This window comes from Hemiscyllium ocellatum, chromosome 16, assembly GCF_020745735.1.
Source record: "Hemiscyllium ocellatum isolate sHemOce1 chromosome 16, sHemOce1.pat.X.cur, whole genome shotgun sequence".
NCBI lineage: Eukaryota > Metazoa > Chordata > Chondrichthyes > Orectolobiformes > Hemiscylliidae > Hemiscyllium > Hemiscyllium ocellatum.
The window spans coordinates 69,943,162-70,087,340 of NC_083416.1; the positions used below are offsets into that span (position 1 = coordinate 69,943,162).

Sequence of the window (144,179 nt, forward strand, 5' to 3'; positions counted from 1 at the left end):
AAGACTGGGGGTACATTTTTAAGGTAAGAGGAGAGAGATTTTAACAAGACTTGAGGGGCAAATTCTTTACACAGTGGGTGGTTCACGCGTGGAATGAACTTCCTGAGGAAGTGGTGGATGTGGGTACAATTACAATGTTTAAAAGACATTTGAATAGATACAAGAATAAGAAAAGTTTGGAGGGATTTGGGCCAGAAGCAGACAGGTGGGACTGGTTTAGTTTGGGATTATGTTCGACATGTACTGGTTAAATCAAAGGGTCTGTTTCCATGCTATATGACTCTATGATTCTATAATGATTTAATATAAGGCAGAGATACATCCTTGATGTCTGTGAAAAAGGTTAGCAAGTGGCATAAGATCACCATCATTATTGAATGATGGAGCAGGCTTGAGAGACTCTCTATGTTTACTCACGCTTCTATTTCTTCTATCCTAACCAGTAGGCTGGAAAATAGTCCTTTAAATAAAGTCCTTTATTGAAAAGGGAGGGAAACAGAATGTATGGAACTACAGGCCAGTTCGTATTACATTTATCATAGGGAGATCTTGGAAGCTATTATTAAATATGTCATAGCAAGGCACATTGAAAAATTCAAGGTCATCAGACAGAGGCGACGGGTTTTTTGAAAGGGAAATTATGTTTAAACAATTTATTGCAGGAACTAACATATATTATGGATAAAAGTGATCAAGTAGACTTCGATTTCCAGAGGGCATTTGATAAAGTGCCACATCAAATATTATTTCAGAAAATTAAAACTCTTAATGTCGTGAGTAGCATCTTGACATTGATAGAAGACTGCTAAGTAACAAGAAGCAGACAGTATTCATAACTGGGTCATTTTGTGGTTAGCAAGATGTAATAAGTGGTATGCCACAGGGATCGGTGCTGGGGTTTCAACATTTTACATTTTATATGTTGGTGAAACAGTGTTACAATTAAAAGTAACAGGAACCTTGTTCTCAGATATTTGGTGAAAACAAACAATTTAAAAATAAATGTCCTGTTTTCAGACATTATTCCCCTTTCATTTAAAGATAGATTAGATTGGGTGAGGTAACCGATGATCCACTGCATTTCTCCTTGCTTTGCACGACTCTCTGATTGCACTGCTCAGTAAAATAAAGACAACATAGTCCTAGCGATCATAGGGCTGCTCTCTCATTAGACAGAGATGATTGATAGTGGTTGAACCAAAGAATCACACCTCTGATGATGGGGAAGGTTGAGAAGGTAACCTTCATGGTAACCTCAGTCAGTGTGGGAATTGAACCCACACTGTTCACATTATTCCACATCACAAATTAACCAATCCTATAACTGCACAGTCCCTTCACTACCATAATTCTACACATCAGAAACATTGAGTTCAATCATTTTGGGGTTTGTGCTCTCCCATATCCTTACTCCATTCTCCACAAACCAGGCCTTGTTATTACATTGTCTGCTATTACACACAATCCAACGTTAGCCATTAAGAGTCTCCATTAACAGCTATTCACCCCTCTAGCCAGATCATTTTCCACTTCTTTGTCTGTGAAACTGCTCTTCTCTCTCTTTGGGCTCTATCCCCACTTATTGTTTATTCTTTACCTTCTCCCCCTACCCTATCTGCTGCAAATAAACTGACATTTTCCTTGTCATCATTAGTTCTGAAGAAAGGTCATATGATGATAAGGTCATATTAGGCATGAACTTTCAAAAGCTGATTGGGGGCAGATGTTCACAGGTAAAGGGACAGCTGGAAAATGGGAAGCCTTCAGAAATGAGATAACGAGAGTCCAGAAAAAGTATATTCCTGTCAGGGTGAAAGGAAAGGCTGGTAGGTATAGGGAATGCTGGATGATTAAAGAAATTGAGGGTTTTGTTAAGAAGACGAAGGAAGCATATGTAAGGTATAGACAGGATAGATCGAGTGAATCCTTAGAAGAGTATAAAGAAAGTAGGAGTATACTTAAGAGGGAAATCAGGAGGGCAAAACGGGGACATGAGATAGCTTTGGCAAATAGAATTAAGGTGAATCCAAAGGGTTTTTACAAATAGGTTAAAGACAAAAGAGTAACTAGGGAGAGAATAGGGCCCCTCAAAGATCAGCAAGGCAGCCTTTGTGTGGAGCCGCAGAAAATGGAGGAAATACTAAATGAGTATTTTGCATCAGTATTGACTGAGGAAAGGATATGGAAGATATAGACTGTACGGAAATAGATGGTGACATCTTGCAAAATGTCCAGATTACAGAGGAGGAAGTGCTGGATGTCTTGAAATGGTTAAAAGTGGATAAATCCCCAGGACCTGATCAGGTGTACCCGAGAACTCTGTGGGAAGCTAGAGAAGTGATTGCTGGGCCTCTTGCTGAGATATTTGTATCATCAATAGTCACAGGTGAGGTGTCAGAAGACTGGAGTTTAGCAAACGTGGTGCCACTGTTTAAGAAGGGCGGTAAAGACAAGCCAAGGAACTGTAGACCGGTGAGCCTGACCTCGGTGGTGGGCAAGTTGTTGGAGGGAATCCTGAGGGACAGGATGTAAATGTATTTGGAAAGGCGAGGACTGATTCGGGATAGTCAACATGGCTTTCTGTGATTTGAATGTGAGCATAAGAGGTACAGTTAGTAAGTTTGCAGATGACACTAAAATTGGAGGTGGAGTGGACAGCGAAGAGGGTTACCTCAGATTACAATAGGATCTTGACAGATGGGCCAATGGGCTGAGAAGTGGCAGATGGAGTTTAATTTAGGTAAATGCGAGGTGCTGCATTTTGGGAAAGCAAATCTTAGCAGGACTTATCACTTAATGATAAGGTCCTAGGGAGTGTTGCTGAATAAAGAGACCTTGGAGTGCAGGCTCATGGCTCCTTGAAAGTGGAGTCGCAGGTAGATAGGATAGTGAAGGCAGCGTTTGATAGGTTTTCCTTTATTGATCAGAGTATTGAGTACAGGAGTTGGGAGGTCATGTTGTGGCTGTACAGGACATTGGTTAGGCCACTGTTGGAATATTGCATGTAATTCTGGTCTCCTTCCTATCGGAAAGATGTTGTGAAACTTGAAAGGATTCAGAAAAGATTTACAAGGATGTTGCTAGGGTTGGAGCAGTTGAGCTATAGGGAGAGGCTGAACAGGCTGGGACTGTTTTCTCTGGAGAGTCGGAGGCTGAAGGGTGACCTTATAGAAGTTTACAAAATTATGAGGGGCATGGATGGGGTAAATAGGCAACGTCTTTTCCCTGGGGTCAGGGAGTCCAGAACTAGAGGGCATAAGTTTAGGGTGAGAGGGGAAAGATATAAAAGAGACCTACAGGACAACTTTTTCACACGGAGGGTGGTACAGGTATGGAATGAGCTGCCAGAGGATGTGGTGGAGGCTGGTACAATTGCAACATTTAAGAAGCATTTGGATGGGTATGTGAATGGGAAGGATTTGGAGGGATATGGGCCGGGTGCTGGCAAGTGGGACTAGATTGGGTTGGGATATCTGGTCGGCATGGACGGGTTGGACCGAAGGGTCTGTTTCCATGCTGTACATCTCTTTGACTCTATCTGAAACATCAACTCTTGACTTTTCTCATCAGATGTGCCAGGTCTGCTGAGCTTTTCCAGCAATTTCTATTTTTGTCTCTGATTTACAGCATCCACAGTTCTTTTGGTTTTTATCAGAAAGGGAATGGTAGTTGTGCACGACCTGCCAACTAAACTGCATGCTATTTTATTAATTGCTAAGGGGCTGCATTTCCATTCGGCTTAAAGAGAACACTAGTGACAACATGCTTCTTCCCATTGCTCATTTCTCTCATGACTCTGCACACTGTTCATTCACAGAACCACAGAATCCCAACATTGTGGATGCAGGCCACTCAACCTACTGACCCTCCGAAGGCCATCTCACCCGAGACCCAACCACTTACCCTATTCCCATCAACCCGCATTTCCCACAGCTACTCCACGTTGTCTGCACCTCCCTGGACACAATGGACAATTTAACGTGGCCAATCCATCTAACCTGCACATCCTTTTCACGGCGGAGGAAACTGGAGCACCCAGAGGAAAACCACGGAAACTCCACGCAGACAGTTGCCCGAGGGTAGAATCGAACCCAGGTCCCTGGTGCGTGAGGCAGCACTGCTGACCATTGAGCCACTCTGCCACCCATTTTTGGGGATCCAGGGTTAACTTTTCCCCAGTTTTGTCCTCACCTGGTAACCACACTTTCCAGCAAGGAACACCTACCAACAGTCAGGACTTATCTCCCTGTTCATTGCTTGTAACATCATTTGTGGTAATATTGGAATGAATGTTGATACATCCATGTCAGCTGTTAAATTGGAGGTGGGTGGAAACTTATAGTTTTAACTGAGTCTCCGAGATTGCAGTAGAGTCCGTCACTTATGCAGCAGGATTCTTTCCCCGGCATTAGGTGGAAAATAATAACATGAGGCAAATTGTGTTCATGAAATCAAACCCAGTTACCTGCAGCAGTGTAGACACCAGATGTGAAGGATCGGGCAAATTATCCAATGTTTCCATTCTGGACAAGAAAAATGGTGTCACCCTCTGTACCCATCACATAAATGCTGATTAGCTACCAAACACTGGAGGACAGGCGTCTTCATATCGAATGCTATGAAATTTAAATGCACCATGTTTTATAGTTAGTAATCTTTTCTATAATCACTGAGAACTAATCAACACCAATAGATTTTAGCCTTGTTACACATTAACAGAATTATAAATACAGTTCTTTATAGGACACTTTCTGGGCAGCAGTGCATACTAAGTGTAGTTGAAGTCCTAACACTATGCACTGTTTAGTCTTCTATTTATTATATTTGGAGTAAAGTATATTTTCATTTTATTCTACCATAGAAAAAAATGGTTACTATAGTGCCGGTCATGTGATTTCACATAGTTGCAGCTCCTGTTTTGCTATCACCTTTATTACCCTTTCACCTACATCACATTGGTACCATACTCAGCCTGTCTGGCACAAAACCTTAATCCATTAAAATAAAGTCTTTAAATAAAATAAACTATGGATTGTATATTCTAAAGAGTAATAAATGTCCAACAGTGATTTCAAAGTAGTAATTCAGCCTTGTGGTCTCGATAATATTCATAAACTGTTCAAGTTCCGTTCCTGTGGTTTAGGATATGAATTACTACCTTATAACTGACGACCAGCAATTTATCATCCTATGTATAGTACACCTGCTTTATGTTTAAGCTTTAGAATCTCATTACAGTTCAGCTGAACATTGGAGTGTCAGGTAGTGCTGGCAATGAGGAACAGGGTTATCTCAGGATTAATTGACAGCTTCCTCAGTGGGCAAGGCCAACATTTCACAAAGGTGAACTAGACTGAACAGTTCCCAGGCTTTATTCTGGCTCACACTGAGTTACTTACCTCATCTTTAAGCTTGCATCTCTTTGATTTTCTCCTACACTGTGAAGCTCCCTACTAAACATCCCAACTGATGTACAGGTTAAAGAGCCATGATGAGTTATTCTGAAAATGGAGATGGACAAGCCCCTGCCAACACTTTGCTATTCAAAATAAAATATGCTATGCACATTACCTTCATCACCCCAACAAAATGAGAACCTGTCTTGTGGTTGATTATCTCCTATATATTTCTACGTAACGTAAAGACAACTTGTATTTACAGAACACTTAATGCAAGAAAATATTTTTTTCAAGGGGCAAAAACAAACTAAACTTGACACCAAGCCATCAAAAGAAATAATAATGCGAGTGATTAAAGTATTAGTTCAGTTGAGCCTTAAAGAAAAAGAGGATGCTGGAAAGACGGGATTGTTTATGAAGGGAGTTCGAGACCATTGGGCCTGTTCAAATTGTTCAGTGCTTTGCTTAAATGTGCTGACCTGCTAGGTTATGGCTGGTTATCCTAGAGTCATATAGACTTAATTGACATTAGCAATACGTTGTTCATTTCTGTTAAACATTCAGGGTGAGTAACATCTTAATTGAGATATTTACATTTGTCTTTACAAATGAACTCTCTTATTATGTCTAATGGATCTGCCACAGAATCATCTTCAAGAGATTTATTTGTTCTCCTTGGAGCAAAGTGAATTAAGCGATCACTTTATTCATGCTTTAAAATGCTGAATAATTTTGACTTGGTAAAGAAAGATATTCTGTTTCCAATAGTTAGTATGTCGGTAATCAGTTGTCACAATTTCAAGATTGGGCGAGGGTGAATACTGCAGATACTGGAGATTAGAGGCAAGATCAGAGTGGTGCTGGAAAAGCACAGCAGGTCAGGCAGCATCGGAGGAACAGGAAAATTGACGTTTCGGGCAAAAGCCCTTCATCAGGAATGAGGCTGGGAGCCTCAAAGGTGGAGAGATAAATGGGAGGTAAATGCATGTCCTGGGCCTCCTCCATCGCCACTTTCTTACCACCCGACGCCAGAAGGAAGAACGCCTCAACGTCCGCCTTCAGATCCTTCAACCCCATGGCATGAACGTGGACTTCACCAGTTTCCTCATTTCCCTTCCACTCACCTTACCTCAGTTCCAATCTTCCAGCTCAGCATGTCCTCATGACCTGTCCCATCTATCAATCTTCCTTCCCACTTATCCGCTCCACCCTCCTCTCTGACCTATCACCTTTACCCCCACCTCCATCCACCTATTGCACTCTCAGTTACCTTCCCCCCACCCCCACTCCCTCCAATTTATCTCTCCACCCCCGAGACTCCCGACCTCATTCCTGATTAAGGGCTTTTGCCCGAAACATTGATTTTCCTGCTCCTCGGATGCTGCCTGACCTGCTGTGCTTTTTCAGTGCCATTCTAATCTTGACGACAATTTCAAGATTGTCAGCAAGAGAGCTCGGAGTGAGGTGTACAGAAGTTTCTTAACTTAGAGAGTTGTTAGGATTTGGAAAGTGTTGATGGGGAGAGTGGTGAGGGCGGATTTCATATGAGGTTTCAAACCAGATGGATATATAGTTGAAAGTGATTGATTTGGAGGACTACGGAGATAGTGCTCAAGAATGGGCTGGATAAATCTTTCAGGAGCTGGCACAGATACAATGGACCAAATGGCCTCCTTCTGCACTGTTAAATTCTACGAAGCTACAAGTGATCTCATTTAAATATACAAAATTCTTGGAGGGCAGCTGCAAGAAGGATAATCCCATTGGCTATGAATTCTAGAGTTGGGGATACAGTCCCAGAATAAAGGACAAGTAAATTAGGAATGGGACTAGGGGGAATTTCTTTTAAATAAAAGCCAGAATCTTTGGAATTCTCTGTCCAGAGGCTGTGGAGTCTTGGTCATTGAGTATGTTCAAGACTGACATCAATAAATTTTGACATATTAAAAATATTATTAGATTAGATTTTTTTTATTAGATCCCTTACAGTGTGGAAACAGGCCCTTTGGCCCAACCAGTCCACACCAACCCTCCGAAGAGTAACCCACCCAGATCCATTTCCCTCTGACTAATGCACCTAGCACTACAGGCAATTTAGCATGACCAATTCACCTGACCTGCACATCTTTGGATTGCGGAAGGAAACCAGAGCAAACCCATGCAGGCATGAGGAGAACGTGTAAACTCCACACAGACAGTCGCCCGAGGCTGGAATCAAACCTGGGACCCTGGTGCTCTGAGGCAGCAGTGCTAACCACTGTGCCACCCTAAAGGATATTAAGTGTTGCAGAAATAGCACAGGAAAATGGTTTTTTTTATGTAGAAGATCGACCATTATCTCAGTGAAGGACTGTACGATCTATGCCTGCTCCTATTTCTTATGATCTTAACATGCAATTGATTACTTTTGGCAGAATTCTTACAGAGTAATAGATACAGGCAAATCCTTTTGGTAACCAACTTTAGCAAGATATTTAGACTAACTAAAGAGCCACATTCCATGATAAAACTGAAACAAAAACAGAAATGCCCTGATGTAACCTGCTGGGAAAATCTATTGTAAAAAACTGTAAAACATACACATAATTTCCTGGATAATGGGAAGTCTTCCTATTTATTGGCAGCTTCCGAATAGTCAAACTTATCTATGTTTAAAAATGGCACTTCCCCTGGGATTGGTAATCACTGACTGCTCCTCAGTTCCTTCAATTGTTTTGTCATTATTTTTATAGTTTCCTCACTAGCTTCACAGCCGCAGATGGATGTCTGAAGCTGCAAAGTACTTAAATCCAACAGTGTTGCTGGAGTAACCCATCAAGGATGGGATAGTGAGAAAGATCCCACATAGAACTCTCCACTTCAAGGTAATGTGAACCTATTCTGAAATGATTCCAGAGATCTCCAACACTCTTCTTGCAATAATTCGATAAAATTAAGATTTGAAGCAGGGAAAATTTAAAATTACAAGAAATGTTTTGACTATCATGGCACGTTACTATTCTAATATTGTCAGGTATAGTTCAGTTCAACATGATTTTTGTGAGATTCTCAGGTTTTTGAGAGAAACATTCAAGCTGCTGAAAAGAATTCCAGTGGCCACCAGTATTTACAATTATTTTTATTCATTCATGGGAAGTGGGTAATTCCAACATTTATCGCTCACCCTTAATTATCTTTGAGAAGACAGTGGTGAACTGCCTTCTGATTCTTATTATAACATCCAAGCAGTGAAAATCTCCACATTAATGCTTTCATTATAGATCACAAAGTCTTAATCTATGTAGGTTCATAATTTCAATTTGGCAACAATGTTGAAGGCATAGACCAAAAGTCAAATGTCTGTCAAAAGAAAACGAGAGTCAGAGGCCTTCCTAACCTAAATGTTTTCTCATGGAGATCCCATCACCATGTTACAGAACCAAGGAGAACCATAATCAAGTCACTGCATAAGCCTTTTGGGTAAGGAAATGCCAATAAGGTCTGACCCATTGGTCACCATGCACCAATTCTAACAGATGCCACACTGTGGGCAACCTATCACCACAGGCAAGGGGTTGGGGACTACTTGATCAAAGATGCCCACTGGGACCCATTTCTCTGTACTTGCTTCCAACCCTCTGCCCAAGTCCCCCAACCTGAGAAACCACATATCGCTGCCCTCAGTACCCTGATGCCAATTTCCTCAGTACTAGATCTCCAGCAATCATGAACTCTGGGGTGCTCTTTCACCAACAGCCATAGCCTCCTCTGTGGTGCCACTGAGCAACATAATGTCCCAGCTCCCATTCTCAAAGGTCTGAGTAATGAAGGCAAGTGTGCTAAATGCCTTTTTAACCACCCTGTCCAATGGTGACACAAATTCCAAGGAATTATGTACCTGAACCCTTAGGTCTCTCTACTCTACAACACTACTCAGGATCCTCCCATTAAGTGTGTTCTGGTCTCTAATTGGCCAGCAGCTTTTGGATCAGAGTGGTGCTGGAAAAGCACAACAGGTCAGGCAGCATCCTGCGAAATGCTCTATTGGCCTGCAGCTCTTTCTAAGTGAGACTCTGCCCCAGTGCTCTTGATTCCAGTGACTGGCTGCACCACTGAATGAATTAGTGAGTGGTTTTGGCTGGTGTTGTCACAACAACAGGACATAACTATGGATTACTTATGGACATGCTGAAGTTTCATTCATAACACATTTGTTTTTACAAAGAAGACATATAGCCCAAAGGTAGCATATTCAGTAATAGTCTGGCAAAACTTCATGTGAACCCATGGAATGGCACATCTGGAAAGAATAAGGGAAACTTCAAAGAGAGAGAGACATAAAGGAAGGGTTGATAAGGGGCTAACTACCCTTATGAGCAGAAAGTTAAGAATCACACGACACCAGGTTATAGTCCAACAGGTTTATTTGGAGGCATTAGCTTCCAAGATGCTGCTTCTTCATCAGGTGGTTCGAAAGCTAGTGCCTCCAAATAAACCTGTTGGACTATACCTTGGTGTTATGTGATTTTTTAACTTTGTTCACCCCAGACCAACACCGGCTCCTCCAAATCATATCAGCAGGTAGCCATCCATGTGGGTTATGTCCCCAGCAGCTGACATGTTTAAATTTTACCTTTGCAGGAATACACAAAAATAACCTTAAAAGCCAAAGATAACTCCTGGTCATTGCATGTTAGTGTCATGATGTGCTAATGCAGTCTCTTGTACTGTGAAGGTCACAGCTTGAAGAGAGCATTAGACACCATGCGCTGCAAGTAAAGAAAGAATCTTCCTCATGTTGAGTACTAGAAGTCAGACAAATCAGTGAAGTAACTGCTGTGCAGACAACAGGACAAAAGCAACTGCAGAGCCAAGAACCTTGAAATCAACTGTATCACTATCACCATCAGCATTACTGGTATTGTTAACTTAATGGCTACAACATTCCAGCGCCACATCACGGAACAAGATACTAATCTTTTTAGCTACTAGCTTTTTGCTCAACTCACATGTCTAATTTGTGTGTTGCATTTTATTTTTTTTTCATATTTGGTAACTAATATTTACTCTTCCTTTGTTTAAGAAAGCCCAGTTAATTTGTCTCATTTAAATTATTTGGATTAAGAAAAAGTATCCACAAAGGGAGGGATCCTGGTTAAATTAACCTTGTTTTGAATAATCAAGAGTGGGGTTGTATGAAGAAGGATAGTCAGCTCATCCCTCCTCATCTGAGATCACAACCATTGTGGGGTATCCCATCCTAAATTATAATGAACTGGGGATTCTCGCCCAGAGACCAGTCATAACAGAGTCAGTTTAAGCCTCTCGTCAGTCTTTAAGATGACAGTCAAGATCTCAGTGCCTTAAAAAGATTCTGCCCCTAGAGTGTGATGGATAGAGGTAATTGTGTTTTAAAGATTCACATACTAGGAGCTTGGATTTTCTAACTTCTGCATTGGCCAGCCTAAGATTTTCCATCATTAAAACAATAAAGGCAGAGAGCACAGAAAAAGATTACATTCTGGGCATAACTATTGGCAATCATTATGAAAGTTTATGAAACAGCTGCCGTATTTCTCTGTATTCGGCTGAACATCCAACTATAGTAAAAATGCTAAAATTGTTCATCTTTCATGGTGAATGGCTTCAGGCATTAATGCCAGGAAGAGTCTGAAAATTGATGCTTACTCATTTTAGCACAAAACAATGCATGAAACCATGGCAGAAACTTGACTGTTTATGTTATAAAAATAGGTAATAGATACTTGAAGAGATTTCAAAGCAGTACTCTAGTCTCAGAGTTAAGGTGATAGTTATAAACAGCTCAAAGTTTGCTCTCGTGAATTATGGTTAATCAGATTTCCTTAATTGAACTATTGCCGTTTAATCACTCCCAGTTGAATAATATTCTCTATTTCATGTAGACAGAAATGTTTTTCTATCTTTGTAAAACAAAGTGTGCTATTTCTCCGTAGAACGGTCTATTCCTGTCAGCCAACTTCATGAAATCTTGGTGTCATACTTCCTGTTACATTACGCAGACTCTTGTTACATTATGAAGACTTTGGCAGATAGTCTCTCTGCCCATCTCTCTCCTGAATAGGGTGAAATTTACAAAAGCAATACAAAGCAAAAGAGAGCAAATGGGTTTCACATTTAGCATCCTGTCTGAATTTGTTTTGCTTTGTCTTCAGAGTCCAATTTTACCTTCAATAGATTGTGTCTGGATTCTTCTCTCGGCATCTAATTGGTCCTTCAGGCTCTAATACATCTAGCAACCTGATTGGTTAAAGCTCATCTTTTGAACCAGACAGACTTTCAGCATTTTGAGGGATCAGTGACCATGAAAAGTTGAACAATGAAAAGAAAATCAAAAAGAAGTGAGACGGGGAGACATTTTATTTTGGTACTACAAATAAGGACAGGATTTACACACTTAATGGTAGGATCTTGGGTAGTGTTGTAGAATAAAGAGACCTAGGGGTTCAGGTCCATAATTCTTTGGAATTTGTGTCACCGTTGGACAGGCGGTTAAAAAGGCATTTAGCACACTTGCCTTCATGGCTCAGACCTTTGAGAATAGGAGCTAGGACATTATGTTGAGGTTGTACAGGACATTGGTGAGACCTCTTCTACAATACTGTGTGCAGTTCTAGTCACCCCTTTATAGCAAGGATATCATTAAGCTGGACCGGTTTCAGAAAAGACTTAACAGGATGTTGCTGGGAATGGAGAGCTTGCGATATAAAAATAAACCGGAAAGGTTGGAACATTTTTTTCACTGGAGCATAGGAAATTGAGGAGTGACCTTACTGAGGTTCATAATATCATGAGGGACATAGATAATGTGAATGTTAAGGGTCTTTTCCCTGGGTGTGGGAGATCAAAATGAGGGGGAATATTTTAAAGAGGACAGGATAAAGATTTAAAAAGGCACGAGGGGCAACATTTTTACACAGAGTGGTTCGTGTGTGGAATGAACTGCCAGAGGAAACTGTAGATGCAGTTACAGTTACAACGTTTAAAAGATAATTGGACAAGTTCATGAATAGAAATGTTTTGGAAGGATATGGGCCAAATGCAGGCTGATGGGAATAATTTAGTTTGGAAGCACAATGTTGGCATGGATCGGTCAGACTGAATGGTCTGTTTCCATTCTGTATAACTCTATGACTTTATTAATCAACAAGTTATTACAATTTGAAATAAAATGTCTGACATGCTAGTGAGAGTAAGTTCAACAGGTGCATTCAAAGAGGATTTGGGGACGTTTACATTGCCATGTGATTAATTATTTCAAAGAATTGTGCGTTGAAAGGTACATAACTTTGATATATCAATATCATTTTTAGAATTCGGATTTCAGAATAGAGACAGATTAGTGTTGGCTATTTTTATGAAGGGTTTTCTTTTAGTCTGCAATAAATGAGGCGATTTGTAAAACTTGTCAGGGTGATGGATCATAACCCCAAAGTATTAAGGACATTTTTTAAAGTTATGATCACAATTTATTTTATAAATAAATTTGCAAGACTAAAAATACTGCAGATGTGAATTATATTCTGGTAACATCTGGTAACGTCCTCTGTGGAACCCATTGAATGTCACACCCATAGTGGATCAGGAAAACTTCAAACTGAAAGGGAGAGACATAATATGAAGATGAAACAAAGGAGTCAAATAAAACCTGGTGTTATGTGATTTTTACTTTGTCCACTCCAGTCCAACACCGGCTCCTCCACATCATCACTCTGTGTACTAACAGCAAGCTAGCCAACAAGCCAGTCAAAAGGACACAGGACAACAGAAAGAATCTCACTCTGAGAGTTCCCAACCAATCACCATCAAAAGGAAACAGGACAAAACGACTTCAACTAACCTGAAAAGTCAAGAATCCTGAAATAGACTGGTTAACTATCAACGTTCTAGCATCTATTCTTCATGAACACTCCAGACTAATTCATTAACATTTTTCCTATTTTTGGGATCACTTCTTATTCCTAATCATGTGTATGTGTGCCACATTATTATTTCTTCTATGTTTAGTAACTAATAAACACACTCATACATTAAATCAATTATATTGACTTATATTGATTTCTTAAACATCAATTTATTCAGTCAGGGGAAAAAGATATCCACCAGGGAAAAGTCCTTTATAAATTAACCATGTTGTGACTAACCAAGGGGTGGGCAAATAAAGAAGGGGAGCTAGTTCATCCCCCTCACCTGGGGAGCTTAATGATTTGCAGTGCACCATCTCGAACTGTAATATGTTGAGGAATGTTGTCTGGAATCTAGTTATAGCACATTCCAGCTATTGCCCTAGCTGAAGTCAGTCCTCAATAACTTGGGGTAGTATTTAACTCATCAATATCCCAAGATTTCCTTCATTTTTTGTAACTACCCATTACTTCAAGGCCTCCTCAGTTTGAGAAATGACAAACTGCTTCACTTTGTTAAGAGAGTTTAAAATATCTTCTATAGTATGAATAGATTGTTGCAAACATGCTGATGGAATCTCATTGTTCTTCCACTGTGACTGAAATGGAGTCATTGCTGGGATATTCTATACATCCTGTATCAATTTGTACCCTGAATGTGTTTTACGCAAACTGGGATATTCTTACTTTATGCAGTTTATTCCTGTTTAAGAGGAAATTAACATAAATAACTCTGTGAGATGTGAACTTCCTTGGCAGCTATAAAAATACATACAGATGCAAGTTTCAATATGTGGCAGCTGCGAAACTCAAAAGGATGGTTTAAGTCAATAGCTTTGTCTCAGTGGTTCTTTCCCCTAAGTTGAAAGAATTGTCTCAGAATTACTTCCTATGCAATGAATCATCACCCTACATACTCTACATGGTTGAACTTCCTGCAAATAATTTTGGCTTAAAACCTCTGTGCAATGATTTACATCAATCAAAAATATTTTGTATTCTTCCAATATATTCCCTTTCTAATGCCAGCTGCCAAAGGCAATAACGTACTCCAAGGCGTGGTTCCTCAAGTGCTGCTAGATGTTGCTCAGATGGCAAAGTTTCTCATATTAGCAGTGACCAACCTCAAACGGTGGCTCAGTGGTTAGCACTGTTACCTCACAGCACCAGGGACCCAGGTTAAATCCCAACCAGTGACTGTCTGCATGGAGTTTGCACATTCTTCCCATGTCTGCATGGATTTCCTCCCACCGTCCAAAGATGTGCAGGTCAGCTGAATTGGCCAAGTTAAATTGCCCATCGTGTTAAGTGCATTAGTCAGGATGGGTGAGTTACTCTTTGGAGGGTTAGTGTGGACTTGTTGGGCCAAAGGGTCTGTTTCCACATTTAGGGAATTAAATGTAAAAATCATTTGGAACTTGAAGATGCCATGTTAGAACCCAATCTTATTCTGATTGTTCTCCATGCACATATAATTTCCACCAGGATGCAATAATTTAGTAATCAGAAGCACTGACAACTTTTTTTCTATCCTTAATGCATGGGCATTTCGATTAATTACAGTAGCTTCCCTTCCCACTAGCTTAGCACTTAAGCAAAGATTGATTCTGAAACACACTCAATTGGTGTCTGACTAAATTACATGTTGTTACAGTAATTTATTATTGTATATCATAAAATGGTATACATTTGTGAAAAACTATTTGTCTTTTGTAGCATTTAGACTAGTGAGAGAAGTTTCACTGAATTGCCACAAAGTGACCATAAATTGAAACATAACAGTAAGAAGTACTTTGCTGTCTTGTGCCATAACTTTGTCACTGTCCTTTTACATTGAGCAGACTTTTAAAAGGAATGCTGTTGGAGACACATGCGAACTGACAGGTTTGGGTACAATGGCTGGGTTTATGGTCACACCTTTTCCATCTCCCACTGAACCCTGTCTAATCCATTCAGGTAGAACTGGAAAACTTAATTGGAGATTCCATGGCATATTCCTCCATTAGCTCTGACATGAATTTGATAGTGGGATCAGAAACTGCTGGAGAACCCCTCTTCGCCATTCGCACTTACATTCCATGAATGAAGAATATTAAATTAACCCAATATTTATTTCAGGCAGTGGTCTGTTACACCAACATACATTGAGGATCAATATGGCAGACGTCAAGAAGATTAGGTGCAAAATCTCAGTCCAGAAATCAGTACAAATTGCTTGTATTTTACACCAAAAGATTACCACCTGTGACCTCAAAATAAACTTGGCAAGTTCACCATGTTAATCTGTTGGAAAAACCTAGTAAAATAAAACAGGATTTTTTGAAGTTACCCTTATTCAACTCTGAACCTTGATTTGAAAACAATACCGCACTTACTTACAATGATGAACATAACCATACTTCCACCGCCTCTAGCAAACTTCCCCATTTTAAACTGTTTTATATTTTGACATGTTATACTCAGGGCTAATGCATTGACTCTCCACAATTATATTGACAGAACTACTTATTTTAAGCACATTATATAACACTACTTATTTTAAGCTGGTTTACAATTGTAACTTTGCTTTTCGTTACAGGTGCTTAGTGAGCCAATTCAGTCATTAATCTCTTACTGCCGCACCCTATAAAAATAAACTTATTTTGACTACCCCCACCCTCATAAGCATTGATACAATTCTCGCAATAGTATTTCCAAAGCAAAATTATTCATTTTCTTTAATTTTATGAATAATACATAGACATGTGTTTTTGAGGAGCCATTGTAATGCAATGCAAAAGACATATTGTTCTGTTAGGATAGTCAACAGTTGAATCCACACTAGGGAATTTGGGGTTTATAGGTTTAGAATAGTTCAGCAAAGTTTCGGCATTTGGCTTTGTTCTGCAGACCAAGATCTACTGTTAACCTGTTGCCTTATATAAGCCTGAAGGAATCAACTAGGCAAAAGTGAGGACTGCAGATGCTGGAAACCAGAGTTTAGATCAGAGTGGTGTTGGAAAAGCACAGCAGGTCAGGCAGCATCTGAGGAGCAGGAAAATCGACGTTTCAGGCACGAGCCCTTCCTGTTGAAGGGTTTTTGCCCGAAACGTCGATTTCCCTGTTCCTCAGACACTGTCTGACCTGCTGTGCTTTTCCAGCACCACTCTGATCTAAGCCTGAAGGAAGCCAGTCAAGGATGTTTTCTCACAAAAATTTGGCCATCTATTAATATTTTGAGGAAGAGAGAAAGAGGTCCAAGTGTATTTGGTTATAGTTGGGACTTTGGGGCTTCCAGAAAACAGTTCTATAGTGCACGGTATCATAGAATCCCAGCAGCGCAGAAGCTGGCCATTTGCCATCAAGTCCATACTGACCCTCTGAAGAGCACCCTAACTAGGCCCATCTGTCTACCTTATCTGTGTAACCCTGCCTCTCCCATGGCTAATCCACCTAACTTGCACATTTTTGGACCTGGAGAAAACCCAGGCAGAAAAGGGAAGAATGTGCAACCCCACCCACCGCACCCCCCACCCCCACAGACAGTCACCCAAGGCTGGAAGCACATCCAGGTCTTGGCTCTGACAGGCAGCAGTGCCAACCATTGAGCTACCTTGTTGCCCCTTTTGTGTCTTGTCACACATTAGGTAATCTGACTGACATCACTTCAATAGGTATTTAACTCACATATTTGCTAACGGAATGATTGTATGTCATTGTGGAACAGAATGCAGCTTTCTGCGACCAGCAGTGAATAGATCCTACCATTAGTATGTAGGCTGGAAAAGGTAGGCGCAAGGCTGAGTTAGAAAAAATATAAATTATATCATGACCATTGCATCACTGTTGCTTTTCGGACTTCTGGTCCTCTTTCAGGAAATGGCAAAAAAAGCAATGCATTTATCTAGCACCTCTCACAACCACAGATTGTACCAAAGCACTAGTGAAGTCGTCATTGATGTTATGTCGGAAACTTGGAAACCCAATTACTACACAAAGTACAATGTGGTAGTGACATTTTTGTGATGCTGGTTGAGGGTTAAATATTGTCATGATAACGCTACTGCTCTTCTTTAATATAATGCCACGAGATCTTTTACATATGAAGAGCAGATAAATACCTTGCTTTAAAGTGTCATTTGAAAGACTATACCTCCAGTAGTACCACTTTGATGTTTATGTTCAAGTTCTGGAGAGGAACGGCACGGTGGCACAGTGGTTAGCACTGCTGCCTCACAGCGCCAGAGACCTGGGTTCAATTCCCGCCTCAGGTGACTGACTGTGTGGAGTTTGCACATTCTCCCCGTGTCTGCGTGGGTTTCCTCCGGGTGCTCCGGTTTCCTCCCACAGTCCAAAGATGTGCGGGTTAGGTGAATTGGTCATGCTAAATTGCCTGTAGTGTTAGGTAAGGGGTAAATGTAGAGGCATGGGTGGGTTGCGTTTCAGCGGGTCGGTGTGGACTTGTTGGGCCGAAGGGCCTGTTTCCACACTGTAAGTAATCTAATCTAATCTAATTTCAAAAAAACTCGAAATCTTGTTGCACAGGCCAGAGCGCCACCGAATGAACTGTGGTTGGCAACTGAAGCAATTACAGAATGCAATGATTTTAAATTAAATCTGAATCAGTATCATAGTCCTTTTTTTGACAAAATTATTGATATTTCCTATATATTGAGGTGTTTGTAGAAAATTGTACTGCACTTCAAAATGCAAATGTTATTGATTAGGTCAAAACAGTTTCATGACCATGAGACCTTTTAGATTTTTGTTGGTATCTCTCTAATCCACTGTTGAATATGCAAAATTGAAAGACAGGAAAAGGTCAGTTGATCCAACAGCTCTGCCCCTCATCTCCTGAATTGATCAATTCATGTTGGGGTTCTGCTTTACATGTGTCAGCCAAGTACATCATCCCATACAAGCCACAATTCTTCCATGGTGAACCTCAGGGGTAATTTGCTACAAATAATTTGCTTTTAAGGATATCCCTGCATGGTCTGATCATGTCCTTCCTAGATGTCAAGATGTAATGCACTTATTCTTAATGGGAGTCACTGAGCAAACATAAGACAGAAAAATTGTCTGCCACTTTTCAGCATTGGGAACAGTTGCAGCATCCCACTACCTCAACAAAGGGTACAGTAGCTTTGTAAGGTGACTGCATGAGTAATCCAGATATTTGACAAGTGACCTGGAGGCAAGAGTTTAAAATACCACTACAACACCTGAGGCATTTAAATTAATTTATAGGAAATAAATCTGGAATAAAAGGCAAGTATCACTAATATTGATCACAAATCTATCAAACGGTTGTAAAATCTGTGGTTCGTTAAATATCCTTTAGAGAAGGAGATTTGTGGTTCTTCCATTGCTTGGTCTTTATGTGTCTCCAGATCAGTGTGGTTGGTTCATAATTGCCCCTGAATAATCTAATCAGTTTAAGGATGGGCAATGAGTGTTGGCCATGCCCATATCTCACAAACGTTAGAGGGAAAATTCTATAAAGTAAAGGCCCATCTATACTCATCCAATACTTGAACCTGGTCAATTTCCCTTTCTTAGCCCAGGAGTGTAATAGGTTTCTGTTGTACCAAACATGCTGAGTTTAGCTAACTCAGGGGGCCAAGGATGATGCCTAAGGCCATTATTTCCCTTTCCTTGAAACATATTTATCTATGAATGCCACTGAAGAAAGCTTAGACTAATACAAGATCATTCTAATGTACAATGTGGAAGAACAACAACAAAAAAATTCTTGCAAGACCAAAGCATTTTTTTATCATCAATATATTTTTTTTCTGATTCATACATACATCACTTTTTTCCCCTTATTTTACACAATCAAGGAAATCTCACAGAAATTCTAAAATAAATACTATAAAATAGAACCTTCAAATAAATATTCTTACAAGAACCCTTTTCCAACAGAATCAGAAACAGAACTCTACACAGCTTTTCATGTTAACACAAAGGTGCCAAGTTAAACATGAACAGGAAATTGTAATGACTGGTATTGATAGCATGAATTTCAATGAAGTTCACAATTACTCAAGTTGTGTCTTAAAAAGAGTACCACACAAATGGAGATTTTGATAGGTGCCAACTTGGTTGGATTTTTCTGGAATTCAGCAGGGAGGTATAATAATTCTGACTCCTCCTTTCCCTTGTTCTCTCTCTTGCTTATGCAATTGGATCACTTTGGTGGCACAGTAAAAGCATCTTCACAAATTTTGATCATGATATTACAGAAAGGGATTAGCGCAATTTTTTACGACTTTCTTTACTATCTTGATAAGCTATATTTTTCCTACATTGATGTATGCTGCGGTATAGATCTATGCCCTCCAGCAGTATCTCTTCCAAGTAGAGATGTTTAGGTCAGGACAGAGGGTGGCATAGAATCTTTAATTAGGTGATTGATTAGCCTTCAATCAACATCAAACATAGGCACTTCCAGATTGTGTCCTGAGCCAACAGTTTGGAGTGTTGTTTTCACATCACCTTGTGAAGGGCTTCTACCTTTGTTCGTTAAACCCATGTTTCCATCAAATTATCACAACTGACAGTTAGGGAAACCTGCAGATATTGCTGTAGATAATAGGTCATACATGCTTTGCATATTAAGAATCTTGTGCATGCCTGCCACCCCTCTCATTTCTTTGTTGATAGAAAGGTCACGATAAAGCGACCTGAGTTCTGCCCTCATAGTTCAATGATGTTGTGGTGACACAAGCATATGGAAACACAGACTCCTAATTGGTTTTCAGGTCTGGTCAGTCAATTCCTTCCCTTGTCAGAGTTTGTGTGTGTGTGTGTGTGTGTGTGTGTGAGAGTGAGAGTGAGAGTGAGAGTGAGAGTGAGAGTGAGAGAGAGAGATCGCAGTATGTGAATCACTGGACCATGAAGACACCCGCTACACTACATGACTTTGAGCAGAACTTCTCAACCAATGACATGAATTTCAAGCAATGTCACCTGCCTTTAGACCTCCTGTATTTACAGCACATGGAACTTGCACAGGGTCCACAACTGCATGTTGCATTCAACAGAATGGAGCAATATGTTAATGGCTCTACTGGCCTTAAGTGTACACTTACAAACAGCAACACATATGAGGGAAGGGCAACCTCAAACTGAACTAAGCAGATAAAAAAATACAATTCAACACAAGTGCCTACATTCAGTTTCCATTTTACATTAAAAAGAAATCTAGAAATAATAACATTTTTTACTTATTTAGGGCCTCTGATGTAGTAAAATGGCTCAAAGCACTTTACAGGAGCTTTATCGAGCAAAACTTGATGCTGAACCATGTAAGAGGTAGGTTTTAAGGAGTGTCTTAAAGGAGTAAATGGAGGTGGAGAAGTTTATAAAGCAAACTTCCGAACTTAGGTGCTTGGCAGCTGAAGGCACAGACATCAATGATGGTGCAATTAAAGTAGAGATGTTCAAGAGGATGGAAATGGAACATAACTGAGGGTTGCATGACTAGAGGAGAATACAAAAGAAGATAGGAGCAAAGCAATGGAGAGATTTGATAACAAGAATGAGCATTTTAGAATTAAAACTTGCCGAAACTATGTTTCAGATGTCACTGGCAGGCACATGCACAATACAGCACCTCAACCTGGCTCAACTTGGGTTTGTGGTATCACTATACTTACATATTAGGGATGACTGGGGCAGAAGGAAGACATGTATGTGGAGGATAAGATAGGGGAAAAATTATCCTTCAGCCTCTCCCCAGCACCACCTCTTCATCAACAATGTGTGCCTCTCCCCCACACTCCCCCTGCCAGAACCACCCAAGCTATATTCCTTGTCAAAGAAAACATCGCACAATACACATTTACCCTTTGTGAATGGAATTACAACAGGCCGTTAGTTTTGGATAAATGAAATCAACAAAGAGGCAAAGCACTTTTCTGTGACTTGTCTACAGAAAATCTACTGAAACTGTCATTTCACATCATGCATTCAGACTGTCTGTTTTGTTCTGTCAACATTCAGGTTCAGCACTGAGATACTGCACTGTCTTTCTTTCCAGCATGTAGTAGAACTCAGGATTAACACTGCATCTATAAATTTCCTTGTTGAGTGAGAACAGCAGTAAGTGCACCCTCGTTGAAGATATTTTCATCCTCTCACTAATCACTATTCTGATTGGCTCTGAACATCCGGTTTCCATTAGTCATGCTGGACTGGCAACAGGAGTTCTACCCCCTGTGGGCAATCACATCACATCAGATATTGCAAATATTGGATTTGCTTCAGTTTCCAACAATATCAAAAAGAATTGGAAGAAGGATTGAGATGCTCACAAGTTAACCAACTTCATTAACATTTTAAGATGCATTCATAGAGATTCTCAATAAATAATCATCATAAAGCTATGATGTCAGAACTGTTAAAAATACATATTATAATTCTCCAAAAAAACACATCTGCATTTCAATCCTTGTACACTACATAATCAAAAGTTTCATGAACCTGTAGTACTCTCAGTTTCAAATCATTGCTCAGTTTCATCCCAATGACTGTGGTTTTCTAAGGAGAATAAATATTGCCATCGATTGGTCAAGAGTTTCTCTATGTGAAAATAATTATCGCCAAATAGTTGCTCTGATGCACTTTTACCATCCAGTAAATGTTAAAATTGCTGAAGGTTTAAAACTTTTTCAAAAAAATTCTCATTTCATAAATTAGTTAGTATTTTTATGTTTCATTCAAAAATACTCATTTTATTATTTTGGAACATAATGCTCTTGTGGATAATACACAAGAAGGTCAAGGATTGATGATATTTATATCAAGGCAGGCTAGGGAAGAAATATTTTATTTTCTTTGTTATAAATATTGCAATTAATACACTTCTAATTCTTACAACTCTTATTATCATATGCTTTCATCAGTCCTCTTGGTTTGTTTCTTATAAGATCTTACAGAGCTTGCCTCAGTTAATTGATGCAGATATTGCCGATTCTTACTCCCATCACAGCACTTCTTCAGAGCTGAATGGTTAGGCTACAGGACTCCACACGGCTTTGAACATACAAACTTAATTGCCTACACTCACATACTGTAGTTGTAAAGAATTTAATAATGCAAAGACAACATGAGCCTTTTCTCCCTCCTTTTATATATCTCTACATATAGAGCCATGGTAATAATTGTAAATTATCAATTTTATATCTAATAGAATTAGTTTCTTAAAATGCTGACCCAGTAATTATTTTTGTTGTAAATTTTAGTTGAAAAAGAGTCATTTTCATCTAATCATGCTCACTGATGAAATACAAAGTTCTCTCACTCCTCATAAAATAATCCCATTTACCACTGGTACTGTTGATGTGCTAAGAAACTCTTGTGATGCAGAGACCAAGAAACCAGGTTTAATCGGGACCGGGAAGGCAATGCAAAATTTTGTTGCAGACGCATAACATACACAGAAACAATCAACTGTAGAGCCTTTCTAGCATTCAGAAAATTACATTCTGTTGCATGAAATCAGACAGAGTTAACACATTTGATGCTTTAATTTGAAGGTTAAAGAATCTGTGGAGTAGAGTTTGGGCAACCTTTCCAAGAACATTGAAAATACTTCATTGTATTTTTTCAAGATTCTAATCTAAAGTGTCTAGTAAAATTATAATATGTCTTTGGCCCGTAGTACCAATGTCTGTCAAGTTATTACACTGAACTTTGCAGTGATTACGATGTGCTTTACTTTGAGTAACATGCCATTTCCTCACAGAGCTTTTCGGCACAGCATGGATCAAGACTTTAAATACCACCTTAAAAGCAAATTATGCCATTTAAGAAGTTTAAAGGAATAATCACTATTGATCATATTTCAAAAAAAAGTCTCAGTATAGGCAGTGACAGTAATGAAACTCTTTAGCCATAAAATATACCTCGTTAAATTCTGTGTGGCACTTCAAATAAAAGCCAAAACTGTGAAGCATGTTTGATTTCTGGCCTATTGCTAATTCTATCAGAATAATGGCAACCAATATGTACTACATGGTGGAATTTCGAGGTAATGACTTCGACTGCTTAGAATTAGGACTCCTACCTATCCCACTCTCCCAAGAAAATGAAACCCTTCGTTTTTTGGATAGAACATATTCCAAATGTTGACAACAAAGGCATAGATTTCTAAAGAGCTTTGCAAAACCCTCACATTTAACTGCTCCTTGAAAGTTTCTTTTAATTATATATTATGCCCATTTCAGAAAGACAGTAAGGTTTTGCCCACTCACTACTCTACAGACCATGTAATTCTTTTGAAAGCAGGAACTGGCAGCAAAGACTGAACTGGAAAAGTACAGATGTGATTTACTGTCCCATTAACCACATCACATTTCACCCCCACCCATCCCCACCTCACAGGCCCTCTCGCATCAGGAGGGCGGCTTCTCCCCACTGCAGACTGACACCTCTGGGACCTTGCAGTACACACTGTTGGAGTTCTTGCAGCGGCATCCTGGGCGGCTGAGAGTGTCGTAAAACTTTTGGGAGAGTTTGACGCACCCAGTGGCTGGCAGATAGCACAGCAAACAGGGCAGGAACACCGACATGGCCCCCATACAACACCAGCGGGCACCACAGTTAGAGTGAGAACAGGAGCAGGGATGGTCAGCACAGGATCTCTCATCATCGTCATTGGTGCAATGGTAGAAAATCCCTGTTACCAGACACATGCAGGTAGCATAGTTGACAACTTTCTGTGGGGAGCAGAGGCACCTCTGGCTGCAAACCCAACAGAAGGGCAGAGTCCTGGGGGACACGCACTGGTTACACCTGCACTTCCCGCAGCCCTCGCACAACACCATGTGCTTGGCGTTCTCCTGGCGGCGGGGCGTCTCCTTCAGGTCGACACTTTTGCTGCCGAGGGGTGACTTGGGCTGTGAGCGGACCGCCCTGGGGCAGCCCTGCTGCTCGGCCACGGGAGGCGGCGCCGCGTGGTCCAGGAGCCGCTGGTCCGAGGAGGTGCTGCTGCTGCTGCTGATGGAGCTGGGTCGCCCGGTCGCAGGTGCCCAGGGTGTGGCGGGGTGCTGACAGGCCGGCTCCCGGGGGCTGGGCGCTGTTGATTCTGGAGGCTGGCCCGGCCTGCTCTGGGGGCTGGGATTCCTGCAGGGCTGGCTGGCCACAGGGTTCTCCACGTAGTCGTTTTCCAGGCGGCTCGGCTTCATTTGGTCCATGGGGAAGATGGGCGTGTGCTGTAACCTCCCGCAAGGTAAGCGGCCATCCAGAAAGGGTTGGAACACAGAAGCGGGATTTCCTGCATTCCCGCCCAGAGAGACCCGGCGCTCCATTTAGACTCGGTCTTCTTTGATCGTTAATCAGATTTCCGGTGCCTGTCAACAACAAAAATCAAAACAGAAATCAGGTATTTAAAGAGAGAGAGAGAGAGAAAAGAGATGCTGTAATGTTGAGCCAAAACCTGGCCAAACATCACTCTCAAAGCAGTGCACCTGACCTGAGCAAGGAACTCAACTATAACCAGTGAAGCTTGGCCAGTTTTGAGGGGATCTAGAGAGGTCACAGACTCCTCACGGAGCTGAACTGTTCGTCTGATGGCTCGAAGATTTATTTACCAAATCTTCCCCAGTTCTCATCTATTTGTTGTCGAGGTCACATGTCCTTCAAAGGTGGGAACCTTAATAGTGTCAATCAGACTAAGCCACCAGTCCTGAACATTAATATGGATTTAGATACAACTCGCATTCTGTTTCATTATCGTTTAGTTTGTTGTGTTCCCTTATAGATCAGCGAAGTTATAACAACTAACCTCTCCAAAACAAAAACAGGCCTGAGAAAGGGAAAACTTTGGATAAAAGAACTAACTGCCCTTGAAAATTATTTATTGTTTTAAAGAAATAATCCTGTCCCAAAAGCTCAAATTTTCCGTTCGACTGTATTTCAATTATATCGATAGATTATCAAGAGAACGTTTCAGGCCAGAGATCAACCTTGGTAATTGTATTTTTTTTTGCCATCATTCTTATTCTTTGAATATTCTGCTGTTCGTTCACAATATAGGTGGTGACTATCAGGTCCAATTCATGAACCAGATTTGCTGCAGTAATCCAGGGAAGAGGGCAAGGCTGCTGTACAGAAAAGACGTACAATAATCTCCAGCAATGTTTGCATTACATACAGGCGTGTAAATACTTGCATAAAGCCAAACCGAGGATGCAGGCAGTTTAAAAGAAAATCGCGTCTAAGAGACAATCAAAACGCCCCAGTTGAAACACGGCTCTTGTGCAGCAGGAGATTAGATATATTCCCTTCTGAATTATTCAGACAATATTCTGATAATTTAAAAATCCTCTTTTCAGCATGACTAAGGTACAAAGGGCAGGTTTCTGTCCATTCTCTTGTCAGGAAAAAAAATACAACGGGTCATGTTCTAAACAGGACAATATTTTGATTTCTGAATAATACAATGAAACGAGCACACTGAGATCGAAGGATGAATCACTCACTATTATAATTCCAACCGTGAAGACGGCAGTCTGCATCGCAGGCGCAGTCAATAATGGAATTTCATTCATAAAATTGCCGTTTAATGAATGGATCCATTTGGCAGCTCTCCGGGAGGCCAGGATGTATTTTTCATCAATTTGAATAATCGATTCAAGTCATTGAAAGATACAATGAAGCATATTATCATAATAACCCTCATTTGTAATTGCGAGAGACGGGTTTACACAATAAATTCAGTCTCCGCTGTTTAAAGCATTAACTCGGAAATGATCTTTTAAACCCCGCAATCTTTTGATTCTCCGTTTTTCATTTATTTAATACAAACAAGATCGGTATTGAGACCTCCACAACATATTATCCCAATTAACAGCCCGAGTACGTGTCCTTTCACCCTGCTGTTGAAATGCTTAACATATAGTATTGAGGTTTAAAGAGAATCGGCGCTTTGCAAATTCATCAACGGTGGCTTTCAGCGAGCGAGAGCGCTTTGAAATCTGTTCAAATAAAAAACAATTCAGTGTACATTTAACGAATTATTTCTAAACGTAATAAATAATAATTCTAGTGCTATTCGTGCACGACTGAAGATGGATTCGCTGGTCTAATTTATAGGCAAAAAAAAAGAGGGTCGGGACTCAGGATTGGAAAATTTGATTAATAAAGGCTACATGTGTAGCGCTGATAAGTAAAATATACTTACTTTAAACGTCCCAAGACTGATAACTAGCTTCGCTTGCACCCAGGTACAACGGGGAATGCTCTGCTTTGTAAATGCAGCAAAGCTTGGCGTTGAGAGCGCACACAGGCGGATTCTGCGAATTTTGTGAATGAAAACGGCTGGCAGTGGATGGTAGGGCAGTATTTTCCTTAAATATTGTTGTAAATCAATACCGAATGTACAAACAATGCATAAATAAACTTAGTTACTCCCCAGACCACAGCAGTAACCACCAGGGGACATTGCAGATGCAGTCGTTGCTTTTGCAGGCTCACACTGGAGGTTGTGGATGAATCATTGATAAACTGCAGAGTCTCCAATTCAGTCCCGTCCATCAGCCCCGCTGCCAGTGAAATGCAGAAACTCATGAATGGGAAAGAGTCAACGCGCTGCGCATGCGACATCCCCGAGGTGCGCCATGGGAGTTGTAGTCTACCCACCCATTCAGCTAGCCGGCTGTTGTGTCACGGTGGACTACAACCCCCATCGGCCCGCGCTACACGCCTCCGCTTCCCACGGCTCCATTTGCATGCCAGTTTGCTATTGGGTACTGGTCGTCTGCCCGGCCGCCCATTGGCAAGTTGAAGAGGAAATGCCGCATCCGGTGACGGCTGATTGGGCGAGTGGCGGTGGGCTTGTAACTGGCGCGTCCTGATTGGTCCGAACGGCGTTCATTGAGAGATTCTCTCAGGAGGTTGTGAACTCGAGAATGGATAAGAGAAGCTGAGAGATGTGACTTACAGCGACATCCTGCCACAATTAAAGCACAACCTGAAGTGGAGGTTTCAGTAGGATTGCAATGAAGTTCACAGCACATTCATATTTTGTATTGCAGCATTCATTGCTGTAGTCTTTCTCTGTTCTTAAAGTAAAATAAAGAACTGCAAATTATGGAAATCTGAAAATAAGACAAATTACTGGAGCTTTGGCAAAGGATCAGTTAGACTCAAAACGTCAGCTCTTTTCTCTCCTTACAGATGCTGCTCAGATCCTGCTGAGATTTTCCAGCATTTTCTCTTTTGGTTTCAGATTCCAGCATCCGCAGTAATTTGCTTTTATACTGGAGAAACTCAGCAGGTCTGGCAGCATTTGTTGAGAGAAAACAGTTAACGTTAATATAAAATCGTTAATTCTGTCTCTCATTCCGCAATTGAAAGAAAACAGAGTTAACGTAAATGTAAAATCGTTGATTCTGTCTCTCACTCCACAGTTGCTGCCAGACCTGCTGAGTTTCTCCAATAATTTCTGTTTTTGTTTCTTATATACATCTTTCAAGAGGGAAAGGAATTTTGGGCAAGCATAAGTGCAAGAAATTCAACTTGACTGAATGTGAGGACGCCAGCAATCACCAATGACCAACAACAACTTGCAGTGACTTAAAACCTTTAATGAAATTAAATATCCTTCAGCACTTCACAGAAGCACTACAAAGCAACGTCAGACACCAGGCCATATAAAATAATATTAGGCGAGATGCTAAGTTTTAAGGAGAGTAGTAATGAGGATAGAGAGCTAATGGAAAATTATGGAGAGTTTTCTGAAGCCTGGAGCTTTCACATCTTAATGCATATCCAACAATGAAGGAGTGATTAAAATTTGAAAATCCAAACCAGGATGTGAGGATTTCTAGTGGAACTGTATAACCAGAGGAGATCACAATGGGAGGAGGCCATGGAAGAACTGGAAACCAAAGATAGAATTTCAAAACAAAGTCAATTGTTTGACAGAGAGCAAATAGAGATTACCAAGCGCAGGACACTTCAGTGAATGAGACAGTGACAATGGAGGTTTTGAGCAGCCTCAAATTTACAGAGGGTAGAACTCGGAAGGTCAGCAAGGAATATTCAAGTCTACGTGGAGTAAAGACATGCACATAGAATTCAGCAAGAGATGAACTGAGGCCAGGGCAGAGTGAGACAAAAGTGGAAATGATGGTGTGAATGCATGGAAGGAAGTTCATCTCTATGTCAAATATAACACCAAGATTGCAAACAGTCTGGTTCAGCCTCAAAGAGTTGCCAGGTAGAGACAGAGTGTCGGTGGCTAGGGAGCAGAGTTTGAGATGGGGACAAAGACAACATATTCTAGTTTCACAGTAATTAGTTAAAGGAAATTGCAGTTCATCTTGTACAAGCAGACTGGCAGCTAAAAGATTCCTAATCTAACTTTCTATATAGACCTATCAACCTCATCATTCAGTTGTGCTGTTTGTAATAAATAAAGGCCGGATCAGGAGTAATGCAAAACCAATACCATTAGACTTAATGTCTAATAATACAATAAATATGAAGCATTAAACAACCTACTTAATATGAGAATTATTGATAGGAACAAACAAAACTAATGCTCAACTATTAAAGAAAAAAAAGTTTTGCTAATCATCCCAGAAATTCAAACATATTGCCAAAATCATTTTGCAAAAGTTCTATGTAGGGCGCATAGATTTTTCTGAATGAAGGCATGAACTCTGGGGAATTTCCATTTTTTCACCTTGGCAAAATAATGTCACTATCAAGCTTCATCTATAATGTAACAATGCCAATCTCAAAAGACCAGCCTGCAATCATGCCAAGCAGTAAAGCCTGGAAGACTGAGGAAAAGACATGCAGACCACCTTCCACTCAGCTCCATTCCATAATTAATTCATTCTGGAAGAACACTTTCACTCTACATATCAACCAGAAAACAAAAACAGTGGAGGTATGCTTTACAAAGAATTATTAACAAAGCTGATCAACAATCAAAACATAAATGAATAATAATTAACACATTTCCAACTAGCAATTAAGTTTAACAGAACAAATTCTGAAATTGATTCAAATTTTCTTGTTTCACTCTCATCAATGAGCAACGGAGCTGTCATCATATTCTTTGATTCTATTTACTGCATTTTCCCATTCAAAGTTCAAGTTTGTCCATATTTCGGATAATCATTAAGCAGCCAGAAATCCCTCCAGTCCTCAAAATGCTCCTAACGTACAACGGAGAAGTGATCACATTTCCAACAGTAGCCATTCTTCTAACCTTTCAGTAAGTTTGCCTCTACTTCCCAACTTACGAACATATCTCTGGCTACTCTTCCCTATTTAGCTTAGTGAATGCCAGTCTCTGTAGGCCAGATCAGCTGTAACACAGTACAGAGATTTGATTACACAGAAATATGGCTCTCCAGTTCTATGAATAACTTGCATGAAAAGATCAAGTTCGCAGTTGCCCACCTTAAGAATGCCATCAGTACCTTGTGTGTTGGGTCATTTACACAGGCAAAGCATGTGTCAGCTATTAGCTGAATATTACAGTGAAAGCACTGATAGAATCTAGACAGAAGCGGACATTCTTATTACTCCAGCACTGTTTCGAATAGAATCCTAGTCCCAGAAGTGAAAGGGCTCCATTCTTATACAATACCATTAGTCACAATCTTTTCAATTATAGGTTTTGCAGGTGTTGAACTATCAATCAGTGGTTCCACTCAATCACTGATTCAAGCATAGTCACGGATTGTGACACCAGAACACAGACCAAGTACAATGTTAAAAACCATATTTTAACTTTGTACACCCCAGTCCAACACCGGCATCTCCAAATCACAAGTACAATGTGAGTGATAAGCATAGAATTCTACCAACAAATTTACTGAAGGGTAACACAGTGAGGGCACACTCCAACCGAGACAAGAACAATGGAGACTGGAAAGTGTGTTGCATGGTCAAAGCACAATTTAGGAAGTTCAAAGGACATCATAAATAGTAAGTAAGGTTTAATGAATCAATGAACCACAAGGTAAGTATAATTATGCTCAGAGATTTTGCACAGGATGACAGGGGGTCAAGAGCTGATAGAACTTTTCTGAGCCTATCTAAAGGAGAACAAACATACTGCATACACACACACTTAGATGTACTACTCTGCAATGAAAGCTAATAAGAAAAGTACTGGAGAGCTATAAGCTTTCATATTTTGACAGCTTTTTTGCAGTAACCTTGTATCCATTACAGTATATCTCATCTTGGCAATAAATGATCAACCAGTTTAACATGTATACATCATTAAAAATGCTCCAACGGTTGGTCAGTTAAGGTATTCAGGCACAGCTTGCTTTCTTTGTCATGTGTTTTCAGTTCCAGATTTTGTAGGTAACTTAAAGTACAAATTATGATTTATAGTTTACATTCCAAGCAATATCCAGTTTAAAAATACGCAGCATTGCACAAGTTTCAAAAGGCATTAAATTCTTCCTTAGGCACCTTGGAGGCTCACAGAATGAAACCATTAAAGTTCCAAAGTTTATCCTTCAGTATCCTCTCAAGTCCCTGAGGTAGTGTAAAATTCTTCTAAGATTTATGAGTTTTCCTACTATATCAGGTCCAAATAAAGGAGATTTAATAGTTGCTTATTAGCATCAATAAGCATATGAAAACAAAACATCCTTCACATGTGATTTGTTTTTAGTAGTAACATCACACAGTAAGAATGAGTACGAATCCATCCCTCCAGCAGGTACTATAAGTGACGCAGTTTATACTTACATGCCTCCTTTATCCACAGAAACTTTCCTCTATATAGATCAACTCAAGTGACAGATGCCTTTGGAAGTCTATGCTTCTGCCTCTCTACCAAGCAGCAGCTGGGATGCAGAATGAGGATGCAGGTGGGTGGGAACATGCAGATTGAGCTCACACAGCCCACCCACATCAAACAATGCTAGCCCCTTGCTATGCAGCAGGGGTGCTGTGCTGCTTGGCATCAACTGAACGCGTACTTTTAATTAAAAATATGTTTGAAGTAGCAGATTGTTCACTGTAGGACTGCAACATGAACATTTCTACCTCCAATGGTTGTGTTTCAGGAACATTTATCTTTTCTGATTTTGTTTAAACATATGCAATAGTTTCCTGTTAAGATTATTTTTGCCACTTCAGGTTCTAGCTAGCTCACAACCTGACCTACTTATTCAATATTTTGGTCTCATGAGACAAGTAAAAAAAATGCTACATATCATAATTCAACAAATTCAGTAATGATGCAGAAGGTATTATCATTGATCTATACTTAATTAATGAACACATTATATATGATAGTGGGGTTAGATGAAGATGAATATGAAATAGCAGAAGGAATCTAAGTACCTGCAGGGCCTAATGATCTGTTTTTGCACTTTAAATACTTGATAAAGTTAGAGTTGTTTATCTTAGTGCTGTGAAGCTAAAATGGAGATTTGACAGACGTGAATAAGCATTTTCATATTGTAAATATAAAGAAAATGTTTCCAGTGGTATTCAGACGACTAGCCATGATCACATGTTTAAGGTAATTGGTAAAAACATCAAAGGCACCAGGAAACCGCCTATCGTAAGATGATTTGCTGCAATCTGGAGTGCACCACCTGACAGACTGATGGAAGCAGATTCAAGAAAAACTTACAAATAGGTAAATACTTGAAGTGAAGAATTGTACAAAGCCCTTGGGAAACATCAGGAGAGTGAGATTAATTAGATCGCTCTCCAAAGGCAATACTACAGGCACAATGGGCCAAATGGCCAATTTCTGTGCTATAGCATTCTACACCAAGTGAATTTACGAGGTCCAAAATATAATTCATTTATTGTTTACCATCAAATAAGTTTCACTCTTTTAAAGGTACCAATTTAAGTTCGTACAATAGCAGTTCATTTTGCATTGAAAGCCCAATTTGAGTAGCGGTTCTATGCTCCATGCTTGAAACAAAACTTCCTATTTTGACTGCTCAGAGTAAATAAAAATCTGATAATGTTAATTTCAATCAGTGCCGTTTCAAGCAAGAGGAATCTATTACATGTTTCAATTCCACCTCAATGGGTTAAAGCCAAGTTACCAAAAAATACGTAACATTGAACAAGGTTCCAACAAATAAAATGAAAACAGATAAATTAAAAATAGTTCTGCACAGTCTATTGTTATGAAGGTGTCAGGGATTCTGTACCTTTAAGAGATTTGAAAGCTAACAAGGACATAGAGAGACACAGAGAGTCCAGAACAAGGTAACAATATCAGAACAGCCAGCACTGGCTGGGTTGTTATGAGACAAAAACCAATATAAAATTAAATTAAATTATGTCCCAAGATACCAAACACCAATCAAGTTTGAACTTGGTATTTTGTCAATAGTAAAACCAATGAAATGATCCAATGTTTTGGGGTATAAGACCAGAAAAAAAATTGAACAGTTGAGGGAGAACTGCCAAAAGACCAACAGATATAGGCTGCTGGTAAGAGACTAGACTGTCTAGAGAAGGAGTTTGCAGAGAAAAAAAAATCAACCTGGAGAGTAAATCTATAGAGGAAGATACAAAGAGAAGATTTGACAGCTGGCTGGTTTTGAAATTTAATTTTTTCTGTAAATCTTAATCAGGGGTTTTATCGGGCCAGTATTGTACAGGGGAAGGTAAAAGATAGGTTTAGATATATGAGTTATAAATAGTTGTTAGTTAAGATTCCAACAAATAACATGAAAACATATAACTTGCAAATAGTTCTGCACAGTCTATTAATATTGATTAATTCCACCAAATAAAAGGAACAGCAGAGCATTATACATTGAGGTGATGTGGCCACTAGAATACACTGATATATCCCCGAGTGATTTTCTTTTTTAGCTTGCCAAATAGTAATGACAATGCAAAAGAGAACAAGGAGGGCAACTTCCTGGTTATACTGAAATGCTGCAATAATCATAGCATGTAACATACTGCGTCACTTTTCCTCTAAATATAGACCAAGGTAATTGTATCCAAACAGAACTATTCCCATTTATTTAATTATATAAATCTACAAATACAGCATGTTATCATGCCTCTCAGAATTAATATTAAGTACTAATGCAGTCACAATATTGATTTGTTGTTGTTACCTACCAAATGTGGCAGTCATTTTATGTTGAACATGATTCAGCAACAGTAATAAAATAAATAACCAGTCAATCTGATTTTTGTTTGGTAACAATGGTTGAGAAAGGAATACTGGCAATGAGAAGTATTTATTTCCCTTCTTTGAATAATGCCATGGAATACTTAATGTCCATATGTTGCATCAGGCAGTCTAACATGTCATTCAAGGGTGACACCTCTGACAGTGCAGCACTTCCTCAGTATAGCATTGGAATTTCTAATCCAAATCGCAGAAGGTTGTTACTTCCAAGAATCCTGAAACAGTGGATAGGAAGATGTATAATTCACTCTGTGGCGATCCTTGGGGAGGATATTGTGGATTCTGGGTGCAGCCAAAACTAGGCTTGGTTGTGATGCCAGGAATTGTCAATGAACTCACAAACAGTATCCGGGTAGAAGAGATTTGAGTTTGCATTAATGTTTTACTCTTAGCAACTAAACTGATTAGCCATGAATAACCATTATTTGGGTGCAATGTTGAGTCTGCCTGTCACTTTTGGAATAACATCACAATAATCAGGCAATGCCTTCAGGCAGTAAAGGAAGGAAGGAAACTGGAAGAGAAAATTGGTGAGAAAAAAGTTGTTAACCTGTTAGCCAACTGCTGCAGTAAATGTTTTGTCTGTAAAGCACATTTGGGAAGCATTAGATTTTGCCTAGATGTCACAGTGACACTGCTATCTTTGAAGTTTAGGATCTATAATTGGGAAAACAGTAGAACAAACATCTTGAGTGTAGGAGTTATTTTTTGCTTGAGTTTTAACTTTGGGCAAATATAGACACATATGCCTATTTTCTTCAAATAGTGCAACTTTTTGCAATGTATATACATTAAAGTACACAAATAATGAGCTTATTTAATATAGTCCAAATATCACGTGTAGGAAATGAATAAATCAGGTGTTATGCAACAAAGATTCAAAGGAGTGAAATAAAGTTTCACCAAGATAATTCCTGGGATGGACTGATTGTCCAATGAGGAACTGCAAAATAGACGGCCTATATTCTCCGAAGAATGTTAGATGATCTCATTCAAACGTTTGGTTTCCTTGCAGAAATCAGCAGGGTACAATTAGCAGAAGCAATGTTCTCTGTCTGGACATTTGCATCAAGGTGCAGTGTCAGAATAAGCAGTATGGCATTTAGCACTAAGACAAGGAGGAATTTCTTCACTCAGGGGGTGGTGCATCTTTGGAATTCTTTGCCTCAGAGGCCTGTGGAGACTAAGTCTCAGAATATGTTCAAGACTGAGGTTGGTGGATTTCTACATATTGAAAACATCAAGGTTCAGGGGATATTGCAGGAAAATTGTGTTGAAGTAGAAAATCAGCCACTGAATGAAAAAACTGGTTTAAAGGGTTCAATGACCAGCTGGTGTTCCTTTTTTATGCTCTTCTGATAACTTCTACATCAGTGTCTATTAAAGAAGCCTTCAGTCTTCCCTCTTCACACCAACAGCAATTATGAGATTCATAAAGTACACAAGAAGACCACTCTGTTTTTTGTGTCTGCTCTTTGTGTTCATTGCAATCGTAACAAGGTTGATGAGTTAACAGCACAAATCATCATGAATGAATATGATTTGGTAGCTATTAAGGAGACACAGTTACAGAATTGTCATGACTGGGAGTTAATTATCCAGCGGTACCAGACTATTTGGAAGGACAAATAGCAATGAAAGGGAGGTGGTGTAGCTCTGATATTCAAGGTCAACATCAGGGCAGGGCTGAGAGATGATGTAGGTTCTATGGAGAATGAGGTTCAATTTCATTTGGGTGGAAACTAAAATTCTGAGAAGAAAAAGTCACTGATAGGCGTAGTCTATAGGCCACCAAATAATAACATCACATTGGGGCAGGCAATGAACAAAGAAATAACTAATGCCTGTAAAAATGGTATGGCTATTATCATGGGGAATTTTAATCTACATGTAGACACCAAAATTGGAGTTGGAGGTGTAGTGGACAGCGAAGAGGGTTCCCTCAGATTACAACAGGATTTTGACCAGATGGGCCAATGGGCTGAGAAGTGGCAGATGGGGTTTAATTTAGATAAATGTGAGGTGCTGCATTTTGGGAAAGCAAATCTTAAGAGGACTTATACACTTAATGGTTAAGGTCCTAGGAAGTGCTGCTGAACAAAGAGACATATAATATAAGCAGAGGGTTAGATAGGGTGGACAGGGAGAGCCCTTCTCCAAGAATGGTGGCGTCGAGCATGAGGGAGCATAGCTTTGATTTGAGGGGTGATAGACATAGGACAGATGTCAGAGGTAGTTTCTTTACTCAGAGAGTAGTAAGAGTATGGAATGCTTTGCCTGCAACGGTAGTAAATTCGCCAACTTTTAAGTACATTTAAGTCGTCATTGGACATGCATATGGACGTACATGGAATAGTGTAGGTTAGATAGGCTTCAGATTTGTATGACAAGTCGGCACAACATCGAGGGCCGAAGGGCCTGTACTGCGCTGTAATGTTCTATGTTCTAAAGATTGGTCGAACTAGCTTGGCCACGGTAGCCTTGAGGACGAATTCATTGAATGCATCCGCAATAGTTTTCTTGAATAGTATGTAATGGAACTGTTATGAAGTTGTGGATGTACTGTATCTTTAAGAGAGCTGAAATTTTTGACTAGCACAGAGTTCTGAACAAGGTAACAATGAAACATTTATTTGGTCAAACAACCAGCTAAGAAATGTGTTGCCTGGATACAAAAACAAATTCAAATTTGGCCAATCAGTTTAAATTATGCCTGAAGATAGCAATCTCCAACCAAGTTTGAATTTTGTTTAGACAATATTAAAACCAATGAAACAATCCGATGCTTTGGGGTATAAATATCAGACATTTTGAACAGTTACCCAGAGTAGCAAACAGCACCAACAAAAACAGAATATTAGAGACTCCCCGCAGAACTGCTCTCTTAAAGGTAGCTTTACCTATCAAAGACCTGTAAAGCAGAATCCCTAAGAAGAAGAAAAGACAGAGGAAAGTCTACAGAGGACACTCGGCAAAGCTGCCTGGTTTTCAAATGTGATTATATTTTTTGTAAATCATAATCAGGATTTTTATCGAACCAGTATTGTAGAGGGGGAGGTAAAAGATAGACTTAAGAGAAAGGAGTTGTAAATAGCTGTTAGTTAATTTTTCTCTGTTAGACTTTTAAAAAATAAACTTTTACTTTACATAGTGACTTTTGGGGTAGTTCTTTGCCTCTTGAATGTTAACAGATTACAGTATGGGGTGAATCTTTTCTGTATTGCTGGTTTAAATAACCAGAAAGGTTTACTCCATGTCATAACAGAACTGCTGAGGGAGCAAGCTATCCTAGATCTAGTCCTGTGTAATGAGACAGGAATAATTAATTACCTCATAATTTGGGATCCTCTTGGAAGAGGTGATCACAGTATGGTTGAATTTAGAATACAGCTGGAGAGTGTGGTTGAACAAGGGACGCTACAACAGAATGAGGGAGGACCTGGCTAGAGTAGGCTGGAAACAAAGATTTTATGGTCAGACGGTTGATGAGGAGTGGAGGACTTTCAAAGAAATTTTTCAAGGTGTTCAGCAAAAGTATATTCCAGTGAAAAGGAAGGACTACAAGAAGAGAGGTAATCTGCCATGGGCATCTAAGGAAATAAGGGAGGCTATCAAACTGAAAAAGAACACATATAGTAGTGGCCAAAAACAGCAGGAATCTAGAAGACTGGGATAACTTTAACGGTCAATGGGAAGCCACAAAAACAGTTATAAAGAAAAGTAAGATAGTTTATGAGAAAAAAACTAGCACAGAATATAAAGACAGATAGCAAAAGTTTCTATGAATATATAAAACGAGAAAAAGTGGCTAAAGTAAACATTGGTCCTTTAGGGGATGAGAAGCAGCATTCAGTTATGGGATATGATTAAATGACCAAGGCATTGAACAGGTACCTTGTACCAGTGTTCATAGTGGAGGACACTAATACCATGCCAGTGAGTGACGATGAGATGAAGGCAGTTCAGGACCTAGAAACAATCATTATTAAAGATGAGCTAGTGTTGGATAAGCTAATGGACCTAAGGATAGATAAGTCTCCTGGCTCTGATGGAATGCACTCCAGGCTACTAAAAGCGATGGCAGGAGAAATAGCTTTCGCACTGGCAGTAATTTTCCAAAACGTGCTGGACTCAGGGGCAGTCCCAGCAGATCAGAAAACAGCAAATGTGATGCTAGTGTTTAAAGATGTTGCTCGTGTTTGAGAATTTGAGCTATAGGAAGAGGTTGAATAGGCTGGGGCTGTTTGCCCTGGAGCGTCAGAGGCTGAGAGGTGACCTTATGGAAGTTTATAAAATCATTAGGGACATGGATAGGGTAGGGTAAATAGGGTAAATAAATGGGGTGGGGGAGTCCAGAACTAGAGGGCATAGATTACTTACAGTGTGGAAACAGGCCCTTCGGCCCAACAAGTCCACACCGACCCGCCAAAGCGCAACCCACCCATACCCCTACATATACCCCTTACCTAACACTACGGGCAATTTAGCATGGCCAATTCACCTGACCCGCACATCTTTGGATTGTGGGAGGAAACCGGAGCACCCGGAGGAAACCCACGCAGACACGGGGAGAACGTGCAAACTCCACACAGTCAGTCGCCTGAGGCAGGAATTGAACCCAGGTCCCTGGCGCTGTGAGGCAGCAGTGCTAACCACTGTGCCACCGTGCCGGTTTAGGGTGAGAGGGGAAAGATACAAAAGAGACCTTAGGGGCAACTTTTTACACAGAAGGTGGTGCGTGTGTGGAATGGGCAGCCAAAGGAAATGGTGGAGGCTGGTACAATTGCAACATTTAAGAGGCATTTGGATGGATATATGAATAGGAAGGGATTCAAGGGATATGGGCTGGGTGCTGACAGGTGGGACTAGATTGGGTTGAGCTATCTGGTCGGCATAGACAAGTTGGACCAAAGGGTCTGTTTCCATCTCTATGACTATGACATCTCTATGACTCTATGACTAAAAAGGGAGGTAGACAAAAGATGGGGAATTACAGTCCAGTTAACTTAACCTCTATAATGGGGGAAGATGTTTAAATGTATTATCAAGGAAGAAATAGCAGGGCATCTTGAAAGAGGTTGTCCCATTGGACAGACGCAGCATGTGTTCATGAAGGGCAGGTCATGCTTGACAGATCTTTTGGAATTCTGTAGACATTCTGAGCAAGGTGAACAACGGGGACCCAGTGGATAGATATGGTGTACCTAGATTTCCAAAGGCCTTCAACAAGGTTCTGTACATGAGGCTGCTGCATAAGATATGGATGCATAGTGTTAGCCGTAGAGTATTAGCATGTATTGAGGATTAGTTGACTAACAGGACAGCAAAGAGTGGGGATAAATGGGTGCTATTCTGGCTGGCAATCAATAACTAGTGGTGTGCCTCAAGGATTGGTGTTGGGACCGCAATTATTTATAACTTATATAGGTGATTTGGAGTTGGGAACCACATATACGTTGTCAAAGTTTGCAGACAACACTAAGATGAGTGGCACAGCAAAGTGCGCAGAGGACGGTGGAACTTTGCAGAGGAACATAAATGCATTGAGTGAGTGGTCAAAGGTCTGGCAGATGAAATACAATGATAATAAATGTGAAGGCATACATTTTGGTAGGTGTGACAGTAAAATAGGTTATTACTTGAATGGTAAAATGTTGCAGCATGCTGCAGTGCAGAGGGACCTGGGTGTCTTTGTGCATGAATCACAGAAGGTTGATCTGCAGGCACAACAAGGAATTGGGAAGGCAAACAGAATTTTGTCCTTCATTGCTAAAGGGGTTGAGTTTAAAAGCAGAAAGGTAATGTTGCAGCTGTACAAGGTACTGGTGAAGCCACACCTAGAGTACTGTATGCAGTTTTGGTCTCCTTATTTGAGAAAGGATGTACTGGCACTGGAGGGGGTGCACAGGAGGTTCACTAGGTTGATTCCAGAGTTAAGGGTGTTAAATTATGAGAGATTGAGTAAATTGGGATTATATTCATTGGAAATCAGAAGAATGAGGGGGGAATCTTATAGAAACATATAAAATTATGAAGGGGATTGATAAAATAGAAGTAGATAGGATGTTTCCACTGGTAGGTGAAGCTAGGGCAAGAGGGCATGGCCTCAAGACTCGAGGGTGCAGATTTAGGACTGAATTGAGAAGGAACTTCTTCACCTAAAGGGTTGTTAATCTATGGAATTCCTTGTCCAGGGAAGTAGTTTGAGCTACTTCAGTAAACACTTTTAAAGCTAAACTAGATTGTTTTGGAAAACAAAGGAATTAAGGGATACAGTGAGAGTGAGGATAAGTGCAGCTGAGTCCATGAAAAGATTAGCCATGATCTTGTTGAATGGCAGAGCAGGTTCGAAGGGCCAGACAGCCTATTCCTGCTCCTAGTTCTTATGTTCTTATCACAGAGCCTAACTAAATTAAATTAAAATGCTACTCTTTATTTTATATGTACCATATCTTAAGAAACAGACGAGTGGGTGCAGCAGGGGTTAACAAGCACAATTAACATTCAGACTGATGGATGGAGGTTCTGCTCTCTCTGCTGGCTGTGAGGATGTTAAATGTGATAAATTGAGCTCGTCTTGACTCAAGTACCAAGTAGACCAGAGCTGAAATGCAGAAGCGTCTGCATTGCAATACAAAAGATGTGGCAATCTCCAAGAAATTAGAAAGGGATGTTTTTCTGAGGCTGAGATTGAGAAGAAGGAGCACTTTTGGATAGAGATTTAATCAACATCTGTCAACACGATAACCTGAGTTGACAGTAATTGATGGTAACCTGGTGTGTTGAGAATGGAACAGTCTTCATTTTGCAGTAGCTATGAGAGCCAAAAAAATGACATTACAATAAAGTTTAAAGAAACCTTTCAGAACAACTCAAACTAACACTAGGTTGCATTAACCAGATATCAAGAAAGTTTCAAGTCAATTCTATATATCATAAATTAGACCTTGAAACTGATGAAACTGCTATGGAAATTATTAAAGACAAGTCAGTACAGATCTGACTCTGTTAACATCTTGCTAGAAATGAGAATAGAAATCTTACATCCATTTACTGCCAGATATATGAATTAATTCCACACCAACACCGCCTTCAAAATTAGGAACATAGCAAACTTGTGCAGTGAAAAAGGCAAAATAGAACTCCTGACCCACTCAAGAGTTCTCTGAAGTATTAAGTTGACTGCCTCAGCTTTGTCACTATAGGCAGATATAAGAGGCAAGTAGACCAGCTATACCTACATAACAACACGTCTTTATCACTACAACAGATTATCTGGTCATTTATCCTAATGCTACTTATGAGATCTTGTTCTGCACAAAACTGGCTGTTGTATTTTTCTACATAACAACAGTGACTGCACTTCAAATATACTTCAGTGGCTGTGAATGCATTGGGACATCCTAAGATTGTGAAAGGTACGGTATAAATGCAAGCCCTTTGCCTTCTCACTGTTTGAAATAGGGTCTGCCTTGACAGCAACTATACTGCACAATCACACAGCACAACACAATAAGTGAAGGAGCTCCATCTGAGAGTGGAAAGTGCAGTGAAAGTAAGGGAATTAACTAGAGAAAAGGCATCTTGAGAGTCGAAAACGAAATAACTATTATAACATTTAAAATCATATGTAGTGTCATTCAAAGGTTTTTACCAAGAATGATTGAAGCATGGTGTATAAACTTCTGGTGCAATATGCTGAGTTGCAGCTTGTCCCCAACTCAATGATTGTTTGATTCTATTGGAATGTTAGGACAGTAGAAAAGTAATCACTGTTTATGTCTTTAGTTTACAGCTTTAGCAAAATTGCTGGTAGCTGTACTCCCTCAGAATAAACAGATGACGTCAATAGTTGAAGCTTCTTGAGGATGTTTCTTCATTTTTATGAGACACTGTCAAATATACCTTCATCTTGTTCAAAATCTTTTAAAAAATGGAAAGAAAGGCCATGGAACAAAAAAAAATAACTAGTCTAAGAAGCTCAGAACTGCACCTGTCAGGTCTGAAGAATGGGCTGTCTTCAAATTGGTAAAATCTAATGCATACCAGAAATATTAAAGCACCATTAAATATTTCCACCTATTCTGAAACTCATCAGATGTGACTACTAGGGGGCTGAATTTACAATGAAATTTCATCAGAATCACTGCAAATAAGCCCAGAAACAGAAGTTCAGCCATTTGAGATTGCTCGACTATTCAATGACATCATGGCTAAATTCATAGTCATCAACTCGATTTTCTTGCCTTTTCCATAAAATTCTTGATTCCCTTACTGACTAAAAATCTATGTACCTCAGCTTTGAATATACTTAATGACTGGGCTTTACAGCCTTCTGTGGTAAAGAATTCCACAGATTCCTTAAGCTCTGAAAGAAGAAATTCCTCCTTCATCTCTGTATTATATGGGTTTGTTCTAAGATTATGTCCTCTGATCTTAGACTCTCCTACAAATGACTCCCAAATTCCTCTATGTTGTAGCTTTCTGCAGTTTTTCTCCATTTAAATGATATTCAGCTCCTCTATTCTTCTTGCTGAAGTACATTACCTCAGATTTTTCAACATTATAATACAACTGCTTAATTTTTGTCCACTTGCCTAACAAGTCTATATCCCTTTTGCAGACTTTGAGAGTCATTCTCACCATTTGCCTTCCTGCCTTTTTTTGTGTCATGTGCAAGTTTGGCTGTAATATTTTCACTTCTCTCATTCAAGTTATTAACAAATTTGTAAATAATTGTGACCCCAATACTGATCCCAATGACACTCTACTAGCTAGGCTGCCACCCTGAAAATGCTCCCTTATCCCACCTCTTTGTCTTTTATTAATTAGCCAACACCCTATCGATGCTCATCTACTACCTCCAACACCATAAGCTTTTCTCCTTTCAGTAACATAACGTGTGGTACATTATCAAATGCTTTCTTTAAATCTAAATATATTACATCCACTGGTTGACCTTTATCTATGCTGACAGTTATTGCCTTAAAGAATTCTACTAAATCTATGAAGCATGATTTCCCCCTAATGAAGCCATGTTGACTCTGCTTAATCATGTTAGGTATTTCTAAATGCGTTATTATTATAGTTTTATAATAGATTCTAATATTTTCCCAATGACAGATGTTAAGCTAACTGGCCTATTTATAAACTGACATGTTTTTGTCTCCTTCCCTTTGTAAATAAAGAGTTATGTTGGCAGTTTTCCAATGCTCTGGGACTTTTCCTAATCTAAGTTTACTGACAGTGAGTCCAATATCTCTGAAGCTACTTTTTTTTTACTATCCCAGGTTGCAACCCTAGGGGACTTATTAGTCTTTAGCCTCAAAAGTTTCCATAGCACTATTTTCTAATGATAGTTATTGTATTAATTTCCTCTCCTTTTGCCCCTTGATTAATTAGTGTTCTAGAATATTCTTCCAAAGGGAAGACTGAAACAAAGTATTTAGTCAACTCCTCTACAATTTCCGTTTCCCCATTGCTAGTTCCCTAGCCTAGTTCTCTGACCCAAATCTCTGAATTCAAGCCACCTAGCAGTAACAACATGAGAAAGGACCTTTTTTTCACAGGAGTGATTGGGGTCAAGAATGCATTGCCCAAGAAGGCAGATAAAATCAGGGTTTTCAAGTGAGAATTTGACAAGCTTAGAATCATAGAATCCCTACACTGTGAAAGAAGGCCATTCAGCCTGTTGAGTCCACACTGACCTTCCAAAGAGCATTCCACCCACCCTATCCCTGTATTCCCCATGGCTAATTCACCTAACCTGCATATCTTTGGATGGTGGGAGGAAACCAGAGCACCCACAGGAAACCTATCGCAGACATAAGGAGAATGTGCAAACTCCACACAGACAGTTGCCTGAAGATTCTAAGGAGAAAACAAAATACAGAACTGTGGGGAAAAGACAGGAGAATTAGATTAATTTAGTTGTATTTGCAGTGACGCAGCACTGACAAGATGGCCTGATTTCAATTTAGTTTTGAAAGAGGAGAGAATTCTAATCACAGGAAAAACCCCAAAGAGCTGTGGATGCTGGAACTCTGAAATAAAACCAGTCATTGGTGGAAAAACTCAGCAGGTGTGGTAGCATCTGTGGAGAGAAAGCAAAGTTAATGTTTTGGGTCCAATGACCTTTCTTCAGAATCCTAATCGCATCAGTTTTCACAGGGTCCTATGTCAATAGATGTGAGAGAGAGCCTAGCGAGTTTGTGTGTGTAAGTGTGTGTTCAATATTTATCATGGGCAGGCAGGAATCTGCTGTTAGGCCTCAGTCAGATCAGACTCAGTCATGATCTTTGAATGTAGAGGGTCTAAATAGCCTATTCCATACAGTTATATATAGAACTGTATCAAGCACAGTGCTGTTGGAAGGATTCTGCAGCTCACCAAAAAAAAAGGTTTTGGACCAATAAGGGAAAAGCTAGTAAAGTTGCGGGAACAAATCCAACAGATTTATATCATTATTTTTGTTTTTTTTACTTTAAAGCACTGGCGCCTGTTTATACACCAACTGAAGCATATACACTGCCACGTTACTCATACAGCCCTTGCAATAATGACTGCTTTAATTAAGGATTATAACAAAATACACAATCCAGAGATCATTAACGTACAAGTTGTGAAGTACGCATGACCTTCAGTGGTCGAGTTTTTATGAAAATGTGACTCCAACAACTGGCAGATTTTCCTCAGCACTGCCCCAGAAAAAAAAGTTTGCATTTATAAATATGTTACAGTAGCCTCTCCCGGTTTGTGGGGGGGGGGGGGGGGGGGGGGGAATCTGCTTGATGGGAAAACAGAAGCAGCATGGAATTGAAAATCCCCAAAACACGAGTGTTAAAATAAAATGGGAGGTTCTCATGTAATAAACGTTGGATTTGATTTATTGGGTCAATATAAACCGGCGGCCCTGATGATAAACAGCAGAATCTGGGAATGTAGCGACCGATCCACAAAGCGTCTGCAAAAATCCAGGAATCCCGTGTTTTTTTTTAAAGAAAGGGGAATGTGATTTAGAGCAACTATAAAGCAGCAATTCCAGCTATGTGTCAGCACACAGACACACACACACACCAGTCTCTTCCTGCAAATGGAAGGCACATAGTGGCCTCATATCTCAACTGTGTACAATACAGTAGTCGAGATCAGGGCATGGTGAGGGCGTGGATAAATGTGGAATCCTGTCAAGAGTCCTACATTCGTTTACTAAAGGCGTGAAATAATGAAGCACTCCATTTCTTCACAGTAGACAAAAATAATTAAAGCCCTTTTCTTCTTGTTGTTTGTGAACGCGAGGGGAAATATATTGGAACTTGACCCTTAATCTCTCCACACGTTAAAGAAGCGAGGGACAATAAACTTTGAAGGCTGTTGAACAATTGCAGTGGGTAAACATTGATTAACATATTCAGCTTGTAACGCTAAAAAAGAATGCGTAGGTCGAAAAGCCTTCGGACTCTGAAGGGGAAACGCCAAACGATTTTAGTTCGACGATGTAAATTAATAAAACGGTCGGCTTCATCTATTTAACCAAATCAGAATACAGACTGTGGCATCGGGGGCCAATATTTAGGTAGCAGTGCGGGAGAGTAAGGCTGAATGGATTGAATTTGTATGAACTGGGAGGGGGAAGCAGAATTCTTTCTTTAAGCAGGACTGGTGCAGACAGCGCGCCTGCCAGGCGCCCTGAGCCTCACAAAAGGACAGGATGTGTTCATTTGTAAGTAAACCACAGAACGGAAATTATTGTAATTTTCTCTAAAGTATCCTACTGTCTGCTCTCCTCCCCGCGCCCCCCCTCCCCTCCCCCTGCTGCAAAAAGGAAGGGAGAGAATGGATCCGTTTGAACGTGCAGCAAATGTTGTCCATGAGCCAAAGTCCAAAGTTTTAAAAATAGAAAAATAAAACTTTTTTTTAAAAATGCGAATTTAAGACAGTTTTTGAAAGGGAAACTATACACACTTTACCTAGTGAAAAGGCAACAAATCCGAACTTTATGTCAGACTGAATGCTGGAGAACCACTTTTTGTTTAACAGGGCTTGAGTTAAAGCAGTATTTGATCTGTTTTTTTTAAAAAAAACACTTTTTTCATCCCACTCCCTCAAGTTTAAGAAAGATAGGTGTCGATTCATTTTTTTTCAAAATAGCTTTGTTGCTCCAGATGGAAACAATAACATTATATTCCGTATCATCACAGTAAATAATCACAGTGAAATGAGTTTAATATGAAAACGGCTGAGAGTTTGATATGTTTGATGGGGACAGAAATTCATTCACAATATCGTGGGGGGTTTTGTGTTTCTGAGTCCAAGTTTGCGAAATGCCAAGAGGCAACAATGCTGGCGAGTTCACCAAGAAAAATTTGTTTTTCCAGTTAAATATGAATTAACCGGAGGTGGGAGGGAATTCCTACTTTTTGCGCGATTTAATTAAAAAGAAAACTGTATTCTGGGAATATTATAAGTGACATAATTTGAATCTCCGTGGTTGCACACAATACAGAGTTCAATACATGGTTAGATTTTAACAATAACATTCCACTCAGCGATATTATTTTGCAAGATTAGAATCCTCTCACTTAGAAAGTGACAGAGAGTATAGCCCACCGCCTCGTTGCAAAGGGCAGATCTGCTTTAAGAAGCTGATGTTTGGTTCCGAAGCCAAGCACTCACCGTGAACCAGGAGCTGGGAGGCTGTGAGTGGATGTTAGGAGTTTCTCTCTTGTTCTTTCGATTGGACTTTCCGAGCGTTTCCAACTGATAAGAGTCTCCATGTATCGCTCGTCGCTGTTATTGTTCGCGTGTTGTTGCTGCCAATCATCCCTTTGACAGGCCGGAAGGACCGGGGACTGTACAAACCAGAGGGTTGGTAGGAAAGGCTGCACATCGTTCGATAATAACAAATGGACCGTTTCTGTACTTAGCAACGATGCATTGTATCAGCTGCCGAATGGTTTGGATCCACTCGCCATGCATTTTGTTTTTTTTAGGGAAAAGCGTGTTGAGAGAGGGAAGCTGAAAGCGAGAGATTTGTGAGAGGGAAGACTGCAGCTAAAGTTTTCTTCGGGAAAAAAAAATCACTCATTTTCAAGTTTTATTCTGATAGAAAGTAGAGATTGATTCTCATCAGGAGATCCTGTACTGATCCCACGCCAGACCTGGTACGGATGAAAGAGAGGATTGGCTCCAGAGATGTAATATCTCCCATGTTTTTATGTTCCTGGTATGAAAGAAGTGCACACCAGTTTAGCGTTCTCAGTACTAGATTCATCTAGACCCCAAACGTTAGCTTGCTGTCTGTCCATGCATGCTGCCTCTGTGACCTTCAGCATTTGTCATTTTCAGTACAGATTCCAGCATCCGCAGTAATTTGCTCCTGTCTGTCTAAAAACTGCACCTTTCATGGATGTAAAACATCCCATAGCACTCTCCAGGAAAAAGCAAAAAAAAATCGAATAATAAAAAAGAGTTGCTGAACCTGGTCTGGCAGCATCTGTGAAGGGAGAAATTGTTAACATTTTGAGTCAGGTATGACTCTTCTTTGGAAGAGTGTTCTCATGCTGTCTGGGTCAACATTCATCCTTCTGCATAGTAAAGTAACCCAAGGTGATTCACAGGAGAATTGTAAACACACAGTGATACCAAGCCACAAGGAGCAAAGTTCCCTCAAAGCTGCACGGCCACATAGCCATTCGGAGTTTGGTGGGCAGCACGGTGGCACAGTGGTTAGCACTGCTGCCTCACAGCGCCAGAGACCCGGGTTCAATTCCCGCCTCAGGCGACTGACTGTGTGGAGTTTGCACGTTCTCCCCGTGTCTGCGTGGGTTTCCTCCGGGTGCTCCGGTTTCCTCCCACAGTCCAAAGATGTGCGGGTCAGGTGAATTGGCCATGCTAAATTGCGCATAGTGTTAGGTAAGGGGTATATGTAGGGGTATGGGTGGGTTGCGCTTCGGCGGGTCGGTGTGGACTTGTTGGGCCGAAGGGCCTGTTTCCACACTGTAGGGAATCTAATCTAATCTAGTTTCTGTGTACACTGCTGACAGTGCAGACCCATATATGTCTGGTTCTAGAGGTCCCTGCCATGTAGATTCATACAACATTGGAAAAATTAGAGGAAGCACAGGTGAGAAATTATCAGGTTAGATGACCTTTGCTCAAAGACGTGAGTTCCAAGGTGTGTCTTAAAAGAGGAAAGTAAGGTAGAGAGTGGGAGAAGTGTTCAGAGGACATTCCAGAGTTTTGAGCCTAAACAACCTATTGCCGTGCCACCAAAGATAGAACAGTTAAATGCATGAGTGCCAGAACTACAGGAAAGTATATGCATGTTCAGTGTTAGGATGGTGGAGCATTAGTGGGAGCTTGGTTTGGTGAGGAGAGGGGTGTAGCAAAGGGAGCCAATCAGATTGTCTCAACCTTAGTGACCAAGAAGTCCAGAGTTATCGTTGGAGGGGATACGAATTGGGGTTTAAGAAGATGTTGGTGATCTTTCCATTCCATGATTATCCAGTTGGACCATTTTCTCAGCACTTTGGCCTCAGTGGTTGGTAACCTCCGAAATTAGAGGTCTTCATATCAGCAGTTTGTTTGATGTACAATTGAACTAAATCTTGTCTATATCCTCAGGGCTCCATATACCCTTGCAAGGGTTATTCAGCAGCAACTCCTAAACCAGCAACTTTGAACACCTTGACAGGCAAGGCAGTTGACCACCTACATGTCATATATTGTCCCAACTTGAATAATCCATCATCGGGGTGGATCAGAATTTTGAAACAGTACTTTAGGGTTACCTTCACTGGGTGGATTGCAGCAGTTCAAGAAAAACACATACCTACTTCTGATGTCAGGCAAAACAGCAATACCACCACCCCCCCCCCCCCCCCCCCCCCCCCCCCCGCCACCTCCCCACCATGCTGATATGCCAAGAATGAATTTAAAAATCTTTTGTTATCTGTTAATTGGATTGAAGATCAACTCAGTAGTTGGTTCAGGCCAATTAAATGTATGAAAGCTGCTGTCATATCTCAGAACAGTTCATAGGAGCCATCTGCAATTGGAGTCTAATTCCAAGTGTGAGTGAGTAAGGATGGGATTCCAACACAAGTGATATCAAATTCGGCAAATAAATTACTCTGAAATATTGCAAGAAGGCCAGTGGAAAATAGCAGACTAGTACACAGTATTGCTTGATGTTCCTGTGAATTTGAAGACAGGATTCAGGTTTGTTTTCAAGGAAAACCAAATGCTAATTTAAAATAAAATTCACAAGTATGCTGCAGGTTGAGAGGTGTCTGTAAGGAGAACAAAAGATGGGAGATTCACAGCCCCCAACTCTGTATTTGCAGGCAAGGAGTGGGGTCACAGAAATTCAGATAGAGGGCCAGATAGCTGCCTTCCGCCCACTTACCTGTAATACAGTGGATGGGTTGGACATCAGCAGACCCACTCGTTTTTTCACTTGCTAAAGTCTTTAACTGGACAAATAATGAATAGTTAAGAACGTGTTCCCAACTTCATCACAAAAATGTGTGTCAGCTTTTTCATCAGCTTGAGCTAAAAGTCATGAAGGAGGTGCTGGATACTTTATTTTTGTGTGGTTTCCTGTGTCCACAATGGTACTGGAGACATTCCAAAATATCTTGAAAATAGGGCTGAGATAGCCAAAAATTGCTGTAGCTATAAATTGAGTAACTGTCTACAAAGAGAGAGAGAGAGAGAGACTCATGGAATGTCAAATCTATGGTTGCATAGGGAGGTTTAAACAACAACCTTTCTAAGTGGGGAATGAGGCAAGTCAAGACTGACTGGACTGTGATTTCTTGAGCCCACAAAGGTTAGCAAGGGGCTGATGACGCACTGCTCATTCATAGAATCCTGATGGTGCAGAAAGAGACCATTCTGCCCATTGGGTCTACAATGACCCTCCAAGGACCATCCCATCCAGATCCAGTCTCCCACCCTTTCCTCATAATGCTGCATTTACCATGGCTAATCCACTGAGCCTACACATCCCTGGACACCACAAGGCAATTTAGCATGGCAATCCACCGAAACTCTTTGGACCGTGGGAGGAAACTGGAGTACCTGGTGGAAACTACACAGACACGGGGAGAATATGCAAACTGCACACAGACAGTCACCAAAGGCAGGAATCAAATCCAGAACCCTGGTGCTATGAGGTAGCAATGTTATCCACTGTGCTGCCCCCTTTGGATTATGCCCCAAACTGCAGATACATTTTTGGGTTTTTTTCCCTTTGCAGAATGCACAAGGATAGGGGCCAATTTCAACTCTGTTGGAATGTGTTGGTGGAACCAAATGTTCTCACTTGTATCAATCTTGATCGAGCATTAACATGCTGTGCAGCTCAGCATTGAAAAAATAACCTTTAGTTTCTCCTGTGTTGCAGGTAAAGGAACTCTCTTTCATTCTGAGTCATAGTCATACAGCACTGAAACAGATCCTTCCATCCAACTCATCCCTGCCGACCAGATATCCTACACTGATCTAATCCCATTTGTCATCATTTGGCCCATATCCCTCTAAATCCTTACTATTCATGTACCCATCTAAACCTCTTTTAAATGTTGTAATTGTCCACTTCCACCACCTCCTCTGGCAGATTATTCCATACATGCACCACCCTCTATGTGAAAAAGTTGCCCTTTGGGTCCCTTTTACATTTTTCCCCTCTCACCCTCTAATTTTGGATTCCCCTAATCTGGGAAAAAAGACCTTGGGTATTCACCCTGTCCATTCTGCTCATGATTTTTCAGGTTACCTCTCAGCCTCCGAAGTTCCCAGGAAAAATGCTTCAGCCTATTCAGCCTCTTCCTATATCTCAAACCTCCAATACCAGCAACAATCTCGCAAATCTTTTCTGAACTCTTTCAAGTTTAACAACACCTTTCCTATAGCAGGGAGACCAGAACTGAATGCAGTACTGTATTCTAAAAGTGGCCTTAGCAATGTCTTGTAAGCCACAATATGATGTCTCAACTCCTATACTCGGTGCAATGTTAGAAGAGGCTGCAAAATGAAACAGAACAATAGAAGGACTCTGTCACCCTGAATGTTCAAAATCAATTATGGTCAAAAAATCAGAATCACAGAATCTCAACCAAATAGCAAAAACTATGGATCATGAAAACAACTGCTTAACTACCAACATCAATGCTACCAGAGGCCATTGGGCCTTCACTGGTTCTATTACTTAGTACCAATGTCTTGCCTTCAACCCACTTCCCTGTACATTACTTTTATCCAAATAATCATTCAATAAGCATCGTCTCTAAATTGCTCACAATCCTAACTTGGATATATAGTCATTCATTCTTCATTACTAGGCTAGAAAATTTGAATTCGCTACTTTACATCATAATGCCAACCATGTAACCAGTGTCAATTGTTAAAATAACCCATCTTTCACTACTGTTCAATGTGAAGGAAATCTGATGTCCATATCCCACCTGGCTTATACGTGACTCCAGACCTCTAGCGATGTTTTTGATTCTTAACTGGTCCCTAGGCAATTAGGGATGGGTAATAAATGCTAGTTTAGCTAGTGACATCCACATCTCATGAACAAATAAAATAAACCACTCTTAACAGCATCACAGTTGATATTCTTATGAGTGGGATAGAAGTAAATTATTCCCACTTATCCTTCTCAACCTGTACATCGTCTTTGATTTGGTTGACCACATCCTCTTCAAAAGCGTCTCTTCTGTCATCCAACTGATTTTATTCTTAACTGTCCAATTGTAGCTGGAGCATCATAGAGTCACAGAGATGTACAGAATGGAAACAGACCCTTTGTTCCAACTCATCCATGCTGACCAGTTATCCCAACCCAATCTAGTCCCACCTGCCAGCACCCAGCTCATATCCCTCCAAACCCTTCCTATTCATATACCCATCCAGATGCCTTTTAAATGTTGCAATTGCACGAGCCTCCACCACTTCCTCTGGCAGCCCATTCCACACATGCACCACCTTCTGCGTGAAAACATTGCCTCTTAGGTCTCTTTTATATCCTTCCCCTCTCATCCTAAACCTATGCCCTGTAATTCTGGACTCCTCCACCCCAGGGAAAAGACATTATCTATTTACCCTATCCATGCCTCTCATGATTTTATAAACCTCTATAAGGTTACCCCTCAGCCTCCAATGTTCCAGGGAAAACAGCCCTAGCTGATTCAACCTCTCCTGAGAGTTCAAATCCTGCAACCCTGGCAACATCCTTGTAAATCTTTTCTGAACCCTTTCAAGTTTCACAATATCCTTCTGGTAGAAAGACCAGAATTGCATGCAATATTCCAAAAGTGGCCTTACCAATGTCCTGTACAGCCTCAACATGACCTCCCAAAATCTGTACTCAATACTCTAACCAATAAAGGAAAGGACACCAAACGCCGCCTTCACGATCCTATCTACCTGCGACTCTACTTTCAAGGAGCTATGAACCTGCACTCCAAGGTCTCTTTGTTCAGTGACACTCTCTAAGACCCCATGCACAAAGCCATGCTGACTATCCATAATCAGTGCTTGCCTTTCCAAATACATGTACATCCTGCCCCTCAGGATTCCCTCCAACAACTTGCCCACCACCAATGTCAGGCTCACTGGTCTATAGTTCCCTGGCTTGTCCTTACCACCTTTCGTAAATAGATGCACCACATTAGCCAACCTCCAGTCTTCCGGCATCTCACCTGTTACTATTGATGAAACAAATATCTCAGCAAGAGGCCCTGCAATCACTTCCCTAGCTTCCAACACAGTTCAAGGGTACACCTGATCAGGTCCTGGGGATTTATCCATTTTTATGTGTTTCAAGGCATCCAGCACCTCCTCCTCTGTAATATGGACAATTTTCAAGATGTCACCATCTATTTCCCTTCATTCTCTGTCTTCCATGTCCTTCTCAGAGTAAATACTGATGCAAAATACTTGTTTAGTATCTCCCCCATCTCTAGCGGCTCCGCACAAAGGCCGCTTGCTGATCTTTGAGGGGCCTTATTTTCTCTCCCTATTTACCCTTTTGTCCTTAATATATTTGTAAAAATTCTTTGGATTCTCCTTAACTCTATTTGCCAAGCTATCTCATGTCCCCTTTCTGCCCTCCTGATTTCCCTCTTTAAGTATATTCCTACTGCCTTTATACTCTAAGGATTGATCTATCCTGTCTATCCCTGACATATGCTTCCTTCTTTTTCTGAACCAAACCCTCAATTTCTTTAGTCATCCAGCATTCTCTATACCTACCAGTCTTTCCTTTCACCCTAACAGGAATAAACTGTCACTGGACTTTCGTTATCTCATTTCTGAAGGCTTCTCATATTTCAGCCGCCCCTTTCCCTGTGAACATCTGCCCCCAACCAGCTTTTGAAACTGTCAAAATTGAGCTTTCTCCAATTTAGAACTTCAACTTTTAGATCTGGTCTATCTTTTTCTATCACTATTGTAAAACTAATAGAATTACGGTTGCTGGCCCCAAAGTGCTCTCCGACTGACACCTCAGTCACTTGCCCTGCCTTATTTCCCAAGAGTAGGTCAAGTTTTGCATATTGTCTAGTAGGTACATCCACATACTGAATCAGAAAATTTTCTTGTACATGCTCAACAAATTCCTCTCCATCTAAACCCTTAACACTGTTGCAATTCCAGTCTATGTTTGGAAAGTTAATATCCCCTACCATAATCATCCTATTATTCTTACAAATAACAGATCTCCTTACAAATGTGTTTGTCAATTTCCCTCTGACAGCTGCAATAATTTATTTTCCCACTCCCACATCGCTACCTCAGATCTCATCCAAGGATAAATTCCACTTTGGCCTCATCCTTTCCTATCTCTGCTATTCCCTCGAGGTCCAAGGTACATGAACACCTCTAATTCTGGTCAATTAAGCATCCCCATGGATGTGAGGACAAATCCTTTACACTTCAAGTGGTACTGACCTGAAATACAATGGCCAGCAGTATAGTGAAAGTGAAGGTGATGGGTGTTTTTGAAAGCAATTTGGATAGGCACTTAAGGGCAAGTTATCTTGCAGTGCTACAGGCATAGAGCAGGGGAAAGAAATGGATTAGATTGGTTGACAAAGAGCTATCATTGACTCAATGGGCTAAATGGTCTCCTGCATTGCAATGACTCTATTAAAGAAAAGATTTTGCATCTGCTCTGCTCACAGAAGGTTGGGATGATTGAGGGATGGAGAATGGTATCACAGAAGGAATGTTCCCTTCAAGACATTTTGATCAACTGGATCAATGGGCCGAGGAATGGCAGATGGAGTTTAATTTGGATGAATGTGAGGTATTGTACTTTAATAACACAAACAAATAATGGTATGGGTAAAAAGTGAGGTCTGCAGATGCTGGAGATCAGAGCTGAAAATGTGTTGCTGGTTAAAGCGCAGCAGGTCAGGCAGCATCCAAGGAACAGGAAATTCAACGTTTTGGGCAAAAGCCTATCATTGGATGAAGGGCTTTTGTCCGAAACGTCGAATTTCCTGTTCCTTAAATAATGGTATGGCCCTGGATAGTGCTGTAGAACAGACAGACCTTGGAATTCAGATGCATAATTTGTTGAAATTTGCGTCACAGTGTGGTTAAAAAAGTGTTTAGCACACTTACCTTCATTACTCAGATCTTTAAGCATTGGAGTTGGGACATCATGTTGAAGTTGTACAGGATATTGCTGAGGCTTATTCTGTGTGTCGTTCTGGTTGCCCCACTAAAGGAAGGACATTATTAAATTGGAGTTGGTTCAGAAAAGATTTACCAGGTTGTTGCTGGGGATGGAGGCTTTGAGTTATAAAAATATGCTGGTCGGCTGGGATTTTTTTCACGGAACATAAGAATTTGGGGGAGTGAGCTTATCAAGTTTTATAAACTCATGGGGAGCATAGATAAGGTGAATACCAAGAGTCTTTCCCGTAGGGTGGGGGAATTCAAAACTAGGGGGCATATTTTTAAGGTGAGAAGAGGAAGTTTTAAAAAGGACATGGGGCAACACAGAGCTTTTTACACAGAGTGGTTCATGTGTGGAATGAACTGCCAGAGGATGTGGTGGATGCAGGTACAGGCACAGAATTTAAAAGACATTTGGATAAATACATGAATAGGAAAGGTTTGGAAGGATATGGGTGAAATGTAGACAAGTGGGGCTAGTTTAGCTTGGAACATGGGTAGCGTGGACTAGTTGGACCAAATGGCCTGTTGCCACTCTGCATGACTCTGTGAAGGTTAGGTGAATTGGCCATGGGAAATGCAGGGATAAGGTGGGGGATTTCAGGGCAGATGCTCTTTGGACTTGATGGGCTGAATGGTCTCTATCTGCACTGTAGGGATTCTATTCTGTGAATACACCAAATTTAAAAAATGGATCTTGAAATGTGGCCACCACAATCAGGTTGGTTAGTGGTTGTTTCTGAGAGGAAGGTCCAGCTCCTTGGATTGATAACCAAGAGGGTATCTCCAGACACCTAACTACACCTTCCTCCCCAGATGTCCATCAGAACTTAGCAAAGCCCAGTCAGCCTCCCTTACCTGACCTCGGTGGGCTCTTATTGAGTTGTGTCAGCTACCTGCTGTTCGCATGAGTGTGGCCCTGCCATTCCCTTGACCCTGCTGCACAGAAGATGGCCCAGAGTCATGACCAAACCAAATGGCTCATACGTCTGGCCGACCTGCACTCCTGGACCCAGCAGAGGACCCAAAACCCTGCACATAGAATGAACATGCAGGGTTTGTTGTAATATCAAAAACCTGGAATTATTTGGATTTTATTATATCGGTTGCGGGTGTGGGGGAGGCAGGGTAATTGTGAATGGATGCACTAAAATTGATTAAATAGTCTCTCTCTCATCTATTCTCTAACTTGTAACAGAGCAGCTACCCAGCATCTATGGGGTTGCCAATACCATCCAGACTGCAGCTGTGGTGTAATCTAAACAATGACTCACATTGTTGAGGAGTATCCGTTGACTAACCTGAAGGTAGGCTTAAAGAACTCTATCTGTCGCTAACTGGGCTATTCATTTGCTCTGTGTCCATGGGCTCACTAAATAAATAAATATAACTGCTTAAATGCAGTTTACATTCACCTTTAACAGAAATAGCAACCACAAACTTAACAATAAGATTTCAAGAAAACACCACCTCCAAAAGCAGTCTTACACCACTCTAGGGATTTGACAGCCCGGGTTAACAACTAGTTAATGACATGAAAGTTTCTCACATCCATCAGAACAGCTGCATGAATAATTCAGTCTCTCAACATTACATCACATAAAACAGTTTGCTTTTCACCATGGACCTGAGATAAGCAGAAATCTAATATAGAGAGCAGTTAATTTCATGCACATACACACCCCCTCCCTTGAATTCTATTTCAATCTGCTTCCACTATTTCAGAGACAGTTTACAGGAGGTCCTACTGACTGTATACATGAGATTTGTTTCATGGTATATAGAGTCATAGAGATTTACAGCATGGAAACAGGCCCTTCAGTCCAACCTGTCCATGCCGTTGTACTGTGGTAATAGTTAGGGTAAAATAGAGAGTGGTTACTTTAAAACTCCCTCCCTCTTTTCCTTTGTCTCTTCCTCTAATAATACTTTCTTCTAGTCTGAAGCGCGGTGGGGAAAGACCACCGTGTAAGGTCTGCCTGCCTAAGAAAAACAGAGGGCCCACTCAGTAATCGGGCCCCGCTAACACCTCAGCAAAATACCTGGTTGATCAATGTACAGACTTGTACATACAAATGATTAATTCCGAACTCTCTATGTAAAGAAATGGAATGTATATGTACGTGTGGCATCACCAATTGTATAGATATCAAAATAATTTTATGAATAAAGTATATTTTTGAAATAAAAAAAACTTTCTTCTAGCTGCAACTGTGTCAGAGATGTGAAGTAATATCTCTGAACAGATTGATAAGAAAATATCTAAAACCCATCTCTTTAATTTGATCACGACTTAATGTCTCTATCTTTAGCTCAGTGTGAACTTTTGTCTGATGATGAACCTATGGATTGCCTTGGAATGTTTAACACTTAAAAGGTGCTAAATGAATTCAATAAATTAGTATTAATAATAATACTTTGAATAGATTTTGTTTACCATTCTGAACACAAAACAGAAACTGCTGGAAAAGCTCAGCAGGTCTGGCAGCATCTTTGGAGAGAAATCAAAGTTAATGTTTTGAGTCAAGTGGCCCTTCCTCAATTCTTTTCCTTCAGTTCTGAGGAAGATTCATTCAAATTGAAATGTTAAGTCTGATTTCTTTCCACAGATGCTGCAAGACCTGTCGAAATTTCTGTTTTTGTTTCTGATTTACAGCATCCCCAGTTCTTTCAGCTTTTATTTAGTGGTTTATCATTCCATTGGTTCCACCTTTATATCTGAGGGTACCATTGATAACCAGAAAATTATGTATCTACATTGACAGCTCTCTCCTGAGGTTAAACAATCTTAAAAAACCATACTTGGTAAAATTGCATGCCATGATCTCAAGTGCCAAGGTTGTTGTTAGAGAGAGCCCTGGCGTACTCTAGTCTGTGCTACCCCCCTTGATCAGATTAACCAGTCGTGACATTTTATCTTCGCTTATGCAGAATCAAGGGTACAAAAAACTGGCCTTAAACTCTTGCAGAGGTGTCTTGTACATCCCACTCCAGATACTAATCTGACATCTGAAATGTTGACACGGTTCACAACGACCTTTGACCTTTTAAATCCAGCTGCACCGCTGCACGTCAAGAGCAACAGCACAGTAACTTCTAAGTCACAACATTGGCGTCCTTTGTTTCCTGGAGAGACAGGTGTAAAGCAAAGGTGGTCCCTGGTCTTTAGCCACGGGTCACGTGTACACTAGGAGGAAATGTCATAACACCATTAAACGCATGGCTGGAGGCTGAGTTTCAGTCTTGGCTAGATGCTGGTATTTGGTTGGGGGGTGGGCGGGGGTGACACAATGCAGACCTCACTCGGGAATTGAATCAATGTTAAAAGGGAAAGAATGCGCTGTCAGTGAAATTCAAAGAGGGAATTAATTGGCGGCGTTAATTTCACCTGCATTTTCACTTTGCTGAGCTGAAATCTCACCCCTCCCCACACCCCCCCTCAAGACACCCAAGTTGTTTCTTTGTCTTTGTTTCATTTTGAAGTTGTTAGACTGACACCGAGTTGTTAATAATTAGGAAACTGGTGAGAAAGAGAAGGCCAGTCCCTCCCATTTCCTGGAGCATGTGGGTGGGTGTTGCTTCTCAAGGTGTTAAAAGTCTTGGTGGCCTGGCGACTAATCAGCTTCCTGTGGCTGGCTGCTGATTTCTTACTGTTTATCCCGGAGAGCTTGTTATAGAAAAGGCTGCGGTCAAAACAAAAATACAGCGCACTGAGAGGCCAGTGAAATATGGAGCGATGCCCCAGATATTCCAGTCTCCAGGTGGTCAGAGATCCGGTGTACCCTGAAGATGCGCGGGATTCCTTGGAAGTCTCAGTGTAATGACAGTGTAATGGACATTGGGATGATTAAAAACTTCTGGTGGGCAATTGTGTTTATTAGCCTCCGAGAACGGCTGCAACTGTGAGTTAGTCGGAGACTTGAAAGGGTTCTGACTCACTCACCTGGGTATTTACTCAGGAAATGTTAGACGGAAAGAAATAAATTCTTAATCCTGGTAATTTATACAAACTCCCCCACCCTTTACTTGCCTGTAAAGCTCGACCAACCCCCAATCCCAGATTATCTTCCACATAATCCTCTGGCCACCCCAACCCTCGAATCCTTCATGATTTTCCTAACCATTTTTTTTTGCAGACAGGATAATAAGTGGGCTGCCAGTGGGGATGGTTAAAAAAAAGATATAACAGCAGAGTTTAAGAGCACTTTGACAGAAATACCAAGAGGCAGGATACCAACTGAATAGAGGTGAAACACTTTTTTAAAATCTCCACAGTGTGGCCATTCTGACCATCATGTCCACACTGACCTCCAAAGAGCATCACACCCAGCACCCGCCCCAGCCCCCTACCCTGTATTCCCCATGGCCAGTCCACCTAACCTGCACATCTTCAAACTATTGGAGGAAACCAGAACACTTTGGAGGAAACCCCACCGGGAGAATGTGCAAGCTCCACCCAGACAGTTGTCTGAGGGTGGAATCAAACCCAGGTCACTGGCATTGTGAGGCGACAGTGCTGACCACTGAGCCACCATGCCACCATAGCTTTTAGCTTAACAAGGCACAGGCTTGCTGGGTCAAAGGGCCTGGTGCTGTGGTGAACTGTTTTTGTTCTTTGTCGAGAATGTGGTGCTGGAAAAGCACAGCTGGTCAGGCAGCAGCCAGGAAGCAGGAGAATCGACATTTCAGGCATAAGCCCTTCATCAGGAATTTGTTCTTTGTCATACTTGATTCCAACCCAATCCTCCACCTCCTGACTCCACACGCCACCATCCCAATAATCCAAACCTCCATGATCATCTGAGTTCCTAACCTCAAACACTCTGACTAACCTCCTCCTTCCTACCAATTAGATTGGTCACAACCTCACCACTCACTACCTGCATCTCAAGCAACCCTGCCACCTACCATCCCTCTAGCTTACACTTTACCAACTTACCTCTCCCACATAACATTGACCAACACATTGCAAATGCTATTTAAATATGATGTAGCTTTTCAGGTGTTTTTCTAATCAACCTGCTTAGAGAGATTATTACATGTCTCTGGGCAAGATGGGGGAATGCTATAGACTGGAACTGTATAAAATTCTAGTTTGGCCACAGCTAGAGTACTGTGTCCAGTTTTGGTCACTACATTTATAGCAAAGATATTATTGCACTAGAGAGGATACAGATGAAATTTACTAGCATGTTGCATGGACTGAAGAATTTTAGTTATAAGAAAAGATTGCATGGGTCAGAGTTGTTTTCTTTGAAGCAGAAATGGCCTGACTTAGGAATATAAGATTATGAAGGGTCCAGATAGAGGAATTCCCTATTCCCTTTAGTTGAGAGGAGCATAACCAGGGACACAGATTTACAGTAAGAGAAAGGAGGTTTAAGGGGGATTTGAGGCAAAACTGTTTTTACCCAAAGGGCACTGGAAATTTGGAAACAATCACTGAAAGTGTGATAGGATGCTACTCTTGATTCCCTACTGAACCCCTTGGCATTTCAATCTTGGTGTCACAACTCATGGGGGAAGTGTGCTTGGATTCAAACTCATCATTTCTGGAGTCATCACAAGTGTGAAACGATTTAGTCAAACTATTCAAAGTCCCCAATTTACCTGACCAATGAACTCAGGTTAAAAGAAAACATTCATCAGGTTTGTGTACTGAACAATAAAATAATTGTTATAAGCAAGTTGTCTTTAGCCAATAGCAATCAGGAAATACAAATTGCTAACTTCTAACTCTTCAACTTAACTCTATCACTTTTTAAAATCCTCTCTTCACAAACAAGGTGGAAAAAGAAAAGGTCAGGGAATCACAGTTAAATAGCACCAGTCTGCACCATGTAACCTGCTGAAATACAATGCTTACTGCCCTCTAGTGTCTTGTCCAAAGGTTTATGTGTGAAGCTAGTCATGGAAGATCATGGAATACAAATAGAAAGCACTGGAAATGCTCAGCAAGTCAGACAACTGTGGAGAGAGAAGTAGAATTAGCATTTCAGGTCAAGATGACCTTTCATCAGAACTGTAAAACTGTCATCATCACTAAGGTTAGAGTGGTCAGCCCCACAGCAAGGTGGAAAATTGACATGACAAGTGACCAGAAGCTCAAGTTCATGCAGGCAAATTGAATGCAACTATTCCACAAAGTAGTCGCCCAGTCTCTGTCAGGTCTCTTGGATATAGAGCAGACTGCAATGAGAACAGCAAACGCAGCTGACTAAATTGAAAGAATTCCAGGTAAATCACTGCTTTTCCCAGAAGGAGTGTTTGGGACCTTGGATCTTGAAGGCAGTGGCAGTAAGGGTCAGATATTACTGCTTGGAGAGCTGATATGGGAAACATTGGAGGTGTTCAGTATGATTTTGCCTCCAATAGGGTTTTTAACTTGATGCAGTAATGTGGATGTTACCATTTGTAACTTAGGAAACTGGGAGTGGAGATCATGGTATTAACTAATTTGACATATTTATTCCAGCAAACAGTTATATACAAGCATTACATTACTCATACACCAAAGTATCTGGGCTAATATTAAGCTAATAGATTACAACAGAGGAACATGCTTCCAGTAGGGTGTCATGCTTCAAATGATCTGAGTTAAGATGAAGTATGAGAGTTTTTCTACCCCAGATCATACTGCAATATAGTGACAAGCATGTACCTTGATACGTACTGATGTACTGTGAATCTTAAAGATGTACTGCCATACCGACTGTGAGATGTAACATACATTTGGAGTAGAGCAGAAAGTCATGGAGGAAACCACCCTTCCGAGTCTGATCCTGTTTTCAGCTGATTCCCACCTTGCAGGCAGAGTTTACTAGATTTGGTTATTGAAGAGGGTGACTTCCTGAGTGTTCAAAATGCACAGGAGCAACAGGTGAATTCTTCCTCGAAAATCTGAGAACGTTCAAGCAACAAATCTGAGAAAAGTCACCCACCACAAATGGAAATGATAGGTTTAGTGAGGCACTGCTCTTCCATTCACAGGCTGTTTCTCTCCTACATTTACTGTTTGTGAGTTCAGAGGCTATCAGCAGCAAGCAGGAGAGGACAACACTCGGTGATTGGGAAGCAGAGGGAAGGTGAGTGGCAGCATATCAACTTGGGAACTGGAGTACTGGGGCGGAGCATGCAGGGGGTGGAAGACAGAATGCCTTTCTGGGGAGCTTGGTGGATATAGACAGGGTGTGTGGGAGCATCTTTCCACCACTGACGGGCAAGAAGAAGAGTCTGTAAGGCAATGTCTGTCTGCCATGGTGAAGAGGGAGAAGGGAAAGAGGCCGTGAGGGAGCATCTACCTGAGGAGGGTGAGTACAGTGTAAAGGAACTTTGCTGTCCTACAAATCCAACTTGGTTCCCTGAAGGAGCTGTTTAAATATGCTACATTTCTCCTTCACAAGCCCCAGCAGGACTTTCTTCCTACTTTCTTCACAGTATCAATCATTGACAGGATGATATAACAATATAATGTTCAAACCAGCTGGAGAATTGATTCAAATCCTTGCTAAAGCAGCTAAGTTTAAATAAAAACTATTCTTGGCCACTGTTTTGCTATAATGACCTGTCAAATCAAAGGTTAGTATACCCTAAATGGAAACATTCCTCTTTATTTTCTCTAGCTTTTGTGATGACCACATCATCCATATATCACATGTGCCATCATTCAAACCAACAAATGGAGTTTGAATAATCCCTGTGGTCTCTTCCTGTCTTCTTCTTTGTCATCAGCATGAATGAACACATGTCGAAAGCTTGAAAAAAATACTTTGCAAGTGCAGTCACTGTTGTAATGAAAGAAATGTAATGAGGTAAATCAACAATTAATTTAAGCATGTCTAGGACTTGGAATCAACATCGAGCAGAGTCTTTCAGGAATGAGATGATAAAAGATTGGAACGCTCATCCAAACAAAAATAGCAACTGATGTGAGATCAATATCAATGCTAGATCAATCATTACAGTTAAATCTAAGATAAAGATCTGTGATGCAGATAAATGACAAGTGCCTGCTTAAAATCTTCCAGAATTGTGATGAAGATGAATTTGATTTGACCTCACCTCAGGCGTTAAAAGGTACATTTAAAATGGTGATTTTTTTTTGTATGTAGAACTATGTCAGATATTCGTGCCATGTCCAAACTGTGCTGTCTGCGAAATTAAGGCTTTCACTTAAGTTTAATGGACACATCTTGATTTTTGAAGTCATTAATAAATTCTTGTAATTCTGCCTCTGTATAAGTCCAAATATCCAAATGACAAGCCAAATACAGAAAGCAATGTTACTACATTACTGCAGTAATGAAGAAGTTTGTGAGAATGATAAGGGAACCCCTCAAAACCAAAAAATAAACATCAAAATTGTAAAGGGTATGTGTAGCTGGATCTTATTGCCTATGCAATCCTTGATTGGGATTATTAGTCTGGGACAATCAGGAAGCCCTGGCTGACCAATATAAACAGGGATTCCCAGCGCAGGTATCTCTGGAGAAGGGGCACATGGTATCCACCAACACCCTGGAGCTGTTCAGAGAGAGGTGGGCACCGCAGGGAGTGGAGTGCATTATTTCCCCCTCCAACTCTATTTTGATTTAGTCCCTGCCCTCCCCTTCACTGTTTGATCACACAGCATTGCCCTTTGATGTGAAGGACACTGCTTGTCACTGGCCACTTGGGTGTTTTCCTATCTTCCTGGTGGTGGAAATTGAATGAAGATTCATGCACTTTGTGTCTCTCACTGTGTCTCACACCTGTGCGCACACACACACCATGGGTGCTGGGGAAAAATAAGCACTGCTACAGTTAGGCGGTAGTGTGGGGGTTAATTTTAAAAAAATTAGACAGGAGTCACTGGCCACTTGGGTGTTTTCCTTTTTGAAAAAAAAGGGATTCCCAGCGCAGGTATCTCTGGACAAAGGGCACATGGTGTCCACCAACACCCTGGAGTTGTTCAGGGAGAGGTAGGCGCCGCAGGGAGTGGAGTGCATTATTTCCTCCTCCAACTCTATTTTGATTCAGTCCCTGCCCTCCCCTTCACTGTTTGATCACACAACATTGCCCCTTGATGTGAAGGGCACTGCTTGTCACTGGCCACTCGGGTGTTTTCTTATCTTCCTGGTGATGGAAATTGAATAAAGATTCGTGCACCTTGTGTCTCTCACTGTGTCTCACACCTGCACACACACACACCATGGGTGTTGGGATTAAAAAAAAGAAAAGAGAAAAAAAAATAAACAGGGATTCCCAGCACAGGTGTCTCAGGAGAAGGGGCACATGGTGTCCACCAACACCCTGGAGTTGTTCAGGGAGAGGTGGGCGCCGCAGGGAGTGGAGTGTATTATTTCCCCCTCCAACTCTATTTTGATTTAATCCCTGCCCTCCCCTTCACTGTTTGATCACACAGCATTGCCCTTTGATGTGAAGGACACTGCTTGTCACTGGCCACTCGGGTGTTTCCTTTCTTCGTGGTGGTGGAAACTGAATAAAGATTCGTTCACCTTGTGTCTTTCACTGTGTCTCCCACCTGCACACACACAACATGGATGCTGGGGAAAAAAAATAAGCACTACCGCAGTTAGTGTGGGGGTAAAAAAAAATCAGGAATGTCAGAGATTCTGTTCTGTCTGAGAGCTGGCTCTGAGGGATCTGGATCAGCTACTATCCTCCACAAGTAATAAAGGGATACCTGGTGGCGGGATACTGGCCTCTGTGGAGTTATTTCACTAAAAAAAAGAAAAAAAAATTTAAATAGGGATTCCCAGCCCAGGTGCCCCTGTAGAAGGAACACGTGGTGTCCACCAACAGCATCAAGGCTTTCAGTGAAAGGTGGGCACCGCAGGGTGTGGAGTGTTTTATATCCCCCTCTGACTCCATTTTGATTTATTCACTGCCCACCCCTTCACCTTTTTGATGAGTGTTGCAAAGGCCACTGCTTGTCACTGGCCACTTGGGTGTTTCTTTTCTTCCTGGCGGTGGAAAATGAATAAAGATTATTGCCCTCATTGTTCTTCACTGTGTCCGATACCTGTATACACACGACATGGATGCTGAGGATTAAATAAGCACTCCCGCTGTTAGACGGCTTTGTGGGGTTGATAAAAAGAATATAAAGAGGAGATTTAAACTCTCCTTGGTTCAGGGGAAAATAGTTTTAAAAGTGAAAAATAATTTTTAAAAAATCAGGGATTCAGAACCTCTTCAGTTCAGGGACTGATTCTGAGCTGGCTGGCCATAGCCAATGTACTGTGCACATGTAAATAAAGGCCGCCTTGGTGACAGGATACCAGCCTCTGTGCAATTAGTTCATTACCCCTTTAAGAAAGTTTCAAAAGAATCCCTTAAAAATATTTCTGACCACAGTACCATCCCATTTTGCAGGTTCTAAGGCTCCTTGCTGTGATATTGTCAGAAACAAAATAGGAGCAGGAGTTGGCCACTCTGTTCAGAATTCATGCTGTACCATTTAATATGATTATGGTTGATGCTTTACTTGATAATCAGCAATGATCGTATTCCATGGTGGAGCAGGCTTAACAGGGCAATTGGCCTGCTTCTGCTCCTATTTTCTTCTAACAAGATTACAGCAATTGGATCTATGTTTTTTTCCCAATCTCTCCTTGAAGGTTTTTGTGATGAGGTATCAATTATATTCTTTCTTAAACACATTCAGAGACTTGGCCTCCATGTAATAGAGAATTTGCCAGGTCCGCCACCCTCTGAGTGATTAAATCTCCCTATATTTCAGTTCTAACTGGCCTAACATGTATTTTAAGACCCTGCCAACAGGAACACCCACTTTGTCCAGTCCTGTCACATTATGTACATTTCAACTCAGTTGAGATGAGTAGTCAATTTCAACTGGGGATGGGGAGTCTGATTCCCAGATAATTTCCAGATCCTAAGGCTGATTTCTGAAACCCAGATAATTCAATCTTCACATATTAGTTAGGCCAGCCATGGCCATGGCTCCAATTAGCTTTGTTGAGCTCTGCAGGAGCAAAAGCATCCACCAGCCAGATTGGGGTCCTGGTGCAAACTCAGAAAATGCAGGAGAAATTCAGCAGGTCTGGCAGTATTTGTGAAGAGAGAAACACAGTTAACGTTTCAAGTCCCGTATGATGCTGCTAGACCTGCTGAGTTTCTCCAGCATTTCCTATGCTTGCTTTGAATTTCCAACAGTCACAGTGATTTTCTTTTATTTGGGGTGTGGTGCAAAAAAACAGAACGCACCGCATTGGAGGGTCACAAGCGGCAATATGGAGAAGTGGCTAAAAAGCCAGTAGAAGGTTACTGCACCTGTTCTGACACAAAAGCTTCTTATGAACACTATTACATTATTTCTCCCTGCACTGAACCCAACAGATGTGCTCTAATATGTAGCAGACAGGGCAGGATTGGTGATACATGATTTACAAATATCGTCTGGCCGTCCCTGTCTTTCTCAAAGAGCTTTACAAGCTGTTAACTGGAAGGAAGCAGGTTCTCAGCTCTCCCCCGTCCACTTCACACTACCCCCCCATTGCCCTCAACACCCACCCCCCCCCCCCACACCCCCCACACCCCCCACCACCACTTTAAGAATACCAGCAGGACTCTCAGATGCCGTCCAGAAGCCCTATTTTCAAAGCACTCCCACTCCCATTCTCACCCACACAGCCAATTATAATTCCCATCACGGATTTCTTCAGCATCAATTGCTAATCAATCAGATGCCTTCAGCTTCGTGAAAGTGTCAAGTATTATAAGTACTCCCCTGAGTCTAATTGCTTACCCACAATCTGCACCTTCTGTGTTGTTCCTACATTTCCTAGTCTTCTTTTTTATCAATGCCGGTACTGTATTGTCATAACATCTCTGGATATCTGTCTCCCTTCAATGCTCCACATATATGTTCATCCACTTCCCCCCTGTAACTTCCTTATATTTCTGAATTCATGATTCATTGTAATCTTCCTATTGCAAGCTTTCAGCTTTGAAACCTGCCATTCTAAACATTCACTATATGTACTTTGTTCTCTGAAACCAGTCATCATGCTGGCCTACATCATGGGCATTGGCCTTTCACCTTGGTTACATAATAAATAAAATGGTCCTTCTTTATGGTCATTTAAGCGGGCATTGGATAGGCATTTGGAAGTTATTGGGCTAGTATAGGTTAGGTAGGATTCGGTCGGCGCAACATCGAGGGCCGAAGGGCCTGTACTGCGCTGTATCCTTCTATGTTCTATGTTCTATGGCTGAGTAATTCCTGCCTTCACCAAATGAGCCATCAGAGGAGGCATTAATTAAAGTATTTATTTTGCAAACACATTGTGCATGTTCTGCAGGATAAGGTTTAACAAGCAAAAAATCCATGAGTGTCACAATTAATACTTTGATCGTCACCCTGACAAATAAAAGAGGATAACTGTATAGTCAGCACAACATCTACTATGACAAATATTTTAACCCTTGCCCTGCTGAATAAACAGGAGTTTTCCAGGGCAATTGTGACAAGTATTGCAACTGGCACCTTGAACCATGAGCTACAGTATTTGTTCTGTAAACAAAACAGAGACCCTGTTTATTCAGCAGGGTAAGGGTTAAAACACTTTCTAAAGTGTTTGTTGTGCTAGCTGTGCGGAGTTCCTGTTTATAAAGCAAAATGAGGATTCTGAAGTAAAGGTTCTCAAGTGACTTACTCTTAAATGCAATAAGCTGAACACCAGGAGGGAGATATCACGAAGTGCTGAAATGAAGCGATCCAAAGAGAAAACATTATTTGATAAAACTTCGAAGTTGGAGTAATGCTGCAAATGTTGGAAAAGGGAAATTGGTGCTTAACACAGAATCTTCCTGAGAAACCAGCATGGCAAATAGGTTAAGCTGTTTGATAAATTCTCTAACTCCACCATTCACAATGAGAAAATGAGAAAGGATACTCAGACCGCTGCTTGTTTTTCTTCGTGTCTATCTCATGCAGTAATTTATCCAGGAGAACCTCACAGTTTTCCAAGTGAAAATTCTAAGCAGCAGCAATATTTAGGGCACCAAAAAGATTCTTCATTTCTTTATTTTACTGGATTTCCAATGCTGTTTTGTTATCACAGCATCTGAAATATGATGCAATTGGATATTGATTTTCAAACATAAAGAATGTCTGGTTTGCTACCTGAACACATTTTTACAAGGCTTCTGCTTTACTATCTCAGTTTCAGCTTGGTGAATGATCGTTGGCTGTTGTGTGTAAAGTTCTATCTAACTTCACCTTGGTTTTGGATGTGGCTGCAATGCTTTCAATAATGAAATGATTTTATGAAAATTGTTTGATAAAGAATTTTTGACAATTTTGGCAGCTGTTTAGTGAAATAAAATGTACGATTTTTTAGAAAATGCAATTGGAACTTGGGTTGGATTTCTTTCTTTAAACACCAACAACAATTTACAGTTATAAAGCACCTGTAATAAAGCAAAGGTGATGTTCTCATGTATTTGCAGTCCCTATCCTTCTAGATGGGAGTGGTCATAGGTTTGGAAGGTACTATTCAAGGAGCCTTGGTGAGTTTTGCAGTGCATCTTGCTACTGAGTATCAGTGGTGGAGAGAGTCGATGTATGTGGGTGAGGTACCAGTCGAGTAGGCTGCTTTGTCCAAGATGGCGTCAAGAGTCTTGAGTGTTTTTGGAGCTGCACTTATCCAGGCAAGCAGATTACACCAAAATTGGAGGTATACTGGACAGCGAAGAAGGTTAGCTCAGAGTAAATGGAATTTCGATCAGATGGTCCAATGGGCCAAGGAGTGGGCAGATGGAGTTTAATTTAGATAAATGTGAGGTGCTGCATTTTGGAAAGGCAAATCAGGGCAGGATTTATACAATTAATGGTAAGGTCCTAGGGACCTGCTGAACAAAGAGACCTTGCAGTGCAGGTTCATAGTTCCTTGAAAGTGGAGTCACAGTTAGATAGGATAGTGAAGAAGGCGTTTATTATGCTTTCCTTTATTTGTCAGAGCATTGAGTATAGGAGTTGGGAGGTCATGTTATGGCTTTACAGGACATTGATTCGGGCACTTTTGGAATATTGTATGTAATTCTGGTCTCCCTCCTACTGGGAGGATTGTGAAAGTTGAAAAGGTTCAGAAAAAATTTACAAGGATGTTGCCAGGGTTGGAGGATTTGAGCTATAGGGAGAGGCTGAACAGGTTGGGGCTGTTTCCCTGGAGCATCAGAGGCTGAGGTTTACAAAATGATGAGGGGCATGGATAGGATAAATAGACAAAGTCTTTTCCCTAGGGTCGGGGAGTCCAGAACTAGAGGGCATAGGTTTAGGATGAGAGGGGAAAGATATAAAAGACACCTAAGGGGCAACATTTTCATGCAGAGGGTAATATGTGAATGGAATGAGCTGCCAGAGGATGTGGTGGAGGCTGGTACAACTGCAACATTTAAGAGGCATTTGGATGGGTATATGAATAGGAAGGGTTTGGAGGGGTATGGGCCAGGTGTTGGCAGGTGGGACTAGATTGGGTTGGGATATCTGGTCAGCATGGATGGTTTGGACCGAAGGGTCTGTTTCCATGCTGTACATCTCTTTGACTCTATGACTATAAGTGAGGAGTATTCCATTACATTCCTGACTTGTAGATAGTGAACCAGAATTGGGAAGTCAGGAAGTGAGTTATTTGTTGCCTCTGACCCGTTATTCGTGCCACTTATTTATTCAGCATCTCTAGTTCAGTTTCTGGTCAATGGCAAGCCCCATGTTGTTGATTGTGGGGAATTTAGTGATGTTAATGCATTGAATGTCAAGGGGGGGTTATTGGATTGTTTCCATTTCTTATTGGAGACAGTTTTTGCCTAATATTGGGGTTGTGCAAATGTTACTTGCTACTTGTCAGCCCAAGCCTGGATATTGTCCAGGTCTTGTTGCATTTGAGCATGGACAGCTTCAGTATCTGAGGAATCATGAATGGTGCTGGAAATTGTGTAGTTATCAGCAAACATCCCCACTTCTGACCTTAGGGTGAAGGAAAGGCCATTGATGAAGTAGTTGAAGACGGTTAGGGCAAGGATATTGTACTGAAGAATTCCTGCTGAGATATCCTGGAGCTGAGATGATTGACCTCCAATAACCACAAACATCTACCTTTGTGCCAGGTATAACTCCAACCAACAGAGAGTTTGCCTGACACGCATTGATTCCAGTTTTGGTAGGGCTCCTAGATGCCCAGTCAAATGCACCTTGATGGCAAAAGTGAGGACTGCAGATGCTGGAGATTAGAGTTGAGAGTGTGATGCTAGAAATGCACAGCAGGTCAGGCAGCATCCAAGGAGCAGGAAAATTGACTTTTCAGGCAAAAGCCCTTCATAGGAATGCGCCTTGATGTCAAGAGCTGTCACTCTCACCTCATCTCCGGAATTCAGCTCTTTTGTCCATGTTTGAAGCAAGGCTGTAATGAGGTCAGGAGCTGAGTGGCCCTGGCAGAACTGAAACTGGGCATCAGAGGTCATGTTCTTGATAAGCAAGTGCTGCTTAATAGCACTGTTGGTGACATCTTCCATCACTTTACTGAAGATCAAGAGTAGACTGATGAGATGGTAATTGGCCAGGTTGGATTGGTTCTGCTATTTTTGGACGAGGCATACTAGGGCAATTTTTCTCATTGTCAGGTGGATGCCGGTTTGGTAAGCTGTAATGGAAAGATTGGCTGGTGGCCCAGCAGGTTCACATAGACAAGTCTTTCGTACTTTTGTCAGAATGTTGTCAGAGCACCTTAACCTTTGCAGCATCCAGTGCTTCCAGCAATTCTCTGACATCATGTGGAGTGAATCAAATCTGCTGAAGATGGGCATCTGTAAGGCTGGCATCCACTGGTGAAGGCTAAGCTGAATCATCCATTCGGCACCTCCAGCTGCAGCTTGTTGCAAATACTTTATGTTTTCACGGATAATGCCAGGCTTCCCCATTATTGATGATAGGTATGTGTGTGGAACCCCCTTCTTCAGTGAGTTGTTTAATTGTCCACCCCCATTCTCAACTGGATGTAGCAGGAGCTTAGATCTGATTCAGTGGTTGTGGCATTGCTTAGCTCAGTCTATCACTTGCTGCTTAGGTTGTTTGCCGTGTAAGTAGTCCTGTTTGATAGCTTCACCAGATTGACATCTCCACCTGCAGGTAGACCTGGTGCCGCGCCTGACATTCTCTCCTGCACTTTTCATTGAACCAGGGCTGAATTCCTGACTCTGGGGTAATGGTTGAGTGGGAAATTTGCTGGGCCATGAGATTACAGATTGTGCTGGAGTACAATACTACTGTTACTAATGGCCCACCGAATTTCATGAATGCCCAGTCTTGAGTTGCTAGATCCATTCGAAGTCTGTCCCGTTAAGCATGAAGACGGTGCCATGCAACATGATGTAGGGTATTTTCAATGTGTCTCCATAAGGACTGTGCAGTGATAAATGTTACCAATGTCATGGACTGACAGCTAATATTTGCAGCTGTCAGATTGGTAAGGATGAGATCAAGTACATTTTTTTCTCTTGTTGATTCCCTCATAACCTGCCACAGACCCAGTCTAGCAGCTACGCCCTTTAGGACTTGAATAGCTCAATCTGTAGTGTTGCTGCTGAGGTTTTGGTGGTGGACATTGAGTTCCCACCCAGAATACATGCCACCCTCAGTGCTTTCTCCAAGTGTTATTCGGCATGTAGGAACACTGATTCATCAGCCATGGGATGTCGATATGTAATAGTCAGCAGCAAGTTTCTTTGCTTATGTTTGACCAGATGCCATGAGATTTCATGGGATCCAGAGTCAATGTTGAGGACTCTCAGGGCACCTCTATCCATTAGTGAGACAGGATGTGCCCAGGGTACTGCTGCCTTCTGCAACATTGTCTGTAAATTATGATTTCCTTGAGTATGACTGTCAGGCTGTTGCTTGACAAGCCTGTAAAGACAGCTCTCTCAATTTTAGCACTAGCGCCCACATCTTAGTGAGGATAACTTTGCAGAGTCCATGAGCTGTTTTGCTGTTGTGGTTTCAGGTGCCCAAGCCAATGGCAGGTGGTCCATCCAATTTCATTTGTTTTTGGGACTCCCTACTTCAGTTATGAGTCAATCAGATTGCATTGGGTACAGAGTAATGTGTAGGTCAAACCAGGGAAGGGTGTTAGTTTCCTTCCTTAACGGGCATTAGTAAACCAGATAGGATTTTTCCAACAATGAATGGTGGTTTCATGGCAATTGTTAATTTAATTCCACAACTTTAGTGAATTCAGATTCAATCCATCCCAGATTATCATGTGGGTCTCTGGACTACTTATCCACTGTTAAGAGCACTGAGTTATCACCTCCACTGGAGTTGTGCTAATGGCACAATTAGTAGAGTGTATATTTGGTTTCCATATTTGCAAGTACATTACCCTTTCTCCCTACTCAACCTCTCCTTATAGTAAATCCCTCCCTACCGAGGGTCAGCCTAATGAACTTTTTTTGGATTGTCTTCAATGCTTTTCCTTTCCTGATGAAGGGTTCCTGCCCAAAACATTGATTTTCTTGCTCTCGGATGCTGGCTGACCTGCTGTGCTTTTCCAGCACCACTCTAATCTTGACTTCAATGTCAGTGTGCCTTTCCTTAGGTAAAGGGATCAAAACTACTCTCAGGTTCTATCTGTGGGCTGATTAGTGCTTACATAGATTTAGCAAGACTTCACTGTTTTTATAGTCCATTCCCTCTGAAATAAAGGCCAGTAGGCTATTTATCTTCCCTATTATCCCCTGAACTTGTGGATGTTTTTTGTGATTCAACAGGTATAGAGAATTCTTCAGGAATAATTAAGATCTCCTCTGATACATGTTTTCATTGTGAGTACTGATAGAGTCTTAGAGGTATACAGCACAGAAACAGACCCTTCAGTCCAACTGGTTCATGCCAACCAGATATCCTAAATAAATTTAGTCCCATTTGCCAGCATTTGGCCCATATCCCTCTAAACTCTTCTTATTCATATGCACATCCAGATGCATATTCATTTGCTACTTAATAAATTAGTTGGTGCTGCATCAACAATATTTTGTTGCCTAGCCAAAACAAGATAAAGGAAATCCTATGGAGACTTGAGCTAAAACTAATGGCTCTGAAGGAAGCCATAAAGAATTCTGTATTAATTGTGCATTGATTAAATTTACCTACAGTGTCTCCACTACCATTACATTTTGGCTTGGTCAGGGCAGGGCGAAAATTGGCAGGGTATGTTCATAACCATACACGAGCTTTTCCAAAATTTGTCTCCTTATTTATCTCCTGCAGAAGATTTGGGCCTTATTTCTTCAGCCCAACCATTTTTCCAATGGAGAACTGAAAATGAGGACCTAAACAGCAGCAACACAATCTTTAGCAATACTGAAGTAGTTATTTTACAAGTGAGACAATATTGATGTACATGTAATTGATTTCAACGTCCCATATTACAACAGTGACAACACTTCAGAGCGGAGAATCTAGAACTTGGCGTCAAAGTCTAAAAATAAGGCAGAGTCCATTTAAGACAACATTGAGGAGACTTTTTTTTCAAAGAGTTGCAAGGCTTTAGAGGTCCCTTTCTCAAAAGGCATTGAACACAGAATCTTTAAATATTTTTACACCAGAGGTAGATAGACTCTTAATTACTAAGGGAATGAGCGACTTATGAATTATGAAATTACGAGGACAATGGCCTAGTGGTATTATCACTGGATGTTCCAATCTTCTAGGGACCCAGGTTCAAATCCCACCATGGCAGATGGTTGAATTTGAATTCAATAAAAGTCCAGAATTAAGAGTCTAATGATGACTATGAATCCAAATTGCTGGAAAAACCTCTGCCCTAAACTGTCATCCTTACCTGGTCTGGACTACTTGTGACTCCAGACCCATAGCAATGTGGTTGACTCTTAACTGCCCTCTGAGGTGGGCAATAAATGCTGGCCTAGCCAGAGATGAAATGATAAAAACAATTATCAGGGATATGCAGGAATGTAGATTTGAGGTTAAAATCAGATCAACCATGGTGTTATTGAATAGCGGAGCAGGCTTGAAGGACTGAGTGGCATACTCTTGTTTGTATATTCATGAAAATATGTTAGTGATTGTAAAGCTCTTTGACACATCTGGTGATTAAAATTAGAAATAGGTTTTATTGTCACATACAGGATTACAGTGCAAAGTGTATAAAGTCGCCATTCCTGGTGCCATCTTAAGTACAAAGGTGCCGAGGTATAAAATCTTAGGTACAAAGGAGAAACATAAAGAAATAAAGTTAAAAGTTCAACATTCACCTTCATGGGCCTGCAGCCGTTCCGCACAGGGCTTTCCCCAGGAGGGCACTATATGAATGTATGTTTTTCTTTACAATTAATTGGAAGAGTTCATGTGAAAACCACAGTGGGTATTATCATTAGTCATGCATTGCCTGCAGGCATTCTATAATAAAGCAGGAATCATGGTCACTGAAAATCGACTCTTCCTGTTCCTCCTTCATGTTCATTTGTGAGACACAGAAAAATGCAATCTAGTCCCTTATTGTCAGTACTATTAATGGCAAATGGAGACAGCATTTGTACTGGATAGGTGGAATGACTGGGAGATCCTGGCTCTGTGGATTTGCCGATTAAGAATGCTGAGATAGATTGGCTGAATGTTTCAACAATGGACATGACTGGAAAGTCCTGACTGAATAGATTATCAATGAATATTTTATACTTTATCAGAGATTTTTTGAATCAAAACTCTGCGGACCTAAAGCAGAAACACAGATAGGTTTTGTGAAATATAGTGTACATAATTGATTTGCAGTACAGGAAATCCTATACTATCAATGTGACAGGAATAAGTATCATCATTATTCCCAAAAGTAAGTGCTTTCCATTTTATTGAATGTTGCATGTATATTCCAGTACATGGAAATATACAAAGTGGGGCTTAGGAGAGAGTGGAAGATTTAAAAAAAAACAAATGTTCCTGACTTTTGTGATTTTCCTGCCATTTTCCCTTTATTTACTTGGCTCTCTTGTTCTCCAAAAGTTGCAGACTCATGTTGGGCTTTGTTCCATAGTCACCTACCACCGTCCACAACTGCTAACTGCAAACTGTCGCTCACCCGTTCGGTACTGTGAGCAGGTTATTTTGTTTACACTGTGTTCACTCATTCTGATCCTGCTCTCACCTGATAGCTACAACACTATGCTTTGATCAGTACTGGGATTGGGAACATTGGCCAATTGGAATACCAGATTAGGTGTGCCAATACTGGTTAGAAATTACAGAATGATGCAATGCGGAATAAGGTCATTGGGCCAATCAGATAATAAGCCATTTCATTATAAGTGTTATCTGAATTGTTATTCCCCATTCTTTCTATGTAGCTTTACCATTTTTCTCCTTTTTGTATGTATGCAATTCCTTTTTAAAAATTATTATTGAATCTGCTTCCATTGCCCTTTCTGAAAATGATACCATTCAGTGGCATTATGTAAAACCACAGCATCAGTTTCTACATATACTCCTAGGACACCTACTTCTACCTCACCACCATGAATCTACTCAGGAATTTATTGCTGTCTCCATGTTGTTTCACTGCTTTTCCAACATCCACTACTGGATTACCAGAAATCTCCTCCAATTAAATATTGAAAAGATCAAAACCATTGCCCTTGAATACCAATAAGCTCTGCTTCCAAGGCACCAATTCCTTTTTTCCCTGAAGCTGAATCAGACTGCTCATAACCTTGATGTCAGATTTGCCCCAGGAAGAGCTTTTGACATCCATACAGTGGCTCGGTGATTAGCACTGCTGCCTCACAGTGGCAGGGACCTGGGTATACCGACTCCCACAGCTAACTGGATTACACCTCTTCCTACCCTACCTCTTGCAAAAATGGCATCCCGTACTCCCAATTCCTCCGCCTCCGCCATTTCTGCTCCCAGGAGGACCAGTTCCACCACAGAACACATCAGATGGCCTCCTTCTTGAGAGACCGCAATTTCCCTTCCCACGTGGTTAAAGATGCCCTCCAACGCATCTCGTCAACATCCTGCACCTCCGCCATCAGCCCCCACCCCTCCAACCGTAACAAGAACAGAATGCCCCTGGTGCTCACCTTCCACCCTACAAACCTTCGCATAAACCAAATCATCTGCCAACATTTCCGCCACCTCTAAAAAGACCCCACCGCCAAGGATATATTTCCCTCCCCACCCCTTTCCGCCTTCCGCAAAGACCGTTCCCTCTGTGACTACCTGGTCAGGTCCATGCCCCCCTACAACCCACCCTCCCATCCTGGCACTTTCCCCTGCCACCACAGGAACTGTAAAACCTGTGCCTACACCTCCTCCCTCATCTCTATCCATAGCCCTAAAGGAGCTTTCCACATCCATCAAAGTTTTACCTGCACATCCACTAATATCATTTATTGTATCCGTTGCTCCCGATGCGGTCTCCTCTACATTGGGGAGACTGGGCGCCTCCTAGCAGAGCACTTTAGGGAACATCTCCGGGACACTTGCACCAATCAACCACATCGCCCCGTAGCCCAACATTTCAACTCCCCATCCCACTCTGCCGAGGACATGGAGGTCCTGGGCCTCCTTCACTGCAGCTCCCTCACCACCTGACGCCTGGAGGAAGAACGCCTCATCTTCCGCCTCGGAACACTTCAACCCCAGGGCATCAATGTGGACTTCAACAGTTTCCTCATTTCCACTTCCCCCAACTCACCCTAGTTCCAAATTTCCACCTTAGCACTGTCTCCATGACTTGTCCGGACTTGTCCTACCTGCCTATCTTCTTTTCCACCTATCCACTCCACCCTCTCCTCCCTGACCTATCACCTTCATCCCCCCCCTCACCCATTGTACTCTATGCTACTTTCTCCCCACCCCCACCCTCCTCTAGCTTATCTCTCCATGCTTCAGGCTCACTGCCTTTATTCCTGATGAAGGGCCTTTGCCCGAAACGTCGATTTTGCTGCACTTTGGATGCTGCCTGAACTGCTGTGCTCTTCCAGCACCACTAATCCAAAATCTGGGTTTCACCCTCAGGTGACTGCCTGTGTGGAAATTCTATGTTCCTCCTGTACCTATGTGGGTTTTCTCCAGTGCTCTAATTCCTCCCACAGTCCAAAGAAGTGCAGGTGAGGTGGATTGGTCACCCTAAATTGCCCACCGTGTCCAGGGTTATGCAGAACAGGCAGATTAGACATGGGAAATGCAGGGTTACAGGTATAGGATGGGATGTGGTCTGAGGGGAATGCTGTTTGGAGGGTTGGTGTGGACTTGATGAACTCAATGGCCTGCTTCCACACTGTAGGGATTCAATATAAATCACTATGTAACTTACATTTTCATGATACTGCCTTACTTTGCCTCTACCTCAGTTTATCTATTTTAGAAATCCTTCTGTGAGCATTTATTACCTCTAGACTTGACTATTTCGACATGCTCATGACTAGGCTTGCAAGATCTAGCCTGCATCAAGTATCCATCCATCTAAAACTCTGATGTCTGTGTCCTCAATCATATAAAGTTCTAATTACATGTTGTCCACATTAGCACTGTCCTACATTGGCTCCTGGTTAAGCAGCATCTCAATTTTTGTTGAGCCTTTGGATGTTTTATCAAATGAAAAGGTGCTGTATAAATGCAAGTGCTTAGTTGTTGTATTCACTGCCCTCTGTAGAAAAAAAAGTTCCTCCTCAACTTGCCTCTGATTCTTTTGCCAATTACCATAACTCTGCATCCTTTGTATTTCTTTGACCATGAACCAAACATTGAGTAAGATAAACAAAATCAGCAAGGACAGTTTATTTCTAGAGTAAGTGGTATACTTACCAGTTAACCATCACAAGAACTTAATACAACAGCTTTCATACACTACCGCTTGGATATAAATCTGCGGTTATGTGCTGCACAGCACTCTTCAGACTCTGAGTATGGATGGTGTTGAGAACATCTGGTGCCAGAAACTGTGGGATTTGAGTGAGTGAGTAAGAACCAACTTTTACAACATTTAATCCCACGCTCAAAAGATGAGATCATGCAGGGAGATGAAAATCTCACTCTGTTCCTCTGTATAATGATTTGATTTATTTCTGTCACATGTACCGAGGCACAGGGAAAAGTGTTGTCATAGGTGTTTTGCAGCAGATCATACTATACAAGTGCATCGAGGTAACAGAGTGCAAGATACAGTGCTACAGCTGCTGAGAAGGTGCAGAGAGAGATCAACATTAATGTTTGATAAGCCCATTCAGAAATCTGATAACAACAATGGAAGAAGCTGGTCTTGAATCTGTTCCCACGTGTATTCAAATTTTTTAATCTTCTGTCGACGGAAGAAAGTGGAAGAGAGTATAACTGGAGTGGGAGAGGTCTTTGATTATGTAGTTCCTTTCCCTAAGCAACGGAAGTATAGATGAAGTCAATAGATGGAAGGCTGGTTTGCGTGATGGACTGGGCTGTGTTCACAACTCTCTGTAATTTCTTGCAGTCTTGGGAAGAGCAGTTGCCAAACCACACTGGGATGCATCCAGATAGGATGTTTTCTATAAATATATGTATATTTTTAAATATATATCTATTGAATGTTGACATCCAATGTCCCTAACATGAGAAAGATAATTCTGCCCCTAATTAGATTTAGTTTGTTGATTTCAAGTTTCATTTTCACTCAGTCCCACATTGCAGTATTCAGACTAGACAACTAATGTCATTCTGTAATAAGACTGGATCAGGGTTGATTTCCCCCAAAATAGCCTGTTCCTTTTAAAAGCATGCTCAAAAGTATATTGAGTGGTGGTTATGGCTTGGCAGTGACAGAAAGGAATAAGTGCTGTGACCACGGAGCTTTCTGAAGGGACTATTTGTGCATCAGGAAGATATGATGCCATTTCCCTTGCTGGAACAACTTCTAAAAGCATCCTGAACCGGGACGTCTGGTACTAATGAACCCATTATGATTCTCTGTGAATATTCTTTTCGCACTTCCAAACCAGTCCCATTGGGATCTCAGAGGGGAAAGTGACCATATCGAGGAGCATCTGGAGCAAGGGCATTGACGTCACTTCGCAAATAGTTTGGAAAATCCTGAGCAGTCCCTGCAAAACACTGTCATGGACTCGAAGCATGGAGTCACTTAGAGGAGCAACAATTAGCTGAGAAGTGATGGCAAATCATTCCAATGGAGGACTGTATCTTGCACCTCACAGCCTGGACATTTGTTGAAAAGTTTCTTCCATGTAGCGCACTCGAAATCCACAAGGAGTCAGGTTTGTGCTGCTGATACAACAACAACTTACATTTGCATAGCATCCCTGTAATGTAGTTCACTCGGCCAATTCATGTTGTGATGACAGCAGTCCCCAAGCTCTCGCTATCCATTATAAGACTTACTGTCTTGCCTGCCATTTGGATACCCCCATGTCTGTTAACCAAAGCTGAGGAAGATATGGGTAAGCTATTAAGATCAAATAGGATCAATTTAAAGAAAAACCTAAAGAATATTTTGGTTTCAGATGACAGCATCCGCAATAATTTGCTTTTATTTTTAAAGAATAAAAATTTGGCACCTTTTGACAAAATGATTAGTTTTAAAATAAGGTTGGCTATCTCTTGGTCAAGTCACAAAATGAATGATAGTAAATTAATTTGCATGAAAACAGTTAAGTGAAATAAAAGTTTCCTTTGGTAGGCAATGTTTGATAGACAGATATCATTTCAGTGCTGCTTTAGCATTTGTTCCTTCCTGACTTAATGGTATTCAAAATCCAATTGAACATTAATAAGGGAGAACTGCAATATAGTTACACCAGCATGAATTAGTAATATAATATTGCAAAAATAGGAAACTATTGCACTTATACAGCCTGATAACTGAAATAACTCCATACAGGCTGGTATCCCATCACCAAGTTACCCTTTATTTACACATGGAGTGTCCTTGACACTAATCCAGCTCTCCGAGTGAACAGAACCTCTGACATTCTTCTTTATATCTGTCAGCCAGGGCTCTCCAGTTGGACCAGATTAACAGCCTTAATCAGGGAACTCATATTCTATGAGGTCCACCTGATTCATTAAATCATAGAATCCCTAGTGTGGAAACATGCCGTTTGGCCCAGCAAGTCCACACCAACCCTCTGAAGGGCATTTCATCTAACCTGCACATCTTTGGATTGTGGGAGGAAACCAGATCACCCAGAGGAAACCTATGCACACACAGAGAGAATGTGCAAACTCCATACAGGCAGTTGCCCAGGACTGGAATTGAACCTGGGTCCCTGGCGCTGTGAGGCAGCAGTGCTAACCATGCCGCCCTCATTACAATCTCTATAAATACAGATGCATTTTATTTTTGCCCAGGAGATTACTCTGTGAATTAATGTTTAAACTATTCAGCAATTTATCGGCCCATGATTCTTGATTACTAACAGGATGAAAGATTATCAGGTTATGCAGAAACGAAGAATTGAAGTTAAACCCAGATCATATCTGATCCTCTACGTCAATGCCATACTTCCATTCTCTCACTATGCCCCTTGACACCTGTAGCCTTAGAAATTGATCCATTGCTTAAATATTCAGTGCTTCCAACTAAATCTGTTGGGCTATAACCTGGTGTTGTGTAATTTTTAACTTTGCAAATCAAATTTTCCTATATACTATTATAAAATACGCTAACACTGTGTTTATCTTATGGAAGTGGATTTTAGGATTTTATGGAAGTAGATTTTAGCGTTCATCCTCATTATTTTGCATCTGCTATGCATTAGCCCACGCCCTCAGCTTGTCTAATTGTCTTAATTCTGATCACCACTCACAATTCTGTCTAGATCTGTGTCATCAGCAAGCTTGGAAATATTATGTTTGTTTTCCTCACCAATGATAATGTGCCTGGCTCCAGGTCAATGGGTTCAGAGCCCGCCATGCCAGCTGTGGGACTTAAGTATAATAGATTAGGTAATTTGTGGTCTCCATCACAGAGACTATTTCCATAAGGAAATCTAGTCCACTAACATCCTCGAGTGAAGAATATTTGTAATCCTTGCCTGGTTTGACTGACAAGTGATTCTAGATCCAGGGCAGTATGTTTGACTCTTAATGACCCTCAGGAATTGACTTGGCTCAAAACACACAGTTCAAAGGCGTTTAGGGATGGATAACAAATGCTGGCTGTGCCAGTGACACCCACATCCCATGGAAGAAGTAAAAACAGCAGCAACAATGTGGAAGTCATTAGCAATTGAATGTTGGAACGTATAGAATTGGTGTATTTAATTGACAGAGGAAAAAAGAAATGTAGAATGCACAGGAAAACACGAGATGAAGAACAGGAGTAGGCTCATATGGAATATAAGCACTGGCATCAATTAGCTGGGCTGAATGGCCTGCTTCTCTGGTGTAAATGGTATGTAATTCTGTGTCGATGAAACAATAGCACAAATGAAGTGCGGGCTTTGCAAAGTTAGCCTCTTTAAATTACTGCTTAAAAATGTGTTGCTGGAAAATCACAGCAGGTCAGGCAGCATCAAAGGAGCAGGAGAATCGACGTTTCGGGCATAAGCCCTTCTTCAGGAATGAGGAGGGTGTGACAAGCAGACTAAGATAAAAGGTAGGGAGGAGGGACTTGGGGGAGGGGCATTGGGAATACGATAGGTGGAAGGAGGTTAAGGTGAGGGTGATAGGCCGGAGAGGGGGTGGGGGCGGAGAGGTCGGGAAGAAGATTGCAGGTCAAGAAGGCGGTGCTGAGTCTGAGGTTGGGGACTGAGAAAAGGTGGGGGGAGGGGAAATGAGAAAGCTGGAGAAACCTGCATTCATCCCTTGTGGTTGGAGGGTTCCTAGGCGGAAGATAAGGCGCTCTTCCTCCAGGTGTCGTGTTGCTATGGTCTGGCGATGGAGGAGATCAAGGACCTGCATGTCCTTGGCGGAGTGGGAGGGGAGTAAAAGTGTTCAGCCACGGGGCGGTTGGATTGGTTGGTGCGGGTGTCCCAGAGGTGTTCTCTGAAAAGTTCTGCAAGTAGGTGGCCTGTCTCGCCAATGTATAGGAGGCCACATTGGGTGCAGCGGATGCAGTAAATGATGTGTGTGGAGGTGCAGGTGAATTTCTGATGAATATGGAAGGATCCGTTGGGGCCTTTGTGGGAAGTGAGGGGGGAGGTGTGGGTGCAAGTTTTGTATTTCTTGCGGTTGCAGGGGAAGGTGCCGGGACTGGAGGTTGGGTTGGTGGGGGGTGTGGATCTGACGAGGGAGTCGCAGAAAGAGTGGCCTTTCCTGAACGCTGATAGGGGTGGGGAGGGAAATATATCCCTGGTGGTGCGGTCTGTTTAGAGATGGCGGAAATGACGAAGAATGATACAATGTATCTGGAGGTTGGTGGGGTGGTAGGTGAGGACCAGTCTGGTTCTGTCCTGGTGGCGATTGGAGGGGCGGGGTTCAAGGGAGGATGAGTAGGAAGTGGAGGAGATGCGGTGGAGCGCATCGTCAACCACATCTGAGGGGAAATTGCGGTCTTTGGAGAAGGAGGTCATCTGGGTTGTTCGGTATTGGAATTGGTCCTCCTGGGAGCAGAAGCGGCGAAGGCGAAGGAATTGGGAATATGGGATGGCGTTTTTACAGGGGGCAGGGTGGGAGGAGGTGTAATCTAGCTTCCACTTCCCGCTCCTCCACCCTTGAACCCTGCCCCTCCAATCGCCACCAGGACAGAATCCCACTGGTCCTCACCTACCACCCCACCAACCTCCAGATACATCGTATCATCCTTCGTCATTTCTGCCATCTCCAAACAGACCCCACTACCAAGGATATATTTCCCATCCCACCCCTATCAGCGTTCAGGAAAGACCCCTCCCTCCAGGACTCCCTCGTCAGGTCCACAACCCCAACAACCCAAACTCCACTCCCAGCACCTTCTCCTGCAACCGCAAGCAATGCAAAACTTGCGCCCACACCTCCCCCCTCACTTCCCTCCAAGGCCTCAAAGGATCCTTCCATATTCGTCAGAAATTCACCTGCACCTCCACACACATCATTAACTGCATCCGCAGCACCCGATGTGGCCTCCTATACATTGGGGAGACAGGCCGCCTTCTTGCGGAACGTTTCAGAGAGCACCTCTGGGACACCCGAACCAACCAACCCAACCACCCCGTGGCTGAACACTTTAACTCCCCCTCCCACTCCACCAAGGACATGCAGGTCCTTGACCTCCTCCATCGCCAGACCATAGCAACACGACGCCTGGAGGAAGAGCGCCTTATCTTCCGCCTAGGAACCCTCCAACTACAAGGGATGAATGCAGATTTCTCCAGCTTTCTCATTTCCCCTCCCCTCACCTTTTCTCAGTCCCAACCCTCAGACTCAGCACCGCCTTCTTGACCTGCAATCTTCTTCCCGACCTCTGCACCCCACCAACTCTCCGGCCTATCACCCTCACCTTAACCTCCTTCCACCTATCATATTCCCAACGCACCTCCCCCAAGTCCCTCCTCCCTACCTTTTATCTTAGCCTGCTTGGCACACCCTCCTCATTCCTGAAGAAGTGCTTATGCCCGAAACATCGATTCTCCTGCTCCTTTGATGCTGCCTGACCTGCTGCGCTTTTCCAGCAACACATTTTTAAGCTCTGATCTCCAGCATCTGCACTTTCTTCTTCTCACTTTCTCCTCTTTAAATTACTGACCAGCAATTGTTGACAAAACTTGGATTCGATCAATATCTGCAAAAAGAATAACTTAAGCCTCCAACTAATAAGGAAGTCATGGCAGTTTCACGATTTGTTTAACAAGTTAAATGCTTTTTCAGAAAAATAAAAACGCCACGGAGTGAAATACATTCTAAGTTACGAGGCCATTATAGATGGTGCATTATTTTGCAGCTTTCCTTTGGCATTCCAATTTCTCCAAGACCGTGTTACAAAATCATCCAATTAATTTATCAGAAATCACAAGAGAACTTTAGCTGAATTCTTTCACAATGTTATGACATCCAAAAGTGCTTTACAATTAGTGAAGTACTTTTGAACTGCAGTCAATGTTATAGCACAGCAATCAGAGAAATCAATTTTAGCTTGGCACCTCCTGTCAACTGTAACGTGATTAGTTCATCACTGTAACGTGATGTCGGTTAAGGGGTAGATATTGGCCAGGAAGAGGGGGAGCACTCCCTTTGTGATCTGGAATCTTTCGCATCCCCTTGAGAGGATAGATGGTGCAGCATTCCCTCAGGATTGCCAAAGTTTTATGCCTACTGCTACAATTAGGTCTTCAGATGTGGATTTGAAGCTACAAGGTCCTGACTCAGAGATAAGAATACTACTGACTGAGCCATGGCTGACACCTTGAACACAATGACCATTCACAACTTTGGTGTCAGATTTGACACTGAGATGCACTTCCGTCCACACACTCACATCTACATTATTACTAATACCTTCTGTTCTCAACACCAGAATATCATCTGACTCCACCCATACCTCAGCTCATCTGTTCCTGAAATTTTAACCCAGATCTTTTGAAGCCTTCACCTGACTACTTTGGGATAAAAATCACACAACACAACAGGTTTATATGAAAGTACAGGCTCTCAGAGTGCTGCCCCTTCATCAGGTAATTAGTCTGGCACATTCCTGGCTAGCCTCCTAAATTCCAACCACTGAGAACTCGAGGTCTGCATTATCCTTTAACCTCCTCAAAGCCTTGTGCTTGATGACCTTATGTCACATTGCAGTTAAACAAAACTTGAATTTCAAAATTCTCCACCCCGTTTTCAAAATCTCATTGTGGCCTTGTCTTTCCCTACCTCTGTAATTTTCTATAGGATAGAATCATTACAGTGTGGAAGCAGGCCATTTGACCCATCGAATCCACACCGACCCCTCAAACAGCATCCTACCCAGGCCCTGTAACCCTGCGTTTCCCATGGCTAATCCACCTAACCTGCACATTCCTGGACACTATGGGCAATTTAGTATTGCCAATCCAGCTAACCTGCACATCTTTGGACTGTGGGAGGAAACCAGTGCACTCGGACGAAACCCACACTGACATGGGGAGAATGTGCAAACTCCACACAGACTGTTGCTCCACTGAATCAAACCTGGGTCCCTGGCACTGTGAGGCAGCAGTGCTAACCACTGAGCCACCATGCTGCCCTAACCTCATAACTACTATTCCCTCTAAGGAACTCTGTTGGACAGCAACATAAAAGTCCCCATGGAGGCTGCTCACAAGTCTGGTCTCTTTAAGTTACTGCATGTGTTCAGCCAAGCAAAACAATTTAAATAAGTCCCAAGAGTTAATTAATTATTTGAGCACACTCATAAAACAATTCCAGGGCATGTTCACAACTCTCCCAAAGCACGTCTCACTTCTGGCATTTTGAGTAATCCCAATTTTAATCAGTCCAACATTGGCAACCTTGCCTTTCCTAGCCTCAGGGATTCCCTCTCTACATCCCAGTGTCTGTCGAAATCTCTCTCCTCCTTTCAGACATGCCTTGAAATCAATCTCTTCAATCAAGCTTTTGGTCATCCAAACTCACATATCCTCGAGTGGTTCAGTGCCAAATTTTGTTTTACAACACTGGCGTGAGAAGCATTTGTTTGTTTTGTTCACTTGAAGGTGTCACATAAACACAAGTTGCAGTTGTTGACATTGGGCGATGAAATAGCCTGGGGTTTGTAAGTGGACGATGTCAAGCTTCGTAAGTTATTTGAAAATACAAAGGGATCGACTGATTATTAAAGTCAAATGTGTACTTGAATCCATTGACCTGAAATTTGTTCATGACATGCTTCCTAGTGAAGTCAAATTGCCTGACAAGATGAAGATCTCAGACAAATGTGTCACATCTAGGAAACAGAGGATCGTGGAGTCATGGAAAAAGTATCCCCTCTCCGAAAAGTTGGATTTTCTACTGGATGGAGCTGGAATCACGCAGATGAGGAAATAATGCAAAATTAACAGAACTGTTCATGCAAGAACTGGTTCTAACTTCCTTAACCCTTTAAGATGATGCATAACTGACAGGAATGCAAGGGTTATGTTCTTTTAAATGAGTAATGGCAGGTAGCAACTGTAACTGTCAGTGATGTGTCCCATTCATTGACTAGTTGAGAGACACAATTAATATTCTTTGTTAACATTACATTTGGGAAACTTTCTGTGAGTTTGTTCATGGTCTAACTGTACAAGATTGGGGAATGGGATTGCTCGCATTTCCCCTTCCAAAAAGCAAGCAAAACTTCAAGGGCTGAGTTCTATCCTTCTGTGACATAAGATGATTTTGCCATTTTTCTTAAAACAGCCTGAGGAGTTAAAGATCAATCACATTCCAAGGCAACATCTCAATTTTGTTCTGGATCATCAAAGGTTCGCTTGAAAATGGCTTCTTCTGCAAAGAAAGATAAAGCCACAAAAGGACTTTTTCAATAGCATGCCAGAAAAGTGGCCATTGTTCATTTGGCTTGATGAAAGTTACTTTACTATAGTTAGTAATTAGGAAGAATTACATCTTTAAAAAAGCATACAGAGTACTGGAAATAATTAGGAAACTACTAATTTAAGATTAGATTCCCTACAATGTGGAAACAAGCCCTTTGGCCCAACAAGTCCACATCGACCCTCTGAAGAGTAACCCACCCAGACTAATTTCCCTCTGACTAATGCACCTAACACTATGGACAATTCAGCACATCTTTGGACTGTGGGAGGAAACTGGAGCACCCGGAGGAAACCCATGCAGACACAGGGAGAATGTATAAACTCCACACAGACAGTTGCCCGAGGCTGGAATCGAACCTGGGACCCTAGTGCTGTGAGGCAGCACTGAGCCACCGTGTCACCCTAATTAACGGCACAATTTAATCTGCATTGCTCCAACAGAGGCAGGACTTGTAAAAACACCACAAGCTACTGCAACTTGTTTCTGTGTAAGTGTTATGAAACAAACTATTGTTCGAATAAAATCTAAGTTTCACCAATTTATTTCTCCAAGATGAGAATGAGTTTCAAAAGATTTTATGAATGTAAGAATTCAACACCTTTGAGGTGCGAGTCAATTCTGATTATCACCTCTCTCAACAGAGGACGAGGCAAAACACAGATTTGGAATTTGAAATGCCTAGATTAAACCATTAGGATGGAGCAGTCAGTTTTGTTTTCAAAATCCATTTGCCATTTCTTTTAAATAAAGATATAGCTATCAAGAAAACAAATAAAATGCACTTAATAATTATTTGTTTAACTTTTTCATAAACTGATGTTTGGAGTTAGATCATAGATGAACCAGGATTTCATGGAGTTGTTGAACAGAGACATTGAGTTTAAATGGTCAATTCTTCCTCTTACCGTTGTTCAAGACTGCCATGTTAGTGACTGATTTCAAACCCACATGCATTATTTGCTTCTGCACTGACCTCATATTTGAAGTTAAAAATCACACAACACCAGGTTATAGTCCAACAGGTTTATTTGGAAGTACTAGCTTTTGGAGCACTGCTCCTTTGTCAGGTAGCTAGTGGGGCAGGATCATAAGATACAGAATTTATAGCACAAGATCAAAATGTCGTGCATTTGATATAATATTTTGAACAAACCTAGATTGCTGTTAAGTCTTTCATCTTTTAGAATGGGTTACATATTATTCAATAGACTACTGCTTGGACAGTTTACATGCACAAATGAGACAGAAAGTGAGCAGGCGATAAAGAAAATTAGAATCAGCAAGCAGAATTCCTGGAATATCCTCTTGAGGTACGTCTTCATAAGGTCTTCAAACAAATACAGTAGCAGGATGACCAAAACTATCGCAACTTCTCCTCGGCTGCTCAGTTTAATTGTAATATCTCTCCCACTGACCTGCTAAATGCCCTGTTTCTCACCCATTTCTGCTCTCAATGAAATGATTTCAGAAATATACATCTCCTGAGGCTAACGACTCTTTAATATGTCTCTTGACATGAACCTGAAGAGTTATCATGTTATTTAATATCCATGCACCAATACTTTCCAGGGGTCAATAAGATATTCAGATTCTAACAGAGGCTGAGATCTTATTGAAGGAGAGCCTGAGGTAGAACATTAGCCATGATCTTGTTGAATGTCAATGCAGTCTCAAAGAAACAAATAGCCCATTTGAGCTCCTACTTCATAAATTTATAACAATGATGAGGTACTGAACTGAAGCAAGAGCATGAGTTGAGTTTCTGCTCTCCTGTTTCATGAGTAATGAGGCCAATTTGTGGCCTGGCAGCGGTTGACAAATTCCATTCAGGGACCAAACCAGAGATGTTTTGGCTTGCATAGCCCAATATTGCATAAAGCCATTAACATTTTGGCCCTCAGTGACCAAACATGGGCACAACATTATTTAACATGAGCAGGGAAACCTCTTGATGACCATGTACCACACTCCTTGGCTGATGAAACAGTACTCATCTAGAACTCCAGTTGGGGGAGTACTGAGGGTGGCAAGGCTGCAGAACTCCAGACATCAACTGGAGGATTTGAACGTCCAACACCAAGAGTAGCTCACATCACTACTACTGACCAAGCTGGTCCTAAATGACATAACTTCTAGACAGAGTATGCAGCAAACGGTAACAGAATCAACCAAGAGGAAAAACATATTTGATCTCCCACTCACCAATTTACATGTGACATATAAAGCTGTCTATGACAGTATTAGTAGAAGTGACCACTATGCAGAGTTGAAATCCCGTTTTCACACTAAGGATACTTCTTATTGCGTTGAATGGCATTACCACTGAGCTAAATGGAACAGAATTTGACAATTCTAGCAACTCAAGACTTGCCAGCCATGAAGTGCAGTGGACCTTCAGGAGAGATAGAATTGTATTCAACTATCATCTGTAACTCCATGGCCCAGTACATTGGAGTTGGAAGGTCATGTTGCAGCTGTACATGACACTGGCTACTTTTGGAATACTGTGGACAATTCTGGTCTCTTGGCTATAGGAAGGATGTTGTTAAACTTGAAAGGATTCAGCAAAGGTTTACAAGGATGTTGCCAGGGTTGGAGGGTTTGAGTTATGGAGAGAGGCTGAATAGGTTGGGGCTATTTTCTCTATAGCGCAGATGCCGAGGGGTGAGCTTATTGAGGTTTATAAAATTATTAGGAGCATGGATAGAGTGAATAGCCAAAGTAATTTTACCAGGGTTGGAGAGTCCAAAACTAGAGGGCATAGGTTTAAGGTGAAAGGGAAAAGATGTAAAAGGGGCCTAAGGGGCAACCTTTTCTTATAGAGGTTGGTGCGTATTTGGAACAAGCTGTCAGAAGAAGTGGTGGAGGCTGGTACAATTACAGTAAACATTTAAAAGGCATCTGAATGTGTACATGAATAGGAAGGTTTGAGAGGGATATGAGCCAAATGCTGGCAAATGGGACTATATTAATTTAGGATATTTGGTTGGCATGGATGAGTTGGACCAAAGGGTCTGTTTCCGTGCTGTACAAATCAATGACTCTATGACATCCCCCACCTTTCATTTCCATCAAGCCAGGGTATCAGCCCCAGTTCAATGAAGAACGCAAGAGGACATGCCAGGAACAGCAACAGGCCTACCTAAAAATGAGGATCAACCTGGTGAAGTGAAAAAAACTAAACTGCATGCCAAACAACATAGTAGCAAGTAATAGACAGAGCTAAGCAATAAAACTAAACCCAAGGTCTGGAGTCCTGCTATATTCAGTCTTGAATGATAGTGAACAATTAACTCACTGGAGGAGGAATTTCCACAACTATTCCCATTCACAACGATGGGGAAGTGCAGCATACTACTGCACCATATCAGGCTGAAGGGCTTTCAACTGTCTTCAGCCAGGAGTGCCAAGAGGATGATGCATCTTGATGTCCTCCAGTGGTCCCCAGCATTACAGGTACCACTCTTCAGCCAATTCAATTCACTTCACGTGATACCAAAAATGTCTCTGCAAAAGCTATAACCTGCCAATATGCTGACAAGTGTTCTAAAGACTTGTGCGTTTTAACTTGCCAAACCCCTAGCCAAGTTTTTCCAGAACACATACAACATTGGCATCTACCTAGTAATGTGGAAGCATGTCCAGGAATGTCTTGTACAAAAAAATTAGAACAAATCCAACCCGGTCAATTACCACCCCAGTCTACTCTCGATTATCAGTAAAGTGATGGTAAGGTGTCACCAACAGGGATATCAAGCAACACTTACTTTCCAAAAGCCTGGTCACTGATGCTATTTTTCAGCTTCTGAAATCATCACAGTTTTGGTTTAACAGGAATTCCTCAGGATAGTATCCTAGGCCCAACTATCTTCATCCGCTTCATCTAAGATGTTCCTGCTAGTGTAGCATCAGAAGTATCAATGTTCGTTGATGATTGCACAATGGTTCAGTACCATTCATGAATCCTCAGATACTGAAGCATTCCATGTCCAAATGCAAAAAAGTCTCGATAATATCCAGGCTTGGGCTGACTAGTTTAAGTAATATTTGTATCACACGAACACCAGTTAATGACAATCTCCAACACAAAAGTATCTAAATCTATGTTTATAGCTGATGTTATTGCTTGATAAGTCAGATACTAGACTGAAATCTGACTTGATGGGTCATATTTTGTTTGGTTTTGATTTTATTGAGGCAGACTCTCATTGAAACAGAAGCACATAATGTGAACAATAAAATACATTTATTAACCAATAGAATAAACTGATCATTTTACTTATAATAAAAATTCAACATACATACTGAGTTTTAAGCTCACTGTAAAAGTATAATTTCATCAATCCTAGAATACACTTTTACAAGATTTTTTTTAAAAATCCCATATACAATATCCAACATCAACCCTTGTACAGTATTTACATAGTTAGCCCTTTCTGTAACACCTCAATACGTTTAAAGTGACATGTGTCTTTAATCCCTAGACTAGGACCTATGTTTGCTTATTTCTGGAGCTACATATACCTGAGGTTAAACAAAGTCAGCTTCAAGTCCTCTTCAGAGTTTTATCCCAACACTTCTGGTTTTGGAATATTTCCTTCCTGCAAAGTAGTCTAATTTGCCATATTCTCCCTCTCTCAGGACCACTCATGCATGCATCTCTATGCAAGGACTTCACTGAACTGTCCAAAGCAAACTAAAACTGAAACAAAAAGTCTCTCATTCTCTATTAAGGATGTTTCTCTTAAGCTTAAAAAAACCTGGCAGTCCATAAATTTTTAATAAAAAATATGAGGTACAAATTGTCTAACTTGCTCGGTCATAGAATCCTAAAGTGAGCCAAAGAATCCCTCACAAACTGCTTTAAAAGAAATCACCATGGTTACTTAAATAATAATGTTAATTATTAACTTCAGGCACCTAGAAAATCTATAAATTACTGAATCAAAATTCTAATTACAAACTTAAAATAAATTATAAGAAAAGATGTTAAACTCAGACAGTTTATATCACACTAACCATTCAATGTCTTTTGATGTTCAATGGCATTCCTGTCACTAAATCCATGACCAGCAATATCTGGGGTTTATTACTGACCACAAACTGAATTGAACTAGCTATATAACTACAATGGCTATAAAGTCAGGTTAAGGACTAGGAATCCTGAAGTGAGTAATTCATCTCCTAACTCCCCAAAGCCTGTCCACCATTTACAATGCACAAGTAAGGAGTGTGACAGAATATTCCACACTTGCTTGGATGACTGCAGCTCCAACAATATTCTAGATGTTTGACACTGTCCTGGACATCGCAGTCTGCTTGTCTGGCATCACATCCACAAACACTCACTCCGTCCATCACTGATGCACAGTAGCACCATAGTGTGTCATCTACAAGATGCATTGCAGAAATTTACCACGAGTCCTTAGACACTACTGTCCAAACACACATCTAAAAGAACAAGGCAGTGGAGACATGGAAATACTGCCACTTGTAAGTGTCCCCCTAAGCCTATTCACCTGCAATCATGGCTTTAATGTTACTGGATCAAATTCCTAGAACTCTGTTGTTGAGATACACAGCATGGAAACAGACACTTTGGTCCAACTCATCCATGCCGACCAGATGTCCCAAATAAATCTAGTCCCATTTGCCAGCATTTGGCCGATGTCCCTCTAAACCCATCCTATTCATATACCCATCCAGATGCTTTTTAAATGTTATAACTGTACCAGCCTCCACCAGTTCCTCTGGCAGCTCATTCCATACACGCACCACTCTCTGCATGAAAATGTTGCCCCTTAAATCTCTTTTAAGTCTTGCCCCCTCAACTAAAACCTATGCCCATTAGTTTTGGACTCCCCTTAACCCTTTGTCCATATACCTACACCAAATGAACTGCAGCAGTTCATGAAGGCAACTCACCACCACTTTCTCAAGGGCAACCACGGATAGATAATGAATGCTGGTCCAGTCAACGAAGCCCACATTTCCTGAATGAATAAAATGTCAAGAACCTCATTCTCTATTAAGGATGTTTCTCTTAAGCTTAAAAAAACCTGGCAGTCCATAAATTTTTAACAAAAAATATGAGGTACAATTGTCTAACTTGCTTGGTCATAGAATCCTAAAGTGAGCCAAATATACTGTGACCATTCCATTCTGCACAGCTCAGTTACAAACCATACGCTCATATCACCGTGTGGAAAAACAGTGGAGTCATTGCTTAGATTGAGCATATGGAGTTAACATGCAACATTGAATTGAGAAACTGATGGAAGCACCTTGTCAAATGATTTTAGTATGTGTAACAGTTGAACATGCTCACTTTGCCTGATTCAGTAACTCCTCCAAGCCAATCATACTAATGATATTATCGGGATCCATGGTTCAAACAAAAAGTTCTGAGCAAATAAATTAGCAGAGATAGAAAAATAAGCCTAAGGGATGTTGAAGCTAATCCTAGTGTTTTTTCAATAACCATGAGAGTATGATTGCAAGCATTAACTATAAACAATAAGAGAATGCTTTCATTGGTTTCACTTAGTTATTCAATACTGTATTTTCCATTCAAATCTGATGCTCAAGGAAGTGCAAAATACACGAGAAGTTAAATAAGGCTGTTTTTAATCAAACATTACGGTCAAAGGTCCAATAATGACATTCTGTTTGTTGGCTGGCCAGCCTGAATGGATGATGTTATTTGTATAATGGGTGCTGCACAGGATTTCCTGTTTCCACTGATAACTGTTGGACGAATACATGTTTATGTTCTTTCTCAGATTTTTATCTGGTTAAAAAAATATTTTCAGAATTTTCTAGTCACAAAAGGACTATACTGTAACGGTTCATTTTAATGCTTCTTTTTTTACCCTTTTATTACTATTAATAGTGGATATGACTTAAATGTTTAAATATCAGGAAGTTGGAATTCTCAAATAGTTAGGAAGTGCATTCATCATTCAAAGTGGTACTATGTAACAAACAGTCCAGGAAAGGCACTAATTCTGATGTATGCTGAGTTAACTGATCTCAGCCAAGTTATTGGTATACCACAATTGGGCTCAGCATCCTTAAGCTATTGAGTGAAGAATATCAGCCAAGTTTCCTGCTTTTGACTACGACCAAGGGACCTCTGTTTGGCACATGGTCAACATGCCAGCTACAATTCACTGTCTAAACACTCAGAAAGAATGCCATTTTGACAGGACAGGAAAGGACTCCTGGCCCTGGATCTATGTAGATGAGTTGTGATGTTTGCAAGAAAGGAGGAAAGGTGAAATAAAGCCCCCAAACCTGAAGGCGATGATTTGACAACTTTCCCCCACATACACTAAGTAGTTGTACTCCAAATCAAAAACTTGGAAGTAAAACCATTAGGAATTTTGAAATGGAGATGAAGGAATTATTATTAGCTGTTTGATTCACTGGGTGTTGTTAATGAAAGATTTTGATTGTTCACTCTGTTTTTAATGTCAAAAGACTTAGTGGGAAGCTTTCCTATTTATTACTTAAAGTAAAATTATTAAATTGTGCAAAAGAAGGTATGATTTCAATTGAGACGGCTCTGGGAGGACATTTCCCCCATTGTGCTTACAATGTCACAAATGCCATAGAAAATTTATGAATGAGTGGGTATTTATGGATTTCCTTGCGGGGAAGGAGAAATGGAAAATGTTCAAAAGAACCTTCGCCTCAGTAATCCCAAGGTTTAACAAAGAGACACTAATATCTATTAGCCTCCCAGCTGAAACAGATGGTGTGTGGGAGGCAATCCTTGTGTGCACTGGCTTCCGTAGTAAGGTACACAGGCTATAATACAGGCAATCTACACTCTGTGTGGTGCAAGATAGCAGGCTGTGCTGGGACTGTGTTGGGCAGAGACAGTTCATTTTATGAATAGTCAACATTCACATTTTGGGCTTGCTTTAAGCTCTTGGATTGATGCGACATCAAATCCTGATGACAACCTTGCAAACAAATACAAACTTTGGACCTATATTTTACTCAATCATTTTCCACAAGCACTTTCTCGTGAGGAGAATATGTGTTGAAACCAGAATAATTCCCTGAAGCTCTGATCTGCTGCTGTGAAGTGGCTTGAGACATTTTCACTAGGTTAAAAGTGAGATATAAATGCAGACAATTTTACTTACACCTTGATGTCCACATGCGCTCATTTTCCAAAAGGAGTTAACAGACAGTGAAAAGGAGACAACCTTAGGTTCTCTTTACTCTTTTCTGTCAAGGAGACAGAAGTCTACTTTCTGTCTTGGAGCATTCTCTGTTTCAAATCTTAAAGCAGGAGTTGACCCTGGAATGTTCCAGGCCTCTGTGGTTCCGTCAGAGCCACCCACATGCATTTACTCTGAGTCACCTGGACATCTGTTTTTGCAGAGATTTCCAAAATGACTTCCTGGATGGTAACTACAGCAAAGTGGCTGTTAGGTTAAGTCTGTGAAATTTCCCTGTCAATGAATTCTGATGATGGGATTGGACTTCATATTCAAACGGAAAAAAAAAGCAGGCAAAATTACAACTACTAAAATGCTGAAGTGTGACAGGTTAATTCAATGCAATCAACGGATCAAGTGTTGGCTGTTCAGCTGCTTGAGCTTGTTCTGTATTTAGTTAATTTAGATTACCTTAGCTGCAGCTCCATTTAACCGCCTTGGTTTGCTATCTCTTAATATCCAAACAAAACTCTCACCAGCCTCGGTTTTGACATTTGCAATTAACTTAGCTTCTGCAGTTTTTTGGAGCAAGTTCTGGATTTCTATGACCTTTTTTTGGGATGTATTGTTTCCCCAGAACGCCTGCATGTCCTCGCTTTAAGTATAAAGTTATACTCCTCTATTCTGGGTTTTCCATCCCCCATCCAGCCATATCAGATGGGTCCATGTCTCCTTATCTATGTTTTCAACTCCTCTATTTACCTTAAATACCTTGATTAGATCTCCCTTGAGCTCAAAATGAAATCCCTTCAATGGTCTTGGTTGATGGTGCAAAAAAGTATTAATTATGGAAAAGGACTTTTTCTTTAAAGGATTAATTTGGGACATGAGGACTTGGTTATAAAATAAAACAGAAAGTGTTAGAAAAATTCATCAGGCCTAGCAGTATTTGTGGAGAGAGAAACTGGTAATGTTTCGAATCTAGTAAGATTCTACTGGACTTGAAACCAATGCTAACGCTGCTTATCTCTCTACAGATGCTGCCAGACTCGCTGAGTTTCTCCAGCGTTTTCTGTATAATTTCAGGTATTATGCTTTTATTTGGTAACAAAATGTTTGGTCACCTCTTGTCCACTCCCTCTTGTTATCAGAATATCCAAGAGTTCAGCAGGATCACTATACTGGACAGAAAAAATATGTTAGGCTCCAGAGAGCTCAAGAAAGCTAATCTTCCATTAGATTTTTGAAAGTCAGTGGGGTTGGGAGTTGGGGAGGGTTGGGGGAGTGGAGGATGTCAGAGACAGGGAATGGGGCATGCGGTGATGGTTCCAGACCTCAGCCTCTTGAATGCTTCCAAAAACGAAATTTATACAGCGTTAGAGGTACAGACCAGATGGCAAACAGCACTCTTTTTTTGCGAAATGAATGAAACACTTTGAAACTACAGGGAATTGAAATACCTATAAGCTGGAAATGTTAGCAGAAGGCGTCTGAGGTTTGGAAAGAGCACAGTGGCAAGTTAGCCTGGGGGGGTTGACAGGAGTGCTGCAGCGCCACCAATGGAAAAAGTAAGAATACAGAAGGAGAATTCTGTCGATACTGCAAATCTGAAATAACAGAAGAGTGTAAGAAATAAGCAACTATGCAGCCACCGAGGCTTTGTTACTGTTTACTATGAACATGGATAATTATTGGCTTTAGCCTCCCCATTTGTGCCTTCTTTCCCTTGCTTCCCTGCGATATGGGTACAACCACAACATTTAAAAGACAGTTGGTTAGACACATGAACAGGAAAGGTTTGGAGGGATATGGGCCAGGAGCAGGCAGGTGGTATTAGTTTTGTTTGGAATTGCATTTGGCATGGACTAGTTGGACCAAAGAGTAGTTTTTCTGTGCTGTAGGACTCCATGTTGCTATGGGAGAGAGATCAGTTAGCTCAGTTGGTTGGACAGCTGATTTGCAATGCTGAATAATGCCAACTGAACAGATTTAATTCCTGCACCAGATGTGTTACCGTGAAGGTCCCATGTTCTTAACCTCAGACTTCCTCTCAGACTAAACATGAGCAATCCTCTCTCTCTTTCTCTAATGGAAGAACAGCCATATGGTCCTCTGGGACTGGAGCCACTTTATCTTTACTTTTGCTCAGAGAACTTGCATAGTTCTGAGCAATGCCTGCCTTTGAGAGGAACATTCTTTAATCCAGTCCTCCTCAGCCCATTTCCTTTGTCTCTTTTTCCAATGCGTTGGTGAGTGTACCGGTGCTGCTCCTCATGAATGGAAAATTTTGATGACTTTGCTTCCCATTTCCTTTGTACTGTCACAAAGCTGATTCCTTTTTTCCAGAAGCCTTTTTTTTTCTCAAGGATATCATGTCCTTAGTTTTTTTTGAGGGGTCGCAGACATTCCCGGTGACAATTAGACTGGTTTGGTACAGAAAGTAAAGGGTTTTGAGAGGCCTTTTTGTTTGTATGTAAACAGATGAGACTTCAGGCCAAAGTGGTCATGTTTTGGAAGTAACCTGTATAATGAAAGGGGAGTGATCAGCTCTCTAGCTAAGTAGTTCAGATCAGAATTTGTTGGGAGTTCAGTAGTGAGCTGTGTGGAAACTTTCTCTCTCTCCTTCTGCCCTTCTAACTTCAACCAGTAAGCATCTGGACTACACCTCCTCCCACCCTGCCCCCTGTAAAAACTCCATCCTATATTCCCAATTCCTTCGTCTCCGCCGCATCTGCTCCCTGGGGGACCAGTTCCAATACCGTACAGCCCAGATGGCCTCCTTCTTCAAGGATCGCAGATTCCCCCCAGACGTGATCGACGATGCCCTGCACCGCATCTCCTCCACTTCCTGCTCCTCCGCCCTTGAGCCCCGCTCCTCCAACCGCCCTTGAGCCCTGCTCCTCCAACCGCCACCAAGACAGAACCCCACTGGTTCTCACCTACCACCCCACCAACCTCAGCATACAGCGTATCATCCGCCGTCATTTCCGCCACCTCCAAACGGACCCCACCACCAAGGATATATTTCCCTCCCCTCTCCTATCAGCGTTCCGCAAAGACCACTCCCTTCGTGACTCCCTCGTCAGGTCCACAACCCCCAACAACCCAACCTCCACTCCCGGCATCTTCCCCTGCAACCGCAGGAAATGTAAAACTTGCGCCCACACCTCCTCCCTCACTTCCCTCCAAGACCCCAAGGGATCCTTCCATATCCGCCACAAGTTCACCTGCACCTCCACACACATCATCTATTGCATCCGCTGCACCCAATGTGGCCTCCTCTACATTGGGGAGATGGGCCGCCTATTTGCGGAACGCTTCAGAGAACACCTCTGGGACGCCCGGACCAACCAACCCAACCACCTCGTGGCTCAACACTTTAACTCTCCCTCCCACTCCACCGAGGACATGCAGGTCCTTGGACTCCTCCATCGCCAGAACATAACAACATGACGGCTGGAGGAGGAGCGCCTCCTCTTCCGCCTGGGAACCCTCCAACCACAAGGAATGAACTCAGATTTCTCCAGTTTCCTCATTTCCCCTCCCCCCACCTTGTCTCAGTCGGTTCCCTCAACTCAGCACCACCCTCCTAATCTGCAATCTTCTTCCTGACCTCTCCGCCCCCACCCCACTCCAACCTATCACCCTCACCTTGACTTCCTTCCACCTATCACATCTCCATCGCCCCTCCCCCAAGTCCCTCCTCCCTACCTTTTATCTTAGCCTGCCTGGCACATTCTCCTCATTCCTGATGAAGGGCTCTGGCCCGAAACGTCGAATTTCCTGTTCCTTGGATGCTGCCTAACCTGCTGTGCTTTAACCAGCAACACATTTTCAGCTCTGATCTCCAGCATCTGCAGACCTCACTTTTTACTCGAAGCTCTTTATTCTGTTCTTTGTGTTTCATTGTGTAATTTTGTGAATAAATTTCTGTTTGATTAAAACCTAGCAGTCAACCTAGCTAACTTACTCTGGGTAATTCTCACTGTACACTTACCGAAACAAATTGCAAAGTTATGGTCTGGGTTCCTTGCTCAAGAATATTTTGAGTGGTCTGGCCTAATTCATAACATTACTCTCACCTTTATCTGCTCATTGTCTGTCTCTTTCCTTCCTGGACTTCTCTGTCTCCATGTCTGGGGATAGGCTAGCAAGTAATATTCACAGACTCCCACAGCCACCCTGAGTACACCCTTTTCATAAGGATGATTTCCACCATTCTTGTTGCATCTTTTCATTAATACAACCCTCTATACTAGAGCTTCCAATACTTTTCGTCAATGGAGAATTCACCCCAAGTATATTTGACAGGGCCTTCCACCAAATTCAGTTCACTTTAAGCATGTTTGCATTCGTCCCTTCCCTTTCCTCCTGGGACCATGATAATCCGCCCCTTCCCAACCTAGCAGCTTCTATATTCATGAATTATCTTCCAGCATTTCTGCTTCCTACACCATCATGCCATATTGAACACATTTTTCCCTATTCTCCCCTTTCAGAAAAGACCAGACTTTCTGTCTCACCTTGGTATACTCTCACACAACGAACACTATATCTCTCCTATGGCATCTTCACATACAAGTGCTGGAATTGTTGTATCTGCATTTATACCTCCTCCCTTCTTGGCATCCAAGGCCCCAATCACCCCTTACAGGTGAACCTGTAAGTTACCTGTATTATTTTCTTGTATTTATTCCTTAGTGGGATGTGGGTATCACTGGCCAGTATTTTATTGCCCATCATGATTTGCCCACGAGAAAGTGGTAGTAAACAGCGTTTTTGAACTGCTGCGATGGAATTCCAGGATTTTGCCCTATTGACAGTGAAATAACAGAGATATATTTCCAAATCAGGATAGTAAGTGGCTTGGAGATGAACTTGAAGGCGGTGGTGTTCCCATATATCTGTGGCCCTTGTCCTTCTATATGGAAGTGGTTATGGATTTGAAAGCTGCTACCTGAGAATCTTCAGTGAATTTCTGGGGTGCATCATGTAGATAGTACTCACTGTTACTACTGAGCATCAGAGTAAAGGTAGTGGATGCTTGTGGATGTAATGCCAACCTAGTAGGCTGCTTTGTCCTGGATGGTGTCAAGCTGCTTGAGTGTTATTGGAGCCACACTCAATCAGGCAAGAGGGCAGTATTCTATCATACTCCTGACTTGTGCCCTACAGATGATGGAAGCTTTGGGGAGTCAGGAGGTGAGTTACTCATGACAGTATTTCTAGCCTATAACCTGCTGTTAGAGTGATAAATCTGTACAGCTGTCCAACTCGTCTATCCCTCAGCTCTGACATCCCAGGGAAAACAGTCACATCATATTCAGCCTGTACCTACATGTCAACCCCTCCAGGCCTGGCAACATCCTTGTAAATGTTTTCTGAATCCTTTCAAGTTTCTCAACATCCTTCCTATAGCAGCGAGACCAGAATTGCACGCAACATTCCAAAAGTGGCCTGTACAGCCACACATGACCTCCCAACTCCTATACAGAATGCACTTGTAGCCAGTATGTGGTGAGTCCTGTTGAGTTTCTGATCAATGATAACCTCCAAGATGTTGATAGTGGGTGAATCTATGATGGTAACACCATTCAATGTCAAGGGGCAGTGATTAGACTGTCTCTTACTGGTGATAGTCATTGTCTAGCATTTGTGTGGTGCGAATGTTACTTGTCAGTCCAAGCCTTACTATTGTCCGGATCTTGTTGCATTTGAACATGGACTGCTTCAATGTCTGAGGAGCTGTGAATGATGTTAAACATTGTGCAATCATCGGCGAATATCCCCATTTCTGACCTTATGATGGAGCGATTTCTTTCAATTTATTATACTATATCTGCTGCTCACAATGTGGTTATCTCATTGCCGGGGACGCCAAAGACAAGTCAAAAACTGTGGTGCTGACATTCCTAATGAAGAGCTTATTTTCGAAACATTCACTCTCCTGCTCCTCGGATGCTACCCGACCGGCTGTACTTTTCCAGCACCACACGTTTGACTCTGATCTCCAGCATCTGCAGTCCTTACTTTCTCCCAGAACAAAGGCAAACTGTGTGACTGTTTTGTAGGACATCCCAATTCAGTCCAAGCATGGCCCAGAGTCACCTGCTGTTTATCATTTCAATTCTCCATGTGGCTAATATTGATCATTCTCTCCTCGGTCGCTGCAGTATTCACTTGAAGCTCGACGCAGTCCTGAAGGGAAAATCTCATCTTTTGACTCAACACTCTCTGCCACTGCACTCAAAACTGAGTTCAACAATGATCTCTACCTCCAGTTTGTTTCTTTTTTGCTTGTTGATTCATTTCTTTTCCTAAATTCTTTCCTAATTCATTTGTGTGCTTTTGGATAGCAACTGTACACGAATTCACACTTTTGAAGACCCACATGCTTTGGGATGCTTGTCTTTAGTGCAGAGTGAAACTGGGGGGTGTTCTGAAAGGGAGCGATTTGCCTGTTTTGAGTTTAAGTAAAAGCTATGGTTCCTTGGTGCATTCGTCATGACAATGCCTCTACCAATCAGAGTCCACTTGCCAACCAGTTGGGACCCTTGTCTCACGCAGTATAAATTGCCATTCCCTTTGAAATAAAGTATTCTTATGATTCTGTCCTGATGTGCACAACACAAAAAACTTCAACACCGTTTCTCATTTTTTGACGCAAAACTAGATTGACCGTCATCTATTTTTGTCTATAATTTCTATGTTCTCTCATGCTGATCCCTTATTAAAATGCCTGACTTTGAGAAGCACAATAAGAAAGGCTCCCAGTCAGATTCCAGTAAAACAACATCTACCATTGTAATCTAACAAGAGACATTTGTGGTCATCATATTAAAATAAAGGTAATATCAAGCTCCACCACCCTTGCTTATAGGGGTAGCTGAGCCGTAGAGACCAGATCTTACCCAGGACTATGCTGAGTTAATATAAGCATAAGAAAGACTTGTATAGCGCCTTTCATGATCGCAGATTACATGCTGAAGGATGTGCTAAAGCTTGGGAGCAGCTGCCACCAATGCACAAGGGGAGAGACCACCGCATAAGATTTTTCAGCCAAAGTATAATGGGGTCAGTTCAGTTGTCGGATCCTCCTGGTGCCTCAACTATATATAAATAGTACCTTGAATAAGTACAAAATGCCCTTGGGTTTGTTGGAATTATTGCCAAAGTCAAACTCTAATGTTTCTTTGTTCTCCATACGTCGTTGTACAGAATCAAACTGCTTTAGTGACTGTGTATATTTAATTAACTCCACAGATACCGTTATCCTGTCACCGCGTGCCCCCATTTATTTACACATGGGGAGTCCTTGTATATCTACTTCCTTCTTGAAATGATTCAAGTTTTGGTCTCAAACGCTTTCTGTAGCAAAGAATTTCCACAGGCTCATCATTATTCAGGTGAAGAAATTTCTCCTCCTTGCAGTCCTAAATGACCTACCCGATATCCTTAAACTGTAACCCCTGGTTCCGGATTCCACTGTCATTGGGAACATAGATTTCTATGAGATCACCCTCATTCTTCTGATTTCCAATTAAAGTAGTTCTAACCAATCCAAGTTCTCTTTATATGTTCATAAATACATAAAGGCCTGTTGGACTATAACCTGCTGTTGTGTGATTTTTATCTTCACAATAAAGGATAATGGCAATCTGTAACTCTCTCTGTCAAGAAGCCATTAAGGCTCAGTCAATTGAAAGTTTTATAAATGAAAATGTTCAGGGCTTAAGGAATTGGGACCAGGGCAGGTAAATGGAACTGAAATATAGACCAATCATGTTGTAATTGTATGGTGGAAGAGATTCAATGCACTGTTCCTATGGACAGCACAATCTATTGTATATTTCATTAACCAATTCAGGCGAGGGTTTGAACTATTACTTTTGTCTCTCTATCTTTCAGGTTTCCCATTTCCTCATTTGATGGTGTTAACTTTCCTTTAGGTCCAGTTCCATAGTGACCCGCCGCTTCTGGTACCTCATCCCAATTACTACAATGATATGTGAGGCTGCAGGCAATTTAAACCAACAGCTCCATCCTACACTCTCCAAAGTCCCGTAACTTCCAGCACGACTCACTGCACAGCCATCAGAAATGAACACCCTGGTTCATTTTACTCTAAAATGCTACGGTCATTGTACTTTGAAAAATACATCCGAAAAAGACTTGAGTGAAGATTAAATTTGATGGTAAATCGATAAGTTTGTACATTCAAGACAAATGATACCAGACAATGGCAAATGTGACGCAGAAGTTAGATGAAGGATACAGATAACCAGAAGTAATTTTATGTTAACAAGATAAAAAAGTCAATCTTTTGCTCATTGTTCAGAAGGTTCCTGCTCCAGGAGGTTAGCAACTGCTGCAAGTTTCTAAGTGCTGTTATGGTAGTGTTCCTACCTCTGAGACTGGGGGCAGTAGGTTCAAGTCCCATCTGTAATAACATTCTTGAATATGTTGATTTAAAAAAATGAAAAGAAAGAGGAAAACTCATAAAGTGAAACATTCTATCCATATAATCCCTATATTTTTCAGAAGATCTGGATGATAAATAAAGATCAATCAAAGAAACTAGTGTGGGCGGCACGGTGGCACAGTGGTTAGCACTGCTGTCTCACAGCGCCTGAGACCCGGGTTCAATTCCCGACTCAGGTGACTGACTGTGTGGAGTTTGCACGTTCTCCCCGTGTCTGCGTGGGTTTCCTCCGGGTGCTCTGGTTTCCTCCCACAGTCCAAAGATGTGCGGGTTAGGTGAATTGGCCATGCTAAATTGCCCGTAGTGTTAGGTAAGGGGTAAATGTAGGGGTATGGGTGGGTTGCGCATCGGCGGGTCGGTGTGGACTTGTTGGGCCGAAAGGCCTGTTTCCACACTGTAAGTAATCTAATCTTTGAAAGATGGATGCTAAAAGTTCCATGCAAACCATAAGAGAAATGAGTAAGTGCTTAGACTTTCAAGAAGGAAAAACAACTCAAAAAGGTAACATGCAGAAAAATGTCAGTATTTTGATCAATTGGTCACACCTGAAAACTACAGAGATCTCTTCAAAAGTGTAACGAGGAGGGCAGCAGAAAGACAGGTCGACCTAGGGTATGGTTGGATGCAGGTGTCACAGAGTAGTTGCAGATGTGCTACCGTGAGGGGATTAAGGATGGTGCAAGACATTCAAGTGTAGCACACCATAACAGCAGATCTCCTGGCAGGAGGAGCTGCAAACAGCAGCCGCAGCACTGATACTGTCTCAGCTGTAGCCACCTGGTTTACGGTCATCGAATAAATCTATTTTGAAGAATATGCCTCACAATTCTGACTATTTTCTTTCCACCTGTCCATGACCTTGCAGATTGATGATAGAACCATTAGGATTCAGGTTACCAGAGGAGTCTGTAGTTTTAATGTAATAACATCTCAAATAGGCAGCTACACTTCTTACAGGCTTGTTCGAATGTTGTTACCTGCGTGTTTGCAGCCTTTCAAAAGAAGTTACCATGGCAATTAAACAATAAACCACAGCAACGGCTGAAGAGCAGCTTGTCAGAAACACAATGGGGCTGGTGAAGCATTTGAAAATATTCTGGAACACTGCGTACAAAGATATTAGGAGTCACACATATTGTATTGCTTTGTTCCACATCTTATGTGAATGTTTGTGCTCATTGTGGGGGAATACCACTCCCAAGTTAAGGATTGCTATAGATCACTTGCAAAGCCAAAGTTCTACCGAACAGCTTTAGCATGGCACACCAGAGGTTAAAAGTTGATTGCTGTCTAAGTTGCATTTTGAGGCTCAAACTGGCCTTGAATTTTGATGAAATGCTGCTGCATTTTGTTCCTATGGCAGCTCAATCTCTGACATTTTATTCAGGCTGCATTCATGCAAACTATTTTTCAACAACATCTACAGCTGTGATAGAAATGCTCTCACAATCTCAATGTAACCTTTGAGATTTGTTTTTTGATTTGATTTATTATTGTCACATAGAGTCATAGAGATGTACAGCACAGAAACAGACCCTTTGGTCCGACTGGTCCATGCTGATCAGATATCCCAACCCAATCTAGTCCCACTTGCCAGCACCCGGCCCGTGTCCCTCCAAACCCTTCCTATTCACATACCCATCCAAATGCCTTTTAAATGTTGCAATTGTACTAGCCTCCACCACTTCCACTGGCAGCTCATTCCATACACGGACCACCCTCTGCATGAAAATGTTGCCCCTTATGTCTCTTTTATGTCTTTCCCCTCTCACCCTAAACCTATGCCCTCTAGCTGGGGACTCCCCCACCCCAAGGAAAAGACTTTGTCTATTTACTCTATCCATCCCCCTCATGATTTTATAAACCTCTATAAGGACACCCCTCAGCCTCCGACACTACAGGGAAAACAGCACAAGCCTATTCAGCCTCTCACGATAGCTCAAATCCTCCAAACCTGGCAACATCCTTGTAAATCTTTGTTGAACCCCTTCAGGTTTCGCAACATCTTTCCAATAGGAAGGAAACCAGAATTGCACGCAGTATTTCAAAAGTGTCCTAACCAATATCCTGTACAGCCACAACATGACATCCCATCTCCTGTACACAATACTCTGACCAATAAAGGAAAGCATACCAAACGCCTTTTTCACTATCCTATCTACCTGCGACTCCACTTTCAAGGAGCTATGAACCTGAACTCCAAGGTCTCTTTGTTCAGCAACACTCCCTAGACCTTACATTAAGTGTAGAAGTCCTGCTAAGATTTGCTTTCCAAAATGCAGCACCTCACATTTATCTGAATTAAACTCCATCTGCTACTTCTCAGCCCATTGGTCTATCTGATCAAGATCCCGTTGTAATCTGAGGTAACCTTCTTCGCTGTCCACTACACCCGCAATTTTGCTGTCATCAGCAAACTTACTAACTATACCCCTTATGCTCACATCCAAATCATTTATATAAATGATGAAAACTATTGGACCTCCAGCACCGATCCTTGTGGTACTCCACTGGTCACAGGCTTCCAGTTTGAAAAACAACCCTCCACCATCACCCTCTGACTTCTACCTTTGAGCCAATTCTGTATCCAAATGGCTAGTTGTCCCTGTATTCCATGAGACCTAACCTTGCTAACAAGTCTCCCATAGGGAACCTTGTCGTATGCCTTATTGAATTCCATATAGATCACATCTACTGCTCTGCCCTCATCAATCTTCTTTGTTACTTCATCAAAAAACTCAATCAAGTTTGTGAGACATGATTTCCCTCGCACAAAGCCATGTTGACTATCCCGAATCAGTCCTTGCCCAAATACATGTATATCCTGTTCCTCAGGATTCCCTCCAACAACTTGCCCACCACTGACCTCTGGCTCACTGGTCTATAGTTCCCTGGCTTGTCCTTACCACCTTCCTTAAACAGTGGCACCATGTTAGCCAACCTCCAGTCTTCTGGCACCTCACCTGTGACTATTGATGATACAAATATCTCAGTAAGAGATATCACTTCTCGAGCTTCCCACAGAGTTCTAGGGTACACCTGATCAGGTCCTGGGGGCTTATCCACTTTTATGTGTTTCAAGACATCCAGCACTTCCTCCTCTATAATATAGACAGTTTTCAAGATGTCACCATTATTTCCCTATTCTATATCTTCCATGTCGTTTTCCACAGTAAATACTGCTACAAAATATTTGTTTAGTAACTGCCCCATCTCCTGCGGCTCCACACAAAGGCTGCCTTGCTGATCTTTGTGGGGCACTATTCTCTCCCTAGTTACTCTTTTTTCCTTAATGCATTTGTAATAACCCTTTGGATTTTCCTTAATTCTATTTGCCAAAGCTATCTCACTTCCCCTTTTTGCCCTCCTGATTTCTCTCTAAAGTATACTCCTACTGCCTTTATACTCTTCTGAGGATTCACTCGATCTATCCTGTCTATACCTGACATACGCTTCCTTCTTTTTCTTAACCAAACCCTCAAATTTTTAATCACCCAGCATTCTCTATACCTACCAGCCTTGCCTTTCACCCGGACAGGAATATACTTTCTAGATTAGTTTAGATTATGATTACTTACAATGTGAATGTAGGCCCTTCAGCCCAACAAGTCCACACCGACCCTCCGAAGAGAAACTCACCCCCCTATATTTACCCCTGACTAATCCACCTAACACTACGGGCAATTTAGCATGACCAATTCACCTAACCTGCACATTTTTGGACAGTGGAAGGAAACCAGAGCACCCGGAGGAAACCCACGCAGACACAGGGAGAATGTGCAAACTCCACACAGAGGCCGGAATTGAACCCGGGTCTCTAGTGCTGTGAGGCAGCAGTGCTAACCACTGTGCCACCGTGCCACCCACGTGGACTCTCGTTATCTCATTTCTGAAGGCTTCTCATTTTCTAGCCGTCCCTTTGTCTGTGAACATCTGAGCCCAATCAGCTTTTGAAAGTTCTTGCCTAATACATGTACCTAGGTACGGTGAAAAGTTTTGTTTTGCATGCAGTACAGCAGATCATACCAGACAAAGTGCTTTAGAGTAATGGAACAGAGTGAGGAATACAATGTTATGGCTGCAGAGAACATCCACAAAAAGTGAGATCAACATTACATTTAAAATTTGAGAGGTCTGTTCAGGAGTCTAATAACAGCAGGGAAGGAGCCATTCTTGAATCTGTTGGTATGTGCGTTAAGCTTTTGTTTCTTCTGTCTAATTAAAGAAGTTGGAAGAGATTATAAACGGGAATGGAGGGGTCATTATGTTGGCTGTCTTTCTGAGACAATGAGAAGTCAACAGATGAACTCCAAGATGGAGTCAACAGATGGGAAAGTTGGCTTGCATGATGGACTGGGCTGTATTCACAACTCTTTGTAGTTTCTATGGTCCTAAGTAGAGCAGTTGCTGTATCAAGTCATAATGCATCCATAATTATATGAATCTCTTCTTTCCCCACTGGGCCTACTTTAAGTGTGAGGCAGTAAATGTTGAGAATTATTTTTTTCTGACTGGTACCTTTCAAAATGGTGCATCTTTTCTCATGTTACCCAAAGCATCAAAGGAATCTCATATTTCGGAGACAATGTTTTTTCCTGATTATCAATTTAGAAAACTACCTACCTTAGAAGAAGCAGAGATTGGTATAGATGGGTCATTTTCTGATTGGCTAGTAGCATGGTGAGCCATAAGGATTGGTGCTGGGACTCCAACTGTTTATAATGTATATAAATAACTTGGATGAAGGGATGGAAGGTTTGGTTGCTAAATGTGTTGATGACACAAAGATAAGTGGGAAATTAATGAATGGGCAAGGATGTGGCAAATGGAGTATATAATGTGGGAAAATGTGAAATTTTCCATTTTGGCAGAAAGTATAAACAAGAAGCATATTTATTAAATGGTGAGAAATTACAGAGGTACACTACTTCATGAATCCTAAAGACTAATGTGGAGGGAGTGGATGTTTGTGAATGTGGTGTCAATCAAATACACTGTTTTGTCCTGGATGGTGTCAAATGTCTTGAGTGTTGTTGGAGCTGCACACATCCGGGCAATGGGGGAGTATTCTATCATGCTCCCGACTTACGCAGTCAGGGAGTCAAGAGGCAAGTTCCTCATTTCGGTTTTCGTAGCCCCTGACCTACTGCAGCCACTGTATGTAGTTGGTGAGTCCGGTTGAGTTTGTGGTCAATAGTAACTCCCAGGATGTACACAGTGGAGGATTCGCTGATGGTAATGCCATTGAATGTCAACAGGTGGTTAGATTATCTCTTACTGGAGAAAACCATTGCCTGGCATTTGTATAGAGTGGATGCTATTTGTCACTTGTCAGCCCAGGCCTGGATATTGTCCATGTCCTGTTGCATTTGAACATGGACTGCTTCAGTATCTGAGGATTTGTGAATGGTGCTGAACATTGTGCAAACATCGGTGAACATCTCCACTTCTGATCTTATGGTGGAAGGAAGGTCATTGATGAAGCAACTGAAGATATTTGGTCCTAGGACACTCACTAAGGAACTCCTGCAGAGATGTCCTGGAGCTGAGATGACTGACCTTCTACACAACCATCTGCCAATCATGACTTCCAGTGTAGAGTTTGCCTCTTGAAACCTACTGGTTCCAATCTTACTAGGCTCCTTTGTGATATATTCACAGTATCTTGTCTGTGCCCTTTTTTTTCCATGTGAGACTCTTTACTTACTCTTGATGAATTATTAATCAATAAAAGGGCAAAGCCCAAACCTTTTCTTCCATTTACCATGACAGACCCATGAGTTTGGAGTCAGCAACAAGGAATGTGACCAGTAACAGCTCACAATTCTCCTACACCTGCCTCAGTTTCGCATATCCATTAATAACAGTTTAGAATAGATTTAAATCATTGGATTCAAATTCCAATTGTCCCAATGCCCACAACTGATGGGCCGTACAGGTGTTTGCAATGAAAATAAAAGCAAAATTTAGCAAAAGACAAAGCTGACAATAGATCATTGACCTGAAACATTAATTCTGTTTCTCTCACTGCAAATGCTACCAGACCTGCTATATATGTCTTGGTATTTGTAACTATTCTTTTAAAGAAGAAAGGCAGAGTTTGGGTGAATTTTTAATTTCATAAAGTAAATCTTCACATTGGCCAGTTTTTTTGTTCACACGATGTATAATGATTCTCAGATGAGCCCACCCTCAATCCCAGCAGCAACAAAAATTACGCATATTTGTCACACACTACACAATCTGTGCTTCAAACTCATCACCTTCTCTAGCACCTTCCAAACCTGTGATTCCTACTACCCAGAAGCACTAGGGCAGCAGATGCCTGGAAACCTGTTAAAAGATTCCCACACACCACACTGACTTAGAACTATCTCAATGTTCCTTTATTGTTGCCCAGTCAGAATCCTAGAACTGCCTTCATAACAGCACTGTGGGTTTACCCCCCCCACACACACAAGGACTGCAGTGGTTTGAGAAATCAACCCACCATCGCCTTAATTCTCAAGGGCAATTGTCGATGGGGAATAAATGTTGGCCCAGCCAATGTCGCCCACATCCTGTGAAAGAATAGAAAAGAACAAAAGTGCTCAAAGGAAATGAGAGGAAAAACATATTTTTTTCTTTTACACCCGTCATCTTATTGTTTCCTGGAGATCCCTAGTGTCTAACAAATTAATCCAGGACAATCCTATAGGCTTTGCAGCCGTCACCATAAGCTGTTTTCCTGCATCTTCAAATAGTCCTGGTACAGACCCATGAGTAATAAGTGTGCTTCCTTTGAGCAGCATGGATCTAAAGAAAGGAACTGGGGACTGATAAGTAAGAAGGGGTAGAAATCAGAATTAAATTTAAGTGCCTGAATGAAACCTGGAATTTAGAATTACCTATCAAGTAGAGCTGGAACAAAAGGTGTGTTTCCACACTGAAATTTCTCTGTAATTTGTTTGGAAAGACCCATCAATTAGGGGACTGGACAAGAGACAAGCCATCACTCGTGGAAGAACCTTGTATAATTTACGTCACACCTTTCACACCCTCAGAATGCTTAAATCACTTGACAATCAATGAAGTCGTTTCGAAGTGTAACAACATCGCAATTAATGTGCACACAGGCTCCATAGGCAGCAATGAAATAATAAGATATCTGTTGGTCGAAGGGTAATTACTGGCAAGGGTATCCCCTGCTCCTCTTCGAGGTGATATCCTGCAGTTGAATTCCACACAGAGCACTCCCCACCTGAGAATGGATTGGCAAAGGAGATACTTAATTCTGTTTCTCATCAGCAATTGTCCTAAACATTTAATATGCTTTGCTTAAATTGGGTTCGATATCTCTCCCTTGGTGCTGTGTTGAAGCTTTTTGGGTGTACTTTGCTGATCTTTAGCATTTATGAAATGAGCTTTAAATATATCACGATGAGATTCATTATGCCCATGGTCATAGAAATGACCAAAATAATTAAACTATGATCAGTCCATTGTGAATCACCTGAGGGCTTGAACGTTCCCGTTCTGGTTCAACGTCACTCAATCTATTAGCTCACTGACTGCTTTGCTTCGTTGTTCATACTGAAAGTGGTGGGTTTACTGTTATTCCCAGATCTTTTTCTAATTTTGTCTGTGCTAATCCCAATTCCATTCATTGTATTTATATAATGTACATTTTCTAACCCATGTGCCTCCTTTCACATGTCCCATTGTTAAACTTCATCCAATACATCATTACCCAATTGCACAGACAACTAAAATGCTTGGAAAGGTCAATTTTTCACAAAACTGCATTTGTTTTCACTATTCAAATAAATGTATGTAAATAAGAAACAGCAGGGGTCTAATCCTCTGACCTTTGCAGGACCCTGCTCAACACCTCTCGCAAGTCTGACAGTAATGATTTAACAAGCACCACTTCCACTCTAGAGAATAACAGATACAGTTCCTGACTCAGCCTGCGAGGTCTACTTTGTTTTAGTTTTGTTCCTGAATATTTGTACGATAATTCACAAATGTTACTTTAACTTTCATTAACTGAAGATTAATTCAGGATGGATGCATACTTAGTCAGGAATGAGCTGCTGCAAAGTCTATCTTATCACAAGGGTTTGCACTGAGTATATGATTCACTGGAAATTGCGTGTCATTAACAGAAGAACATCTCCATGGTGACTTCGCAAGCATTTTCCTTCATGGATGAATTGAATAACATTGGTGTCAATGCCTATCTCTCCCACAGGAAATTCCTCACTTCTGTGATATAGCAGTTTTGCAATGTGGCAATAAAACATATTTCTGAGGGAGAATTGCTTTAATTCAAAGTTAAAAATCACGCAACACCAGATTATTGCTCCTTCATCAGGTGACAACCACCTGATGAAGGAGCGTCGCTCCAAAAGCTAATGCTTCCAATTAAAGCTGTTGGACTATAACCTGGTGTTGTGTGATTTTTAACTTAGTACACCCCAATCCAACACCGGCATCTCCAAATCATGGCTTTAATTCATCAAAGTATTGATGAAAAAAAAATAGATTAATTTACTCTTTTGTGGCAAGCCCAGTCAAAGAGCATTTAGGTACAAAGCCCTCAAAAACTTTTTCCAAAAAGAAAATTTATTTGCAAGATGTGGGCAACACAGTCAACATCACATTTGTTCCCCATCCTAAGTGACCCTGAGAAGATGGTGGTGGGATTCCTTCTTGAAACACTGCAGTCCTTGGGTTGACAGTCCCTCCACCATGATGTAAGGTTGGGATTTTAAGAATATCTTTCCAGTGATTTCTAGCCATGTCAAGATGCATGTCTTTTGGGAGACCTTGGAGGTCATGACATTCTCACAACATTTTCGATCTTTTTTTCTCATTTGTACAAATCATGGGGAAGTAAACACTATCACAGATTGCATGGAGATACATCTATTATGATACCATCAAAATAAAAGTAGTCATTTTTTTGTAACCTGCCAATAAGCTGCTCCACTGGTTAACACAGCACGTAACTGTAAAGGACGGAATGACCCTTTCAATCTGTGTGCCTCCTTTGACAAGTCTCATTGTTAAATTTCAATCCAAGTGCACAGAAAACTGAAATGCTTGTAAAGGTCAATACTTCTTTTGTAAAATTACATTGGCTTTTCACAATTCAAATAAAGGACAAAAAAGGGTAACTCGGGAGATAATAGGGCCCCTCAAATATCATCAAGGCAGCCATTGTGTGGAGCTGCAGGAAATGGGGGAGATACTAAACGAGTATTTTGCATCCGTATTTACTGTGGAAAAGGACATGGAAGATATAGAATGTAGGGGAATAGATGGTGACATCTTGAAAAATGTCCGTATTCCAGAGGAGGAAGTGCTGGATGTCTTGAAATGCATAAACGTGGATAAATCCCCAGGAACTGATCAGGTGCACCCTAGAACTCTATGGGAAAGTAGGGAAGTGATTACTAATATATTTGTATCATCGATAGTCACAGGTGAGGTGCTGGAAGACTGGAGATTGGCTAACGTGGTGCCACATTTGAAGAAAGGTGGTAAGGACAAGCCAGGGAACTATAGATTAGTGAGCCTGTTGCCGGTGGTGGGCAAGTTGTTGGAGGGAATCCTGAGGGACAGGGTGTACATGTATTTGTAAAGGCAAGGACTGATTAGGGATTATCAACATGGCTTTGTGCATGGGAAATCATGTCTCACAAACTTGATTGAGTTTTTTGAAGAAGTAACAAAGAGGATTGATGAGGGCAGAATGGTGGATGTGATCTATCTGGACTTCAGTAAGGCATTTGACAAGGTTCCCCATGGGAGACTGGTTAGCAAGGTTACATCTCATGGAATGCAGGGAGAACTAACCATTTGGATACAGAACTGGCTCAAAGGTAGAAGACACAGGGTAATGGTGGAGGGTTGTTTTTCAGACTGGAGGCCTATGACCAGTGAAGTGCCACAAGGATCGGTGCTGGGTCCTCTATTTTTTGTCATTTACATAAATGATTTGAATGCGAGCATAAGAGGTAATATTAGTAAGTTTGCAGATGACACCAAAATTGGAGTGTAGTGGACAGTGAAGAAGGTCATCTCAGATTACAATGGCGGGGAGGGGAATCCAGAACTAGAGGGCATAGGATGAGGGTGAGAGGGGAAAGATATAAAAGAGACCTGACGGGGAAATTATCCACACAGAGGGTGGTACGTGTATGAAATGAGCTGCCAAAGGAAGTGTTGGAGGCTGGTACAATTGCAACATTTAAAAGGCATTTGGATGGGGATATGAATAGGAGGGATTTGGAGGGATATGGGCCAGGTGCTGGCAGTTGGAACTACATTGGGTTGGGAGAGTGGTTGATGTGATCTATATGGACATCAGGAAGGCGTTCGACAAGGTTCCCTATGGGAGACTTGTTAGCAAGGTTAGATCTCACGGAATACAGGGAGAACTAGTTATTTGGATACAGAACTGGCTCAAAGGTAGAAGACAGTGGGTGTGTTGGAGGGTTGTTTTTCAGACTGGAGGCCTGTGACTAGTGGAGTACCACAGGGGTCGGTGCTGGGGATCCACTACTTTTCATCATTTATATAAATGATTTGGATGTGAGAATAAGAGTTATAGTTACTGGGCTTGCTGATGACACCAAAATTGCGGGTGTTGTGGACAGCAAAGAAGGTTACCTCAGATTACAACGGGATCTTGATCAGATGGGCAATTGGGCTGAGAAGTAGCAGATGGAGTTTAATTCAGATAAATGTGAGTTGCTGCATTTTGGGAAAGCAAATCTTAGCAGGACTTCAACACTTAATGGTAAGGTCCTAGAGAGTGTTGCTGATCAAAAAGACCTTGGAGTGTAGGTTTATAGCTCCTTGAAAGTAGAGTCACAGGTAGATAGTATAGTGAAGACACCGTTTGATATGCTTTCGTTTATTGGTCAGAGTACTGTGTACAGGATTTGAGATGTCATGTTGCGGCTGTACAGGACATTGGTTAGGCCACTGTTTGAAATTTGCGTGTAATTCTGGTCTCCTTCCTATCGGAAAGATGTTGTGAAACTTGAAAAGGTTCAGAAAAAATTTACAATGATGTTGCCAGGGTTGGAGGATTTGAGCTATAGGGAGAGGCTGAACAGGCTGGGGCTGTTTTCCCTGGAGCATCAGAGGCTGAGGGATGACCTTATAGAGGTTTATAAAATCATGAGGGGCATGGATAAGATAAATAGACAAAGTGTTTTCCCTAGGGTGGGGGAGTTCAGAACTAGAGGGCATAGGTTTAGGCTGAGAGATAGATATAAAAGAGACCTAAGGGGCAACTTTTTCACGCAGAGGGTGGTACGTGTATGGAATGAGGCTGGTTCAACTGCAAGATTTAAATGGTATCTGGATGGGTATATGAATAGGAAGGGTTTGGAGGGATATGGGCCGGGTGCTGGCAGATGGGACTAGATTGGGTTAGGATATCTGGTTGGCATGGACGGGTTGGTCCGAAGGGTATGTTTCCGTGCTGTACATCTCTATGACCCTATGACTATATGATATCTGGTCAGCATGGACGAGTTGGACCGAAAGGTCTGTTTCTGCACTGTACATCTCTGTGACTCTATGATTCGAAATGCATGTAAATAAGAAACAGCAGGGGTCCAATCCTCTGACCTTTGCAGGACCCCATACAACACCTCTTGCAAGTCCGACAGTGAAAGTTTAACAAGCACCACTTCCCGCTTAGAACATAAGTGGATACAGTAGCTGTCTCAGCCTGCGAGGTATTTTTTGTTTCAATTTTGTTCCTGAATGTTTGCATCCAGTTGTTGGGTGACTAGTCACTTACATTATTTCACCTTTCATTAACTGAAGATTAACTGGGGGAGAATACATGCTTAGTCAAGAATGAGCTTCTGCAAAGTCTATTTTGCATTTTGAGTGATGAATGCTCCAATGTAATTATATAGAATCACATGATGCAACGCAAAAGGTTTCCCAAGGCTCAACATGTACTTTGTGAAAAATCTATCAAGTTAAGCCCAGTGCGAACTCCTGGCCTCCAGGAAGCCCAGCACAGACTCATATTCATAGAATCTCTACAGTGTGCAAATAGACTATTCAGCCCACAAGTCCACATCGACTCTCCCACACAGACCCCAAAGATGGTGCAGGTGGAAGGGATGCTGGTCTTTTGGTAGATATCTGGTGCATGGGGACCATGTGTGGTAAGAAGTGTAACCTTCCTTGTAACCCTGCTAATCCACCTAACCGACACATCCCTGGACACGATTGGCAATTTAGCATGGCCAATCTACCTAATCTGCACATCTTTGGACTGTGGGAGGACACTGGAGCATCCGGAAGAAACCCACGCTGACACAGGGAGAATGTGCAAACTCCACACAGATGGTTGCCTGAGGACCCTGGTGCTGCCAACCACTGAGACACCATGCTACCCCTGAATCCTGGCCTCAATAAAGCCCAGCATGGTCCCCCAGCTTTACAAAGACTGTAATGCTGAATTTTACCTTTATTTCTTTATTTCAAATTTATTCCTAAGATTTTGTACCAGGGTATCTTTGTACCTAAGCTGAAAATGTGTTGCTGGAAAAGCGCAGCAGGTGAGGCAGCATCCAAGGAACAGGAAAGCCTTTCCTGATGAAGGGCTTATGCCCGAAACGTCGAATTTCCTGTTCCTTGGATGCTGCCTGACCTGCTGCGCTTTTCCAGCAACACATTTTCAGCTCTGATACTCCAACATCTGCAGATCTCACTTTCTCCTCTATCTTTGTGCCTAACTTTACAAGGACTGTAAAATGCTGATCTTTTAACTTTATTTTTTTCTTTTTTCTGATTTATATCTATGATTTTGTGCCAAAGTATCTTTGTACCTAAGATGGTGCCAGAAATAGCAGCTTTATACACTTTTCGCTGTATTCAGGGTATCCCTGAATTTAAGTACATGTGACAATGAACCTCATTCTATCTAATTAGTCCCACTCCCTCACTGTCCCTGTGAGCCTGAATCTTCTTCCTTTTTAACTGTTTATCAAATTTCATTTTGAAAATTTCTGTTGATTCTACTTTCACCAAGTTTTCAGGCAATACATTGAACATTGTAAAAATGTGCTGCATGAAGTAAGTTACTCTCATCTCTCCTCTGCTTCCTTTCTGAGTTATCTTAAATATATGGTTATTGATCCTTCTGTCATTGCAAACGTAAACATTTTTTCCTTATTTACTCAAACCAAACACTTTATGATTTTGATCATCTCTATTAAATCGCCCCTGTACTTCTCTGCTTTGTGGAGAAAAACCCAAGTTTTTAGTCTGAAGTTTTTAATCCATGATAATGTTCTAGTAGATCTCTTCTGCTCCTTTACTGGTATCTACAGGGGGACTATGCTTTAAGCTTCGGAGAGAAAAGTCAGCCAGGGTCCACAGCACAAGAAAGGGACTGAGAAATCCAATAGGGATGGTAAGGGATTGGGGAGGGGGAAGGAAGGGAGGGAGGAAGGAAGGGAGGGAGGAAGGAAGGGAGGAAGGAAGGGAGGGAGGAAGGGAGGGAGGAAGGAAGGGAGGAAGGAAGGGAGGGAGGAAGGAAGGGAGGGAGGAAGGAAGGGAGGGAGGAAGGGAGGGAGGAAGGAAGGAAGGGAGGGAGGAAGGAAGGGAGGAAGGAAGGGAGGGAGGAAGGAAGGGAGGAAGGAAGGGAGGGAGGAAGGAAGGGAGGGAGGAAGGAAGGGAGGGAGGAAGGAATGTATATAGAACTCTTCATGACCACCAGATGCCTGAAAGTGTTTCTCAGTCTTTGAAGTATTTTTGAAATGTAGTCATTGTTGTACACATAACGGAGAGAAAAAAAAATCAGTGTTTGCTGAAGGGTATAAACTGCCAAGAATATTCCAGAATGCAAATGAGGTTTTAATGGTGTTCTTTAAGAAGCATTGGAAATAGAGAAAGACCAAGGTCTGTTGAGTCCAGTTTCTACCTGGTAGTTCATAATACAATGATATGGAATTGTTGGCTTATTGCAGCAGTTAATCTATAGCAAGTAATTTAACTAGACCTAGAACAGAGACTACAAAATGTTCAGTGGTGGAAAGCTTTGGGAAATATAGGTTCAAAGTCACTGTTCTTCCCCAGCTTGCTGAATTTACCATATGTCATGTCTTAAACTACGCATATATAGTATCCCAAAATAATATTTTCTGAAAGAAAGCTATCTTATTTCCATTTGAATGGATTAATGCTAACTGCTTCCAGCATTTATTTAAGGAGGCTGTTCAACAGAATTACCAACCACTCACAAAAATAATGAGCTGAAATAAAACTGAAATTGCTGGAGAAACTCAGCAGGTCTGGCAGCATTTGCAGAAGAAAGCTGAGTTAACACTTCAGGACCAATGACCCTTCTTCATAACTGATAGCAGCCAGGAAAAGGTTTCATTCATGTTGAAGACAGAGGTTGGGGATGGGAGAAAGTAATAAATGGTGACAGAGCCCAGAGGGAGATAAAAGCAGTTAGACAAACAAAGGGCTGGATAAGTCAAGGAGAAAGGAACACTGATAATGGGGACCATATATGGGTGAAAATAGGTTCGCTGTGCTGAAAGCAGTCCATATGATGACAGGGCCTAAGATGTGAAGTTAGGTAAAGGATATGGAAGAAGGTTTTCAACCTCTAAAATTATTGAACTTGGTATTGAGTCCTGAAGGCTGCAGGGTCCCCAAGCAGTAAATGTGCGGAGCATCACTGTACCACTGCAAACAGCCTGAGACAGAAACATTGGCATGGGGAATACAGCGGTATGCTGAAGTGGCAGGTGACTGGAAGCTCAGGGTAATTTTTGCAGACAGAACATTGGTGTTTGCAAAATGTTCCAGGTGTTTCTCCAGCAATTTCTGTTTCTGCTTCACATTTTCAGCATCTGCAGTTCTTTGTTTTATTTTACAGCATTAACTACTGTCTGTCATGTCCAATTTCAGCTCCATCTTACCACACATGGTTCCCATGCACCAGATGTCTACCAAAAGACCAGCATCCTTTCCATCTGCACCATCTTTGAGCGGTGGCACACACACGTTGGCACTCCAGCATTGCCCCCTAATGAATAACATCATGGCAGAGCAGTCATGCTCATACTGCCCACGGCCCTCTTTCACACACACAGCCTTATTCTCTCAGTTTAGTCACTGTTTAACCATCAGGCCACAGACCTTACCTGCCTGTACCTACATCACATCCAAGTCAGTGCTACCCTGCCCCTAATACTCACTGTAAACCCACAGCTTGTCATTGCTTTTCATGTGGTACCACATTGCAGGATGTGGGCATCACTGGGCAGACCTGCATTAATTTCCATCCCTAATTGCCAATTGACAGTCAACCAGATTGCTGTGGGTGTGGAGTCGCACGTAGGTCAGACCAGGTAAGGGCAGTAGTTTCCTTCCCTAAAGGATATTAGTGAAGTAGTAGAGGAACATTGCATACAGGCAAGCAATTGGACAATTCCAAACAGGAGCTTTTATGTACAGACAGCAAAAGCGAATGCAAACAAAACCAATAGAGGCTGAAGCTTGCCCTCAGAATGCAAACCTAACTTTGGCAAGATGACCAATGACTATTTTACAATCCCCAATTGCCTGCTGCATCCAGCTCTCATTAATGGAAGTGGGGGTCAATGAGGTTCTGTCTGCCTTGTGGCATCCAATGCAGCTGAGTTCTGTCATGGACAATGACAGATTCTGCCGCCCCAGTGTCATCGTCCTCGTCCTCCTCAGATGACTGCTCCCACTCCCCAGTTCCTCAGCATACACTACATCGCCCCACTGCCTGCTGTGATTGTGAGAGTACAGCACACCAGGATGATTCAGCACACTCTGCCTAGATTATACTGGAGGGACCACAGACCAGTCAAAGCAGTGGAACTACATCTTCAGCAGCCCTTTCATCTGCTCCACTATAGTCCTGGATGTGCAGCATTGTATCTCTGCTCGATATCAATCAGGGTTTGCTCAATGGTGTCATGAGCCATAGCTGCAGTGGCTATCCCTTGTCCCCTAGCCTTGTAGGGCACTTGGACTCTCCTATGCACCAAGTAGGTGAGAGTGCTGCAGAAGCAGTGACATCTGTTAGGGTAACGGGCACACCCCACCAGGAAGTGGTAACCGTGATTACAGATCACCCGAGTGTTACTGGAATGGAACTATTGATGAGTCCTGCAGTGCCTTGTGTGTACAGTCGATGGCATCCTGCAATCGGGGGATGCCAGCTATGTTTCTGAATCGTACTGCCTGGGTTGCAGTACTGACCTTGCCATGAGGGTTATTAAATGACCTGGTGCCCCCTTGCACAATTGGCATTGATCATTGTCCTGATGCATTTGTGGGTTTAAGGCTGACAGATCACTGTTGCTCCCTGGAAGGAGATAGTCACATGGAGGTTCAGCGATACACTGACCTTCACAGTCACCAAGAAAGGATGGCTTCTCATTGCTGCTGCTACAGGTGCCACTTCGGCATCCTTTTATCTACTTCTCTACATCATGGAGACAGGATGCCAACTTGAGGAGCGTTTCAGAGAACATCTTTGGAACACCCGCACCCACCAATCCCGCCGCCCTGTGACTTTAACTCCCTCTTCCAATCCACTAAAGACATGCAGGTCCTGGGCTTTCTCTATCACCAATCCCTAACCACCCGATGCCTGGAGGACCCTGCAACCACACGGGATCATCGTGGATTTCACCAGTTTCCTCATTTTCCCTCCCCCACCTTAACCTAGTTCTAAGGCTCCAACTCGGCACCGCCCTCTTGGCCTGTCCATCTTTCTTCCCATCGATCCACTCCACCTTTGCCTCCGACCTATCACCTTACCCAACCCCCTCACCTTCATCTACCTATCACATTCCCAGCTACTTTCCCACCAGCCACACCTACCCTCCCATTTATTTCTTAGCCCCCCGGCCCACAAGCCTCATTCCTGATGAAGGGTTTATGCCCGAAACATCACTTCTTCTGCTCTTCAGATGTTGCCTGACCTGCTGTGCTTTTCCAGTGCCATACTCTCGACAGCTACCCCAACAACCCTTACACTCTCTTGTGGAGGTCCATCACATTGAAAACTGTCTACAATTTTTCCTCTACTCCAGAATCTTGATATTACACTTTACTGATGCCCAACCTACTCCTCTATGCTCTTGCTGTGAAGGATAATGGCCACTAAACCCCTCCGGTAGACTACTATTCCCTCTGATGCTGTTCCATGTGCCCTCTATTTATCTCGAGTCTCCCTCCATCCCAGTCCTTGTTCCACTTCTGTAAATGCCTCTGCTTTCCCCACTACGCCTTGACTCGCCACCTGTTATGACAGTGAATACCCCGTGGTGTGACTGACCAGAGTGCTGACCACTGTGTTTGCACACCTTGACTGTGGGTGTCTCAAGCAGGCAATTGTCTGAAAAAGCTCCTCAACTGTGTGTCGAGTGCCCATGACCAGTAACACTGGGACTCCTTGACCGACAGCATGCAGCCCTTTGTCTGGACTAAGGTCTAGCCCCTACCAGTTTCTAACATGGCCATTGGTTGAATGAACGTGCAGTTGACAAGTGGCAAATGCTGTAAGGATTAGATTGACATCTTGGTGTGCCATACATCAAGGCTGTCCATCATCTTGTTAGGAATAGGAGTAGGCCATTCACAGCTTGCTTTATTTTTCAATTATATCATGCCTGATCTGTAGCTCCATGCCATTTACCTGTCTTGGTTCCATGTCACTTAACACCCTTAGTTAACAAAAAATTATCATTCTTAATTTCAACGTTTTCAATTGACCTAGAGGGAGTTGCAGATTTCCACTCACCTTCAAATGAGAAAGTGATTACTAGCATCTCCCCCAGATTACCGAGCTCTCCCCCAGATTACCGAGCTCTATTTTTAAGGTCATGCTCTCTTATTCTAAACTCCCCCACAAGGGGAAATAGTTTGTCACTATCAAATCTTTTAATCATCATAAGCATGTCATTTGGATCACCTCTTAATCTTGTGTACTCAAGGGAATATAAATCCATTCCCTTTAAAATCCTTAAAACAATAATCATGTCAGTTCTAAACCTTCTCTTTTCTGGTGAGAACATTTCTAATTTATATTATCTTTCCTTATACTCTAATCCCTTCATCTCAATCATCCTGTTTACCTTCTGCACTGCTCTGAAATTGGTAATTCTAAGAAGACTGTGTAAAATATTCTAATTAACATAAATTGGAAACATTATTTCACTCTGTTTCAATATTAACCTTTAACTCAATTCCAACAAATGATTTGGTTTATTCACTGCCACTTAGTATTGTTGCAATATTATCAATTTATTGAAATCAAGATAGTTTCCTTCTCATTCTAATAAATACCTCATCTTGGAGATTTTGCGCCCATGTGAATCACTTTGCATTCCTTTACAATGATTTGTATTTGCCCCCTTGACTGCCTAACTCCATGGGGGATTCAATTCCTCTGATAATTTGTCCAATTCTTCTTAGGAGTCCACCACTGTCAGTAGCTTTGTACCATCTGCAAATTGGGCTTGTGATCCTTCCTTCAGACCACTTCTGAAGATATAGTATGAAACAGAGAGATATTCTGGTGTAGTGGGTCTAGTCCCTGCCTATCTACCTGCAAATTCTTCCAACATAAAGAAGTAGTTAGTAAGTTTGCAGATTAACCCAAAATTGGAGGGGTAGTGGACAGCGAAGAAGGTTACCTCAGATTATAATGGAATCTTGATCAGATGAGCCAATGGGCTGAGGAGTAGCAGCTGGAGTTTAATTTAGATAAATGCGAAGTGCCAAATTTTGGGAAAGCAAATCTTAGCAGGACTTATACACTTAATGGTAAGGTCCTAGAGAGTGTTGCTGAACAAAAAGACTTTGGAGCGCAGGTTCATTGCTCCTTGAAAGTAGAGGCACAGGTACTGTTTCCTACAGTATGGAAACAGGTCCTTTGGCCCAACACGTCCATAACGACCCTCCAACGAGTAGCCCACCCAGGCCCATTTCCATATTCACCCCTGACAATCGGCAATTTAGCATGACCAATTCACCTAATCTGCACATTTTTGGATTGTGGGAGGAAACCAGAGCACCCGGAGGAAACCCACGCAGACATGGGGAGAATGTGCAAACTCCACACAGTCAGTTACCCAAGGCAGAGATTGAACCTGGGTCCCTGGAGCTGTGAGACAGCAGTACTAACCACTGAGTCACTGTGCTGCCCCAAAGGATAGTGAAGAAGGCATTTGGTATGCTTTCCTTTCTTAGTCACAGTATTGAGTGCAGGAGTTGGGAGGTCATGTTGCGGCTGTACAGGACATTGGTTGGGCCACTGTTGAAATATTGCATGCAATTCTGGTCTCCTTCCTATCGGAAGGATGTTGTGATACATGGAAGGGTTCAGAAAAGATTTACATACTGTTGCCAGGGTTGGAGGATTTGAGCTATAGGGAGAGGTTGAATAGGCTGGGGCTGTATTCCCTGGAGCATTGGAGGCTAAGGGGTGACCTTATAGAGATTTATAAGATCATGAGGGGCATTGATAGTTAAATAGACAAGGTCTTGTCCCTCGGGTCGGGGAGTCCAGAACAGGAGGGCATAGGTTTAGCTGAGAGGGGAAAGATATAAAAGAGACCTACAGGGCAACGTTTTCATGCAGAGATGGTACGTGTGTGGAATGGGCTGCCAGAGGAAGTGGTGGAGGCTAGTCCAATTGCAACATTTAAAAGGCATCTGGATGGGTACATGACTAGGAAGGGTTTGGAGGGATATGGGCCAGGTGCTGGCAGGGTGGAACCAGTTTGGCTTGGGATGGCATGGACGAGTTGGACCAAAGAGTCTGTTTCTGTGCTGTACATCGATATGACTCAATGTCAATGGAAGTTGATCAGAGCAGCAGGGATTATTGATAGAAAGAAAATTGGAGCATCTACCATCATTAGTCATAACTCCAAACTCGTCCCAACACACATATAAACGTGAATGTTTCCACAACAATTCCTTAGGGGGACAGAATGGTTATTCGCCCAGTATTGATTAGTTTGGTTCCTTTTCCTCTTGGGGTGGACCTGCCTCATTGTCCTATCTGTTAGTGGAAGTGTGATGCTGTGGGTCAGATTTGCCTTCACGCAGACAACTGAAGAAGAAGAAGCATTAAACAAAAGTGATCCCAAAACAAAACAAAACTGTGAAGCCCACAATTAGCTTCACAAGCTGATGACAATCCATGTACCACCATCCTCTGTGTTCTGCCAACTAAATAAATACTGTAAAGTATTTCCACTGATCTCCATTGTCTTAATTTTTAGTCCCACTTTATCTAGAGGAACTGTAGACCAAATCAATCTTTCTTGCATCAAACTCCTTTGCTATACTCTTGCTGAAATCATGGATGCCTTTAACAATTCTAATATTACCCAGTTAAACATCACAGAACGCCATGGGATAGTCCAACAGGTTTAATTGGAAGCACACTAGCTTTCGGAGCGCCGCTCCTTCTGATGAAGCTAGTGTGCTTCCAATTAACCTGTTGGACTATCACCTGGCGTTGTGTGATTTTTAATGTTGTACACCCCAGTCCAACACTGACATCTTCAAATCAATATTGCCAGATGCTTCTCCATCTTATCATCACTAAGGAAGGAATTCCGCAACTTCACCCACAAAGAATAACAACCTATTATATAGTTTCCAAAGTGTCTTTTTACTACCTATTTTAAAAATAGGATTACCATCTGCCTTTCCCCAGTCCCAAGGCACCTCTCCGGTATTCAGTGATTCCGGAAGATTCATGCCAGAATTCCTGCAATTTCCTCTCTTATTTCCTCAAGGATTCTTAGATGCATCTTAACCGACCCCTGAGATTTGTCTTAAGATTGCACAGCTGTTTAGTAAACATGTTGCTAAATATTATTATGAATAATATAACCTACCTCTGTACTAACCATTTAGTTCCCTATTCTGATCAAACAAATAACCTGTTTTCTCCTTGATAAATAAGAATAATTAACTGGTGGAGAACTGATTTCAATAGGAAATGAAAGCTGGGCTAGACAGACTGGAACCGAGGGTTGGCAGGAAAAACTATAGCTGAACAATGGGTACCTTCAAAGCAGAGATGGTTTGGAACAGTTGAGGTACATCCTCTCAAAAAGAAAGGTATGGCAAGGAACCCAGAGCTCCCTGGATGAAAAAGCCATTGACAGTAGCATAAAGAAGAAAAAGTGTGCTTACAACAGGCAGCACACAGAAAATACAATTGAGAATGACGCTGAATACAGAAGGTCAGAGGAAGCGAAAAATAATAGTATCAAGAAGATATTATGAGAAACAGATAAGTAGTTAACATAAAGGTGAATCCCAAAGTCTTATATAGGCACATAAATAGTAAAAGGATGGTAAAGGGATATATGGGAGTGATTAAGAATTTCTTAAATGAAAACTTTGCATGTGTCTCTACTAAGGAAGGAAATGCTGCCAAACCTATGGTGACAGAGGAAAAAAATCAGTCACTAGATAGGTTTAAAATTGATAAGGATGTGGTTTGAATAAGCTGATCATAAGTTGATACTTAAAGTTGATAAGGCACTAGAACTGGATGAGGTGTATCCAAAGATATTGAAGGAAATGAAAGTCAAAATGACAGGGATTCCAGCCATAATCTTTCAATCTTCCCTAGATTCAGAAGTGGTGTCATAACGTTGGAAATTTTCAATAACATCCTTTTTCAAAAGAGATTGTAAAAGTATAAAATTACAAACCGGTCAATTTATCTTCCACGGTAGGAAACTTTCTTGAAACAATTATTTGGGATAGAATTAATAACCATGTGGAAAAAGTTGGGTTAGTTGCAGGAAGAGCCAGCATGGATTTCTTAAGGGAGAATCATGATTAATCAAAGTTTTTGAAAAGGTAAGAGAGAGAATTGATGACAGAATACTATTGGTGCGGTACACGTGAATTTCCAGGAGTCACTTGTGAGATAAGTTAAAGCTCGCAAAACAGATGGGACATTAGCAATGTGGATACAGAACAGACTGAGTGACAGGAAACAGAACAATGGTCAATGGGTATTTTTGGGCTTAGGGACTTGAGAACTGGAGTACCTTACAGGCTAGCTTTTGGACCCTTGTTTCACTTGTTCTAAATTAATTATTGAGATCCTGGTGTGCAGGGGGACAATTTCCATGTTTGCGGGTGATAGAAGATTTGGAAGTATTTAAACTGTGAGGGCAGTGTAAAAGTACAAAAAATGGAGTAGGTAGATAGGTGGCTGATAAAGTTCAATGCAGAGAAGTGTGAAGTGATGCATTCTTGTGCAAAGACCATGAAGATGCAATATATAAGACAAAAGGCACTACCCTAAATGGTGTGTAATTCTGTGATAGAGACTTCATGATATGTGTAGTATCACTTGTTAACAGCCACATTAGGTTCCACTTTCAATAAGCCCATTCTATAAGTATTTATACATGAGATATGAGTGAGTGTCACCAGCAAGACCAGCATTTGTTGCCCATCCCTACTTGCCCTTGACCTGAGTGGATCACTGGGCTGTTCAGAGGGACATCACAGTCAACCATGTTGTTATGGATCTATAGTCACATCCTGGCCAAAATCTGTTAAGGATGGCAGATTTCCTTCCCCAAAGGAAATCAATGAACAACATTGGTTTTTACAACATTTAATGATAGCTTCATGATCACCATTGCTGACATTAGATTTCAATTCCAGATTGTATGAGTTGAATTTGCTGCCTTGGTAAGATTTAGACCATAAGGCCATAAAACATAGGAGCAGAAGTTAGGCCATTCAGCCCATCGGGTCTGCTCCACCATTCAATCATGGCTGATGAGTTTCTCAACTCCATTCTCCTGCTTTCTTCATGTAACCCTTGATCCCCTTTACAATCGAGAATGTAACTATCTCTGTCTTAAATAAACTCAATGACCTAGACTCCACAGCCTTCTGTGGAACTGAATTCCATAGATTCACCACTCTTTGACTGATGAAGTTTCTCTTTATCTCCGTTCTCAAAGGCTGTGCCCTCGGGTCCTAGTCTCACTTACCAATGGAAACATCTTCCCAACATCCACTTTGTCTAGGCCATTCAGTATTCTGTAAGTTTCTATCAGATCACCCCTGATCCTTCTAAACTCCGTCGAGCATAGACCCAGAGTCCTCAAACATTCCTCCATATGTTAAGCTGTTCATTTCTGGGACCATTCTTAAGAATCTTCTCTGAACACGCTCCAGGGCCAGTATATCTTTCCTGAGATATGGGCACAAAACTGCCCACAATACTCCAAAAGCAGCCTGAACAAAGCATTATAGAACGTCAAAGGTACAGCTCTGCTTTTATATTCAAGCCTTCTCAAAATAAATGCCATCACTGTATTTACCTTCCTAACTACTGACTCAACCTTCAAGTTTACTTCAGAGAATCCTAGACTAGAAATCCCAAGTTTCTTTGCACTTCTGAAATTTTTTCCCTATTTAGAAAATAGCCCATGCCTCTATTCTTCCTACCAGGGTGCATGACCTCACACTTTCCCATATGATACTCCATCTGCCACTTTTTTGCCCACTCCCCTAACTTGTCCAAAACCTTCTGAAGCTCCTCCTCCTCAATGCTACCTGTCCCTCTACCTATCTTTGTATCATCTGCAAAAGTAGCCAGAATACCCTCAGCTCCTTCATCTAGATCATTAACGTATAAAGTGAAAAGTTGTGATCCCAATACTGAGCCTTGTGGAACACCATTTGTTACTGGCTGCCACCCTGAGAAGGACCCTTTTATCCCCGCTCTCTGCTTTTTGCCAGACATCCAAGCTTCTAACCATGCTAGCAGCTTGCCTGTAACACCATGAGTCCTTATCTTAGTCTGTAGCCCCCTATGTATCACCTTGTCAAAGGCCTTCTTGGAATCCAGGTAGATCACATCCATTGGTTCTCCTTGATCTAATCTGCTTGTTACTTCCTCAAAGAATACTAGCAGGTTTGTCAGGCATGACCTCCCATTGATTTGAACCTGTGTCTCCAAAGAATTAGCATGGGTTATTCATCCAGGAACACTAATTCCATGCCACTGTAGCCCTCTTTATTGTTTGACAAAAATGAGACACATAAGCTTTCAAGTATAGCCCAAGGCAGTATGTGATATAGGTGAATGAAGCCCTCAACTTTGAATGGAGCAGCATGGAGTGGATTTCTTTGTTTAGTGGAGCTGGAGTTTGAGGTGGGATGGAAGCTGGACCTGGAGTGGGGCTGGGAGCACCAATGGCACAGTGATACACAACTATTATCACCAATAACTATAATTTGCACTTCTCTAACATCGTAAATGCAGCAGAATGTCCCAAAATACTTGACAGAGTCCTTATTAAACAACATTTTGCCCCATGCCACTCAAGGAAATATTAGGTGACCAAAGATTTGGTCAAGGAAGTAAGTTTGAAGGAAGAAAGTGAGACAGAGAAGTTTAGTGAGGAAATTTCCAAGCTTAGTTACATGCAGTTGAAGGATCAGAACCCAATGGTGGAGTCTCTGAAATCAGGTATACTCAGCAGGTCAGAATTGGAGGAATGCAGAGATCTTGAAGCGTTGGAGGGAAGTAGGAGACTACAGAATTAGGGAAGGGGAAGGCCTTGGAGAGATTTGAAAAGAAGAATGGGAATATTAAAAGAGAGGACTTAAAGCAAGTGAGAATCGGTGGAAAAACGAACTACAAGTGGCTCTTGATGCCTGACTTGCTAACCATTTCCCAGTGCTTCTTGTTTTTATTTCAGATTTCAAACATCCTGCTGTGTTTTGCAATTTTTATTCTCCTGTCCTTTGACTTAGTGACAAACACCTACTTGAAAGGAAAGATGGGGACATGGTTTAATATCACATACACAAGACTGTTCCTCTGCCGTACTAGCTCCAGAACTGTCAGCGGAGGTTAAATGCTGAAACGTCTGGCATGTCAGTTGAACCCACAACCTTCCAAAACAACAGTAAGGAATACTATAAACTGAATTATTGCTAACACCCCACCAAGTGTGCCTAACCTCATTAATTAAGCTCACATAAGGACTTCGATAAGGACTAGTGTCCTGCTGGAATCTGTGGAACTTAACCCAGTCAAGAGTCAAGAGGCCAGGAAAGTATAAAAAAACTAGAAAAATATAATTTAAAAAGGCTTTTAAACTGCATGGCGCCATAACATAAAATCTGGCCACAAAGTGGCTGTATTTAATGCCTTGAGCTTTGAAAACCAGATAATTGAGGAGTATTTGGTGCTTGGATCAGGATTTTTAAATTTAAATATTATGCTTGGAGCAGAAATTCTATACAATGGAAGTCAATGGGAAGTGGTCTGGTACATTGCTGTACTTAGTCCAGGATTATGCTTGGATCAGCTCAACATTGATGTGGAGTTGATTTGAACAGTTAAGCAACATACTGTAATTTTTTACCTCTCTAAGTCAAAGGTAAAATAGGATTGATGCTGAAAATCTGAAATACAAACAGAAATTACAGGAGAAACTCAGCAGGTCAGGCATGAATTAACATTTCAGATCAATTAGAGAATAAACATATTATATACAAGCAAAGATCAGGTCAGGGAGATCAGAAGGGAAAATCTGTGATAGAGTGGAAGGCTTACAGTTGTACTGGGTCTTTTTTCAGACAGGGAAACTCGACTTGTGATTTGCCCACGCCAGTTGTGGTAAATGTAAATTCTTCTTCATTAACAATGATATTGTGTTAGGCAAAAGTGAGGACTGCAGATGCTGGAAACCAGAGTTTAGATCAGAGTGGTGCTGGAAAAGCACAGCAGGCCAAGCAGCACTGAGAACCAGGAAATTCGACGTTTCGGGCAAAAGCCCTTCATCAGGAATAGAGGCAGGAAGCCTCCAAGGTGGAGGCTCCAGGTCTCTCCACCCTGGAGGCTTCCTGCCTCTATTCCTGATGAAGGGCTTTTGCCAGAAATGTCAATTTTCCTGCTCCTCGGATGCTGTCTGACTTGCTGTGCTTTTCCAGAATGATATTGTGTTGTTCTACTGTTTACAACAGTGTTGCTGGCTGGCTGCACACCCAGGGCAGGTAAGGGACGATGGGGATTGGTTTGTGAACTGCATGTAAGGCAAACATGCTCCAGCTAGTCTCCAGTTCTTAAAGGCAGCTTGTCCCTCTTAAAGGGAAGCTGCATTTGAGAAGCAGGACTGCAAAACAGATATAATTGAAAATCAGAAGGAGAAGAAGAATAGTGGGCAGCACGGTAGCACAGTGGTTAGCACTGCTGCTCACAGCGTCAGAGATCCGGGTTCAATTCCCGACTCAGACGACTGACTGTGTGGAGTTTGCATGTTCTCCCCGTGTCTGCGTGGGTTTCCTCCGGGTGCTCCAGTTTCCTCCCACAGTCCAAAGATGTGCAGGTCAGGGGAATTGGTCATGCTAAATTGTCCCTAGTGTTAGGTAAAGGGGTAAATGTAGGGGAATGGGTGGGTTGAGCTTTGGTGGGTCGGTGTGGACTTGTTGGGCCGAAGGGCCTGTTTCCACACTGTAAGTAATCTAATCTAAGTGAAGCAGTCAAAGTTGAGGATGTGATATCCAATATCCAGTGTTACCATATACTGAAAAATCTATCAGTTATGATTGAATGGCGGAGTAGACTTGTAGGGCCAAATGGTCTAATTTCTGCTCCTATGTCTCATGGTCTTAGAGTGGCATATTGGTATGTCAGTGGTTCGTATTCCTGGCAGATGTCCTGAGAATATAGGTTGGCTAGCTGGAGGGTAAAAAATGAGGTCTGCAGATGCTGGAGATCACAGTTGAAAATGTGTTGCTGGTTAAAGCACAGCAGGTCAGGCAGCATCCACCTCCTATTCCTTGGATGCTGCCTGACCTGCTGTGCTTTAACCAGCAACACATTTTCAACTGGCTAGCTGGAGCACATGTCTGCCTCACATGCAGCTCACCAACCAATCCCCCCCACCCCTCACCACATCCCCACCCCCTCACTGTACATGCAACCATCCTGCAACACAGCTTGTACGGGGTAGAACAATGCAATATCATTTTTAGCAAGGAAGAATTTACGTAAAACAAACAATTCAACATAGGAGTCAACCAAGCGATTCTTCCTTGAACTGCATCCAATGCAAATATATCCTTCCTAAAATAGGAGACCAGTCTGGCAGCAGTACTGGAAAGATGTTAAATGACCTTGCATGAATGCATCTCCACATCATCTCTTCTTCTCACTAAACCACTAACCTCTTATGCTGCTCAATGTAGCATATCCCAAATACTGGACTCGAGAACTCTCACTCAGGATTCACGTTGAGCAATCACATGTTCCCCCTCACCCATGTGAGCCTTCCAGCCTCACATCTGCCTTGCCATTGTCCCACATACTTCCAGCTTTTCTGGTCTGACAGGTGCAAACAAATCCTCTTACAAACATTGATATGCTGCCATCTCTCTTGTAAGAGAAGACAGGACACAAACACAGAGAGAAGCAGTGGAGCACTGTTATGGAGGGTGCAGAGGACAGCCTCCCATGAGTTCATGCTGTTGGGGGTGGGGTGGGGCTGACAGTTTTAAGCAGTTGAAAACTCATATCCGTCTTATGGGACAGCCCATTGCTGAACAAAGGGTCCTGAATGGCTCCATCTTCTCTTCTTTCCTTCCTCTTCCTCTTACTTACCGTCTCCCGCCCACTGCAAGGTGACTTATAAAGCCCCAGTGCCATAAACAGTCCCTTTGTGGTAGCTAGGTAATGGAGAACACAGGAGACTTGTGAAGCTGTGCCCTAGTGAGTGCTGGCATGTATCTCCTGAGTAACTAGGCAGTGGAACCACTGTTTTAGAACACCACTGATTTGCTGCACAATGTTCTTGTGACATCTACTGCTAATGACTCTCTCTGCCACCAAACGAGGGTGGTACACCTAAATCCCCTTGTCAGCATTCTGCTGGGACTGTTCAGGACTCCTCCTCCATTCCCAACACCTCCTCAAGCCCCCACGGCATCTTCCCATGCAATCATAGAAGATGCAAAACCTGCCCATTTAGCTCCTCCCTCCTCACTATCCAAGACCCTAGACACACTATCCAAAAGAGGCAACTACTTATCTGCACATGATTCAATCTAATCTATTATATTTGTTGCTCACAATGTGGTCTCCTTTACATTGGAGATATGAAATGCAGACTCAGTGACCGTCTTTGCTGAATACCTTTGCTGCATCCATAAACATGACCCAGAGCTTCCAGTTGCCTGCCATTTTAACACATCACTGTGATCCTTGGTCAACATAGTTTCAAACTTGCTGCAATGTTCCACATTTTCTCAGTTATTTTCAATTTTGATTGAAGAAAGCATAGGTCGGCAGATTTTGGAAAAGTGTGGACGAGTAGGGTTGTTGTAATGGGTGACTTTAACTTTCCCAATATTGATTGGAACCTCCTTCGAGCAGAAGATTTGAATGGTGCTGTTTTTGTAAGGTGTGTTCAGGAGGGTTTCCTAACTCAGTACGTTGACAGGCCGACGAGGGGAGAGGCCATTCTAGACTTGGTGCTTGGAAACAAGCCGGGGCAGGTATCAGATTTTGTGGTGGGAGAGCATTTTGGTGATAGTGACCACAACTGCCTCACATTCTACATAGCTATGGAGAAGGAGAGGATTAGGCAAAATGGGAGGATATTTAATTGGGGAAGAGGAAACTATGATGTGATTAGACATGAGTTAGGAAGCATGGACTGGAGCAATTGTTCCATGGTAAAGGCACTATAGACATGTGGAGACTGTTTAAGGAACAGTTGTTGCGAGTGATGAATAAATATGTCCCTCTGGGACAGGCAAGAAGTGGTAAGATAAAGGAACCTTGGATGACGAGAGCGGTGGAGCGTCTCGTCAAAAGGAAAAAGGTAGTTTACATAAGGTGGAGGAAGCTAGGGTCAAGCTTAGCTCTACAGGATTATAGGCAGGCGAGGAAGGAGCTCAAAAATGGTCTGAGGAGAGCCAGGAGGGGGCCCGAGAAAAGCTTGGCAGAACGGATTAGGGAGAACACAAAGGCATTTTACACCTATGTGAGGAATAAGAGAATGGTTAAAGAAAGAGTAAGGCCGAACAGGGATAGCATAGGGAACTTGTGTGTGGAGTCTGAGGAGGTAGGGGAAGTCCTAAATGAGTTTTTTGCTTCTGTCTTTTACGAAAGAAATGAACTTTGTAGTGAATGAAATCATTGTAGAGCAGGCGCGCATGCTGGAATGGATAGAGATAGAGGAAGCTGGTGTGCTGAAAATTTTGTCAAACATTAAGATTGACAAGTCGCCAGGCCCGGACCAGATTTGTCCTCGGCTGCTTTGGGAAACAAGAAATGCAACTGCTTCGCCACTTGCAAAGATCTTTGCATCCTCCCTCTCCACTGGAGTCGTACCTGAGGACTGGAGAGAGGCAAATGTAATTCCTATCTTCAAGAAAGGAAATAGGGAAATCCCCAGCAATTACAGACTAGTAAGTCTCACGTCTGTCATCTGCAAGGTGTTAAAAAGGATTCTGAGGGATAGGATTTATGACCATCTGAAAGAGCATGTGTTGATTAAATGCAGTCAACACGGCTTCGTGAGGGGCAGGTCATGCCTCACAAACCTTATCGAGTTCTTTGAGGATGGGACTAGAAAAGTTGATGAGGGTCGAGCTGTGGTTGTGGTGTATATGGACTTCAGCAAGGCATTTGATAAGATTCCCCATGGTAGGCTCATTCAGAAGGTCAGGAGGAATGGGATACAGGGGAACTTAGCTATCAGGATACAGAATTGGCTGGCCAACAGAAGACAGTGAGTGGTAGTAGAAGGAAAATATTCTGCCTGGAAGTCAGTGGTGAGTGGTGTTCCACAGGGCTCTGTCCTTGGGCCTCTACTGTTTGTAATTTTTATTAATGACTTGGATGAGGGGATTGAAGGATGGATCAGCAAGTTTGCAGACGACACAAAGGTTGGAGGTGTTGTTGACAGTATAGAGGGCTGTTGTAGGCTGCAGCGGGACATTGACAGGATGCAGAGATGGGCTGAGAGGTGGCAGATGAAGTTCAACCTGGATAAATGCAAGGTGATGCATTTTGGAAGGTCGAATTTGAAAGCTGAGTACAGGATTAAGGATAGGATTCTTGGCAGTGTGGAGGAACAGAGGGATCTTGGTGTACAGGTACATAGATCCCTGAAAATGGCCACCCAAGTGGACAGGGTTGTTAAGAAAGCATACAGTGGTTTGGCTTTCCTTAACAGGGGGATTGAGTTTAAGAGTTGTGAGATCTTGTTGCAGCTCTATAAAATTTTGGTTAGACCGCACTTGGAATACTGCGTCCAGTTCTGGTTACCCTATTATAGGAAACATGTAAATGCTTTGGAGAGGTTTCAGAGGAGGTTTACTAGGATGCTACTTGGACTGGAGGGCTTATCTTATGAAGAGAGGTTGACTGAGCTCGGACTTTTTTCATTGGAGAAAAGGAGGAGGAGAGGGGACCTAATTGAGATATACAAGATAATGAAAGGCATAGGTAGAATTGATAGCCAGAGACTATTTCCTAGGGCAGAAATGGCTAACACAAGGGGTCATAGTTTTAAGCTGGTTAGAGGAAGGTTTAGAGGGGATGTCAGAGGTGTGTTCTTTACACAGAGAGTTGTGAGAGCATGGAATGCATTGCCAGCAGCAGTTGTGGAAGCAAGGTCGTTGGGGACATTTAAGAGACTGCTGGACATGCATATGGTCACAGAAATTTGAGGGTTCGTACATGAGGATCAATGATCGGCACAACATCATGGGCTGAAGGGCCTGTTCTGTGCTGTACTGTTCTATGTTCTCTGATGAAAAATCTAAATGTTAACTTTGCTTTTCTCTCCACAGAAGCTGCCACATCTGCTGAGTTTCTCCAGCATTCTGTTTTGATTTCAGATTTCCAGCATCTGCAGTTCTTAGTGTTTATTCTTGGGTGCTTCTTGCTCTTATTGCAGGTGCACCACACTATTGTAGCAGTGTGGGTGAGGATGTCATTCATCATATGGGGTATTATTCAGGATTGAATTAGTGATGATATGGTAAAAGATGGGTTGTTAAGGAAGAGTCAATATGGATTTCTTAAATTGTGCTTAACTAATGCACTGGAGTTGTTTGAAGAGATAACACAGAGAATTAATGAAGGTAACGCTATTTTGTATATATTATGTGTGTGGTATATATTGACTTGCAGAAGACATCTATCCATAAGTCAGATTTATAAGATTTATAGATGATGGCATAGAATGTTCAGTACCAACATGGATACAAGATTGGCTGAGTGATGGAAAACAGAGAATGAAAGTTAATGGCTAATTTTTGGTGAGGAGGATGGTTGTTCCAGGGGTCAAAATTGGGAGCTTTGCTCTCTCTCCCTGATATGCAGACTCATGATCTGGATCTTGGTGCTTGTGGGACACTTTCAAAGTCTGCAGATCCGATCCAGGTATAGTGGGCTGGATCGGATCTGCAGACTTCCACGAGGAATTTCAGTGATTCTAGATAGAAGTATAGAGCTAACCTGTGTTTCTTTGTGATGGTCCAAAGATGGCATATGCAGCTGACTGCCACAGGATCACAACCAGGTAAGCACTAGTGGTGCACTGGAGTTCAATTTTGAGACAACTGTCTTTTCATTAATGACAACCTGGCTCTCAGTGCGGCCCAGCTAGTGAGGAGAAAATTCTGTTTGTTTATAGTGGTCCTCATGCAAAGTGAGTTTGTCTGATTTTGCCTGTTTCTTAGTGGCTATATGTATCTTGCATAATTTTTGAATTCTTTTGTGCTACATCGTTGCATGTACAGAAAGTAGAATTCATTCCACTGGCGTGATATGTCCTAATACATGGGGTCAAAAGAGGGATTCTGCATTGCTGTACGTTACCTGGAAGTGTTTGAATTAACATTGGATGCAAATAGTAAGAAAAATACAAATGAAGTGGCAGCTACATAAGCCTAAAAAAAACTGAGCAAAAGATTTGAATATATTTGTGCTTTCTGTTCCAGTTTTATAGGTGTCATTTGCATATACAGCGTAAAATCTTCATTTCTAAATATGATATTATTTTGATAGTTGGTTTTGTTTTGATATTACTATTTTGATTACTGCGGGGTCGAAATGGAACTCCGGTTTTCAAAGAGTTAATGCGATATTGTGGCATTTTAAAAGGCATTTTTCTATTAGAAAGGAGGTTGCTGTCCATGTAATGTATGCGGCACGTTTGAACAGAGAGACAGCGAGAGAAATTGTTACATTGCTTCTTCCCCTGACAGTCTCTCACAGAAGTGTTATCACATTACATGTATTGTATAAATAGGAAGCCTGATTTCCGCTGGCAGATAGAAAATGCAGGTATCTTTTTACAAAGCTTCTACTTCACTCACCCCTCGCGCCTTTTGCAGTGGCTCCGAAATCCCACACTCTAATCCCCGACTAACAAAGATCTGTTTCTTTACTCTGCAGAAACCACACTGCAGAGGTTGTGCGCGCCTCGGCCTGTAGGCCAGAAGCAGCCTGTTTACAATTTCCCTGTTCCTGTTTTTAATGTTGCTCTTAGAGTAGTCACAAAGGGCCAGTTTTGTCCTTTAGGAACAAGGGAGCTATTAGAGACAGGCTGAGGAAGGAAGGAAGGGAGATCCAAAGGGAAAAGCCCAGGAGGAATTAATGTATACTGGCATTCCCTGAGGGGCTGTGTGTTAGTTTGTTTTCTTACCAGTTTTTCTCTGATTTCTCCCCTGTATTATTTTTTCTTCTTTCATTATTGCTTTTGCTATTTGTTGCAGTCATTTGGGGAGGGGGGGTGGGGAAAGAAAAAAGCTCTACTTATTTACTCTCTTTTCATCTGTTGAAAGGGTTAGCTTTGTTGCTGTGTTACAATTCCATGGTATCAGCTACCCTTTTAGTTCCTTGTGTTGTGTGGTTTTTTTTGGTATTTGTGTGAGAATTTTTGGCTATGAGCATGGCATGTTGTTCAACTAGAGGAACCATCACATTTGAATTCAGTTGTGTCTTTGCCAGGTAATTAAACTCATACATGCAACTGGAGCGGGTGTCACTGTACAGCCATTAAAGAAAGAAAATCTTGCATAGTGTTCCTCCAGACTTTGCAGCTAACTGAAATGCCTCTGCTAAGTCAGCTCAGATCTGAGACTGAATTTCAAACTGTCCTGCTCTGCTTAGTTTCACTCTACTCTAGATAACCTATAGACACAGCAATGACACATTTCTTGCTATGTGTTGTGCCTTTCTAAATTTTGTTTGTTATATCCTAGTCCCAACATGTGCAAGGTGAAAAACTTGGCAGTGTTTAAATCCTGTACTACCAGATAATTCTTTTCATAATGCGACTTTTTATCTTCTACTTCTTCTCTCTGAGAGAGCTGCACTACATTTGTATTTTCTAATCCTCCCCAATTTGTTTCTTTTTTGTATTTTTGCACTGCCTTTTTATTAGTCTTTTAACTTTTCTTGAATTGCATCATAATTTTAATTTGTTCCATTCATTAACCGCCATTGCCAAGTGACCATCATTGATCTCTTCCTAAATCCTGTTTGACATCTCTTCAACAGTGACCGCTCTCCAGAGCCAGAGCCAGACCTCCACACTGGATGTTCTTTCAGTGGGTGTTTGACAGAAAGCCAGCAACATTTGGTAAACTCATCCAAGCACTGCACATAAAACCCTTCCTTCCTGCAACCCAGAAACCCTTCAAAGTAGAAAATGGAAATAAGTTATGAGCGTTTTCCAGTATTTTTACTGAATTACTGCACAGATGTATAAATTGAGGACACTGTGGAAAGTACAAATATAATTGGTTAAGAGTTAGCTTCAAATTGTCAGTGGATTAAATCAGACTCTGTTTTTTAACTCCAGGACCGTAGAGTTCCTCATCTTGAGAACAAGATGAGGAAAAAATCCTGTCACATTGCAATCCTCTTGCACGAGTCTTCCAGATAATTTCCCTTCCTTCCAAAGACCAGTAAGTTTGTAGATGTTCCAGTCTTTCATGTGTTTCCCCACCATAAGATATTAGATTTGTGGTGTTTGCTGTGGCTTCCATAATTGGATTTCACATTTTGCCATGCTTCTGTAGGATATATCTCCACGATTTTCCAATTATTGTAGCAAATTACTTTTTCCTAACTTAGTGGTAAAGTGCTTTTGAACATTCTGCGATTCTGAGAAATGTTATATAAATTCGGTCATCACTTCTATCACTCAATGCAACTTCATCTGCAAATGCCAACACCTGTTCCCACATCCATACCCATACCAGCACAAATGCACTGGGGCGATTCGTTTTCTCATGGTTTACTTCCATGACCATTATCATGGGAGATCTACTAGTCATTTTTTCACATTCTATGAAAATTTACTCTTTTTTTTTCACTGTCTCTTGTTTTAAACTTCCCCAGTGATTATTCATCATGTGTACATTTGTTTTTGCCATCATTTTCAGTTGCTATTCAACTACAAGGGCCATCACGTGTCTAATCTGAAGTCAATCTCCAATGCCCTTCTGCACTTTTCAAGGGGAGTCACAGACTATTGGATAGGAAACTGTTATTGAGTTTATTTTTTGTCTTACTAGAAAAGTGCAGCAGGTCAGGCAGCATTCAAAGAGCAGGAAAATCGACGTTTCGGGCATGAGCCCTTCTTCAGGAATTCCTGAAGAAGGGCTCATGCCCGAAACATCGATTCTCCTGCTTTTTGGATGCTGCCTGACCTGCTGCGCTTTTTCAGCAACACAGTTTCAGCTCTGATCTTACATCTGCAGTCCTCACTTTCTCCTCGAAGATTTTTGTCTTATTAACCCAGAAGGGTAGACTGGGAAACAAGGTGAGATCACATGGAATACGGAGAGAACTAGCTATTTGGATACAAAATTGGCTAGGAGTAGGTGACAGAGGTGGTGGTGGAAGGTTGCTTTTCGGCCTGTGACCAGCAATGTGTCACTGGGATCGGTGATGGGCTGACTGCTTTTTGTTATTTATATAAATGATTTGGATGTAAATAAAGGAAGTATGGTTAGTCAATTTGCAGATCACACCAAAATTAGTGGACAGCGAAGAAGGTTACTTCAAGGTATAATGGGACTTTGATCAGATGGGTCAATGGGCCAAGGAGTAACAAATGGTGTTTAAGCTAGATAACTGTGAGATGCTACATTTTGGTAGGGTAAATCTGGCAGGACGTACACATTTAATGGTGAGCTACTGGGAAGTGTTGCTGAACAAAGGGACCTTGGAGTGCAGGTTCATTATTTCTTGAAAGTGTAGTCACAGATAGACAGGGTAATAAAGAAGGCGTTTGATATGCTTGCCTTTATTGGTTAGTGCATTGAGTATAGGAATTAGGAGGTCATGTTGTGGCTGTACAGATATTTGTTGGGCCACTTTTGGGCTACTGTTTTCAATGCTGGTCGCCTTACCACAGGAAAGATGATGTTAAACTTGAAAGGGTTCAGAGAAGATTTACAAGGATGTTGCCAGGGTTGGAGGGTTTGATCTTAGTGAGAGGCTGAATAGGCTGGGAGTATTTTCCCTTGAACATTGGAGGCTGAGAGGTGATCTTATGATCCTTTATAAAATAATGAGGGACACAGATAGGATAAAAGTCGGGGTCTCTCCCCCAGTGGAGGGGAATTCAAAAGTAGAGTGCACAGGTTTAAGGTGAGAGGGGAAAGATTTAAAAGGTGTCTAAGGGGAACATTGTTTGCACAGAGGGTGGTGCATGAATGGAATGAACTGCCAGAGGAAGTGGTAGAGATTGATACAATTACAACATTTAAAAGGCATCTGGATGGGTATATGAATAGGAACCAGTTTAAAGGGATATGGACCAAACACTGGCAAATGGGACTAGGTTAATTTAGAATATCTGATTTGCATGGATGAGTTGGACCGAAGGGTCTGTTTCCCTACTGTAAATTTCTATGACTCTAAGGTGAGGTAGATTAACAGAAAATTGAGCAATTTCATGAGTTCCCCACTAATTGATACTATAACATTGAAAACTGAATTTGTAGCACTCTAACTAGCTTTAGGTTAAAACTAGCTTTGATTCGGCAAATCCAACATACGCACTTAACAGTGTTAGTTTACCTCTGAAAAATTGTAATCGTATAAAAGTTTTTCACTTCATAACATGATCAATCTATTATACAAGATTGAGTTGCATTGAGATCCACCTAATCTTCTGATATCACACAGTCATAGAATGGTTCTATTATCAGCCTTCGTAGGGAACAGATGTCTTCTGTGCAGCTCCAAGAGTTGTAGTAATGTAGCTGTATTTATCTCACCAGTGGTGTATCCTCTACAACTGATCATTAGTTAGGCCCTAGACACAGTCTAGACAGAAAGATTGGTGACAGCCCTTACATTTTGCAACAGACTGAAGGCAGACAAGCATACAATGAGGTGACAGCAGCAGCAATCAAGATAAGTACCACACTATCCCTATGATAAGTGGATGACTTTGTACACAAGTCTGCTTTGCTTCTGTTGTGTTGTACCTACCTGCAAGTAGCCTACCTGTGATTCTGAACAGTGTAGAATTGTTTTATATATTTGAAGACAATTAGTCTGCCCCTTTCACTTAAAATATTTCTACATTAATTTGTACAGTTTGTGCTGATTAGTAAATTCTACTGAGGGATGGATGGCACAATTGCAATATCTTTAGGGACAGATGTTCAATTTCAACCAGAAGAAAAGTCATAAAAGGAGGGTATCCATTCTTAATTGTATAAGCTCATAATTTCCTGAGGCTAGCCGGTCTATAATTCACTAGTTTCCCTTTTCCCTTCCTTATATAATGGACTGCCATGCTCAATTTGTCAACACAGAGGGCTAGTTCAAAATCTACATAACTTTGGAAGATTATGGTTTGGGTACTGTAATGATCTTGCCTATTTCCTTTAAAAGCCAGAGATGCAAACCATTTGCTGTTAGGGTATTTTTTTCACTCTTCTGTGTTATTATTTCCTTCATTTCTGATGTTTTGCTGAGGTTAATTCTAGTGAGATCCTGCACCTGGTCCAATGTTTGATTCACTAGGATTTCTAACATGCTGAACCCATACTGGACTGTAAATACTGACAAGTTTGACTGACTTTTACTTCTGGGAAATGCTTATTTAACATGTCTGCTTTTTCGTTATTTTAATAAACAATGTCAAGATTAGCAGTTTTCAGGAGGCCACTATTTCTTCCAAAAACATTTTTTAAATATATTGTTATATGAAGTCTGTTTTGAGTTACTCATCTTTATGTTGAAAGTTGCCTATTTACTCATATATATACAGTTCAATTTTTATGCAGTAAATACAAGATCCACACAGTTTCAAGTGCAGAGTTAGTTGATATCATTGTATGTTGCTATGGAACAAATATGTATATGCTGCCATACATTATTTTGTCTGGTAATCTGGATATGTGTAATTCCAAAAACATTTCAAAAAACAATTGCCAGAACAAAGCAGCCTGACTGACAATAAGAATTACAAATTTAATATATTTAAATATTGTTGAGTATTCATATGTTTAAAAAGCTACATATTAAACAATCAGTCCCTCATCATTGGAGCACACATCAGATGATTTGTTGGGCCAAAGGGCCTCTTATGTGCTGTGGACCTCTATGCTACCATGACTTTATTAGACCATAAGATCATAGAAAATAGGAACAGGAGTGGCCATTTGGACGGTCAAGCCGGCTCAATCATTCTCTTGGATCATGGCTGATCTATCATTCCTTATGTCTCTGTACACTTGATGAAGACTAATCGAGACTCCAACTATCTTGACCTTAAATATACACAAGGACTCAGCTCATCACAACCATCCCCCGTTGTCTGTGACAAGGAGTTCCAAAGACTCACAGAATAGATTCCTCCACATCTCAATCTTAAATTGACACCCCTTTATTCTGAGACTATGCCCTCTGGTCCTAGACTTTGCCATTAGGGGAAGCATCCTCTCAGCATTGACCACGTCAAACCCCTTAAGTATCCTGTATGTTTCAATGAGATCTCATTCTTTAAAACTCCAATGATTAGGGTCCCAACCTGCATTTCAGGAATCATCCAAGTGAACCTTTCCTGAACTGCCCCCAATGAAATACCTCTCCATAAATAAGGGGACTAACACTACTCGCAGTACTCCAGATGTGGTCTCACCAGCACCTTGTACAATTGCAGCAAGATTTCCCTCATCTTATACTCCAACCCCCCAAAATAAGGACTACATTCCATTAGTCTTCCTGATTACCTGCTTCACCTGTGTGCTAGCTTTCTGTATTTCAGGAACAAGTATCTCCAAGTGAGGGTAGGAATAGGAGGACAGAGCAGATGGCTGAGGAGCTGTTTATGGGAGAAGGATTCACATTTTTGGATCATTGGAATCTCTTCTGGGTTAATCTCTTCTGCACAAGAAGGACTGATTGCACCTGAATTGGAAGGGGACTAACATCCTGGCAGGGAGATTTGCTGGAGCTGCTCGAGAGGATTTAAACTAGTAAGGTGAGTGTGTGGGACCCAGGGAGATAGTGAGGAAAGAGATCAATCTGAGACTGGTACAGTTGAGAAAAGAAGCGAGTCAAACAGTCAGGGCAGACAGGGACAAAGCAGAGAACAAGGTAGGACTGATAGATCAGACTGCATTTATTTCAATGCAAAGGCCCTAACAGGGAAGGCAGATGAACTCAGGGCAGGGTTAGGAACATGGATCTGGGATATCATAGCAATTACAGAAACATGGCTCAGGGATGGACAGGACTGGCAGCTTAATGTTCCAAGATACAAATGCCATAGGAAGGACAGTAAGGGAGGCAAGAGAGGAGGGGGGAGTGATTTTTGATAAGGGATAGCATTACAGCTGTACTGAGGGAGAATATTCCTGGAAATACATCCAGGGAAGTTATTTTGGTGGAATTGAGAAATAAGGAAGGGATGATACCTTATTGGGATTGTATTATATACCCCCTAAAAGTCAGAGTGAAATTGAGAAACAAATTTGTAAGATCTTACAAATCTCCTTACAGGTTCCTATGGAGAGGAACCCGAGGCACTACAAGGCTAGTGCCTCCCACCCGCCCTCCTCCTCTAACCTAATAATAAGACCCGTTGTGGTAAGCAGGTAAGTGCTGCATTTTGCTTGTTCTATTCTTTAGACCTAGTTTTTTTAATGGTTACTTTTAGAGGGATGGCAGTGAAGGCAGTGCAATGTTCCTCTTGCAACATGTTTGAGGTGAGGGATGCCATATTCGTCCCTGCTGATTACACTTGCAGAAAGTGCACCCATCTCCAGCTCCTCCAAGACCGTGTTAGGGAACTGGAGCTGCAGTTGGATGAACTTAGGATCATTCAGGAGGCAGAGGGGGTCATAGATCGAGCTTTAGGGTAGTAGTAACGCCAAAGATTGCAGACAGATGGGTGACAGTGAGGGGGACTGGGAGGAAGCAGCCAGTGCAGGGACCCCCTGCGGCCATTCCCCTCAAGAACAAGTATACTGTTTTGGATACTTGTGGGGGGGAACGACTTACCAGGGGTAAGCAATGGGGTTCAGGCCTCTGGCACGGAGACTGTCCCCATTGCTCAGAAGGGAAGGGTGGAGAAGAGCAGAGCAATAGTTATTGGGGATTCGATAGTTTGGGGCACAGATAAGCGATTTTGTGGGGGTGAGAGAGATTCACATTTGGTATGTTGCCTTCCAGGTGCAAGGGTACGTGATATCTCTGATCATGTTTTCCGGGTCCTTAAGGGGGAGGGGGAGCAGCCCGAAGTCGTGGTCCACATTGGCGGCAACGACATAGGTAGGAAGAGGGATGAGGATGTCAGGGAGCTAGGTTGGAAGCTCAGAGTTAGAACAAACAGAGTTGTTGTCTCTGGTTTGTTACCTGTGCCACGTGATAGAGAGTCGAGGAATAGGGAGAGAGAGCAGTTAAATGCGTGGCTACAGGGATGGTGCAGGAGGGAGGGATTCCGGTATCTGGATAACTGGGGTTCTTTCTGGGGAAGGTGGGACCTCTATAATCAGGATGGTCTACACCTGAACCTGAGGGGCACCAGTATCCTTGGGGGGAGGTTTGCTAGTGCTCTTTGGGGGGGTTTAAACTAACTCTGCAGGGGCATAGGAACCTGGACTGTAGCTTTATGGTGCAGGACCTTGAGTGTAGGGAGGTTAGGAACAGGGCATCGATCTCGAAGTAGGGTGCCTGTAAACAGGAAGGTGGCTTGAAGTGCCACCGTCAATGCGAGAAGTATACGAAATAAGGTAGGTGAACTTGCAGCGTGGGTTGGTACCTGGGATTTCGATGTTGTGGCTATTACGGAGACATGGGTAGAACAGGGACAGGAATGGCTGTTGCAGGTTCCAGGGTTTAAATGTTTTAGTAGGGTCAGAGGTGGGGGTAAAAGAGGGGGAGGTGTGGCATTGCTTGTCAAAGATAGTATTATAGTGGTGGAAAGGACGATGGATGAAGACTCGCCATCTGAGGTAGTTTGGGCTGAGGTTAGAAATAGGAAAGGTGAGGTCACCCTGTTAGGAGTTTTCTACAGGCATCCTAATAGTCCTAGAGAAGTAGAAGAAAGGATTGTGAGGATGATTCAGGAGGAGAGTGAAAGTATAGGGTGGTTGTTATGGGGGATTTTAATTTCCAGATATTGACTGGGGAAGCTATAGCTCGAGTATGTTAGATGGGTCAGTGTTTGTCCAATGTGTGCAGGAGGGTTTCCTGACACAATATGTAGAGAGGCCAACAAGAGGTGAGGCCATACTGGATTTGGTTCTGGGTAACGAACCAGGCCAGGTGTTAGAATTGGAGGTAGGTGAGCACTTTGAGGACAGTGACCATAATTCGGTGACTTTTACTCTAGTGATGGAGAGGGATAAGTGTGCACTACAGGGCAAGAGTTATAGCTGGGGGCAGGGAAATTATGATGCAGTGTGTCATGACTTAGGATGCGTGACTTGGAAAAGTAGGCTTCAAGGGAAGGGCACAATAGATATATGGAGCTTGTTCAAGGAGCAACTATTGAGTGTCCTTGATAAGTATGTACCTGTCAGGCAGGGAGGAAAGGGTCGTGTGAGGGAGCCGTGGTTTAATAAGGAATTGGAATCCCCTGTTAAAGGGAAGAGGGTGGTCTATGTAAAGATGAAGTGTGAAGGTTCAATGAGGGCGATTGAGAGTTATAAGGTAGCCAGGAAGGATCTAAAGAGAGAGCTAAGAACAGCAAGGAGGGGACATGAAAAGTCCTTGGTTGGTAGGATTAGGGAAAACCCAAAGGCTTTCTATAGGTATGTCAGGAATAAAAGAATGACTAGGGTAGGAATAGGTCCAGTCAAAGATAGGAGTGGGAAGTTGTGTGTGGAGGCTGAAGAGATTGGAGAGACACTGAATGAATACTTTTCATCAGTATTCACTCAGGAACAGGACATTGTTGCTGATGTGAATATTGAGTCACAATTAATTAGAATGGATGGCTTTGAGGTATGTAGGGAAGAGATGTTGGAAATTCTGGAAAGGGTGAAAATAGATAAGTCCCCTGGGCCTGATGGCATTTATCCTAGGATTCTCTGGGAAGCAAGGGAGGAGATTGCAGAGCCATTGGCCTTGATTTTTATGTCCTCGTTGCCTACAGGAATAGTGCCAGAAGACTGGAGGATAGCAAATGTGGTTCCCTTGTTCAAGGAGGAGAGTAGGGATAACCCTAGTAACTATAGGCCGGTGAGTCTCACTTCTGTTGTGGGCAAAGTCTTAGAGAGAATTGTAAGGGATAGGATTTATGAACATCTGGATAGGAATAATGTGATCAAGGATAGTCAGCATGGTTTTGTGAAGGGCA

At 41.8% G+C, this 144,179-nt stretch overlaps 1 protein-coding gene and 1 long non-coding RNA gene across 4 annotated transcripts; one reads left to right on the forward strand and one right to left on the reverse strand.

Annotated features, from left to right (window-relative positions):
• Positions 1 to 22,064: 22,064 nt before the first annotated feature.
• spry4 (sprouty homolog 4 (Drosophila)) lies at positions 22,065 to 91,621 on the reverse strand. 3 transcript variants are annotated; one of them, XM_060836907.1, is made up of 2 exons: positions 91,552 to 91,621; positions 22,065 to 24,660 (listed from the first exon to the last, which is right to left on the reverse strand). In XM_060836907.1, exon 2 carries the CDS (start codon positions 24,616 to 24,618, stop codon positions 23,704 to 23,706), a length of 915 nt encoding a protein of 304 aa, XP_060692890.1. In that variant the 5' UTR covers positions 24,619 to 24,660; positions 91,552 to 91,621; the 3' UTR covers positions 22,065 to 23,703. The 3 variants fall into 3 exon arrangements, with proteins under 3 accessions (XP_060692890.1, XP_060692888.1, XP_060692889.1); XM_060836905.1 differs by lacking the exon at positions 91,552 to 91,621 and adding an exon at positions 46,152 to 46,279; XM_060836906.1 differs by lacking the exon at positions 91,552 to 91,621 and adding an exon at positions 26,493 to 26,846.
• On the forward strand, positions 45,132 to 62,247 carry LOC132823255 (uncharacterized). The gene is made up of 3 exons (XR_009645518.1): positions 45,132 to 45,198; positions 55,372 to 55,480; positions 61,796 to 62,247. It is a non-coding gene; the product is annotated as an uncharacterized LOC132823255 (long non-coding RNA).
• Positions 91,622 to 144,179: the final 52,558 nt, after the last annotated feature.

What these genes read in the sequence shown, in the direction of transcription:
- spry4 (XM_060836907.1), bottom strand. Translation starts at nt 24,618, where the DNA reads ATGGAGCGCCGGGTCTCTCTGGGCGGGAATGCAGGAAATCCCGCTTCT.